Genomic DNA, 118,332 nt, shown 5'->3' with positions numbered 1-118,332 from the left:
GCTAAATCCGATTTTAAGTACAGACCCTCGGAGGTATACTGGTCAAATAAGAGCTGGTCGGACCGAGGTATGACCAGACGAAGCATGGGCAAGAGTTGGCGTTTGCTCGGCGCGTTGAGAATGACTTTGAGGGTTTGAACCAGATCGTAGACATTCCGCTTGGAGTGGTAGACATTGAGGCAGTGGATGAACTGCTCGCGCTCGAAGTCGTCGAGCAGCAGGTTGAGCGCGTTGTGCAGCTTCTTTACGTTGGCGGACAGTGTGCGGGCGCTCGAGGCCAGCGAGTTGGCCGAGGAGGAGTTGAGCGACATACGCTCTAGATCCGTGCTCATCCTAGATGTGCGACCGGGACTCGGAGCCACACTGAAGCGGTGAAAGATCGGACATTAGGGGCGGAGAGCGCTGGGATATGCTCCTTTAAAATGGAGTGTGGCATTGCGATTCCTGGAGGACGTGCAGTCGGGCATTAGCCATATTGGCCGGGTCTGACTGCTGGCTGTATCCAACCGTCTGTATCACCACTCTTTCAGGACGCGGCTTCCAGCAGCGAAGGAAACAACATAAGCTTCAGTTCAGACCCTTTTATAAAAGAGATCCTGTAAAACCGTCATCATACTAATACCGTTCAACAACAAAAAACATTTGAACTTCAGGGAGTCATGCGTAACAAGTGTATGCGTCAAAATAATAAAAAGGAGCATGTAAATTTAGCGTGCATTAAAAAAAAACTCACAACCCTGTTAATACTGCCAGATCAGCGATGGCGACAAAAGCGATGTCTGTGTCATTAGCTGCTGTCTTGTTTTCCTGTATAGAGAGGTCAGGTAGTCCCCGAGCTGTCTCCGGTGTCCGCCGCTATCACATCACAAACAGACGCGAGAAAAGAGCGCATGATGAAATAGTCCCACAAAATTCGTGAACTTCCATCACACAGAGCAGCGCACGGTAGAAGACAACGCACACTTCCCGATGTCCTTGAAATAAGTTCGTTTGGCTAGTGCTTCTATTTGTGACCGAAGTTCATATAGCCTTCTGGAGTTGGCTTAAATGCACCAAGTTCGAGGTTAAAGTGTACAAATAACTTGTAGACATCCAGGTCTGTCTCAAAATCTCGAGTTTAAAATTAGCCTACATATAAAATATCTGTGACCTGGCGTCAAAGTTGCTTGTTGTCTCCTGCGTTGACCTAGACCCTTTCAGGTCTCTCTCTCTTCGAGGGCTTACCGTGCAGATAAAAGCGGCTGTGCCTCGCTCCAGACCGTCACCTACCAGGAAATGACGCAGCCATGTGGAGCGAATACGTTGCCTGGTAACCAATAACACACAGCTCATGGAGGTCGACCGAGTCTCGAGGGACTTATACAGTGCCCTCCAAAAGTATTGGAACAGTGAGGCGAATTCCTTTATTTTTGCTGTAGACTGAAAACATTTGGGCTTGACATCAAATAATGAACGTGAGACCAGAGATCAACGTTTCAGCTTTTATTTCCAGGTATTTACATCAGGATCTGATGCACAACTAAGAAAATATCACATTTTGTTTGAATCCACCCATTTGTCATGTGAGCAAAAGTATTGGAACAGATATACTTAAAACATATTTAAGTGAATAAGACTTAATATTTAGTTGCAAATCCTTTGCTTTCAATAACTGCAGCAAGTCTGTGACCCATTGACGTCACCAAACTTTTGCATTCTTCCTTTTTGATGCTTTCCCAGGCTTTCACTGCAGCCTCTTTCAGTTGTTGTTTGTTTTGTGGGGTTCCTCCCTTCAGTCTCCTCTTAAGCAGGTAAAATGCATGCTCTATAGGGTTTAAGTCTGGAGATTGACTTGGCCAGTCTAATACCTTCCATTTCTTGCCCCTGATAAACTCCTTTGTTGTTTTGGCAGTGTGTTTTGGGTCGTTATCTTGCTGCATGATGAAGGCTCCGCCAATCAGTTTGGTTGCATCTTTCCTTAAATTGGCAGACAAAATGTTTCTGTAGACTTCCGAGTTCATTTTGCTGCTGCCATCATGTGTTACATCCTCAATGAAGATTAATGAGCCCGTCCTAGAAGAAGCCATGCAAGCCCAAGCCATGACATTACCTCCACCGTGTTTCACAGATGAGCTTGTGTGTTTGGGATCATGAGCAGTTCCTTTCTTTCTCCAAACTTTAGCCTTTCCATCACTTTGGTAAAAGTTAATCTTTGTCTCATCAGTCCATAAAACTTTGTCCCAGAATTTTTGAGGTTCATCTCTGTACTTTTTGGCAAATTCCAGCCTGGCCTTCCTATTCTTCTTGCTAATGAGTGGTTTGCATCTTCTGGTGTAGCCCTTGTACTTTTGTTCATGAAGTCTTCTGCGAACAGTAGATAGTGATACCTTCACTCCTGCCATCTGGAGGTTGTTGCTGATCTCACTAACAGTTGTTTTAGGGTCTTTCTTTACAGCTCTCACAATGTTTCTGTCATCAACTGCTGATGTTTTCCTTGGTCTACCTGTTCGACGTCTGTTACTTAGTACACCAGTAGTTTTCTTCTTCTTCAGGACATTCCAAATGGTTGTACTGGCTATGGCCAATGTTTCTGCAATGGCTCTGATTGATTTTCCATCTTCTCTAAGACTCACAATTGCTTGTTTTTCACCCAAAGACAGCGCTCCGGTTTTCATGTTGTTTTTACCTCTGAATACAGTCTGCATAGACAAAACCTATCTTACCCAATCTGAACCTGAGTGTAGACATTCAGTGGTATTTATTGATTGAATAATGTATGTAATAGGACACACCTGGGCAACAAAACACACCTGTCAGTCATATGTTCCAATACTTTTGCTCACGTGACAAATGGGTGGGTTCGAACAAAAAGGTGATATTTTCTAATTTGTGCATCAGATCCTGATGTAAATACCTGGAAATAAAAGCTGAAACGTTGATCTCTGGTTTCACATTCATCGTTTGATGTCAAGCCCAAATGTTTTCAGTCTACAGCAAAAATAAAGGAATTGGCCTCACTGTTCCAATACTTTTGGAGGGCACTGTAGATGGCCTATAGCTGTATGATCGTGTTTTGTGTAATTAGGAGTCTATTATGTAAAGTTTGTAAACTATCCGTGCACACGCGGACGAATATGTCATTGTTTTATTAGTAGTGAGAAGTGAAATTAATCTGCATGTTAAATAAAATCATCAAAGCTTAAATCCATCATTGATTATTGAATAACCATAAATCCGTCCCTGAAATATCTATCATTATAACACTTTTAAATTGAGATTAATATTTCCAACAAAGTAGCCTATCATCAGAACACGATCATTCAAATACTGAGGGGGGAAATATCTAGCCAGACTTGCTCACAGTGGGATTAGAGTTAATAGTGTGTGAGTAAAATATAGTTAATCTGACTGTTTGTGTGTGCGTGTGTGTTTGATACAACAAGAATAACACGGGATTAACCAACTCCATGTTTAGCCTGACCAGTTTAACTGGAGGATGCAGCCTGAGCGTGAGCACTGACTGGGTGAGAACAAACATGGAACCCAGCTTATTCTGTGAACACTACATTTGATCTACAAAACTGTAGATTAAAACAAGAACCACCATTTCAGACAGCATAGAGTCATATATAGTGCTCTCTGGACGGTTATTCTAGATGTTTCGATTATTTTTTCAAAGCTTCTGTGCAGGATAAAGGACATCAAGTCCCTGTCTCCGGAGGGCTGGTAAAAGAGATTGATAGATGTAGTGATTGATGGGTGTAATTAAAGAAGCGATATGGGTGATAACCTCGGTAAAGCGTAGTAAACACTACTACAACACGAACCATCCAGAAGCTGACTGAAACTGAGCGAATACTCTACATTCCACCACAATAAGCACAGCGTAAATAAAAGCGAAGCAATAAATTCGGGCCCCTTTCCTCACAGCACCAGCAGAGCTAATGGCTCTGGCTATCAGCTGGATTTTCAATTTATACAGGAGACTGCGGCTCTTCGTTGTGATGTGCGGGACAGACGAATCCATATCCTTATAGTTCATCCTGACAATTACAGCTGTAATTTATGGTTGTGTGAGCTCACACAACTGTGAGGTGCAAAATACGATCCCACTGATACGTATGGTGTGCGCGTGTGTGAGAGAGTTGAGCGACAGAAAGATAGAGAAATATATATCCAGTTGTCTGTCAATGAGAGAAAGAGAGAGAGAGAGAGAGAGAGAGAGAGAGACTGAAGGGAAATGAAGGGGAAGCGGCCGAGAGAAAGCGGAGCTGCCAGAAAGAGATCTCGCATCGACATTATGACACCTTCAAACTGTCACTTGTAGCCTACCGGAGTAGACTGAGAGTAGACTGAGAACGAGGCGAGGCACCAAGGGCATAAGTGATTTATCCAATAGGTTTAGCAGCACATGACTCAGGAGTGAATCATTGCGGGTGTGCATGTAATGGACGTGGTCTTACAAGTTCCGTTAGAGATATACGGCCTACTGTCCGCTCCGAACGGGAGTCGAACTCACCACCTCTGACTTCCCAAGCGCCACCACTACCAACTACGCCAACGAAAAGTTAGCAATCTGTTGACGCGGGTGGCATATTAAATACTTGAGGAGTGAGTTTCACCACACACCTGCTACATGCACATGACCTGTTTGTCTCTACTCTTGCTGTATGATTGTGTCAAACCTCTGGTCTGCAACTCTGTGTGTCAACTCTCTGGAAGAGGGGAGCCTTCACTGAACGGCTCATCCCAAGGTTTTTTTTGGTTCAAACCATTCTCTCTTGATTTTCGTGGGAATTTTCCTTGAGGGTTTAGGTTGGTTTATTTGCAGTTCTATAGGCGTAGGCCTATGTCAAACCCTCTGTGACATTGAATCCGAAAATGCTTGGTCAAATAAAATTTGATTTGAAACAGTGTGCCTGTCCTGCCATTAAGGTTTCATTTCGGTAATGGGTACGAGATCAAGCCATAAATAACTAATTTTATCGTATAAAATGCCACAGGGTGGCTAGCTGCACAATTTTAACGAGTAATTAAACTACAATAATGAATCGACAAAAACTTAAAGACCAAAATGAGTTCAAATAGCTGAACAGGCAGTTAAAATGGGAGATAGTTTTAAATCACTGTAGAACTCTAAGTCTATCCTCCATTTTAGGTTACTTTCCCAGGAGAGGTAATATCATTTGCATTCCATAGGATGCTAAATTAAAAGATAGGCATCTGCTGAGTTCTATAGCGAAAGTTCTACCCCCCCCCCCCCCCTCCCCCCTCCCTCCAATCAACACTATGGGGATTTGCATCCCTGTTAAGCTTTAGATAACAGGTGGTTTAATTTACTCCAGTTTGTGGATACCATTCCAGTGTGGTGTGGAGATAAAATACCGGGCTGTCACCTTCATCTTCAGATTGAAATGTATTGGAGTTCCCTGTCTGTCGGACGTTTAGATCCAGATAACTGTCTGTCAGACAGGCACAGCAGCCCACAGCGGATCTCCTACATGGTCAAACTGTAGCTGGCTTGATTCCACTCCAATCAAGCCAGACATCTTTTTAACACTAACAGCTGCTTTGCGTTTTGTAATGCTGTTTAATCAAAGATGTGAAGGTAGGTTTCACCATCTTATCTTACAAGTAAATGTTTACAAGCAGAATGGAAGAAAAACCCAACAGGAACTGGGATTAGCTCTGTGGTTATAGCATTTGACTGCAGATCAAGGTTCAAATCATCCACCCCCGCTGCTTGGTTAAGTGTCTGCTAAATTAACACATTATTATTTATCACGATGGAGCTTTGTGGAATGAATAGAATAACTCCAAGACCTGACGAAAACCAGGTGAGTTACTCTGCAGAATTCCTCTCCTTGTATACTGTCGCTGCTGTCTGCAAACATGTCTTTGTAATGAAAAGGGTTCTTCTGCCTCATTCTCCAGACTAAGTATCTAATTTTCCAGGTGAGCAGCTCCCAAGTGGCGTAGTCTTCTCAGTTCACATCCAAAAGGAGACCAGAAAGACAAACCGTTGGTAAATATCTACAACAAAGGTATAACTCCACTGGGTTCTGTGGGTAGAGACCGATAAATCATTGATTTACGCCCAGACCAATTGCATGTCAGTGGACAGTACGAAGCAGGTAGACTGTTTTCACTCCAAGGCAGACACACACACACCCAACCTAACGAGAAGCGAGATCCTGTGCCATTTTCTCATTATGACTCGGCTGTTACTCTACTCTGATAGGCTTCCTATTAATCCTGCAGCTCAGGGAGGGAGTAGTAAACTCCCCTCCTGGAGCTCATCCCTCCACAGAGGAAGTCTGACAGGCTCCCAGACCGTCTCCACAGGCCGTGTGTCTGGACCGAAACACGGCCGCAGCGATGCTGCTTTGGCCCTGTCGCCTCCAGGCTGCCCAAGCTGCTTTCGTCTCTGGTTTCCTGTCCCGTTTCCTGTCCTTTCTTCCACTCTGCTTGCCTTCTTTAATCTCTCATCTGAGGGACACCATCGGGCCCCTCAGCGGGCCCCCCGTGGGCCTGCACCTGTCAGTCCTCTGATGGATCACCCTGCTGGTCGCCCCGGTGGGAACCAAGGTCTCTGCTCAGAAGGGTTTAAGGCCTCCGAAGAGCCCTCGCCCTGCTCTAGACGTGCATCATCCCACACCAGGGATGGGGTGAAGGGGAAGAGGAGGAGGAGGGGAAGAGGGAGGAGGGTCTACAGTTAGAGGAGGAGTAAGAAGAGAAGAAAGAGGAGGAGGCGGAGGGAAAGAGGGTCTACAGTTTGAGGAGGAGTAAGAAGAGAAGAAAGAGGAGGAGGAGGAGGGGAAGAGGAGGAGGGTCTACAGTTAGAGGAGGAGTAAGAAGAGAAGAAAGAGGAGGAGGAGAAGGGGAAGAGGAGGAGGAGGGTCTACAGTTAGAGGAGGAGTAAGAAGGGAAGAAAGAGGAGGAGGAGAAGGGGAAGAGGAGGAGGGTCTACAGTTAGAGGAGGAGTAAGAAGAGAAGAAAGAGGAGGAGGAGGAGGAGGGGAAGAGGAGGAGGGTCTACAGTTAGAGGAGGAGTAAGAAGAGAAGAAAGAGGAGGAGGAGAAGGGGAAGAGGAGGAGGGTCTACAGTTAGAGGAGGAGTAAGAAGAGAAGAAAGAGGAGGAGGAGGAGGAGGGGAAGAGGAGGAGGGTCTACAGTTAGAGGAGGAGTAAGAAGAGAAGAAAGAGGAGGAGGAGGAGGGGAAGAGGAGGAGGGAGGACAAGGTGAAAAGAGAAGAATGGAGGCAATCAAAGGTCGGCACGTGAACTTTGATGGTGAAAGTTATATACAATTTTCAAATATATTTACACCGTAATATGCTGAGATAACTCAGAAAATCTTTCTGAACTATATTTCTCAGGCAAGGGGCTGATGATAGCTGGAGGGCTGTGTTTCAAAACCTCCAGACTACTCCAAGTGAACCACAGAGCGAGAGAGATTGAGGAGAAAGAGGAGAACAAGACAAAAGAGAGCATGAAAGAGAGATAGACTAATACAGAAGTCAGAGGGTAGCTTGTCCCATGAGCCCACCCCCAGTCCACCACTCAAAGATACAATCTCTCAAGTTATTACTCTTTGCTCTTTGACGAGGCCCAATAACCTGAATCTCCAAGACCTCAGTTTAGCCATGAGGGTGGGGTTTTCCCTATGCTGGGACGCCGAAAGCCAGTCCAATACCTGTAAAGTGTTCCAATTGAATCCAGGGAGGTTCCCATGGCTGCTTGTCCCAGGTGGTTATCCCAGGATGGTTCAGCCCCCTTCTTGGTCTCTGTGGTTGGTTGGTAGGTAATACAGACAGACAGACAGACATATGGATGGATGGATGGGGAAATAGAGGGATAGAGATATAGATGGATAGACAGACAGATCTACCCACCTAAACCTCTTTCAAACAGAACAAAGGATAAAATGAGCTGATTTCACAGCATCCACATGCCACAAACAAAGGGTTAACTTGTCCAACTGCACCAGGAAATTGCACCAGACTGGAAATCACTTGAGTGGTTTTACATTGGCAGAGGAGCTGTGGTGCTGGGGCCTCGTAACCATCCTAGCGAGGCAGCAGAGTGCTCCTGTGAGCGTGCTACTCTAAACAGACTCCCATGCTGCAAGCCGGGAGATAAAGGCAGACAGACAGATGTTCAGGACGGCATTGTCTCCACAGACAGGTCTAACCACCCTGCTGTACGCCAGCAGAACAGCTCCCCTGGAACAGCTCTGCTCTGAAACAAAAGAGCTGAATACTTGGAAATGATGGGACACCAGCCCTTTACTTTGTCGTCCCCAGACCCAACACCACCCCAGTCCTCCCCTGACCCGGACACATCCCCCCCTGTCCTCCTCTGACCCGGACACATCCCCCCTGTCCTCCCCTGACCCAGACGCATCCCCCTGTCCTCCCCTGACCCAGACACATCCCCCTGTCCTCCCCTGACCCAGACACATCCCCCCTGTCCTCCCCTGACCCAGACACATCCCCCCTGTCCTCCCCTGACCCGGACACATCCCCCCTGTCCTCCCCTGACCCAGACACATCCCCCTGTCCTCCCCTGACACAGACACATCCCCCCTGTCCTCCCCTGACACATCCTCCTGTCCTCCCCTGACCCAGACACATCCCCCCTGTCCTCCCCTGACCCAGACACATCCCCCCCTGTCCTCCCCTGACCCAGACACATCCCCCTGTCCTCCCCTGACACATCCCCCTGTCCTCCCCTGACCCAGACACATCCCCCTGTCCTCCCCTGACCCAGACACATCCCCCCTGTCCTCCCCTGACCCAGACACATCCCCCCTGTCCTCCCCTGACCCAGACACATCCCCCCTGTCCTCCCCTGACCCAGACACATCCCCCCTGTCCTCCCCTGACCCAGACACATCCCCCCTGTCCTCCCCTGACACATCCCCCTGTCCTCCCCTGACCCAGACACATCCCCCCTGTCCTCCCCTGACCCTGACACATCCCCCCTGTCCTCCCCTGACCCGGACACATCCCCCCTGTCCTCCCCTGACCCAGACACATCCCCCTGTCTTCCCCTGACTCAGACACATCCCCCCTGTCCTCCCCTGACCCAGACACATCCCCCCTGTCCTCCCCTGACCCAGACACATCCCCCTGTCCTCCCCTGACTCAGACACATCCCCCCTGTCCTCCCCTGACCTAGACACATCCCCCCTGTCCTCCCCTGACCCAGACACATCCCCCCTGTCCTCCCCTGACCCAGACACATCCCCCCTGTCCTCCCCTGACCCAGACACATCCCCCCTGTCCTCCCCTGACCTAGACACATCCCCCCTGTCCTCCCCTGACCCAGACACATCCCCCCTGTCCTCCCCTGACCCAGACACATCCCCCCTGTCCTCCCCTGACCCAGACACATCCCCCCCTGTCCTCCCCTGACCCAGACACATCCCCCCTGTCCTCCCCTGACCCAGACACATCCCCCCTGTCCTCCCCTGACCCAGACACATCCCCCTGTCCTCCCCTGACCCAGACACATCCCCCTGTCCTCCCCTGACCCAGACACATCCCCCCCTGTCCTCCCCTGACCCAGACACATCCCCCCTGTCCTCCCCTGACCCAGACACATCCCCCCTGTCCTCCCCTGACCCAGACACATCCCCCCTGTCCTCCCCTGACCCAGACACATCCCCCCTGTCCTCCCCTGACCCAGACACATCCCCCCTGTCCTCCCCTGACCCAGACACATCCCCCCTGTCCTCCCCTGACCCAGACACATCCCCCCTGTCCTCCCCTGACCCAGACACATCCCCCCTGTCCTCCCCTGACCCAGACACATCCCCCCTGTCCTCCCCTGACCCAGACACATCCCCCCTGTCCTCCCCTGACCCAGACACATCCCCCCTGTCCTCCCCTGACCCAGACACATCCCCCCTGTCCTCCCCTGACCCAGACACATGACCCCCCCCTGTCCTCCCCTGACCCAGACACATCCCCCCTGTCCTCCCCTGACCCAGACACATCCCCCCCTGTCCTCCCCTGACCCAGACACATCCCCCCTGTCCTCCCCTGACCCAGACACATCCCCCCCTGTCCTCCCCTGACCCAGACACATCCCCCCTGTCCTCCCCTGACACATCCCCCTGTCCTCCCCTGACCCAGACACATCCCCCTGTCCTCCCCTGACCCAGACACATCCCCCCTGTCCTCTCCTGACCCAGACACATCCCTGCTGACCTTTCCTGAAGATCTGATCAAAATGAACCTGTGTGGCTAAATCTGGCACATTCACATAATGGACTCTTAAGTCCCTTCTTAAACAAACATTAACATAGTTCAAGGAACGTTCTGTCTCTACTTCACAGAGGACTGTGAAGAGCATACGTTACTGCCCACAGCACTTGTGTGCAGTCGTATCACCTTGTCTGTCTGCGTGCGCTCTTCTGGTAGTTTGTCCCTCCCACGTCAGACTGGACGTCAGGCAGAACCCAGACGTACATCACAGTGTTGTGGAGGCAGACAGGTCGCAGAGGTTCCTGTCTGCAAGCCACAAGTTGTCCAATGTCGTTAGGCGTAAGAGTTGAACGAGTCCCTTGCCGAATCCACGACAGACCAATCCCTGACGGTAGCTGACAGGGAACGCACCAATGACAGATGATGTTTTAAAGGTTCTTCGTTCCACAAGGCTCAGTCTCCTAATCCCAGGGGAACAGAGTCTGAACAGATCAGAAAATGTGTCGGTCATATCGAAACCCATACGTCCATCAGACGAGAGAAACATATCTGACATAAATATAGGCCTACCAGTAGGCTACATTTAAATAAAAAACAGCTACCGCCATTTTGTTTCTGCTGCCCCCTGGTGAGCAAAGAAAGTATACAATTAATCATACGCAAAATCTAAGCGATTATTTACAGATCAAGGCTCACTAATGATTACTAACATTCAAATTGCTGGAAGGATACACCACATTAATAGTAATTCAAATTGCATTGGCAGTGATTCCATTAAGATAATGGGTTGGATAACTGTTGAGTGAATTAACACATTTCTACAAGAATGTTTGACCTGACATACTGAGAAGTGATAGTAATGTTAGTCTGGACTAGAACCTACAGTAATTAGTCCATTTCCTGGAGCGCTAACCACACGAGTCAGTAAAAATAATTCCCCGACCAGTGATTGGGACTGATTAACATGCAGCCTGACTTCCGATGGGCTAATCGATTTCCATTAACATGACAGAAAACACAGAATAATCTACATGGGGAAAAGCCAACAAGGTAGATCAATGACTACGTTTAAAATCTTTATTGTTGATTTACATGGCAGGATGATTGACATTACTCGCACGGAGTTTCACAGAAGCGGCATCTTACTTACAAAAAGCAGCATGAACATTATACAGGCCATGGTATTCCAAAGTCTTACAAAAGTCTTTGAAAGCTGCAAGGAATCAACAAAGTCCTTCCCTTTCACCACAAGCCAAATCCGATAAACTAATCAATGCCTTCAGGTAATCTTAGTGCTTAATTGTCTGGGGAAAATGGATACGCGTTCTCTAAATTGTTCAACTCAGCGCAAGAAAACAAACGGTAGACTATTGATCGTTTCTGTGGCACTTTGTTGACAGGGTCACATAAGAACTTTCTAAGAACCGAAGGCTTCACTGAAAGAAAAAAATAACATTGAAATGCATATTGTGGAGTGGTTAATACCTTTTAAACGTGGCTAATTTAGTGTGAGCGTTATCACCTCCAATATTAATCCATTTCTGTCCAGCATGCGTCTTCATTAGTGCAAGGCCTATACTTCATTTCATTCTTACAAAGAAACCAAAGGATCGTATGCTAGTGGTGGTTAAGCTTCGATAAAGGCAAGAAGCTGAATCCGACAAGTTACAGTAGCCTATCCTGCTCTGTTAAACCGGAATACCCCTCAAGTGTATTTTGAACGACGCGCATAATAACGACTCGTTTTCTACACGTCTAGCTTCTCATTCTTCTTCCGCCTGAAGAACTTGCAGAAAAACGCTGTCTTGAATAATGGATGGCGTTAAAAGGCTGAGCTGGGTGGAGCTGATTGAGACAAGAGAGGCAATTGCAGAGAGGCCGTTTGCTTATCTGTGCGAGGGCCCTTCGAAGATCCTCTCATCACGGCTCGGAAGGCACCGGAAAGACATCTAACGGGCCAGAAAGGTACGCTAACACAGCCGTGGACGTGAATACATGTTCAGAGCCATGGTCTGGGGACGTTTAATATTGAAATCCTGATTTTTTTTTTTTTTAAGTTTTTTGACGGTTTCTGTACAATTGATCCCAGACTATTTGGGGGAACGACTCCCTCCGAGGCTTACGGCATCAAAGTAAAGCTTTGTTGATGTATACTAGCCGAACTAGGTTTTACATCCTAATGGCATCTTTGAAACTAACAGCAGCTGATCGACTACTGTAAGCCTACAGTAGAAATATTATCGTTAAAACAGCTTTCATAAGTAAGTGAGTAGGTATAAGCAGTTATTGTTGCCGTGTCTTATGGCTTTCAAATCAGGGGCGATTCTAGTCCTTTAGGGGTGCTCAGCCCCCAATGAGAATGGGACATGAATACAGTGCCTTGCAAAAGTGCTTAACCCCTCTGCTAATAAATCCATAATTTCACTGGATAACAATTAATTCATTTGTGTATTATTATTTAAAATATAGAACGAATGAAAAAACTAAGGATGTCCCTTTCTTCATGACCCGGCATCAAATGATAATAAACAATCATTTTTATTTTTTATTATTATTATTTTTAGGGGTGCTAAAATGAAATTTAGGGGTTAGGGGTTAGCACCCCTAAAAAGGGTCTAAAATCGCCACTGTATCAAATGTAGCTTGCACATCTCAAAGCATTGCCTAACCTCAGGTAAAACACAAGTCAGTGAATTTCATCAATTTAAATAAGAATGGCCATTAAATATCTACACTTAATCGACAAAACCCCTCACAGCCCCAAACCCACTTCAAAAATAGCAAGACACTGCCGAAAGTGATTTTCAAAAAAGATTCACCAATAATCTACGCATCTAGTCATCAAGTGCCTTCTTGGTTCTGGCTGTCAGAAGATGAGTAAGTAGACCTGTTTTCCAGTCGAATCGTTTCATTCAAGCACATTAAACATTTTCCCCGAAACCACAACCAGTTCATCAAGGCTTCTAACAAACAGAAAACCCCATAAACCACGCATCCCTCACGCTGAGGCAGTTGTGTCGAACGTTCGGACAGAATTATACATGGCGCGAAGCTCGTTCGCTTGGCTGAATTATGCACGTGGACGCTGTCGGCAGAGTTCGCACTCCAACCACACCATTAAATATTAACTTGTTGTTTTTTAGTCTTTCAGTTTGTCTCTTCATTACTGAGGATACATGGAAGCTTCAATTAATTTCCCATTCACAGAAAATGCATTACAGAACAACTTAAAGGGTCCACCCTCCCCCGGAGATCCTGAAACAGGAGAACTCAATATTCATAGAAAAAGGACACACCCGCCTTAAAAAATAAATAGCTGTCATTGTTAGCAGTGTGGTCCTGATTTCCAAACAGACAAAGGACATTAGGTTTGCAGCTCCATAATCGGAAGCCTTTACTGTAAGTCTACAGCAGGTATAATCAACTCTTATGATCAGTGACTTCCCTTTCCCTAGTCACACAAACTAGACAATAAATCCTCCCTTTCCCAAGGCGTTCCGTCCTTAATGCTTGTTTCTCCCATTGTTACACTGCTGTTGGACCTTCTCATGGATGGTAGAGCTTATTAGTGGCACGATGCCAGAGCAGGAGTCCGACCTTCAGGCCTCCTTCATGTTATGGCGCGTAGCGTGGGAACAGCAAAGGTCCAGAGAACTCCTTTTCCAAATGTACAAAAGGACTGTGCGACAGAGACCAGCTCTGCGTGGTTTTCCTGCTGCGTTTGGCTCCTTCCAGTAGACAAAGTCAAAGACAGTTAAAAATATACAGAGGGCTAAAGAAGGCTAGTGAACGGCTGACCTGACCTACAACTCCTCAAGACATGGAGCGAGTGACTTGTAGACCTTGTGGAGCTGTCTATCTGTCACAAACCGGCAGATCATATTTTTTCTATTGCAGAAGTCTCCAGATGGAATCAGGCCCCAGACCGAATCAAATGTTGTTTTTAAAGCTGTTGATTGCTCGACAGGAAGAGCCCCCAGAATGCCGAGCGGCTCGATGGGGGGGCTGACTCCCGTGTCTCAGGGAGCGGAGGGCCAGATGGGGAGGGGGTGGGCCTCGGTGTTGAACACGTACTTGTCCAGGCTAAGGAGGTCCGGTTCGTCTGAGAAGAGCAGATAAAAGTACTTGAGGGTCTCTCCCAGGAAGAAGCTCTCCATCTTGTCCCTGGGCCCCGGGTTCACGGGGTCACGCACGTTGTTGATGGAGGTGTAGCCCCCGCTGGGAACCTGGGGGGGGGGTAGGTGTGTTACGGTTTGGGGGGTAGGGTTAGGGTTTGGGGGGTAGGGTTAGGTCGGTAAGACAGACAACACACATTTGGAATCTTGGTTAGTCAAGAGTGGATGGGTACAAACACACTGCTACACAAGATGACACCCATTCCTACTCTTGGAATCTCAGCTACAATAAGAACAGTGTGAGACGAGTCGATGGGTTTAAGCGCGGTACGAAAAGTGCATTTAAAAGCCTTCTTCCCGTTCGCCTGGGGAATGGGGGAAGGGGGGTTCTGTGTGGGACTGACCCGGGTGTACTTGTTGAAGCTCTGGAGGATGTCCCAGCCCCAGTCGCGGTACTTGCTGTCCTGAGTGAAGCGGTGCAGGTAAAACAGGCTCTCCACAGTCTCCGGACGCAGGAGGTTGTGTCTGTCAGCAGGCTGGGAGGGACAGAGCCAGATTAGCACTGAAACGCTGACCCCAACACACCCCAACACACCCCAACACACCCCAACACACAGACTTCACTTCCCCTTTGTGTTTAATTCATTTGATACGAATATGATACAGAAATGATAGTCTCTGATATCGAAAACCGAGCTGAAAATCTGACAAGAAGTATTCAGCGAGATAGTTTAACATTGGGAATTACATCCTTGGGGATGGGGGGGGGGCTTAGAGAGAGATACAACATCTGATGTTCTCAGCAAGAGTTTGCTTTGAAACTCGCACCACACAAACACAGATAAGAGCCAAATCTAGTTTAATTAGGGCGAGCAACGAAGCCAGCCAAGCAGAATCATCGACACCACGAGAAGCTGTCTTCCAGAATCCGTCAGCCACGTGCACGCACACATCCGCCACGTGAACACACACATCCGCCACGTGAACACACACACATCCTCCACGTGCACACACACATCCTCCACGTGCACACACACATCCGCCACGTGCACACACACATCCGCCACGTGCACACACACATCCTCCACGTGCACACACACATCCGCCACGTGCACACACACATCCGCCACGTGCACGCACACATCCGCCCACGTGCACACACACATCCTCCACGTGCACGCACACATCCTCCACGTGCACACACACATCCTCCACGTGCACACACACATCCGCCACGTGCACGGCCGAGTCGGTAGGCCTCACCTTGACGTCCAGCTCGCGGCCGTCGTGGGGCTGCATGTTGAAGTGGGCGATCTCAGGGCTCAGGCCCGTCTCCATCTGAACGTACATCTGGTGGCAGGTCTCCATCAGCTGCAGGGCCAGCTCCATGTGCTCTGCGGGCAGCCCGTTGTGAGCGCCCAGAGCCAGCGTTCCTGGGAGGAAGCACACCAGGTGGTCCTGGGGGGGGGAGTTTGAAACTAATGTTTTTGTCTTTATTTTATTATTTTCAAATAGCTTCAAAAAAACTTTTGGGTGATGTTAAGTTAAATTCTTTTTTTGAAAATAAGTAAAAAATAAATGTAAAAAGTTGCATCATTGATAAGATGAGGACTATTGTACTCTGCTTTGCTTTAATCTACTCAATTTTAAGCTTCTCTGTTCTGTCCTTAAGATGCAGTGTGTGTGTATAGACCGTGTGTGTATAGACCGTGTGTGTGTGTGCGTATGTTTGCTTCTCACCATCTTGGGGTTGAATCGGTTTTGGGACATCTCCCCTACGAAGGTCATTCTGCTGGGTCCAGTCTGTTTAAGAAGGTGTTTCTTCACCCCTTCCACCGCCTGCAGGTAGTCCTCCAACAGGCTGCACACACACACACATTTTTCCACCCCCAACTGCTCCTCAACTCTGGACACTAGTCAGGTGAAGTGCATGCTGTTTCTGCTTACTCATTCTCTGTCTTGCCTCCCTGGATCCACTGCTTGAGCAGGTACTCGTAGTAGCTGTCTGCCCGCGCGCCCAGCGTGAACGCCCCTTTATGGGTGAACTGGCCACTGTTGGTGTTGATGAACATGGGCACCAGACCATCGCGTTTCCCTGGCAGCTTGTGGACAAGCCTCATCACCTCGTTCACCACCTCCTGGTGGAGGGAGAAGGGGAAGCGGTTACTACCCTTCAGCCGGCTCACCGCACCGGTACAGTTGACATTTAATTGCCTTGAAACTCTTTGACATGAATTTGAAAGGGTCATTTCAAACGACATGCTGTATACAGTTCTTAGCAAGAACTGCAACTGATGGTCTACCCTAATCCTCCAAAATTATTATTTTCTTTGCCAGGGGCATAGGTTTGTTTTCAAAAGTGGGTGGGACAGCTTTTATAATTTTTTTACTGAGGATGTGAAGGTTAAATATAATTTTCAGAATATATAAAGAATGTGGGGACTTCAATGAGATCAAACGTTGATGTCAACAAGAGCTGCGCTCCACAGCGCCCCCTCCCTCCCGCTGGCCAGACCTGGTACTGCGGGTCCTGGGTGAGGCGGCTGAGCTCTCGGAACTCCAGCTGGACGCTGGTCACCTCGGCAACCGTGCTGTCGGACGTCCAGCGGGGCGGATGGGCCGAGCCCTTCCCCAGGTTCACGTCAGAGAAGGGGATCTTGGAGGGGGTCTTGAAGGCAGGCATCAGTCTGGTGCCGATGTCTGTCTGGAGGAGGTGGAGACAAAAGGGATGGATTGAGTTTGTTTAATGGATATGTGACTATGTTCTTTTGGGTTCTTCCTATCCTTGATTGTATTTTTTAAACATTGCTTCTTTTTTTTTATCAATTACATTTACTTTATAGTTACGCATTTAGCAGATGCTTTTATCCAAAGCGACTTCCAAGAGAGAGTTTTACAAAAGTGCATAGGTTACTTATCATAACAACGAGAGAGCCCCAAACATTGCGGGTAGCCCAAACATGAAGCATACTTTGTGAAACCAAATAAGTACCAAAGGGAAGAACAATAACAGCATGTAGTTAGACAAGTTATAATTAAACAGCAAGAACTCCAAAAGTGCAAGAGTGTACCTGTGGAAAAAGCACACACACAATTCATGTTTTCATCACCTCACTGAGAAGTTCTCATCCCCCCCTTACTTCCTGTTTCTATGTCGTGTCCATGGAAGCAGCAGCCTAGACTACAGCATGCCATAGAGGCCGTGTGTGTGTGTGTGTGTGTGTGGGTGTGTGGCAGTCGGCATGCCTCTGACTCACCGCCTTGTCGAGGAACAGCTGGTCTCCGGTCAGGTGGTACGTGCTGAGCAGGCCTCCCAAGATGCGGATGGTGCTCTCAAACAGGTTCACGTCCACATCCTTGGAGAAGGACAGCTCTGTCTCCACCCACTTCCTGGCCTCCGCAAACTCTGTGTGACGACGCGAGAGGGGGAGGAAAGCAGGAAGAGAGGAAAGAATGGAAATGTTATCTGTAGAGATGCCGAGGGCGAAGAAATGTGCTGCGATACTTGCTCTTTGTCTCTGTATAAATGCTAATCTGCTGAGAGGGGTGGAGGTCGTTATCGGGCAAGGAATGAACTGATGGTTAAGAACAGCTGAACAAAGTTTGTTTGTAATGTCAACTGCATGCGTCCTCTATTGTCTAACACAATCCCTCCCCTGTAAGACAGGAGGTCACTGTGAGGTGGAAGCGTCGCTGGGGGGGAGAGGGTTAGGGAGGTGGAAGTCTCGCTAGGGGGGAGAGGGTTAGGGAGGTGGAAGTCTCGCTAGGGGGGAGAGGGTTAGGGAGGTGGAAGTCTCGCTAGGGGGGGAGAGGGTTAGGGAGGTGGAAGTCTCGCTAGGGGGGGAGAGGGTTAGGGAGGTGGAAGTCTCGCTAGGGGGGGAGAGGGTTAGGGAGGTGGAAGTCTCGCTAGGGGGGAGAGGGAAGTCTCGCTGGGGGGGGGAGGGTTAGGGAGGTGGAAGTCTCGCTAGGGGGGAGAGGGTTAGGGAAGTGGAAGTGTAGCTAGGGGGGGGAGGGTTAGGGAGGTGGAAGTCTCGCTGGGGGGGAGAGGGTTAGGGAGGTGGAAGTCTCGCTGGGGGGGGAGAGGGTTAGGGAGGTGGAAGTCTCGCTGGGGGGGGAGAGGGTTAGGGAGGTGGAGGCGTAGCAGAGCAGCCTGGGCCGTACCCTCCTTCAGCCCCAGGATCCACATGGTGTCCAGGGCGTCGATCAGCGTCAGACCCAGACCGAACCACTCCGACTTGGACAGGGGCTTCAGCTCGTCGTGGCCCCAGGCAAACTCCTTGTAGCCCTTCCAAGCGTGCGTGAAGGCCTCTCGCACAACCTCCAGCCTGTCTACGGAACTCATGGAAACTACACACACACACACAGGCGTGTGTGAGGGTGTGTGAGGCGTGTGTGAGGGTCTGTGTGAGGGTGTGTGTGAGGGTGTGTGAGGGTGTGTGAGGCGTGTGTGAGGGTGTGGGAGGGTGTGTGAGGCGTGTGTGTGAGGCGTGTGTGTGAGGCGTGTGTGAGGGTGTGTGAGGCGTGTGTGAGGGTGTGGGAGGGTGTGTGAGGCGTGTGTGAGGGTGTGGGTGAGGGTGTGGGTGAGGGTGTGTGAGGGTGTGTGAGGCGTGTGTGAGGGTGTGTGAGGCGTGTGTGAGGGTGTGTGTGAGGCGTGTGTGAGGGTGTGTGAGGCGTGTGGGAGGGTGTGTGAGGCGTGTGTGAGGGTGTGTGAGGCGTGTGAGGGTGTGTGAGGCGTGTGTGAGGCGTGTGTGAGGCGTGTGTGAGGGTGTGTGAGGCGTGTGTGAGGGTGTGTGAGGAGTGCGTGAGGGTGTGTGTGAGGGTGTGTGAGGCGTGTGGGAGGGAGTGGGAGGGTGTGTGAGGCGTGTGTGAGGGTGTGTGAGGCGTGTGTGAGGGTGTGTGAGGCGTGTGTGAGGCGTGTGTGAGGCGTGTGTGAGGGTGTGTGAGGCGTGTGTGAGGGTGTGTGAGGCGTGTGTGAGGGCGTGTGTGAGGGTGTGTGAGGCGTGTGTGAGGGTGTGGGAGGGTGTGTGAGGCGTGTGTGAGGGTGTGTGAGGCGTGTGTGAGGCGTGTGTGAGGGTGTGTGAGGCGTGTGTGAGGGTGTGTGAGGGTGTGTGAGGCGTGTGTGAGGCGTGTGTGAGGCGTGTGTGAGGGTGTGTGAGGCGTGTGTGAGGGTGTGTGAGGGTGTGTGAGGGTGTGTGAGGGTGTGTGTGAGGGTGTGTGAGGGTGTGTGAGGCGTGTGTGAGGGTGTGTGAGGCGTGTGTGAGGGTGTGGGAGGGTGTGTGAGGGTGTGAGAGCGGACCTGGCTCCAGGGGACTGGCGTCCCTGGCGTCCCCGGGGGAGGCAGGGACGTCTCTCTCATTAGGGGAGGGAGGGGCCTCCGTACCCTGGTCCGCCTCGATCATGGCCCCTCTCCAGCTACGCACACCAGACACACACAAGCGCTTAACAAAGACCATCCACCTTGTCTTATTATAGGCTATACTGTAGCTACAATTAAACCACATCATCATATTTTCCACACATACCTGCATTGCTATTAACAGTTGCCCCCTCCCCTCCTTGTACACTGCTTTGGAAACAAACGTCCACTAAATTAATCCGGTATTTTTAAATGCCCACCTGACAAGTTGTTTATCTCCCTTGTCCTCTTCCACCTCCTCAGTGTTCCCAGGAGGCTGTGGCTGCTCCCTGGGCAGCAGCTCTGAGGCGTTCCCCGCCCTATGCTGCCTCTGCTGGCTGGGAGGGCCTCTCTTGTTCGGGAACGGCCTCTTCTGGAAAACGACATGGTGGGTCACGATCGGCGATTGATTTGAGTATTAAAACCGTCGTAATGAAGCACATTATAGTTTAAATCTGAGGTTTTTGGCCTCAATACCTCATTTTCATGATTACTGAATCCAAGTACCCTGTATACCTGTATTTACAGTGTATAAATATGTATTTATACCCCCCAAAAAAATATTTTCCACTTCCTCTCATGTGCCCCCTGTAGTACCTCCACATACCCATAGGGGAACACGTACCCCCATTTGACAAACCCTGGTCTGAGTGATTCTCACCTTGACAAGGGGTTTGGGTAGAAGGAGGACCTTGGGTTTCTGTGGCTCGGGGATCTCTGGGATGATCTCAGGGACAGGGATGAGGCCTGGGCCCACCTCTGGCCCTGCAGCCAGCCCCATAGCAGCTGGCCCAGCCCCCACAGCAGCTGGCCCCGCCCCCACAGCAGCTGGCCCAGCCCCCACAGCAGCTGGCCCAGCCCCCACAGCAGCTGGCCCCGCCCCCACAGCAGCTGCCCCCGCCCCCACAGCAGCTGCCCCCGCCCCCACAGCAGCTGCCCCCGCCCCCACAGCAGCCAGCCCCGCCCCCACAGCAGCTGGCCCCGCCGCCACAGCAGCTGGCCCCGCCCCCACATCAGCTGCCCCCGCCCCCACAGCAGCCAGCCCCGCCCCCACAGCAGCTGGCCCCGCCCCCACAGCAGGGCCAGCCACGGGGTTGGCCCCTGGAGGAACTGGTCTCAGCTCTCTGTCATCCAGCTCAATCCAGTCCTCCCTGTCAGGCACGTCTGCACAAACACACACACGTCACAAACAAAAACAAAGCTAGGCGGAACAAAAACCACATCTCCTGCATTCTCCAGTGTGTGTGTGTGTGTGTGTGTGTATATGTGTGTGTGTGTGTGTGCTCACCTCCCCACGGCCTAGAGAGACCAGGGTAGGACAGCAGTCCAAAGACCAGCAGCAGGCCCAGGAGGAAGAGGACCAGACTGCGCTGCAGGCGAGACAGCTGCTTCCATTTCTGTGGTGGGACAAACAGGAAGTCAAACGTGTGTTTCTTCTGCCCTGCTTTAGCACTGGGAGGGAAACTGTGTGTGTGTTTCTTCTGCCCTGCTTTAGCACTGGGAGGGAAACTGTGTGTTTCTGCTGCCTGCTTTAGCACTGGGAGGGAAACTGTGTGTGTGTTTCTTCTGCCCTGCTTTAGCACTGGGAGGGAAACTGTGTGTGTGTTTCTTCTGCCCTGCTTTAGCACTGGGAGGGAAACTGTGTGTGTGTTTCTTCTGCCCTGCTTTAGCACTGGGAGGGAAACTGTGTGTGTGTTTGGGGGGGGGGGGGGGGGGGGTCTCGGTTATACAAGGGCCATCATCTCAAACTGCTCAGCATGTCAGTTCATTAATCATGCATTACTTGATGATACCTACGGTGTTGCCTGGGAAAGCAAGATACAGAGAGATACAGAGAAACACAGGGAGAGAGAGAGAGATACAGAGAGAGAGAGCTTGAGAAAGGGAGATACTGAGAGAGAGAGAGAGAGAGTGAGAGAGAGAGAGAGAGAGAGAGAGAGAGAGAGAGAGAGAGAGAGGACCCAATGGGAAGCAACAGCATAGGTCAAACTAGAGGCCTCTATTTAGAGCACCTAATTAACACTTGTGCTGGGACACAAAGGCCTGGATGAGCAATTATCAGTCAGCCATGTCAGGAAACAAACAACCCTATCCCAAGAGACACCTCTCCTCTTTGAGAAACCGTTTGACGCTGAAGCTTCTATCCAACGTTCAGACATTTTAAATGGGGAGAAATTCCACCCATCTACTGTGCCCATACAACTTTATCTAAAGATATATATACATACAAAAATAAAAGTTTGTTTTGAAAAAGACTGTCAGTACGACATGGTAACTCAATGCTGCAACGGATGAAGGAGAAACTCATTGTGACAGTCTTCCTTTAGATACCAACCGCTTCAGGGAGGAAACGGATACGAAAAATCTGGTGCCGCTTGCCACGTCTAACAAACAAGAGAAAGACGTTGTGGGGGCTGAGAGACCGGTTGAACGGGAGTTCAGCTTGCGTGACCACCGGCTGTTTAGAGGTGGGACACGCATCTTTTCATTCAATCGCGAGCTCATTCAGTATTAATTAATTAATTCACTCACTCACCCTCAAGCAGGATTGACGACGGTGCTTGCCATTGTTGTAGCTGCGGCTGTGCTGGTCACTGAGGGTGAGGGAGATGAAGTCCTTTCTGGGCGGGGGGTACATAACTCCAGATGACAGCAACCGTCATAGAAGGGGCATAAAAGCTGTGCTGTACTGATAACAGGAGAGAACAGGTTAATAGCGATCCTGCAATCATGTTATGAACGTCTAATACTACACTCGAGTCATTATTATAATCAAAGACAGTGTACTAGCAACATATCTGGTAATACAATGCTTAGTTAGATATGTAAATGTGTTCAATTCCTTAACCAGCGGCGATAGATTCATTGGATCATGAAAAGTGAGCTTGGTGCATCTGCGCGTCTGTCAAACATGGCAATGGAAATAGTTCCTTGTTCAGCTAAAGCACCTGTTTACGACTTGGTAAATCAACAAATCTGATAATCACGCACCGTACCTTGCACACAAAATATTGGTGTCCTCTTGATGTATTGTCACCGAGCACTAGACAGCTTGCTAGATATCATCACATCCGTAAAATGGAACAGTGCTTATTCTGAACTTACCTTGCAGATATCCTGGTTGTAGTGTCTTTGCGGCGTGTTGTTTTTGTTAGCAAGTGTTTTCTGGCTCTGAGGGAGAAGCTAGCTAGCTACTTACGTTGATTCTCCCAGTCGAATCATCTCCACACCCCAACCCAGCTCCGTAATCCTCCTTTTATGTGGGTAGCTAGCCAGCGCTAGCCAGATGTAGAGCTAGCTAGCTGCCTACCATGACAGTAAGAAACACAGCTAGCTATCTTGCTGGCTACCTTCGACTTGTTTCCGAGCGGTGGCCAGGCAAAGTGCTGTTAAATCTGGGTTACTTCCATCCATCCCCACTACCATCCATATCTTATGGATGATAATTGACGATATTAGTTGGCTAGCGGGCTAGCTGTGATTGGTTTTGTCTGCAAGTGACAACTCTCGGGAGACATGTCTCGTTGTGTTTTTGTCACATGATCAGCACGTCACTAAGATTATAGTTGTTACCAGAGCCCTAGAAAAAGATTTCTTTTTCTAGGGCTCTGGTTGTTACTTGCTGAAGTATCAATGTCATGTACTTGGAACAAATAAATAAAATGCAGTAACGAAGGATAACCCAATTTTTCCAACAAAACACAAGTTTTCCTTGTGAATTTAAAGAATATATATTTAAATTGTAGTCATGGAAAAGTACCTTGCTGTTATGATGTACCAACATCATAAAACAAATACTAAATAATTAGCAACTGATGTGATATCTTTTATTGTTATTCGACCAATACATTTTTTTTACTGAGCAGGTGGGTCGCATAGATACAAGACAAATGTCCAGCATATAATTTCGAGTTAATATCAAAATGTAACAGTTATGGAGATTTGTACAAAACAGTTCGACAACAATAAAGCACCGATGATCAGTCTCAGCCAGCTAAGGCAATCACGTTAAATGTTTGTATAAATGTAGGCATAATAGCAGAAAATTAAATGATTTAAGGTATCTAAAGAATACATTAAACACATTTTCTCAGTCTGTGCGGGTGAAATAAACAGATGTTTATTAGACTAAAACACAGTCTGCATAATTTCCATGAGGGTTTTGAGGGATGGGTCTTTACTACTGAAACGTTGTGAAAAGTGACAGGTTGCAGTGAACAGGTGGAGTATAATATCCAACGTCGAGGTTTTTACTGGACACAAACAAACAAAATGACGTTTCCTCGTGAATGTTCCCTGAGATCTCTCTCACATCCCAGTCGGTTGCCGTCTGCAGAGAGTGAACACCACGCATCACCGGTCTCGAATTGCTTTGAGAAACAGAGATGGAATTGTGGTTTCGCTGAGTGTAGACCATGGTAGAACAAGGTAGTGGTCAGCACTTAGTGGATTGAAAAGAGTGAACACTTAACTGGACAGAAATTGCTCCGCGCTTAACTGCTGTGCCAGGAAAAGGAGAGGGACTGACAGATCACCTCCAAGCTGCGACACATCACAAGCATGCTAACGAGTCTCAAAACACACAAATCAACCCATGTTACACTGCAGCTTCAGTGTGCGCATCTCGATTCAATATTTAAACCGTACCTGAGGCATGTAGAACACAAGTATTGTATATACACGAATGAGGAAAATTGAAATCTACTGTATATACTGCGTTATAACGCATGAGCAAATTATAAAGTCTAGTTATGGAATAGTTTAAAGCGATGGAATATAATAATAATAAAAAAAAAATGTTTCCCGCCAAAGTGCCATTGATGCGTTTCAAGTATGGATTGAGGTCCTGTGTCTTCATCGTCAAATGAGGACTTCTTTGGACAACCGAGTGTCAGAAGGAGTTGTTCCATCTATGAAAAGTAGGTGACCTCACCTAACCCTTCAAGTAGGGAACTTGTGGTTTGATAATGAGCACCGAGAACAGGCAGGACAACATTAGCTGTGCTTCTGAACACGTTGTTGAGGGGCCCAATCCACCACACAACTCTAGTTCAGCATGTTTAGTTTCCAGCTGTTCAGTTTTACACACCAAAGTGGCAGTTAGTGAACCCCCTTTACAGCATAACGAAGGGACGCACTGTAAAAACGGAACGAGAACCGTTTATATAGAGATTAAAAACAAATATAAATTATTCGTCAACAAGGAAAACGTCCCCGTAAACAAAGAACCGACTTGTCCGAAAGATCATGGGCTTGTTAAGATGGATGCCCTCCCAAAGTATCATAACAGTCCAACGACCGACAGATGTCTCCCCCAAACCTGGCAACCGACCGATGATAAGGCTAGATTCCCTCTGCTCAGAGCGTCTCGGGGTGTGAATACAAGCTTTGATCCTGGCTCTAAGAATGAGTCCTTAAGGATGGGCCAGAGGCCTGTTGGCTCCCTACTCCCTCTCTCTAGCTGAAGCAGACGGGCCCGATGGTGAAGCCAAACCGGTGTGTGAAGTCCCCGCTATCCAGCACCGCCACATCCCTCAAAGGAAGCAGGTTCAGGTCCTCAAACTCAAACACAGACTCCCTCGGACCAGAGTCCATCTCTTCTGCAGGCTAAAGCAAAACAAAAGATTGAAAAACTTGCGTAAGTCGTGGGCATCTCACAACATAAACACACTCTCTGATGACTCGTGGCTGACTGCAGCGAGAGCGGCGCTGACCGAGGCCCGTTGCGAGGCCGCATGACGTACCACGCAGTTTTGAAGCGCTCCCAGGTAGCTCTGCCGGCGCGTGTCTGCGAGGAACTTGACCTCTCGTTCCGTGTGTCCCAGTCTGTCCCCGGGGTGGCACGAGTAGGTGATCTTCTGGACCGCCCTCACGCTCTGCAGCCTCAGGAAACGAGTCTGGACCACGCTGGCGCCCGGATAGTAGAACTGTAGTAGTGAGAAGACAGAGTTAATGTATTAATTTGTTTAAGATTTTTTTTTTTTCTTATGCTTTATAAGACAGTTTTAAGTGAAGTGTGACAGGAGAGAGAAAGAGAGAGAGAGCACTAGAAACAGACAGAGAGACAAAGACAAAAAGAGAGAAATAGAGAGAGAGGGGGAGAGAGAGGGGAGAGAGGGAGAGATAGAGAGAGACAGAAAGAGACTGAATGAGGGATATAGAAATATGTAAAACAGAAGGCAGAAGCGAGTATGAGATAAGGGGAGATGAGAGAGGGGAAGAGAGCAGGGGAGAGATAGTGAGTGACAGAGAGAGAACGAGAGAGGGGGGGAGGAGAGAGGGAAAGAGAGCAGGGGAGAGATAGTGAGTGACAGAGAGAGAACGAGAGAGGGGGAGAACAATCAGCTATAAACTGCCTGAAACCACATTTACAAATATTTGTTGACCAAACCCAGCAGCGGAGACTAAACTACAAGAGTCTTGCAAAGAACAAAGTAAGAGAGAGAAATGGGTTAAACACGTAGCAAAAGGCCTCAGACTACATGGTACATGCACATATCCAATGAGCTCTGGACATTTATATAAATCCAATTAGGTTTGATGTGATTAGTGAGCCACTAAGGTGACCCAGAGGAGGGACCCTGGCCCACCTGGAAGCCGTCCTCCAGTCTGCTGAGCCACTGGAAAGAGCCTTCGTTTACAGAGTCCTTCAGCCAGGCTTTAGTAGGAACCTGTGAGTGCAAAAACAATAACACTGGATTAAAAATAAATAAATAAAAACGACTTAAATATGGAAATTATACTCCCAAATACCCTGCTTGTCCGGGCTTGCGATTAAAATTCAGGTCAAAGCTGAAGTACAAATAAATTGGATACTTTTGAAAAAAAAAGAAAAGAAGAGCTAAAAAAAAAAAAGCTCAGGTAGAGGGAAAAAAACGTTATTATTATTTTAGGGATCTGCGCTGGGTTTAGTATGTCTGTAGCATATACAATGTATGTGTGTATGTGTGAGTGTGCAAGTGTGTTTGTGCATGTAAGTGTGTGACTGTTTGTGTGTGTATGTGAGAGAGACAGACAGAGGGAGAGTTGAGCTGAGTGCTAATGAAGACAGAGAGAGGGAAAATGAAGACAGAGAGAGGGAGAGAGAGGAGAGAGAGAGATAGAGGAGTGAGCAGGGTGCTGATGTCCTACCTGTGGGTCCTTGGGGTGAAGGCAGGTCTGGGTGTCTGGACCAGAGAAGTTGCAGAAGGCCAGGAGAGCGTCCGCGGGGCTGCCCTGGTTGGGGTCGATGTAGTACGTCCCTGAACACACGATGACCACAACCTCAAGCACTGCAGCATCCTGACCAGCAGCAACACTATTATGATGACCACAACCTCAAGCACTGCAGCATCCTGACCAGCAGCAACACTACACATTCACAATCTACCCATTTTTTATTCAGCTGTCATTTGTCAAGTTTTATAAGTAAAATTCATAGAAATTTTTGCCTTTCCTGTTACTAAACCACAAACCAATCTAATAGAGCATAAAAAATGCCCTGAATTATATCTTTAAATCTTTTTTTTTTACAAAAAAATATTTTTTTCGGTGAGGACATGGGTCAGGGGTGGTGTCGGGGCTGGTGTAAGGGGGTGGTGGCGGGGGTTCAGACCGCTGGCGTAGTGGGGGTGGTGTAAGAGGGTGGTGTAAGGGGGTGGTGGCGGGGGTTCAGACCGCTGGCGTAGTGGGGGTGGTGTAAGGGGGTGGTGTAAGGGGGTGGTGTAAGGGGGTGGTGGCGGGGGTTCAGACCGCTGGCGTAGTGGGGGTGGTGTAAGGGGGTGGTGTAAGGGGTGGTGGCGGGGGTTCAGACCGCTGGCGTAGTGGGGGGTGGCAGAGCCAGAGCTCCAGGCAGGTGGTGGCAGGGTGGTCCTGGCTGCCGTCTGGAGGGTCCAGCAGCACCCTGAGGTCCTGCTGAAGGGAGTCCAGCAGGCTCTGCAGCAGGGGGTAGTTTGGCTTGTCAGACACGTACATCAACTCCTGGGAAAAGGGGGGGGGGACTCGTTTTAGGGACAGAAAATAACAATCCAACGATGGTAACTTCCCATTTCGGAATCGATGGTTTCAAATGATTTTTCTATTTTGGAAACCTTCCCGTTTGGAAGCTCCATAGGTTCTCCAAGGCCAGCGTGGATGACTTGCCTTGAGTTCACTTAGTGTCACATTCAGAGAGGGGCCTGGAAGACCAGGGAGACCAGGCGGGCCCTTTGATACACAGAAAGATGTCATTGATGAAACGTTTCTGAACTAAACACACACACATACCATGTGATTAAACACAATGCTTGTGTGCAGAGCAGCTACAATGTTGTGTGTTTGCTGCCGATCCCACAGCACAACTTGACATTTACAACAGGACGGCTGGAAAAAAATCCATTTCCAGAGTCACTTACCGGGAGTCCTCTTCTCCCCGGTTGCCCAGGAAACCCTGGATAGCCTTTCAAACCCTACGAATACACAGAGAATGTCATGAGAGCTAATACCGGCCTGCACCAGCCAAAGGCATATTCAGAAGAAGTGTGAAAAGAATAAAATGGAAATGCTTGCTGAAGCATAAATCATATCAGTCAGCCTCCAGTATGAAATGATTTGACGTGCGGTTGATATGAGGGTCGATATGTCCGTCAGCAGACGATACGAGCCAGTGCCAGCACAAAAAAATCTTCTTTAGTCACTTTGGATAAGCAGTAATGAATATCTGAATGGGATTCATGAGATAAGACATAGTTCTGTAACTTACCCTTTCGCCAAACAAACCCTGTAGGAAACGAGAGAATGAGAAAAATAATGAGGTGATTGTAATGGCCGGTTTTGAATCTCACGCCGCAACACTAACAGCACATTTCTACCCACTCACTGCCCTCAGGTTCCTCCATTAAGATCACATTTTCTACAGCGTCAAAGCTCTTCACAGCATACTCTATTACTTTCTTTCTACAGAAGCCGTCCAAGGCAGCTGAGTCGAAAAAAGCATTAATCGACCGCTGAAGCTTTCAAGGCGGAACAGAACGACTGTCGGAGACACGGACAGGTGAACAGGTGGCCACGGACAGAAGAACATGCTATTCAAATGAATCTAACTCATTATCCCAGTAATGTCTTCACAGAGTCTATGTTTAGATGATTTAGACCAGAAGAAGACAAAGCTGAGTGGATGAGATTAGGGGCCTTTTGAGAAGACGGTATTTTTCTTCCTCTTGCAAAAACCTGTAATTTCTGCTTGGCTTTGATTTTCTTTGGACTAGATAACCGAGCGGCGGTCTTGGAAGTATCTGCAGGAGGATGGGATGCTGCTGAAGGAGTGATGAGGTGTGTGTCAGGGAGATTACAGAGGAGAAGTACACTCACAGGAAGTCCAGGCATTCCCAATACGCCTCGAGATCCAAGCAGACCAATGTTCCCCTGGAGAGACACAGTGGTTAACCCAAAACAATAATAGCCAGACAAAACAATTACAAATAAACTACAATTATACTTTTATAATGTATAGTGTTTTCGGAAAAAAAAGTTACACTAAAAGTTTGGAAAGGTTTAAAAAATATTCTAGGTTCTCCTCTCCTTTTACTTTTTTCAGGAAATATTTTTTCAACATAAAAAAAAAAATGAAGAAAAAAAAAGCAAAAGAAAGCTTGAAAAAATATTTCTGAAAAAAAGTTCCCTAAAAAAGTGTTATATGTTATTGCGTGGAAAGTGACTGGTAAACAACCAAAACAACAGTTAAGGTTTAGATGAATCTGAGTTTGAGGAAATACTAGAAGATACCCTACCTGCATCCCCTTTGGGCCATCAAGCCCTTTAACTCCCGGCTGCCCCAGACTACCCTGCAACACGTACAGCATTCATTTTGCATTCGTAGACTGTGTGGGGAAACCCTGTCATTTTTGTTTATTGTTAATGTTTTGTTTATTGTTTATGTTTACCTTGGGCCCGTCCATCCCAGGGGGTCCGGCAGGTCCCATGTCACCTTTCTCTCCCTGGAGGAACAAACACAACTGAGTCTGAGGCGCATCTTCCAAGCCAGGCTTCCTCTACCCTGGTCCCAGGGACCCCCTGTCCAGCATGCTTGAGGTGTTTCCCTCTTCCTACACACCTGGGACCTGTCCAATAAAGCGCATTTATCGAATAAGCCAGGCTTATGTCAGCTACTTTCCTTGACGTAAGCCTGGTTTACTCGGCAATCTCGCTTTATGGAACAGGCCCCTGGTTCAAATGAATGAGTAATTCTGAAGTTCAGCAAAAGCCTTGTAACCACCCATTCCTTCAGATCAGGTGGGTTGGAAGAGGGAATCATCTTGAAAATAAATGACAGGGGGACCCTGAGTACCAGGATTGAGAAAGAGCATCCATCACCTGGACTCATGTTTGTTTACCTCTGGGCCTGTCTCTCCGGAGTCCCCCACCTTTCCTCTCAAGCCAAGCAGGCCCTGGAAGATAAGAGGTGCGTTAATTAGCTAGCATCAGGCGATGGATCTATATCATCACTGCAGCGTTTCTACCCCTGTCCTGGTTTATCAACCCATCGTTTATTTAAGAAGACGAAGGAGGTGCAGTTGAGAATGCTACTTCTTTTAAGATTTATTAGGGGTCTTTTCATGCTGTATTGGACAGAGATAGATCGAGGAAGACAGGAAGGCGCCGCGGTGGCAAGGATCAGCTGGACTCACGATGGACCCCGCCCATCCCGGAGGACCCGCCCATCCCAGGTCCCCTTTCTCTCCCTGTGAGGAAGATGAGATCCAGGGTTGGACAAAAGTTGAGTTTGTCCAAACCTCAGAGTTGCACGCGTGTCAGTGTTTGTGAATGTGAGTTTGTGACCTCTGACCTTCGGGCCTCTCTCCCCTCTGAACCCTCGGAGACCAGCCTTCCCTCGCTTCCCCTGTGGATGTTTACACTCTTAACACAACAAGCAATAATACATAAAGATTCTCTCTCTCACACACACACACATGCAGGCACAAACACACACACGCACACACACCTTTCCCAACCTAATCTTACACTCTTAGACACTAAGACACTCAAGCACTTTGAGCTGCAATTCTTGTATGAAAAGTGCTATATAAATAAAGTCTTACTTACTAACTTAGCACACCAGGCAATAATAAATGAAAATTCTCACTGACTCACCCTCACATACACACACACACATACACACACCTTTCCCAAGTAATTCTTTATTTATGAAGGGATTCACATCTAGTATGTGCATGCCTGCAGTTTGCCCCCTGTGAAATTAACAAGATTGAATCCAACTGCTCCTCACCTTCCTCCCGGTGTGACCTGCCCTCCCAGGCGATCCGTCTCTGCCGCCATCTCCCTGCAGGAACAACACAAATCAACAACAACAAAGACAACCTCTCACCTGTCCGTGCACTAAACTGGCTCTGGGAAGGCCAAAATCTATTTAGGCCAGCGAGTGAGCTGTGATTGGATTGCAGTCTAAAGAAAAGTCTAAAAAGAAAAATACAATAAAAATGAGAAGTGATTGTGTGAAGAGACAGGGAAAAGTGAGATCTGACCTTCTCTCCTTTGAAGCCCTGCTTTCCCTCAGACCCTGGGCTTCCTCTCCTCCCCTGGGACGGCCACACCGACGGAACACATGTTCAAGAAGGGGAGATTGGAAGAGATTGAGATATTGGTGCTGTTAAACCTTCTGTAACGACCACTATGGATTTTCTTCTGAGTTTTCCTGGGAGTTTTTCCTTGTTTTCCTTGAGGGTTTAAGTTGGTTGAGGGGCAGTTCTTTGTGCATATGCAAAGCCCTCAGTGACATTGCTTGTAAAAAAGGGCTATAGTAATAAAATTTGATTTGATTATCATTCAATACTGGATCCACCCATACAACCCCCGCAGTACAACTAAAACAGAAACCTTCCTGGAAAGTATTCAATCTATCCTATCCACAAACGGGGACACTATCCTTTGGCTTCAGAGAATGCTTAAAGCATATCACAGTAAATCACAATGCATACATTTTACATTTTTACATTTTTAGTCATTTAGCAGACGCTCTTATCCAGAGCGACTTACAATAAGTACAGGGACATTCCCCCCGAGGCAAGTAGGGTGAAGTGCCTTGCCAAAGGACACAACGTCATTTGACCGAGCGGGGAATCGATCCGGCAACCTTCTGATTACCATCCCGACTACCTCACCGCTCAGCCATCTGACTCCCTCAGAGTCAGATGGCATACAATACTACATCATGCACAGTACAGACTACAGACATCAACAACAGACATGGTGCACCACCAGTGCCGTCCTACCCCCAGTCCCCGCCCGTCTCACCTGTGCCCCGGGGGAACCCCCTGGTCCCTGGGGTCCCACCTCACCCGGAGGCCCCTGAGGAGGGGAGGAGGGGGGAAACACAGAGAACAGGAGCAATGATACCTGGTTAGGTAGAGTCTCATTACAGTGAGATGCTGAGAAGATCCAGTAGGTAATAAATATTCAAGCAGTTTAATTTTCTCTAGACCAGAGTGAGATGCTGAGAAGGTGCATTAGGTCATACATATTTAAGCAGTTGAATTTTCTCTAGACCAGAGAGTGAGAGGTTGACAAAGTACAGTAGATAATAATATGTATGTAAAGCTGAATCACCTCTAGACCAGGTAGTTCTGCAGGACCTCTGATGCCTGTTAGACCATCTGGACCCTGGTGGAAAACAAGCAGAAAGATCAGGCTGGTGCCCACATCAATATCACGTCTCTGTGATTAGATAAAGGACTGACATAGGCCAGATGTATCAAGAAAATCTAGATGGAGTCAGATGGCTGAGCGGTGAGGAAGTCGGGACAGTAATCAGAAGGTTACCGGATCGATTCCCCACCGTGCCAAAATGACTTTGTGTCCTTGGGCAAGGCACTTCACCCTACTTGCCTCAGGGAGAATGTCCCTGTACTTACTGTAAGTCGCTCTGGATAAGAGTGTCTGCTAAATGACTAAATGTAAATATATCAGGAATGTCAAGAGGTGATGATATTGTGCGCAGGGTTTTGAGATCCTGTCTGTGGCTGACAGCACCTGTTCTCCTGGTTCTCCTGGTTCCCCTGGTTCTCCTTTGAGGCCCTCGGCCCCCGGCACCCCCTGGAGGCCCAGGTAGCCCTCAGGGCCAGCCTTCCCCACGGCCCCCTGAAACAGAGACCGTGCTCAGCCAATCAGAGCTGCTGCACCAGGCACTGGAAACCCCCCCCCCACTTAACCTCTGACCGCTCTGAAGTAAATAATACTAAAAACATCTCATAACTGAACCAATTATAAGATTGCATTAATTATATACTGAAAAGAAATTGCTTGGATAACTTTAGTTTGACGTTTGATTAAGCGGTTTCCTGGCAGGTCATCAGTGTTCTGGATGCTACTGGGTTTCCAGTGTGGATGGATGTGTAGGATGTCATCCATGTGGAGCACGGACGATCATACTCACTGGAGGTCCTGGCTTCCCTGAGTCACCTCTGACCCCTGCGGGTCCAGCCACACCCTGTAAACAACAACAACAACCACATCAACAGAGCAAACATCAGCGACGAGGAATTGTGGCAGACAACCCCTTTAAGCTCTTTATATCAGGGGGCAGTGATTGCCTGTCAGAGACTAAATCATGTCTGGATCATTACCAGAAGGCCAGACTGCCCCACGGGACCAACTGGTCCACTCTCCCCAGCCTTCCCCTGGAGGGAGAGAGAGAGAGAGAGGGAGACGGAGAAGGAGAGAAAGGGGGAAAGGGGGGGGCAGAGAGAGAGAGAGAGAGAGAGAGAGAGAGAGAGAGAGAGAGAGAGAGAGAGAGAGAGAGAGAGAAGACAGAGAGAGAGGCAGTTGAAACAGAGAGAGAGAGGGTAAGTCAGAGACACAGATTGGAGTAGCTCATGAGGACTTTGTCTGGTTTGAAATGAGACCGAGTTCTGTCTAGACATCCATCATGTCCCGTGCCTGAGGAGGAGTGTGGAGGCAGCCTTACCTGCTCTCCCTGGGGTCCCTCTGGCCCCGGCGGGCCCCTGGGCCCCAGGACGCCCTGAGGGGGAGAAAGACACACAGGTCTTATTTCTTCAGACAGTGTCTGGACACTGGCAATGGCTGAACCAGAGGCCCCAGAGCTGCCTTACTGAGAGCCAATAGTAACATGGATGGATGAGTCGTTACAGTAGGTGGATGGATGAATGGATAGATGGATGGATGGGTGGGTGGGTAGATACAGTAGGTAGGTACTTGGTTGAATGGATGAATGGATAGATCGATATTTACATGTATTAGTATGTGTAAGTACTTCCAATTGTGTGACCACAGTTGAAGTGTTAGTATGTGTCAACAGTAGACGCAGTAGGTGATCCAGGAGATCCTAGCTCCCTAGCTCCTGTGAGATGTAAACAGATCCATACTGTCCTGTTTGTTTGGAAACAGATCGATACTGTCCTGTTTGTTTGGAAACACACGCCACTTCCTGGGATTGTTTACCTGTAGTCCTGTCAGTCCTACAGGCCCCTCCCTCCCCATCAGTCCTGGCTGACCCTGGAGGACACACACACACACACAGGGTTACCATCGAACACACTCCAGTCTGTACAACCAGGTCCAGGTTCTCAAATATTCTGTAGTGAGCCTCTGATCTTGTGGTGAAGTATCATTATGTGGGGAATAGAAACTGGTATGTGAGTGAGAGGATGACATGCAGCAAAGGGCTCAGGCCCAATCTGAATCCAGACCAGTGAAGAACATTCTTATCAACAATAACAACCTGTCAAACAGGCTCCTGTGTGATTCACATCACAGTCCAGTTCTGATGGGAGTTTCACACCTACCATCAGACCCATGTGACCCTTCTCTCCTTTGGTCCCTCTCTCTCCTTTGTCCCCGACGGCCCCCCAGGGCCCCTCCAGGCCTGTGAACCCCAGCGGTCCCACCTCCCCCTGCACACACACACACACATCACAGGCCTATCTTTGTTATCTCAATGCGTGAATACATGGAGGAAGCTTCTACAGTGATAGTGAAGTATGATACTGCAGTAGAGGCAGTAGAGGCAGTGCAGTATGGTATGGTACTGCAGTAGAGGCAGGGCAGAGGGATAGTTTACCTTCGCCCCTTTGGGTCCTGAGTTTCCAGCGTCTCCAGGGTGACCAACGTTACCCTGGCAACGAGTGTGGACATGAGAATGTTTCACGTCTACAGAGTTATGGAAATGTGAATCGTTCGCTACCAGGCCACAACATAATGTTTGTATGTTCACTTGTTTGCTGTGATCGTATTATAATTATATTAAACATGACATGTCTTTTATTTATATATTCATGGTCGTTACTTCTTTTCATTCCTTATTTTACTATCTCTGTTCCTGCTCCTGTGACACCCACAGTTTCCTCCCTGGGGGATCAACAGTGTTGTCTTGTCTCCTACCTCCTTGCCTAGGGGTCCGGGGGGCCCCAGAGGCCCCGGGGGGCCCTGCAGCCCCCTCTCTCCTGCCACTCCTGGGGGGCCCAGGTTCCCACACGACCCCAGGTCCCCCTGTCACAAGGCAGAAGAACAGGGAGTTCTGAGACTCCAGAAGCAGCCACCGTACAAGCACCATTACATCATTATAAATCATTTATTCATTAAGCAGGTGCTTTAAATCCAAAGTGACAGAACAAATGGTGCGTTTAGAAAGTAGAGCAGGAGATAAGAGGATCAGAAGTGACGTAGTTACATCCGCATTTCCAGTCAAGGAACGGCAGTCTGATCCTCATGGAGCACGGCATCACCGACCAAGGTCATCTTTGTTTACGTTTCATCAAAACTCCCGACGACAGCAGGATTCCCTGCTCTTGCTTCTTCTCAGATCGTTTTCATAAGTAAGGACTTGTCCCTGAACATGCCCAGTGACATAAAGGTTAAACCTACCTGAACTCCCTTTCCTCCTGGCGGGCCCTCCACACCTGTCGGTCCCGGGACTCCCTGGGGCCACAAGAGAACCGTCAAACCCACCCTGACACGACCTTTCAAAGATGACAGGTTCCTGTGAGGAACCAGACTGTGTGGATGGAGGATGTCCTACTGGACCCACCTGCTGTCCATCCAGCCCAGGGAGGCCCATGTCCCCTGCAGAGCCCAGCATCCCCTAGGAGACGAACCAAGACAGCGACCGGGAATCAGGGATTAGTTGGTACTTATTAGGGGTTAGTGTGGTCTTACATTATAATGTAGATCATCTATCACCATGTCTCCTACACTATTGTATGGATCATCTGTACTAACCAGGTCTCCTCTCCCCCCCGCTGGTCCATGTAATCCATCAGCTCCTTGCATGCCCTGGAAAACAGCATCTCACAGCTCAAGGCACAGATCAAATAAAGGTAGACTAGTCGGCATTGCAAAAATTCCGACAGAATCGTTTCCTAAACGTTGGTGGTATCCAGGAGCCGCACGATGTTGAAAAACAGCTTCCACTCACCAGAGTTCCAGAGGGGCCGTTTGCGCCTGGTGCCCCCAGGGGGCCTCTCCCTCCCCTGGGCCCCGGCTTCCCCAAGCTCCCCTCTGGTCCCGCAAGGCCTGGAGGGCCCTGGAAAAACACACACACATATTATACATCTGCATACAGGTCATCTATCACCTCATGGCATTGCTGAGAGGACAGTGTTCAGACTGACAAGTGTCATCACTCACAGGAGGGCCGTCGATCCCTTTGGATCCCAGATCTCCCTGCCGACCCTGGGAGGAAAACAAGCCAGGGTCAGCAACAGATGCACATGCTGTGCACGCTACCACAGAAGATGGAATCTGTGCCTGTGTTTGTTCCCTGTGGAGGGAGTGTTTCTGGGAAATGTAGTTCTATTGAGTTGATTTCTTACCTGAGGTCCCGAGGGCCCTCTCTCTCCAGGTGAACCTGGCACACCCTGAAAAACACAGACAGGTCACCCACAGTCGAGCCACTAGCACACACACACACACACACACACACACGAGGCCAGCTGGGGTAGTGAGGAAGCGCTCCATTACAGCATGAGCATACCCAGTCCAACAATAACATCTCAGGTAATGATTAACAAATTCAAATACAGTGCAATGATATCGAGATGGTAAGGAAATGTGCTATATAAATAAAGTCTTCTTCTTCTTATAATGATCTCAAGGTCAACATCCTACACGGTCCGGTGATGCTCCATGAGCACTGTGGGTACGTACTGGAGGCCCGGGCTTCCCTGCTGGTCCCGGGAAGCCTCTTAGCCCGGTCTCACCCTGCAACACACATCAGACGTGATGTCATGTGACGTCATCTGACGTGATGTCATGTGATGTCATCTGACGTGATGTCAGCAAACATGTGGTGATGTGATGTCATCAAGCATGTGATGTCAGCAAACAACCGCAAAACACACAAGACTCAAACACCACCACGTTTAGACCGTTTGAACGTCTTACGACACAGTTGCCTCTCTGTGTATTTGGGTCATTACAGTGCACACGTGTAGAATAGGTCCGAAAGAAGGAGGGGCCTCACCTTTTCACCCATGTGACCTGATGTTCCGCGCATTCCCACGTTTCCTGGGAGACCCTGAAGGAGAGAGCAGCAGCACGTGAGACAGGGGCAACACGCCACGCTTTCACATGCGTGTGACGTGTCTGTTAACGGTCCTTGAGTGTCCTCACATTGCAGCGATTACAAGACAAACAGGAACACACACTTTGCTGCGTGAGCAGTGGTGGAGGAACATGTACGGGCGTCTCAAGCTTCACTTACATACATGCCTACTGGCCCCTGGGAGCCCTCCAAGCCTGGCTTTCCTGTGAAGCCCTGGAGGAAGAAGACGCAGCAAAGCACACACACACCCATATATGCACATACAAACACACAGACGGGCACATACACACATAAGCATAGACACAAACACACACACACATGTTTAAATATATAATGATGCACTATTATCAACATGTACGGCACAACAAGCGCAGTGTGGGACTCACCCTGTCCCCAGGAGGCCCAGGGGGGCCCTGTGGCCCCAGTCGCCCAGGTAGACCCTGCCAGAGAGACAGCAGTCACTTTCACTGTGATAAGAGGCCCTAGGCCTGCTTACACTGTGATAAGAGGCCCTAGGCCTGCTTACACTGTGATAAGAGGCCCTAGGCCTGTTTACACTGTGATGAGAGGCCCTAGGCATGCTTACACTATGATAAGAGGCCCTAGGCCTGTTTACAGTGTGATGAGAGGCCCTAGGCCTGCTTACACTGTGATTAGGGGCCCTAGGCCTGCTTACACTGTGATTAACTGCTTTAAATACCCTTCAGCGACAGATGGATGACATGTCTTACCGGCTGTCCTGGGGGTCCGTCCCGACCTGGTGCTCCAGCAATGCCCTGGAACCCCTGGAGGAGCAGAGGAGAGGAGGAGAGGAGGAGAGGAGGAGAGGAGGAGCGGAGGAGAGGAGGAGAGGAGGGAGAGGAGGAGAGGAGGGAGAGGAGGAGATGAGGGGCGGAGGAAAAGAGGAGGAGAAAAAAAGAGGAGGAGCGGAGGGAGAGGAGGAGCAGATCACCAGAGGTAAACATGGCTGCAGTGAAGGAGGACAAGAACTGACAAACCAGAGAGAGTTGTAGCTAGGCCTACTGCCTGTGATAAACCTGAGAGAGTTGTAGCTAGGCTTACTGCCTGTGACAAACCTGAGAGAGTTGTAGCTAGGCCTACTGCCTGTAATAAACCTGAGAGAGTTGTAGCTAGGCCTACTGCCTGTAATAAACCTGAGAGAGTTGTAGCTAGGCTTACTGCCTGTGACAAACCTGAGAGAGTTGTAGCTAGGCCTACTGCCTGTGGTAAACCTGAGAGAGTTGTAGCTAGGCCTACTGCCTGTGGTAAACCTGAGAGAGTTGTAGCTAGGCTTACTGCCTGTGACAAACCTGAGAGAGTTGTAGCTAGGCCTACTGCCTGTAATAAACCTGAGAGAGTTGTAGCTAGGCCTACTGCCTGTGGTAAACCTGAGAGAGTTGTAGCTAGGCCTACTGCCTGTGGTAAACCTGAGAGAGTTGTAGCTAGGCCTACTGCCTGTGATAAACCTGAGAGAGTTGTAGCTAGGCTTACTGCCTGTGAGCGCAGAGTCGCTGGGAACTTTAAAATGCAAATATATCACTAATGGGAATTGATGATGCAACACAATAATGCATCACTGGTGGTTGATTCCATAAACAACTGAGTGGATTAATTTAGGGTAAATTGTTGCTCAATCGTCTGATTAATTTGTTAGCAATTATGAGTAAATTGGATCAAATGTACCGTGCACAGTAATGGGACTACTGGATTATGACGTTTAAAGAGTTCTTTAGCTTGAGTAATACGTTCATTTTTGTTAATGAAACCTCTTAGTGCTGTAACCATGGTAACACAGTTGGATCATGAACCATGGATTGACTTTAATACACAACATCTCATCTGTGTCTGTGTAAAAGACCTGCAGATGTGAAGGTAACCCTGAGGTAAACACTGGCCACAATTCCTCAAAACATGATTATAATCAACCTATCCTCATGTCCTTTATCTCGCGGTGGTGTTATTAGATCATAACACAGAACACTGTCCAGGTCACCAGGTCGGTCATACTTTTTCATCATCATTAATTTGTAATCGTAAAATCTATAATTCACATCTCTCATATTCAGCGGTTGACCAGCTCGTGAAGGTCTGCATGTGTGTGTGCTGATGCAATAGCTTCACTGACCAACCACATACACTTCTAACTCTCCCACACACTCATAAACACCCACAAACGCACACTCCTAACCCACACGCACACACACACACACACACACTTCTAACCCACACACACACACGCTCCTAACCCCCCCCCCCCCCCACACAAACACACACACACACACACGTGTTCACAGCACACCCGTTAACGAGCCTAGGGACACACCTGATCCCGTTAACTAGGCGGTAGCAGGTACTTTCCTGTCCTGTTAAAATTTGGCCTTCGGCTGAGTTTGTTGTGATTGGCTGCTCGTGAAAACCGTAAAACGGCATCCTATAATCCAAGGGGGTTACTAGTAAAAATGTGATAAGGTGTTTTCATTAGCTGGGGGGGCTGTCGTCCTGGCCTCAGGGCTAGCATTGAGCTGTCCCCTGCCCGTGATGTCATAGAGGGAGCACTACAGGTCACTGGAAGACTGAATGGCGTGCTAGTCTGGTCTAACACACGGCCGTCTCCTGGATCTATGTAGGCCCCCTGTCCCTGTCCCTGTCCCTGTCCCTGTCCCTACTGCGGCTATTTTGTGCCTAAAATTCAGCATTTTACATGAAAAAGTTGTCAATAATATTAGGCAAAATTCTACGACCGTGCTGCTCTATGTATGTTGCTTAGAAGTGTCTCACCACTGGCCCTTCACTGCCGGCGCTGCCCACCACTCCAGAGAAGCCCTAGAAGCACAAGAACAAACGATCAGTGCAGCCTCACACGGTGACGACACGTCTGGGGGTCACCTGCAGGCTGAGGAGCCGCACGTTCAACCACCGCCTTGAACATCGTGCAGGAAGCTTGAAATATATCAACGCTACCCTCATGTAACAAAACTTTATTGTCCGGCAATGTGGACGAGAGTTGAATGGAGGTTGATGAGTGTGGAGGTGAAACAGGAAATCTGCAGTGTGTGATGGAGATCGTGCTTGAATGCAGCGCGCCATCCCAGCGACAGCGCTCGCAACACTGCCCTCTGCTGTCCAGATTTGGAACTGCAACAACACAGGTCCGAACAACGAGCAGGTCGAATACGTTTAGAACCAAACTCAGATCAAGTTCGACCCAGTCGAACTGCAACTGTTTGAAACATGTTTCACTAGCTGTGAGGTCAGTCTACTCAGGAGGGCCCGGGCGACAGCAGGGGAGGAGGTGTTACGAGGTGTCGACGACAGCGCGCTGACACACAAGACTGGAGAGGTGTGTTCATGGCTTGGAAATATGACATAGAATGGGAACCTGTGTACCAGGCTTTCCTTCTGCTCCCTCTGTCCCAGCAGGCCCTGGTAAACCCTGTCAGAGACAAGAGCACACACACACACACACACAAACATTGCTACAGCTCTTTTCACAATGTTATATATACAGTGCCCTCCAAAAGTATTGGAACAGTGAGGCCAATTCCTTTATTTTTGCTGTAGACTGAAAACATTTGGGCTTGACATCAAACGATGAATGTGAAACCAGAGATCAACGTTTCAGCTTTTATTTCCAGGTATTTACATCAGGATCTGATGCACAAATTAGAAAATATCACCTTTTTGTTCGAACCCACCCATTTGTCACGTGAGCAAAAGTATTGGAACATATGACTGACAGGTGTGTTTTGTTGCCCAGGTGTGTCCTATTACATACATTATTCAATCAATAAATACCACTGAATGTCTACACTCAGGTTCAGATTGGGTAAGATAGGTTTTGTCTATGCAGACTGTATTCAGAGGTGAAAACAACATGAAAACCGGAGCGCTGTCTTTGGGTGAAAAACAAGCAATTGTGAGTCTTAGAGAAGATGGAAAATCAATCAGAGCCATTGCAGAAACATTGGCCATAGCCAGTACAACCATTTGGAATGTCCTGAAGAAGAAAACTACTGGTGTACTAAGTAACAGACGTCGAACAGGTAGACCAAGGAAAACATCAGCAGTTGATGACAGAAACATTGTGAGAGCTGTAAAGAAAGACCCTAAAACAACTGTTAGTGAGATCAGCAACAACCTCCAGATGGCAGGAGTGAAGGTATCACTATCTACTGTTCGCAGAAGACTTCATGAACAAAAGTACAAGGGCTACACCAGAAGATGCAAACCACTCATTAGCAAGAAGAATAGGAAGGCCAGGCTGGAATTTGCCAAAAAGTACAGAGATGAACCTCAAAAATTCTGGGACAAAGTTTTATGGACTGATGAGACAAAGATTAACTTTTACCAAAGTGATGGAAAGGCTAAAGTTTGGAGAAAGAAAGGAACTGCTCATGATCCCAAACACACAAGCTCATCTGTGAAACACGGTGGAGGTAATGTCATGGCTTGGGCTTGCATGGCTTCTTCTAGGACGGGCTCATTAATCTTCATTGAGGATGTAACACATGATGGCAGCAGCAAAATGAACTCGGAAGTCTACAGAAACATTTTGTCTGCCAATTTAAGGAAAGATGCAACCAAACTGATTGGCAGAGCCTTCATCATGCAGCAAGATAACGACCCAAAACACACTGCCAAAACAACAAAGGAGTTCATCAGGGGCAAGAAATGGAAGGTATTAGATTGGCCAAGTCAATCTCCAGACTTAAACCCTATAGAGCATGCATTTTACCTGCTTAAGAGGAGACTGAAGGGAGGAACCCCACAAAACAAACAACAACTGAAAGAGGCTGCAGTGAAAGCCTGGGAAAGCATCAAAAAGGAAGAATGCAAAAGTTTGGTGACGTCAATGGGTCACAGACTTGCTGCAGTTATTGAAAGCAAAGGATTTGCAACTAAATATTAAGTCTTATTCACTTAAATATGTTTTAAGTATATCTGTTCCAATACTTTTGCTCACATGACAAATGGGTGGATTCAAACAAAATGTGATATTTTCTTAGTTGTGCATCAGATCCTGATGTAAATACCTGGAAATAAAAGCTGAAACGTTGATCTCTGGTCTCACGTTCATTATTTGATGTCAAGCCCAAATGTTTTCAGTCTACAGCAAAAATAAAGGAATTCGCCTCACTGTTCCAATACTTTTGGAGGGCACTGTATATACGGTGGCATTGTCTTGATAAAAAAAGCTTAGTTCAGGTAAATCTGTGTAAAATGGCGACGGAACAATGCGCTCCCTGATCACCACGACGACAGAGTACTCACTGGAGGACCAGGTTGCCCAGCGAGACCTCTCTGTCCAGAGCGGCCCTGAGGAGAGGACAAGCTGCCATTACTACAGGACCACACCCACTGGAACACAGCCACACCCACAGGAACACAGCCACACCCACTGGAACACAGCCACACCCACTGGAACACAGCCACACCCACAGGAACACAGCCACACCCACTGGAACACAGCCACACCCACTGGAACACAGCCACACCCACAGGAACACAGCCACACCCACTGGAACACAGCCACACCCACTGGAACACAGCCACACCCACATGAACACAGCCACACCCACAGGAACACAGCCACACCCACTGGAACACAGTCATACCCACAGGAACACAGCCACACCCACAGGAACACAGCCACACCCACTGGAACACAGCCACACCCACTGGAACACAGCCACACCCACTGGAACACAGGCACACCCACAGGAACACAGCCACACCCAATGGAAGAAGAACACTTCAATGTCACTGTGCACAGTAGAGTCCAGTACATTTACATTTACTTTTAGTAATTAAGCAGACGCTCTTATCCAAAGCGACTTACAGTAAGTACAGGAACATTCTCCCCGAGGCAAGTAGGGTGAAGTGCCTTGCCCAAGGACACAACGTCATTTGGCGCAGCCTGGAATCTAACCGGCAACCTTCTGATTACAAGCCCGACTCCCTAACCGCTGAGCCACCTGAGTCCAGCAGAGTCCAGTAGAGTTCAGTAGAGTTCAGTAGAGTCCAGTAGAGTCTTACCTTGGTTCCTCTGGGTCCTAGTTTTCCACTCCGTCCGTCCAGTCCTCTGTGTCCCTTCAAAATTAGATATTTATTAGAATGACTTATTCTTATTATATTTGTATATGTTATTAGTTATTCATGAGAATATTTAACAGGGTTTGGAATCTACAGCTCTCTCTCCAGCTCTCTGAGCTGGGTGAGATTGATTTGAGATCACAATACGGAAGCATGCATGATGATAGCTCGAGTGAGCTTCATCGAACTTGAAAATACGGTTGACGTTTTAAAAACAGAATGGCAGCTGACCTTTAACCCCGCTCTGCCCAGTTTCCCGTGAGGGCCGGTGTCTCCAATCACCCCCTGTGCCAGGAAAAGGAATCACACACAGGAGACGATGAGCAGGGTTGGCTGACTGTCCAGTGACTGAGGGAGCTTGTGAGCAGCTGTGTCGCCGAAGGTAGAGTCAGCACACCTCCAAGCCTTTGATGCCGGGTTGACCTTTGAACCCAGGGAACCCAGGGAAGCCGGCAGGACCACTCTCTCCTTGACGACCCCGAACACCAGACGCCCCTTCAAACCCCTGGAAGGGGTGGGGGGTGGTAAACAGGCAGGAAGACAGTTTGTTAGGTAACATTCATGTCTTCTAAATCAAGGGGCAAAAATGGACTTCAGAACTACGGCGCATGCATGGGACTCTTACCCTGTCTCCCTTTGGTCCAGGGTCACCTTGGTCTCCGTGACGACCTCTGTCGCCCTAGGGAAAGGTCAGGGGTCAATAGGTCAAGGTTTGAGAGGTCAGGGTCAAGTCAGAGAGAGAGAGAGAGAGAGAGAGAGAGAGAGAGAGAGAGAGAGAGAGAGAGAGAGAGAGAGAGAGAGAGAGAGAGAGAGAGAGAGAGAGAAAGAGAGACAGAGAGACAGAGAGACAGAGAGACAGAGAGAGAGATGTGTGTTTCAGGCCAGGGATGACATTGGTCAAACTTGGGAAGGCTGTTACTTACAGGGATGCCGAGAAATCCCATTGGTCCTCGTGTTCCCGGAACGCCCTGGAACCAATCAGGAACAGAGAAGGGATTGGGTGAGGTTATTGTACTTAGTGTCTGGTTGGTCTGAAGACTGTACAGTACAACGTAAAGTACTATATGTTTAATTTTAGAGCTTGTATTCTTCGACTTTGTCTGCGCGCTGTTGGAGAAGCCTGAAAATCATCATTTAATTTCCAAAACTATGAATATATGACCAAAAAAAGTTAAGTAAACGTTTTACTAACTAAAACAACCTACATACAGCTTTCGTTAAAGTGACCATCGCCTGGGACCAATCAGGGACAGAGGAAAGATTCCTGAGTGTCCTGTTGTCCTGAAGGCTGAACAGCGCTGCACTAAACATCATACATGTAGTATATCTGTAGTTACGCTGGTCAGGGACTGGAGCCGTAACTAAAAGCCATGCTGAAGCACACATGCACACCAGCTGCTGGTTTACAGTTCCTCCAACAGGTAGATTTAGTAGATACTGTCGTCATTCCTACTTCAAAGTGACCCAGGGCCACTTTCCCCCTCTTGACCCTGTTCCCAGGGTCTCTGATCAGCTGTGAGGAGGAGATGTATCAGGTGACACCCAGGGCTGGGGGCTAGAACTCAGGTAGAGGGCCATAACCACAGTCTAATGAACACCACTACAGTCTAATGAACACCACTACAGTCTAATGAACATCACCACAGTCTAATGAACATCACCACAGTCTAATGAACACCACTACAGTCTAATGAACACCACTACAGTCTAATGAACACCACTACAGTGTAATGAACACCACTACAGTCTAATGTACACCACTACAGTCTAATGAACACCACTACAGTCTAATGAACACCACTACAGTCTAATGAACACCACTACAGTCTAATGAACACCACTAAAGTCTAATGAACACCACTACAGTGTAATGGACTTATCCATCGGCACTCCTACACTTTATACTCTATTCCTGATCTCTACTGGCTCCAGAACTGCTCGTGTTGTACAATTAACATTTTATTTTTTATTTTTTACAATTCTTGTCTGCTAACTGTGACCCTTTTGAACAGTTTGGTTACTCACCATTGGGCCCTCAAACCCCGGCTCCCCCCGGACACCTATCGGCCCCGAAGCCCCCTGGGGTGCACGGTCAGAAGAGGGGGACGGGGTGAGAGAGGGGTGAGAGAAGGGTGAGAGAGGGATGAGAGAGGGATAAGAGAGGGGTGAGAGAGGGATGAGAGAGGGGTGAGAAAAGGGTGACAGAGGGGTGAGAGAGGGATGAGAGAGGGGTGAGAGAGGGGTGAGAGAGGGATGAGAGAGGGGTGAGAGAGGGGTGAGAGAGGGGTGAGAGAGGGATGAGAGAGGGGTGAGAGAGGGATGAGAGAGGGGTGAGAGAGGGGTGAGAGAGGGGTGAGAGGGGGATGAGAGAGGGGAAACATCTTTGAATGTCTTCAGCTTCAAGCATACCAACACTGGTTTAACTGACCCCGAAAAATACATTGGGAGTAACTTATCTGCATGCACTTGATGAAAGAATTAGGAGAGAGATATACTAGATATACAGCGCCTACATGTCTCCAGTAACCAGAGACCCCATATGTTCCATAAAAGCCAGGGTTTATAGGAGACGAGATAATGAACTTCATGAGACAGTGAGGAAGGGAGGAGGGGGGACACTTACAGGGTCACCTTTAGGACCAGGAAGTCCGCCCAGCCCAGTCAGTCCCTGTCAACACACAAACCCACTACACGTCACCTTTGACCTCAGCCACTTCCTGGTTCAAAATGACTTCTGAAAGTTGCAATGGCGACGCTTTCCCAGAGATTAAAGTAGAGCGTAAGTCTGACTGACCTGGGTCCCTCTGAGTCCTGGAGGTCCTGTGCATCCGTCCAGCCCAAGGGGCCCCTGGGGAATCAAACACAACACGTCACTCTGGTCTGGGGAATCAAACACAACACGTCACTCTGCTCTGGTCTGGGGAATCAAACACAACACGTCACTCTGCTCTGGTCTGGGGAATCAAACACAACACGTCACTCTGCTCTGGTCTGGGGAATCAAACACAACACGTCACTCTGCTCTGGTCTGGGGAATCAAACACAACACGTCACTCTGCTCTGGTCTGGGGAATCAAACACAACACGTCACTCTGCTCTGGTCTGGGGAATCAAACACAACACGTCACTCTGCTCTGGTCTGGGGAATCAAACACAACACGTCACTCTGCTCTGGTCTGGGGAATCAAACACAACACGTCACTCTGCTCTGGTTGCACTCTGCTCCAAATAACTGCTGCATCTCATCAAAGGCTTTCCCCTTCAGACATCAACAGACTTATTGAGGAAATAAGAGGAGAGAGGTGTACCTGGGGCCCTCTGGGGCCAACGCTTCCAGCCCCTCCCAGCTCCCCCTGGTGGACAGGAGCAGGTTAGACATGCAGACTTAGGAAGAGGACAGTGATGGGTAACACTACTTTACAGGAATACATGGACACTAAAGTGGAAGTAATGGGTGATGAAGTGGGACTATAGACATGTTCATATTATCAACAACACAAATCAGGCTTCACCCAGTTCTATACTGCTCTATATGAGATGTATGATATGTGCATCCCATGCATATACTATGTATATAGTATGGAAGTCGCTTTGGATAAAAGCGTCTGCTAAATGAATAAATGTAATGTAAATGTAATATATCTACATGAAATACATACAGTACCAGTCAAAAGTTTGGACACATTTTCCATTTTGACTGGTACTGTACATTGCATATAATGACACATGAATGATCAGCATCTCACCTGAGAGCCGTTCACTCCCTGAGCGCCGACAGGTCCCGTGAAACCAGAAGCTCCCTGAAGACAAACCAAACACAAACTCAAACACACTGACACCAGGCAGGGCTTGTCCCTCCTTCACATGGAGCTGGACGGTGGAGCGGCTGCTGTAACTCACCACTGCCCCCGGTGGCCCGGGAGGACCGTCCAACCCACTCTCCCCCTGCGGAGACAAACCAAACCTGGTTTCTTTAGCTCTCACAAGCAACGTCACAGAGGGCTTCACACACGCAAACACATAGGGAGGTCAACATCTACATGGGCGAAGGTTTCCCAGAGTGAGGCAGTGTTCCTCACCTCTGGCCCCTGGGGACCCTCCGGGCCCAGTATCCCTCTGACACCCTGAGGCCCCTGGACACAAACAGCACAGCAGAGAAGTGAGTCCATCAGAACTGCCAAGGCTAAGCTCAGCTTGAGACGACACGTGTCGAGAAAACACACTTAACGGTCTAAACAGACACTTACCGGAGGGCCAACAAGGCCAGGGTGTCCATGTAAACCCTTGGAGCCCTACGGATGGAAACATAATTCAAGTTTTTAAGCGTGAGCCTTGAGTTGTTGTAGTACCGTTTTCAGCCATCAAGCGGCAGTGCACTCACATGACTTTGCAGAAAATGCAAGAGCAACTGGAAATGAATAAATAATTATAAATAAATACAAATCAAAGTTTCTTTTTTCCAGTACTTTCTCGCCGGGCTCTCCTGCATGTCCTCGTGGGCCCTTGGCTCCAGTGTGACCCTGAGACGAAGCAGAGAAAAAGACGCAGAGAAACAGAGGCAGAGAAACAGAAGCAGAGAAACAGAGGCAGAGAAACAGAGGCAGAGAAACAGAAGCAGAGAAACATTTCATTTACTTTTTGTCATTTAGCAGACGCTCTTATCCAGAGCGACTTACAGTAAGTACAGGGACATTCCCCCCGAGGCAAGTAAGGTGAACTTGCCCAAGGACACAACGTCATTTGGCACGGCCGGGAATCGAACTGGCAACCTTCAGATTACTAGCCCGATTCCCTAACCGCTCAGCCATCTGACTCCCTAGAAACAGAAGCAGAGAAACAGTCCTCATCAGTAAGGATACGGCTGGGCATGGTCCTGACTATACTCTACACACTGCAGCCAGTCCTCCAGACGGCAGGGTTACGTCCTGTCTACACTTTACTAGGGATGCACCAAATCCAGATTTTTGGGGTTCGGCCGAATACTGAATCCACTGGTTAAGATCCGGCCGAATCCAAAACCGAAAACTGAATCCTATTCCCATCCTTAATCCATTAACAGTAAACACATTAATGAAGTAAACAACGTCCACACTAGTGTATTTTTCTTGGTTATATATATTTTTTTACTGTAAACAAAAAGAATAGGCAACATTATGCCAGGAAGACAAAACAAAAAATTATAAGATTCGGCCTAAACTGAACCCCGTCAAACATCTCTTGCTGAATGGCTGGCGTGACCATGTTTGAATGAGTGTCAGGGGTGCTTGGGTCCACAGCTCACCTCGTCCCCCTTCTGTCCCTGGGATCCAGGATCTCCTCGGTATCCCAGCGGGCCCTGGGCCAAACAAGACAACAACAACAGCGTCATCCACTCAGCCAGACATGAACCAAGCTCAGTGGTTAGAGCAAGAGGATCAAGAGGATCAAGAGGATGCGGGTTCAAATCTCCCCCTTGAAATTGCTTCGGATACGTCAAATCATTGGTTAAATGAATCCGTTCCGGGCCGGCGTTACAATTCGCAACAGCTGATATGAGACATGGCAATGACGAGGTCATGGTGTACTGACTATAACCTTATCAGTCTCCGGTGACCTATGGCCTCTGACCCCTACCTGCGGTCCAGGAATGCCAGATGAGCCAGAATGGCCGTCCTCTCCGTTCTGTCCATCTCTCCCAGGGGATCCTGCCCTGCCAGCTATACCCCTGTCACCACGGTCACCCTGTAACACAACAACACCATCATCACCATCACCACGGTCACCCTGCAACACAACAACACCATCATTACCATCACCACGGTCACCCTGCAACACATGGTGCGAGAGGCTTGGAGGAGAACACAAACAAATCAGATGTCTAACCCTCCTGCTGGCTGCCTCTCGGCTGAGCGGAGTGTTAAACTGTAGGCTCTGGGCGTGATGGACTGTATACTTTCTAAAGGTGGCCAGGAGGATGAACGAGGTGTGTGCTCCCATGCTGCGTGCTGTGAGGGGAGAGGGGACCAGGGTTTGGAGGACGGGGGCTTGGTTCCTGGGTCAGGTGTTTACCCAGGGTCAAATGACCCGAAGGCTTTCGGTGTAGATGCTAGCGTGTGGTTGGCTGGAAGAGACATGAGATCTCCCTCTATGAAGACTGGGCATGGTATGAAAACGTAGCCAGATTGATGCGTACTGAATGTTTCACACACACAAACACACACACACACTCAAGCACACATGCAAAGCACTTGCGTACACAGAAACACACACACACAAACATGCACAGACACATTTCACCGGCCACATGCATGCCCCAGTCCAGACACTGGAGGGTAGAGAGTTGGGAGAGAGAGGGGACGTGTTTACAACTGTCCCAGACCTCACGCCTCTCTGATGTGGGTCTGTGTGGGTCGTGCCTCAGAGTCACAGCACTTTACCAGTCAGTTCAGCTGAGGACGCTGATACTCCAGGGCAAACCCAGCAGAGGGGCTCACCCCAGAGGCTCTGTCCCCAGCCACACTCCCACCGGGGGCAGGGAAAGCTCCAGACTTTGAGTTGCTGTTTTGTTTGTGTGGTTGAGTGGGATGGGGAGAAAATGAAAGGCTTAATACCTTTCGTTTTATGATCTGTTAAAACCAAAAGATTCAATCCAAAGTTGAATAAATTACATGTTTCATATTTCACTGGGGTACCCACAGAGAAGAAAATACAAAGTTTTCTTGGGATAAACACTTTCTAAATGGGGACAAAAAAGTAATCTTTGAAAAAAGGGCATTCAAATTCTCTCACAATTATGGAACCTCTAAATAAAAGCAATAAAACTTTTCATTAGCTTTTTTCCGGTAAAACTATAGTGACATCATTGGGAGTTGTGCAGTTATGCAGTTATGCACACACACAAACACACCAACACAGTCACACAGACACACACACAGTCCTGTGTCATTGGAACACATGACATTCAGACAGACAGACAGGCAGCCAAACAGGCGGACAGGCAGGCAGCCAGACAGGCACCCAGACAGGAAGACAGACAGACAGACAGACAGGCAGACAGGCACCCAGACAGGCAGACAGACAGACAGACAGGCAGACAGGCACCCAGACAGGCAGACAAACAGACAGACAGACAGGCAGACAGGCACCCAGACAGGCAGACAGACAGACAGACAGGCAGACAGGCAGACAAGCAGACAGACAGGCAGACAGACAGACAGACAAGCAGCCAGACAGGCAGACAGGCAGACAGACAGACAGACAGACAGACAGACAGACAGGCAGACAGGCAGACAGACAGACAAGCAGACAGACAGACAGACAGACAGACAGACAGACAGACAGACAGACAGGCAGGCAGACAGACAGACAGACAGGCAGACAGGCAGACAAGCAGACAGACAGCCAGACAAGCAGCCAGACAGGCAGCCAGGCAGACAGACAGGCAGACAGGCAGACAAGCAGACAGACAGGCAGACAGACAGACAAGCAGCCAGACAGGCAGACAGACAGGCAGACAGGCAGACAGGCAGACAGGCAGACAGGCAGACAGACAGACAAGCAGCCAGACAGACAGACAAGCAGCCAGACAGCCAGACAGGCAGACAGACAGGCAGACAGGCAGACAGACAGGCAGATGTGGTACTGACCATGTCTCCAGCTCGTCCTGTTGTCCCTGGATCCCCAGGTTCCCCCTGAGGCCCCTGGGTAAACAAGCCAGCTGTCACTCACCTCACAGTCTCCCATAGCAACACACAGCACCTCCCCCTATCTGGCCCAGAACTCCCCAAACACAGACCATGGATGACATCATGTGGTTATTGTAGCAGAGCTGGTCAGGTGCAGCACGGGTCTCACCTGCGGTCCGGTCCTCCCCTCCTCTCCAGCTGGACCTGGTGGGCCCTGACTCGTCTGTAGGCCCACAGAGAAGACACCAGGGTCAGACTGAGGGAGCCATCACACACACCATACACACACACACCATACACACACAATATACACCCACACACACCATACACACACACACCATACACACACAATATACACACACACACACCATACACACACACACCATACACACACAATATACACACACACACACACACCATACACACACACACCATACACACACAATATACACACACACACACCATACACACACACACCATACACACACAATATACACACACACACACCATACACACACACACCATACACACACAATATACACACACACACACCATACACACACACACCATACACACACAATATACACACACACACACCATACACACACATGCCACTGCACACTACCCAGGCTGAGGGAAGAAACCATCACACACACACACTAAACACACACACACAGCCCAGACTGAGCAGGTTACCTCAGCTGGTCACTGCATACTTACAGGCCAGCCAGCCTGGAGCAGCTGGAAGAAGGACGTTTGCTGAAAGAAGAGCGAGGAGGGAGTGTTTGAAATCACACGAAACCTAAGAGACATGAGTCACATGACTAACAAACGGTTTACTAATATTCCAGAACAGCTGTTCACAGATAACGTCTTACATAACAGCTATGAAAGGGCTCAGTGAGTCGGATGTGTTGATCAGTTCATCATATCCAGACGTCTCTTTTTCGCTATGGAAACCAGCTGAGGAGACTGCAAACCACCTTCTGCTTTCATTTTGGACGCGATACACTGTGACACAGACAGGACCCTCCGACCGGACGCCACATGCAGCTCAGTAACCAATCACACAGCCTCTTGTCCCTTTACACGCCCTCAGCATCTTTATTCAACAAGGTGGGTGCAGTTTTCCATCCTGCTGATGTGGTGTTTTATACGGCCTGCAGCTGTGGCTTGGCTGGGGGGTGGGGGGGGGTGGAGTTGTGGGGGTAGACACACGAAAGGACCAGAGCAGAGATCACACAAACCACACCTGCAAGGTGTCCAGACGCCACTGCCTCAGAGCTGAAGAACACCTCACTTGGACCCTGGGCTGTGTACTATAGGAGCTGTGTACTAGGAGCTGTGTACTATAGGAGCTGTGTACTAGGAGCTGTGTACTATAGGAGCTGTGTACTAGGAGGTGTGTACTAGGAGCTGTGTACTATAGGAACTGTGTACTAGGAGCTGTGTACTAGGAGCTGTGTACTGTAGGAGCTGTGTACTATAGGAGCTGTGTACTATAGGAGCTGTGTACTAGGAGCTGTGTACTATAGGAGCTGTGTACTAGGAGCTGTGTACTATAGGAGCTGTGTACTAGGAGCTGTGTACTATAGGAGCTGTGTACTATAGGAGCTGTGTACTAGGAGCTGTGTACCAAAGGAGCTGTGTACTAAAGGAGCTGTGTACTATAGGAGCTGTGTACTATAGGAGCTGTGTACTAGGAGCTGTGTACTATAGGAGCTGTGTACTAAAGGTGCTGTGTACTATAGGAGCTGTGTACCACAGGAGCTGTGTACTAGGAGCTGTGTACTATAGGAGCTGTGTACTAAAGGTGCTGTGTACTATAGGAGCTGTGTACTAGGAGCTGTGTACTATAGGAGCTGTGTACTAAAGGTGCTGTGTACTATAGGAGCTGTGTACTATAGGAGCTGTGTACTAAAGGTGTTGTGTACTGTAGGAGATGCGTACTATAGGAGCTGTGTACTAGGAGCTGTGTACTATAGGAGCTGTGTACTAAAGGTGCTGTGTACTATAGGAGCTGTGTACTAGGAGCTGTGTACTATAGGAGCTGTGTACTAAAGGTGCTGTGTACTACAGGAGCTGTGTACTATAGGAGCTGTGTACTAAAGGTGTTGTGTACTGTAGGAGCTGCTTACTATAGGAGCTGTGTACTATAGGAGCTGTGTACTAAAGGAGCTGCGTACTATAGGAGCTGTGTACTATAGGAGCTGTGTACTATAGGAGCTGTGTACTAAAGGTGTTGTGTACTGTAGGAGCTGCGTACTGTAGGAGCTGTGTACTATAGGAGCTGTGTACTAAAGGAGCTGCGTACTATAGGAGCTGTGTACTAAAGGACCTGCGTACTATAGGAGCTGTGTACTATAGGAGCTGTGTACTAAAGGTGTTGTGTACTGTAGGAGCTGCGTACTATAGGAGCTGTGTACTATAGGAGCTGTGTACTATAGGAGCTGTGTACTAAAGGTGTTGTGTACTGTAGGAGCTGCGTACTATAGGAGCTGTGTACTATAGGAGCTGTGTACTAAAGGAGCTGCGTACTATAGGAGCTGTGTACTAGGAGCTGTGTACTATAGGAGCTGTGTACTAAAGGTGCTGTGTACTACAGGAGCTGTGTACTATAGGAGCTGTGTACTAAAGGTGTTGTGTACTGTAGGAGCTGCGTACTATAGGAGCTGTATACTATAGGAGCTGTGTACTATAGGAGCTGTGTACTAAAGGTGTTGTGTACTGTAGGAGCTGCGTACTATAGGAGCTGTGTACTATAGGAGCTGTGTACTATAGGAGCTGTGTACTAAAGGTGTTGTGTACTGTAGGAGCTGTGTACTATAGGAGCTGTGTACTATAGGAGCTGTGTACTAAAGGTGTTGTGTACTGTAGGAGCCCCAGGGTGCTCATGTGACTCACCCTGAAAGCAGCCCAGTCCTCAGGGGTGTTTCTCCACAGGTAGAAGGAGGGTGCTCCAGGAGGGCCTGGAGGGCCTGGCTCCCCCCTCCGCCCAGGACGCCCCCCCACCCCCAGCTGACCCTGGGACGGACAGACAGACAGAGAGAGACAGAGAGAGAGACAGTCAGACAGACAGAGAGAGACAGAGACAGTCAGACAGACAGACAGACAGAGATAGAGACAGAGACAGAGACAGAGACAGAGACAGAGACAGAGACAGAGACAGAGACAGAGACAGAGACAGAGACAGAGACAGAGACAGAGAGACAGTCAGACAGACAGACAGAGACACAGACAAAGACAGAGAGAGACAGACAAAGACAGAGAGAGAAAGACAAAGACAGAGAGAGAAAGACAGACAGACAGAGACACAGACACAGACACAGACACAGACACAGACACAGACACAGACAGATACAGATACAGACACAGACACAGACACAGACAGAGACAGAGACAGAGACAGAGACAGAGACAGAGACAGAGACAGAGACAGACAGAGACAGAGACAGAGACAGAGACAGAGACAGAGACAGAGACAGAGACAGACAGAGACACAGACAGATAGACACAGACAGACAGACACAGACAGACAGAAACACAGACAGACAGAGAGACAGACAGAGACAGACAGACCGAGACAGACAGACAGACGACACCCTCATTTCAGAACAACAGCTCATGCATATGACTTGTTAACTTTAAGCTGAAACACATTTTACGATCAGGAGGAAAATGTGTCCGAACCACATGGTTGTACCAGCGCTTCAGTCAGATCCCACAGAAAACAGAGTAAGATATTCAGGATAGGTTACCTGATCAAATCTGAATTATTTTCTTTAGCGGTATACTTCTCTATGCCCCCATCCCCCTGCCATCACTTGGCACTAGGCAGCTAGTGAACCCCTGAGTAAAAGACATCTGACTTCTATATAAGCCCACAGTGTTAATATTAATGACCGGGCTGGAAGAGAAGGGAAGAGGAGGGGTTTAGGGTTATAAACACAATGTGGTTTGAAGCAAACTTGAGTCATTGAAATCTGTCTGCACCACAGTATAAGTGCTCTGAGAATGCCGCGGGGTCGACAAGCCAACAGGACATTGAATCACGGATCGTTAGGTTGTAAACACACTCCATCTGAAGCTATAGTGAAGCTGGTCTCCTCTTACCTTGTCACCTTTGAACCCTGGAAAGCCATTGGGACCAGGGTGACCCTGCAGAAGGGGTGAAGTTCAGATATTCAGAGTTGCTTGAGGAAAAGGCACCTCATTGAAAACAGATCTAAAATAGATCGACCGAAGCCAAATCAAACCGCAAACATAATGAACAAGAAAACAAAACGGAATCAAATGATGATTCAAATCTACAAAAACTTCAGTGTGAATCATCTGTATCTTGTGGGAGTGAAACCAACTCCAACTGAATCGGTTAGAGCTTCCGCCGGGGCGGAGCGACAGGGTAAATCAGCGGGCGGATCGGCCGACCCCTGTTAACCTCCGGGTCAGACAGGTCTCTCCGGCTGCTGCCTGCTGTCTGGGAGATCCAAGAGCCATGAAGCCACTCCGTTTTAGGGGTCTTCCTCCCGTGTAGTTTAAGCTGGTGGAAGAGAGGGGCGAGGGGCGAGGGGCGAGGGGCGAGGGGCGAGGGGCGAGGGGCGAGGGGCGAGGGGCGAGGGGCGAGGGGCGCGCGTCCTGGTAGCTCGCTGGGTAAAAGCAGGCACCGTTAAGGCCAAGACCGAACACAGGGACCTGGGTTCAAATCCAGCTCAGGCCCCTTCCTGCATGTCCCCCCCTCCCCCCCCTACCCTCCCCCCTTCCCCCCTCCCTCCCCCCCTCCTCCCCAAAAAGCTAGTTAAGGAGCCAGAGTCCTTGGTCGTTAGGGCTGGCGGGATACAGCAGTGCGATGCCAGGGAAACCAGCTGTGTGTCCAGCACATCCATCAGGAGACCATCTTCACCCCAGGTAAGGTCTAGGAACGGCCGCAGGATTGAAACGTTGTGCGGTGTAGGATTTGGACAGCTGGTTTTCGTTAGCGCCGCCCCCCCCCCCCTCCCCCCTCCCCCTCCCCCTCCCCCCCAGCCTATAAAACCTAGTGATAGAAAGTAAAGAGGGATCGTATTACGCAGAAACTGTGCGACATCACGCGAGCCTAATCAACACTCTGAGGTCTCCTGACACTCTGTCACCTCTGAAGATCGTTACGTGTGACGCGCAGCAGCGGGGAACTAAAACCCACATCAGAGCATCACCTGCCTTGGGTACGCTCCACCCCCCCTTCTGATGAAGTTTAAGGTTCTGGAAGAGGTCCAGAAGACCGTCTCTTCCTCTAGCCTCAGGTTCTGGAAGAGGTCCAGAAGACCATCTCTTCCTCTAGCCTCAGGTTCTGGAGGAGATCCAGAAGACCATCTCTTCCTCTAGCCTCAGGTTCTGGAAGAGGTCCAGAAGACTATCTCTTCCTCTAGCCTCAGGTTCTGAAAGAGGTCCAGAAGACCATCTCTTCCTCTAGCCTCAGGTTCTGGAGGAGATCCAGAACACCGTCTCTTCCTCTAGCCTCAGGTTCTGGAGGAGGTCCAGAAGACCATCTCCAGGCTGACGTCCAGCCAGGCCAGAGCCTGCTCTACGAGGCAGAGGGAAGGCCAGTGCCTGGGGGAACCCTATCCTCCTTCCCCTCCTCCCCCTCCTCCCCCTCCCCCTCCTTCCCCTCCTCCCCTCCTCTTACCCCTCCTCCCCCTCCTCCCCTCCCCTCCTCTTACCCCTCCTCCCCCTCCTCTCACCCCTCCTCCCCTCCCCTCCTCTTACCCCTCCCCCTCCTTCCCCTCCTCCCCTCCTCCCCTCCTCCCCCTCCTCCCCTCCCCTCCTCCCCTCCCCTCCTCCCCCTCCTCCCCTCCCCTCCTCTTACCCCTCCTCCCCCTCCTCCACTCCAGTCTGTGTTACCGGCCAGCAGGACGTCGTCCTTCATGTTCCCTCCAGCAGGGATGTTTCTCAGCCTTGGTGCAGAGCGATCCCAGGGTCTTTACGGAGGCCCTGGCTCCAGGCTTCTCTCCAGACACGGCCAGATGTGCCATCTGGGCCTGCTTCTTGTAAAAACCGTCTCGAACCCAGACCTCTGATTGGGCCACGCCGAGGGGCTCAGTCTCAGTCTCCACCAATCCGACGGGACGCGGATGAACGTTTGCGGTGTCGCCACTTGTGATTGATGCGTGGTCGGCGCTCGCGGTGAGAGGGAGAGCTTTGAGGTCGCCAACGTGAGGACAGCGACATCAAAGACGTGGGAAACGACTAACGATTGAACTTGATCGCTTGACTTTGATTACTCGCGGGTCCTGATTGATGGAGCGCAACTCTTGTGATCTCACAAGCCCAAACAGAATCCAGGTTTTCCTCTTTCATAATTCCTCGCCCACAGTACTAAATGTATTTCTATTGCAAACAGCAAAGCAAGACAAACATCTCCACACTAACTTCAAGCAGGGCACTGCTAAAGCAAATATCATGCTCTTCTCTATAAACCATACTGGACAGGAAGGAGGAGTAACACAAACCTCTAGGCCTGGAGGCCCCATCCTCCCTGGAGGTCCTCTCCTGAGGAGGTACTTCCTGCCGTCTGAGCCCAGGACCAGATCTCCCTCCCTGGATACGATGGTCACCGTGCGTGGGTGCTCCTGGCCTGGTGGAACCAGCCCACCCTTCACGGTGGAGTCAGGCTGGCGAGGGCTATGCCCAGAAGGTGTTCCCACCTCGCTCTTCACGGGGGGCTCGGAACTGGGGGGGAGGGGGGCTCTGAGACGGCTTGTGTTTCACCCCCACCTCCACCTCCGCCTCCTCTCTCAATCTGTTGGAATCTGGATCATCTGGATCGACAGTGGTCTTCTCCAAGGGAAAGCCAGGCGAAGGCTTCTTGGCGCCCCGAACCGGCATCCAGATCGATGATGACGTCTTCCGACGGTTTCCCGGGGAACCGTGCAGCCCCTCCCCTCCCCCCGGGTTCAGAGTCCTTCTTGTCGGTGGTGATGTTCTCCTCAGAGTGTTTGGACGAGGACTCTGGCTTGCATGCCTGCCCGCCCACGGCACCTGGGGAGGGGGGCTTCCACGGGAGGGTGAGGGGCCCCCCCTGGAAGAAGGGGTCGGCCAAGTCTGTGTCCTCGTCCACCACGAAGACGTCCCCCCGTCCCAGGGAACCTTTCTCGCGGCGCCCAGAGGGAACCGTCCCGTCTCCACGGTGACCTCCACTGCGTGGAAACACATCCTGTGGAGAGACAGGGATCTCGGGGGTTGGCACTGTGCAGAGATGTAGACTGCCATGATGCAACACAGGAGGAATGCCAATCTCTAACAGCCAACATGTTGTATCTGTTCCCTCGCTGCGTACTCATACGAGTGGTAATCTGGGGGAATGTCTGTCTTTGCGAAGTCCAATAAACATCCGGCATGGTTGTTTTGTTTTGTTGCTAAGACAGAAACATTGTAAGGTGAACCAGGCAGTCGGACACCAGCAAAACACACAGACCGTATCCAGACTGTCTCCTTTATCTTTCTATTCACACAGCTCTCTCTCTCTCTCTCTTTAATTGAGAGGTAAAATGAGGGAGGTGGATGAGAGCTGGAGGACAAGGATGAGGTCTGGGGGACAAGGATGAGGTCTGGGGGACAGGGAGGAGGTCAGGGGGACAGGGATGAGGGCTGGGGGACAGGGATGAGGTCAGGGGGACAGGGATGAGGTCTGGGGGGACAGGGATGAGGTCAGGGGGACAGGGATGAGGGCTGGGGGACAGGGATGAGGTCAGGGGGACAGGGATGAGGGCTGGGGGACAGGGATGAGGTCAGGGGGACAGGGATGAGGTCAGGGGGACAGGGAGGAGGTCTGGGGGACAGGGAGGAGGTCTGGGGGACAGGGATGAGGGCTGGGGGACAGGGATGAGGTCTGGGGGACAGGGATGAGGTCAGGGGGGACAGGGATGAGGTCAGGGGGACAGGGATGAGGTCTGGGGGGGACAGGGATGAGGTCTGGGGGACAGGGATGAGGTCAGGGGGACATGGATGAGGTCTGGGGGACAGGGATGGGGTCTGGGGGACAGGGATGAGGTCTGGGGGACAGGGATGAGGTCAGGGGGACAGGGATGAGGTCAGGGGGATAGGGATGAGGTCAGGGGGACAGGGAGGAGGTCAGGGATGAGGTCACACACCTTCACAGACAGATTTGACATGAAGGTAGAAGCCTGTTCCTCCTGCCAGGGCTCTGTGTGCCCTCTGTCTAATCACAGGGCTCAGCAAAAGCAAGATTCAGCCTGCTCTGTGTGTGTGTGTGTGTGAGAGTGTGTCATCTACAGTAGTGGTTTGAAAAAGCATGGTGGAGTCAGCAGAAACAGACGTCTCTGGGAGGTTCTGATGGTGGTGGTGTTGAGAGGGGGGGCCGGGGGGGGGGGGGGGGGGGGGCAGGGGGGGGTAGGTGGGGGGCGGGGCGGGGGGGGGGGGGGGGGCAGGGGGGGGGCGGGGCGGGGGCCAGCTGTTCGTACAGCTGACTGGCAGGTCTTTGTCGAATAAACTATCCGGCTGTGTGCTAAAAAGAGGTCTTAATGTGGTGGTTGGTGCTCAGTGGTGGATTGTTTGGCTGCAGATCAAGAGGTCCCAGGTTCAAATTCCCCCACCCCTCCTCTCTACACTGCTTTGGGTAGAAGAGTCTGCTAAATTAAAGGGATAAGGACTGCTGTTCTACAAATCTGTGTGCTTTTAATTGACATGTATTGGAACACCTGGGAGAGGTTGCTGGTTATTATTATTCATCTGGGTGTTTCCTGTGTCTGCATGGAACATGTTGTCCCCATGCCATTACTACACACTGAGCACTGTCCCCATGACTACACACTGAGAGCTGTCCCCATGACTACACACTGAGAGCTGTCCCCATGACTACACACTGAGAGCTGTCCCCATGACTACACACTGAGCGCTATCCCCATGACTACACACTGAGAGCTGTCCCCATGACTACACACTGAGAGCTGTCCCCATGACTACATACTGAGAGCTGTCCCCATGACTACACACTGAGAGCTGTCCCCCATGACTACACACTGAGCGCTGTCCCCATGACTACACACTGAGCGCTGTCCCCATGACTACAGACTGAGAGCTGTCCCCATGACTACACACTGAAAGCTGTCCCCATGGATACACACTGAGAGCTGTCCCCATGACTACACACTGAGAGCTGTCCCCATGGATACACACTGAAAGCTGTCCCCATGACTACACACTGAGAGCTGTCCAGATACACTGACTGAACTGCTTCGGGCACACAGGAACACATTCACACACACACGCGCACACATTCACACACACACACTCACACTCACACGCACACATTCACACACACAAAAGTGAATGGACACATACACATCAACACGAAGGTCCAATTAGATGGCAAGGTCCGTAAATCTAGCTGAGACACAGGTATGCATGTATGCAATCTTAAACTGGCTGGGTCTTGCAAGCAGAGAAAGTCAAATCACACCAACAAAAAAAAGAAAAACACACAGGGCTCGTGTGATGGTTTTTCAGACGTTAAAAACATGTTTGTTCTAAAATGCTGACAGTGGAAGAGTCAGGGAAGCACGCAGAAGGAAGGAGAGACGGCGAGGGGAGAGTTGACCTTTGAACTGGAGCGTAGACCAGCCACGAGTCTCACATCCATCCATCTGAAATCCACCTCGTACCCACCTCGTACCAACCTCATTTCATACCTCCTTTCATACCTCCTTTCATACCTCCTTTCATACCTCCTTTCATACCTCCTCTGCTAACTAACTATGTGAGAGACTAAGTTGAGAGCACAAAAAATTGTTGTGTCTGTTTAGGAAGTTTTCTCCGCTGATTGTAGGTACATTAATAGAGAATCATAATCTCTCTCCGCTGGGGATTATATGTATTATAGACGCATGATATCTCTACTGGTGTCTGTAATACAAATGCATAACATTTCCTGATAACACGATAACAAGCACCAAGCACGCAAGTCCAAGCACATCGTTTAATAAATCCTGAGCTGCCAAGGCTCCCACATCACTATTCTCCACAGAGACGTCACTCTGAACTGGAACTGAACCACAGTTAATAGCTGACGACTGTTAATGCTGATGTGAATCAAAAATACAAATAAATAATAAACACAGCGCACTCCTGTGATCTTAAAAACCTCAGAAAACCACAAGCCGCAATTCAAAGAAAATGACTAACTGGTGCTAATCCCACACAAACACAAAACACATCATGAAACATGAAACCGAACCCGATGAAAGCGTACGGCTGCGCTCTGCGTAATGGCCTTGATTCAAACAGCGTGCGGAAGATTTGGAACAATAATGACTCATGTGATCACACTCCTAACGAACCAAACGTGGACGGAGAGAGGAACCAAACTCAACTCAACACAGACTCATCAAACAAGCATTGCACCAACCTCGCCAGGACCCAACATTCGTCTCGCTATCTTCTGGGCCTCCAGGAACGACCCAAATCCATCCAGCATCAAACAGGCCAGAAGCACACGGCCTCCTGCACTGAGCCACATCCCTGCAGGTCACCTGGGACTGCAGAGCGGCAGCTGGATCCTCAACGCCTACGACTGGAGCTCCCAGGTAGCAGCAGGTCCAGATACACCACAGACCCGCCCCCTCACACACACACACACACACACACACACACCGCTGGGTCACACCCACAGCACTGAGGCTTGTCGCTCGCCCTCGTACGTGTCGATCTGAAGAACAGCCTTACGTAGGCCACACACACACGCTCAGTGCTGTACACATCAGACTACCCCACTTCCCCTTAAGGCAGTCCATGCAAACAGGTGTCTCTCTCCTGCGTGTGTGCTTGTCTTCAAATGTAGGAGAGAGAAAGAGAAAGAGAGAGAGAGAGAGAGAGAGAGAGAGAGAGAGAGAGAGAGAGAGAGAGAGAGAGAGAGAGAGCGAGCGAGAGAGGGAGGGAGAGAGGGAGAGAGAGAGGGAGGGAGGCAATGAGAGCAGGGGAATTTGGAAGAGAGAGGGGAGGGATTGGGGTGTGTGTGAAATAGGACAGAGCATGTCTGAGGGGTGCTTGGGAGGAGAGACAGGCATCGGTGCAGAAAGAGAGAGACCTGAAGAACACAAGAAGTTCAACCAGAGGAATAGGAACATGTGATGTCGCGGTGACACTAAAGAAACAACTCGAACTGCCTTCACATAAATCCCGAAAGTTCAAGTTCATTCAGGCAACCATCATCTCATCCATAGCAACCTGATTACCTCCACTATCAATTAATCCATGGCAACTTGAGGCAGGGGAGGAGGAGGAGGAGGAAGGGGAGTAGGAAGAAGGGGAGGAGGAGGAGGAAGGGGAGGAGTCAAGGGAATCCCCGAGGTCTCCAGACGGAGCAGCACCAGTTCCTGCTGAGAGGCCGCAACCCCAGGAACGACCCCAGGAACGAGGATGAAAACCAGAGGGGAATGGTGGAACCACAGATCCGCATAACCCACAGGGATTCCACCCTCTGGAAGTGACAGTGGAAGCAGCCGTAAAACCACAGCTGAAAGCAGTGGAGGGAAACAGCAAGCCCCCCGATGAGGCTGGAGTGATTTATACGTCCTGGAAGAGAGGGTGGAGAGGGAGGGGAGACCCACAGCGCTGTATCAAAGACCAGGACAGGAACCATTACCTTATGTCTGTGGTCGCAAAGGAACAACCACATTGACTGACATCAACTGTTGTTTACAGTTCAAGAATGTGGCTGTGAGAGAGAGAGAGAGAGAGAGAGAGAGAGAGAGAGAGAGAGAGAGAGAGAGAGAGACGGACAGAGAGAAAGAGAGAGAGAGAGAGAGAGAGAGAGAGAGAGAGAGAAAGACAGGGAGGGAGAGAGAGAGAGAGAAGGAATGGAGAAGAAAGAGGGAAAAGATGTGAGCGTGAGAATCCCTCCTCTCTGTAGACAGCAGGACACAGCGGAGCAGGGAGAGCAGGGGGTCGTGGCCTTTGGAGGCCTCTTTTCCGTTTCTGACCAAACTTCCATCACGCCCCAGCCTCCCCACAGGGGGTTCAAGAGGCTGGGCCAGGGAGCCATGATGATCCTCACTTAGGCCTGGGGAGTTAAACCCTGAGCCAGGGAGCCATGATGACCCTCACTGAGGCCTGGGGAGTTAAACCCTGAGCCAGGGAGCTATGATGACCCTTACTGAGGCCTGGGGAGTTAAACCCTGAGCCAGGGAGCCATGATGACCCTTACTGAGGCCTGGGGAGTTAAACCCTGAGCCAGGGAGCCATGATGACCCTCACTTAGGCCTGGGGAGTTAAACCCTGAGCCAGGGAGCCATGATGACCCTTACTGAGGCCTGGGGAGTTAAACCCTGGGCCAGGGAGCTATGATGACCCTTACTGAGGCCTGGGGAGTTAAACCCTGAGCCAGGGAGCCATGATGACCCGTCACATGTGGCTCACCCCCTCTGGATCTTGGCGGCGAGGATAAATCACCTAAATCAAGCCGATGGGGATTTGTTATGGAGTATACCACATGTAACCTCTTTTTATCCGGGAAGCGCTGGCCAAGGGCGAGAGGGGGAGAGATTGTGGATGAAGATAGGATACATGTGGTATACTCCATAACAAATCCCCAACGGCTTGATTTAAGTGATTTATCGTTGAGGCCGAGATCCAGAAAGGACAGTCTGGGACATGATAATTACACGTTTGAAAAGCTCTGAGGCTTAGGGCGCTCGTGGCAGGAGTACAGGGAGGCAGACAGACTAGCAGACAGACAGACAGGCAGGCAGACAGACTAGTAGACAAAAAGACAGACAGATAAACAGACAGGCAGACAGACAGACAGACTAGTAGACAGACAGACAGACAGACTAGTAGACAGACAGACTAGTAGACAGACAGGCAGGCAGGCAGACAGACCAGCAGTGAGACAGACAGAGGGATAGAAACACGGTCTCCTCTTCCTGTCTTTCTTCATCTCACATCCCTCTTCTCCGTCCTCCCTTCTCCCTCATCCATCTACCCTCCTCTGGGACAACATCATTGCAGAATGGAGTCAGACCGTGTGGGCCACCCAGCGGTTTGACACGGTGGTAAAGAGCTCTCAGCCCCGCGCTCTCAGTCGCAGCGTTAAGTAAAAGGTTGACGGGAAACAGAGCCTTTCTGTTCCTGAGAACAACCAGTCCACACGACTCAGACGCAGAGCACAGGATGGGATTTTACAGCTGCCATAAAAGCATGTTTCTCGTCTCTGAGCGTTTTAATTTGTTTACCTGTTTACACCCACAGCCCAGCCTGCAGGACACCCAGGCTGCAGGACACCCACAGCCCAGCCTGCAGGACACCCAGAGCCCAGGCTGCAGGACACCCACAGCCCAGCCTGCAGGACACCCAGAGCCCAGGCTGCAGGACACCCACAGCCCAGCCTGCAAGACACCCAGAGCCCAGGCTGCAGGACACCCAGAGCCCAGGCTGCAGGACATCCAGAGCCCAGCCTGCAGGACACCCAGAGCCCAGGCTGCAGGACATCCAGAGCCCAGCCTGCAGGACACCCAGAGCCCAGGCTGTAGGACACCCAGAGCCCAGGCTGCAGGACACCCAGAGCCCAGGCTGCAGGACACCCAAAGCCCAGGCTGCAGGACACCCAGAGCCCAGGCTGCAGGACACCCAGAGCCCAGGCTGCAGGACACCCAGAGCCCAGGCTGCAGGACACCCAGAGCCCAGGCTGCAGGACACCCAGAGCCCAGCCTGCAGGACACCCAGAGCCCAGCCTGCAGGACACCCAGAGCCCAGGCTGCAGGACACCCAGAGCCCTGCCTGCAGGACACCCAGGCTGCAGGACACCCACAGCCCAGCCTGCAGGACACCCAGAGCCCAGCCTGCAGGACACCCAGGCTGCAGGACACCCAGAGCCCAGGCTGCAGGACACCCACAGCCCAGCCTGCAGGACACCCAGAGCCCAGGCTGCAGGACACCCACAGCCCAGCCTGCAGGACACCCAGAGCCCAGGCTGCAGGACACCCAAAGCCCAGCCTGCAGGACACCCAAAGCCCAGCCTGCAGGACACCCAGAGCCCAGGCTGCAGGACACCCAGAGCCCAGGCTGCAGGACACCCAGAGCCCAGGCTGCAGGACACCCAGAGCCCTGCCTGCAGGACATCCACAGCCCAGCCTGCAGGACACCCAGAGCCCAGGCTGCAGGACACCTAGAGCCCAGCCTGCAGGACATCCACAGCCCAGCCTGCAGGACACCCAGAGCCCAGGCTGCAGGACACCCAGAGCCCAGGCTGCAGGACACCCAGAGCCCAGGCTGCAGGACACCCAAAGCCCAGCCTGCAGGACACCCAGAGCCCAGGCTGCAGGACACCCAGAGCCCGGGCTGCAGGACACCCAAAGCCCAGGCTGCAGGACACCCAGAGCCCAGGCTGCAGGACACCCAGAGCCCAGGCTGCAGGACACCCAGAACCCAGGCTGCAGGACACCCAAAGCTCAGGCTGCAGGACACCCACAGCCCAGCCTGCAAGACACCCAGAGCCCAGGCTGCAGAACACCCAGAGCTCAGGCTGCAGGACATCCAGAGCCCAGCCTGCAGGACACCCAGAGCCCAGGCTGCAGGACATCCAGAACCCAGCCTGCAGGACACCCAGGCTGCAGGACACCCACAGCCCAGGCTACAGGACACCCACGGCCCAGCCTGCAAGACACCCAGAGCCCAGGCTGCAGGACACCCAGAGCCCAGGCTGCAGGACATCCAGAGCCCAGCCTGCAGGACACCCAGAGCCCAGGCTGCAGGACATCCAGAACCCAGCCTGCAGGACACCCAGGCTGCAGGACACCCACAGCCCAGGCTACAGGACACCCACGGCCCAGCCTGCAAGACACCCAGAGCCCAGGCTGCAGGACACCCAGAGCCCAGGCTGCAGGACATCCAGAGCCCAGCCTGCAGGACACCCAGAGCCCAGGCTGCAGGACATCCAGAGCCCAGCCTGCAGGACACCCAGAGCCCAGGCTGTAGGACACCCAGAGCCCAGGCTGCAGGACACCCAGAGCCCAGGCTGCAGGACACCCAGAGCCCAGGCTGCAGGACACCCAAAGCCCAGGCTGCAGGACACCCAGAGCCCAGGCTGCAGGACACCCAGAGCCCAGGCTGCAGGACACCCAGAGCCCAGGCTGCAGGACACCCAGAGCCCAGGCTGCAGGACACCCAGAGCCCAGCCTGCAGGACACCCAGAGCCCAGCCTGCAGGACACCCAGAGCCCTGCCTGCAGGACACCCAGGCTGCAGGACACCCACAGCCCAGCCTGCAGGACACCCAGAGCCCAGCCTGCAGGACACCCAGGCTGCAGGACACCCAGAGCCCAGGCTGCAGGACACCCAAAGCCCAGCCTGCAGGACACCCAGAGCCCAGGCTGCAGGACACCCAGAGCCCAGGCTGCAGGACACCCAGAGCCCAGGCTGCAGGACACCCAGAGCCCAGCCTGCAGGACATCCAGAGCCCAGGCTGCAGGACACCCAAAGCCCAGCCTGCAGGACACCCAGAGCCCAGGCTGCAGGACACCCAGAGCCCAGGCTGCAGGACACCCAGAGCCCAGGCTGGCTGGCAGGGTGCGCCGTCTGCGCTCCTACTTGCTATGATCTGTCCCGTCGCTAGGCAACACCTCAAATCCTTTACACTTGTTTGAAACCGCTGGAAACACACTGCGATCTGTGTTCACACACAGACACACAGACACACAGACACAACACACACACAGACACACAGACACACAGACACAACACACACACAGACACACAGACACACAGACACAACACACACACAGACACACAACACACACACAGAGCTCACACTTTTATATAAATTAAACTGTGAATATGACAAGCAGCTGGCTTGGTTGGACTGGGTCGATTTGATGTGAGGTGACTGGCTCAATGCATGGCCGTTGATAATGTCGGTGACAAGCTGACAATATGTGCAGTTTGAGGGTGTCATATTTCGATCCAAACTGGATGAATGACACATTTGGAGCAAACGTATCATCACAAGAGAGAGGGGTAAAACAGAACAAGCACGAATTTGTTTCAGAAATCCTGCCAGTCTCCACTACCATTGAAACTCAAAAGGTTTTCAACTTCACAAGCCGTCATTAGCAACAGGTTACACCGGCTGGGAAGAAAAAGTACAAAAATAAAAGGAGAAAGACAGTCTGCTCACAAGTCTGTGTTATCTTGACACAGGATGGTTTGTGAACCCCACAGCTTAACGGAGTCATGGAATCTGTCAGAATGATGGATGTCTTTTCCACTGTTTTCTTAGTGGACTGAACTTGACAGTTGAACAGAAATCATTTAGGATGCTCAATTACTAAATGAAAAAACAGGATAATGGATCACGTCGAGCGCAGGTGCGTCTCTCTCTCTGACAGAAGGCCCTCAGGGGCAGACCGCTGGTGGGGTGGTAGATGTTTAGTCACCCGCATCTCTCTCAACACGCTGAACTGGAGCACGTCTCCTAAAAAGGAGGGGGAGACTGAAGCTAAATATTATATACACTTTATTTTTATTGTTACAACTTTTTATTGTTACAATAAAAAAATAGGGTTTGGACTATAGTTCTTCTGCTGGCTGAAGCTGTGAAGCTGGTGAAGGATAACAGCCAATGTTCCGATGGTAGAGACAGCACAGACGAGAGGCTTCAAACCCAAATAGCGGGCATTAAAAGGAGCCTTCAAACGACCTCAGGCTACAGGTTTGGATGGGTGGAAAGGCCTCAGCGAACGTTGAAGCTCATTGCTTTGGGCTTTGTTATTCTGCATTTACCTCTGCTCCCTGTGGCCCCCAGGGAGCAACTAATATCTTGAGGGTGCATTCTGGGAGTTCATGATTAACTACTGGAGTGCCACGGCCCAACAGGGGGCACTGTCAAGGGAGGCACAGGTCCCAGAGGGAACATGCATCAAAGTCAGGAACCGTAACAACAGGCCCCAACAATCAGGGAGTTCTGCTTCAAAGGGCAGAGAAGTAGACCTCGGCGAAAGACAAACAGATTTCAGTCATGTGGGGTTTATTTCTAACACTGCAGCTCTGCCGGTCTGGTCTAACGAGAAACAGAGAGAGAGATTGAGGCAGACATGGGGGGGGAGATAGAGGAAAAGAGAGAGAGAGACATGGGGGGGATAGAGGAAGAGAGAGAGAGAGAGAGAGAGAGAGGGAGAGAGAGAGAGAGAGGGGGAGAGGGAGAGGGAGAGAGAAAGAGGGGAGTTAAAGAGGAAGAGAAAGAAAGACAAGGTGTGGACAGAGAGAGATGTGGTTCTGAATATAAAAGAGAGAGAGAGAGAGACAGAAAGAGAGACAGAAAGAGAGAGAGAGATATAAAGAGACAGAGAAAGACAGAGGATAGAGGAAGAGGCATGGCATGGGTCTGGAAGATCCCAATCTCTCATTTAGACATAAAGAGCACCAGATGAGGGCTTACTGAAGAATGCTAATGTTTACATAAAGAGGAACATGTACAGTGGTCAAATGTATAAGTAAAACAATGCATGTTGTTGCTTAAATGAAAGGGATTCTTTAGATTCGCTTACAGACCAAGCTCAAGCTGAAAGAACAACATGTATCAAAGAGGTGCCAAATCAAACGATGACCTAGTAATAGGAAATAGGAACTGTGGTTTTGTCAAACTAATCAGACACCACAGATGATTGGATGCTTCTATTAACACTTGATGCAGAGGTGCTATGAACACACACACACACACTCACACACACACGGCGGTCAGTCGAGGACAGACAGGGTTATATCGGGCCTCAGAGGTGAATTCCCACACTACTAATTAATCCCAGGCCCAGACCTCCAGGTGATGGAACACTGTGGTGGTGAGTTTGGTCCAGAGGGGTGATGAGACAGGGAGGCTGGTGGGCTGGCTGGCTGCAGCTGGGGCCTGGAGAAGGGGGGGGGAGGGAGCATACTACTGCTCCAACGAGACCCGAACGAGGTCACACACACCGATGCCCTCCCCCACACACACACACACACTCACGCACACATACACACGGCATGTGAGATATGGCAGTCCCAGAGGACCAGGTGGGAGTCTGGCTCACATCTCCAGCCCAGATGCAAGTATGGTGGACCTGGGGGTGGAAGGAGGGTGAGGGGGGTGGGTAGGGGTGAGGGGGGTCTAGAAGGGAGGGTGGAGGGAGGGTGGATGGGCTGTGTGAATGGGAGGTGGTGTGGGCTAGGTGGATGAGGGTGGATGGAGGGTGAGGTACTCACAGCCCTGTCAGCGCCCAGCAGGGGGGGCTGTTTCTGCAGCAGGTCCTCCAGGTCGTTAGAGGAGAGGAGCAGGTCCTGGTGGAAACATAAAGAAGAGAACATTACGGACACCAACTAACGAGCACACAGTCAGTCAGTCGCTGTTATTAAATTCACCAGACTGCATCAAACCACAGGGCACATGTTGATCCTGTGTGTGTGTGTGTGTGTACAAGAGAGAGTACTGTGTGTGTGTGTGTATTTGTGTGTCTATGTCAAGCTGGGTGGTGGTGTGTGTGAGGTGCTGGGCTGTACCTCCAGGGCGGCGTGGGTCCGGGGGGAGCGGTGGGGTTTGGGGGCCCCCCCACACTGGGGCTGATGCAGAGTGCAGTGATGTCGGGCCGCCCCGGGGTCGCCCATCAGGAACAGCAGCTGTCTGAGGTGGCCCTGAGAAGACAGCGCAGGAGGGGCTGAACATGCACGTGTCCAGACTGCGTGTCGTCGTTGTCGCATGTTTACGACACGCACGGTAGGGTACATGTCTGAGTAAACTCAGCCGTCCAGCAGGGTGAGGTGTATAGCCCTGCTCTCAGCTGAGGGTGAGAGGCCTGCCGTCTATCATGAAGGATACACCTTGTTCTCTCCAGATATCTAGCCCTCTGCTGGTGAGAAATATGATTGCTAATGAACGGTGCCAACTCAAACAAAGACCGTTATTTTGTTTAATATATTCTAAACAAACGGGAAAAGAGAGTGAGCGAGAGGGACAAAAAGAGAGAGGAGAGAGAGTGGGAGAGGAAAAGGCAAGAGACAGAGTGAGACGGAGAGAAACTCATAACATCTATACCATCTGAGCCTCTTTCTTTACACTTCTAAACGTTCCATGACTAACGTAATATGTGTCCAAATGTACTGAATCTAAGTGAATAAATGTCAAAAGAACCCTCATCTGTGTGTGTGTGTGTGTGTGTAGGAGGGCATGCAGTGAGGAGTCTGCTTCACGAAGAGCCCATGCTGCCTTTGCTCTCCTCTCAACCCAGAGTCAGGTGGCTGAGCGGTGAGGGAGTGGGGCTAGTAATCAGAAGGTTGCCGGATCGATTCCCCGCAATGCCAAATGACGTTGTGTCCTTGGGCAAGGCACTTCACCCTACTTGCCTCGGGGGAATGTCCCTGTACTTACTGTAAGTCGCTCTGGATAAGAGCGTCTGCTAAACAACTAAAATGTAAATGTAACCCCAGCAGCCAGCCTTCACAGTGTTGATCTGTATTTCTACGATCTGCACAAAGGGAACGCAGTCATTCATGAGGATCGCGAAAGTCTGTAAATCTCCAGAAGATGTGTTAAGACATGACAGTGATGTTGAGCATTCCAGCCGGTCTACGTGGTCAGTGACCTCTGAGGCAGGGAAGCCCAGAGGACAGGAGGTCAGAGGTCATCTTTATCTTTCGAAGAAACGTTCCGTGCAGAGCCCCTCTGTGCAGCATCACCAGTTTCATGTGATTGACTGTACCAGGGGGGAGAGTAGAGAACACTGAGGGGGGGGGGGGGGCATGTTGCCGTGGCCGCAACGCATACGGCAGGAATCTTTTTTCAAGCTTTCATAACTTTTTTTCAAACATTTAAAACGTTTTTTCTGAAAATATTTGTATAAATTTCAATACTTTTTCTTAAATATTTCACACACACCATGAGAGGAGAGAAGAGAGCGAGCCTGGCTTGAAAATGAAATAAGTCGAAAGTACAGATGTTTGTGTAAAATAAATTAAGTCAAAAATTGTCCCAAAAATAAATAATGAAGTAAAGTACTGACCCCAGAAACATCTACTACTTCTCATCTCTGGACCGCAAACACTCAGACAGAATGAGGTGTTTTCCTACCCTGCTGCCATGGAGCGGACAGAGAGCAAAAACTAGATGCTACAGTCGAGCATAGTCGAGCTGGCGGGATGATGAGGGTGTGTGAGTGTGGGGGGGGGGGGGTCGACAGCTGTCACCACCTCACAACACAGGAAGTTCAAAGTCCCGGGGTTGTCATAGACACACATCGCCGAGGGAGACGAGGGTGAAGGAGAATCCATCTTGGCGCGCGCTGAGCGCTAACCCAGATGCTGCGCCCAGCTGCTCCTCTCCCAGTGTCGTCCGCTCCAACACTCAGCCTTCAGGAACAAGGGCCCTGCCCCGGCCGAGGATGATGCGGCGCGGGGGAGAGGGAGGGGGTGCTAAGATGATCTACAAGACAACCATCCTCCCTTTCCTCCCAGACCCCCTACAGGAGGGCAGGAGGGCCCGGGTTTTGGGTCGGTTCCGTTTTCAAACCCACGCTGCGTGTGGATACATGTCAGTGCTTTGGGTTAACAAGGACGTTTCCTGCCAGCTTCCTGGACTGACCTCCCCTGATAGCTTGGCTGAGAGATCTAGAAACATTCCTTAAAGCGAGGGAGCGGAGAAGCAGGCAGAGAAGAGAGGCCTAGAGAGACGACATGCTCTCTGCTGGGGGCTCGTACTCCGGTGCTCGTACAAAGGCATGAGACTTGAACTTGAACTCTTGTGAGTGGGTAGAGGCAGAGGCAGTCAGGAGAGCTGAGGCAGAGAGAAAGAGAGAGGCTGGGAGACAGAAGCAAAGAGACAGAGGCAAAGTTAGAGAGTCAGAGAGATAGAGAGGGAGAGAGAGACAGAGACTGGGAGACACAGAGAGTCAGAGAGACAGAGAGACAGAGAGATAAAGAGTCAGAGAGACAGAGAGACAGAGAGATAGAGAGTCAGAGAGATAGAGACATAGAGTCAGAGTCAGAGAGACAGAGAGACAGAGAGACAGAGAGACAGAGAGACAGAGAGATAGAGACATAGAGAGTCAGAGTCAGAGAGTTAGTGTCAGAGAGACAGAGAGACAGAGGCTCAGGGAGACAGAGACTCAGAGAGACAGAGACTGGGAGAGACAGAGAGTCAGAGAGACAGAGACTCAGAGAGACAAAGACTGGGAGAGACAGAGAGTCAGAGAGACAGAGACTCAGAGAGACAGAGACTCAGAGACTCAGAGACTCAGAGACTCAGAGACTCAGAGACTCAGAGACTCAGAGACTCAGAGACTCAGAGAGACAGAGACTGGGAGAGACAGAGAGTCAGAGAGTCAGAGAGACAGAGTTTAGTGAGGGTGAGTGAGGAGCTCCTTACCTGGAAAGGTGTCTCGAAGCCCTCCAGGATGCCCCCCAGCAGCAGCAGCCCGTCGGGGGTAAAGTCCATGCCCCCGTACCCCCAGCCCACCTCCTCCACCAGGGCGCAGTCCACGTACAGAGCCAGGCCGCGGGCCGCCACGCTCAGCGCCACGCTGTGCCACGCCCCGTCCGACAGCCCGCCCACTGGGAACCTGGGAGATGCCGATACGTCGTCACAAAGTCATCTCGTCACGACGACGACATGACGACAACATCGTCGCAAAGTCATCGACAAATCATGACATCGTCACAACGTCATCACATACCCTCACAAACACCCTCCCACACACACACCCTTCCACACACACACGCACACCCTCCCACACACACACACAGGCAGGCAGGCAGACTGACTCGTAGTGGCGCTGCTGGGTGCTTATGAAGGTGAGGGTGTAGGGACTGATGCGGATCTGCAGCAGGATGTGGCTCTCTGGGCTGACTAGTGTCATCACGCTGCGCTCGTCTGTCTGGGAGCTCCGCAGCTGCAGCAGCAGGCTGAACTCATCTGCAAACCTGCACACACACACACAAATACACACACGTATACACACATACATACACAGAGTGGGGCACAGTTTGATAAACATGATATGTTTAGTTATTCTCGTGGAAACCACCAAACGTGGACTGTACATTGTGATGTATGACAATTCAGTGTAAAATAATGTGTGCACACTGATAATTGCGTGCACATTGAGTACAGGAAAACGAAACATAAATATACAGTAAAGAAGTTGAAAAACTTGTGTTAAGCTAACGTGGGTTAGATCTGTCAAACATCACATGCCATGTGAGTCGAAGCAGATTGAGCTAAGGTCTAACTCTGTGTGTATCAGAGAGAGTGTGTGTGTGTGCTCATGTTACCCTTCGGTGAAGAGCTGGCGTAGGGGCAGTGCCAGGGTGGAGTACTGCCCCACCTGCAGAACCACACACCTGCGTCCCTCCACAGTCATGGACGCGTTGCTGCTGTTGCTCACCTGCAGCGACAGCTGCTGCAGAATGTTCACCTCCTCTGTGGAGAGAAAGGTGGACGTTTACCGGCCATGGCTGCACCCCGACTGCCAAACAAACATTCCTCCAACAGCGATGCGTGCTGTTCTGGCGTACAGACGTGAGGGATGTCCTGGTAAATCAAGTGGAATGCAGAAACATCTGGAGAAATGCAGCGCTGGCACTAATTACTGCGCTCTTCTGTATTCGAATGTTACCAATGATGGCTGGTGCACGGCGATGATCAGAAAATGCGGACCGTTTCATTTTTTGGCGCTAGAGGACTTAAAACAAACACAAGCCATTGAAAACTGTGCGCTCGCGTCCAATAGTGCCCTCCATTGTTTTTGCTTTCGTTCCTGAGCTCATTTCCTGTCTGCAGATTTCGGGGGTACAGGAGGTCCTCTTTATTTACGTAGCGCCGAGGGGTAAGTGAAATTCGTCATGCCCTGCTGTGAACGAGGGCCCTGTTGATAACAAACCACTCCTAAGGATCATGAATACAACGATTGATCAATGAGCGGGGAAAAGCCAGCACTGAGAGAAAGTCATTGGTGCATATTGATCGTGCTCTGGCACGTTTATGACCTGAGGGTCATTTTAAGGCCTTGTGGGAATTTCACTGTTCAAGAGGTGGGGTCAAAACCTGTCAGCTAAAAGGCCTGTCTTCTGAAATGTCAGACAATCAGACAATAAAAGCTTCCAGAAACCTCAGCACGACAGGATACTCACTGCTAAACACAGCCAGACGAAGGCTAGGATTGTAATGGCAGCACTTAAACATGGACTTCAATGATTTAACCCAAGTGAACATGTTTCAGACTGCCTTGGGGATATTTCCATGGAAGCTGTAATGCTCCTAAAGATTAAATGCCCTCCTTCCAACCCTCCTACCCAGAGTAGGACCTGAGGCTAATCTGTTCTTACGTTCTGAGGCACATTCTAGAAGCGTGGTGTGCACTCTACTAAAAATATATAGTTCGAACGGAACAGACCAACTCATTGTTCCATATCTTATATGACAGGATGTTTCAACGTTATAGTTACTGTATAGGGGTTTGGCACTATACTCTAGGTTGATATCATGCACCATCTCCACCATCCACCTTTCACTTCTCCCTTCAGTGTGCCCATGTCTGTCAGCCCCTTCAGAGACCCACACAGCACGCTCTCTACTCTCCCTTACAGCCCGGGTAGGATCCATCATGATCGGCTACTGTAGTGCACTATGGTCACACGCTGCTGCCCTCTAAAACAGCACCCAGAGACCATATCCCGTGTCCCATTCGGCATTCCAACATTCCCTGCTTTCCAGGGTTCCACAAAGAGAGAGAGAGATTTACGCCGCTGGTCGCCAAATCAAATAATAAAAGAATCAGCGAAGTCGTTGGTTTGAGTGGTGACTTAGTTTGCAACCCTATCTTTTCAGGCAAGTCAAGTGTCAGATCGGTCTGAAATAAATGATACGCCTTCTCTGCTTGAATCTGTTCCTTTGAAACGTGGTTAGTGTAGGCAAGGGATGGAGAACACTTGTGTGACAGTAAGTCAGTCCGCATGTGGTGATGCCATCGTCTTAGATTACAGAAAGGTTACAAGTTCACGTGTGATGGAAAACGACTTCAACCCGACCAATCTTTCCGATGCTAATCTCACAATTGCTATCCGTTCCGGATTTACGATTAGCCATCTCTCGCTTGAGGGTGTAACAAGATCATGATGGAAAATAGGCACTTAGTTGGCCTAACCTCAGGCATGTTTTAATAAGTGTGAACAATCAAATATATTTTATGTCAAACACCCCTGTTGTTTTGCCCGTATTGCATCTGCATCACAGCCAGTTCAACTCCCACAGGAGGGAGCGAAGAGGCAAACGTTAGCATAACCTTCTGCCTTAGTTGCACAACGAGGTCAATATGTGCCATGTTCATAAACAAACACTCTTTCAGTCTCTACCACTGATTCTCAGATACCACACTTCGCTCAACTGCGGTGAATTGGCTATTTGTACAGTGATGTCTAGAACCGGTGAAGTGACTTGTAATAACCAGAACACATTGTTAACCCTTAGCTATTGCTCTCTTAACCCTACACTCAGATTGTGCGAGCAAGCTGACAATCAGATCATTTTGTACATTATACGTAATGTAGCTAAGGTTATGCAATATGGGGAAGTAATGCGTACATAAAATCTCAGTTTACATGCTTGCAACAAAATTGCTTAGAAATACACGTTACATTACATTACCCATAGGTAACAAATATGACATACCAATTATTTATTATTATTATTTATCTGTTAACAATCAGCAAGCAAGCTGACAATCATATAATTGAGGAGTACATTATAATGTAGCAAAAAACTAGCTAGCTCAACCTACTTTTACAGTTTCAGTTAGATAACTCTAAACCTTACCGTGGTAATTGTCGATGTAGGTCGAAAACAAATAGATAAAACCCCTTTTCCCTGTTGCTTTGAAAGGCAGCACCATAGAATCCTATGTACATCGTTATTTGTATTTTTGGTAAGATCACGGACAAGCTCTTCGTAAAACGGCATTTTGTGTTTGAGATTTAACAGTTACCGGATGTTGTCGTACTAGCTTACGCAACATGCGGAAGTGATGCGTGTATCAGTTCACATGCTAGGGTCAACAGACAATCGCTCCACGGCTCAAACGAAATGTTATTTCAATGGTACTTTTTTCAAGCACTGTCTGTTTACAAGCAAAGAGTTCACAGACACCCACAGCTCAACAATTATAAACCACCTAAAACCCTCCGAAAATACAAGAAAAAATTTGACGAAATTCTAGGGGGGGCAATTCAATGAGATCGACAGCCGCTAAATTAATCCTGGCCGCCGGCAGTGACATCATGCCCAGCGCCAGACATATCCTCTATGTGGATGAGAAAACCCGTCCCAGACGAGAGAATTCCTCAAAGACAACTCATGTCTGAGTCCATCTGCTCTCCACTCACACCACCACTCACACTGCCTGGTGTGTTTTTGACGTTTTCTGTCTTCAGAAAAACAGAAATAAAGTCATTGTGTAATTTAGGAGATGTGTCATCAGTTCGGGGACATTAACCATATCAGGTTACAGAGAGATGCAACTCCCATCTCATCAGTAACTAACGGTTGATAGAAACATAATTAAAACCAGACTTTCATTACAAATTATTCGAATTCTCAACCGACAGTTAGTGTATCGTTTCCGCAGCGAAAGTAGCAGGAGAACATTCTCACACACTTAAACTTCCTAAAGACCAACAGCATTTATGATTTAAAATAAAAAACATTCCGTGCCCTGAAGGTGAAAACACAGTGTTTCATGTGTTCCTGCCACACCAGTCTCAAACGACTGGACCCTCGCTGGGACGCTGAGGGGCCGGCTAGCCACACGTGCGCCGCTCGATGCTAATGAAGGTGAACCACATAGACACAGCTGTTACTGGCTTCTTGCTAATGAAGGTGATCCTGACAGCGCTGTTACGGACAGGCGAGTCAGCAAAAATAAAAAGGTGTTGGATGGAAGAAGGCGGGGGTGTGAGATTGGAAGAGTGAAAGAGAAAGAGAGATGCATGTGTACTACACATACATTGTACACACATGCTGTACATACACTATGCATTCATACAGTACATGAATACATACCTACTGTACATACTGTACTGTACATACATTCATAACTTATATAAAACATACATACTGTAGCAGATATATATACTGTTCATACTGACAGTGCATCCATACATATATACATGTACATCCATTCATATAGAAAGTGACAAGAGCAGAGATGGATGGATGGTGGAGGGATGAATGGATGGATGAACAGACAGAGGAAGATAGAGGCAGGTGTGTTTGTGAGGCAGCACAGGGCAGAGTGATGGAGAGGCGAGGCAACAGCTGAAGAACATCATCGGAGCTTCAATCGCCCCCGAACATCCCCCTCAAGCACTTTCTGCTGGGATGCAGTCCGCTAGTCTCCCTCCCTAAATCTGTCGGATGCCCCCTTCTGACGGGGGAATGATTCACCGTAACTCACCTTGACGATGACCTTTGCTCCGCTGGTCCACGCAAGGGAACATGCAGTTCTGTATCTCAGCAGAAGCACTTGTTGTTGTCAGTACCCCTTCACGTCTCTCTTTATCATGTGAAATGTATGTTTTCATTTAAGGGATGCTTTTATCTAATGCGATGTACTGGGGGGATTTGAACCTGCGATTTCTTGATCTGAAGTCGGATGTTCTGACCTGTTGAGCTCAAGCTACCCGTCGCTTTGTGGTTCAGTTTTTCTTAATTACATTCTTCCACTCGACCGTACGTAAATGACGGAAGATTCTAGTTGACAGAACTGCCTAACGCCTCCAGGCTCAGAATAATGTGTGGACATACTGTATTTTCCTTTCTTGCGTCGTGTCAAGGGTTATATATATATAAATTCCAGGCGTTGATGGCTGTGAGTCTTATCACTAAATTGAAGTGACAAGGCTTGCTAATGTTCAAAGAACATTTGAACATTGGGGGGGGGGGGGGGGGCGCTTTTTCTACTGATTCTCAGAAACATGAAGGACCATGCAGAATCATCGCCTCCACCCCACGAACGGCCAACAACAACTCCTCAATAACGCTCCCGCTCCTGGGGTCGTCGAAGGGCCGTTCGTCCAGGCTTACACTTCCTCTGTGGAGGACCTGGAGTCTGGGTTGCGTGCCTGGGAAGGCCCGGTCAGGCCTGGCCTGGATTGATGTGCTGTGATAGCAGCAAGGCAGGCTGTCTGAACAGCTCAGTATGGGATCAGAGGAGAGGATTCAGAGAGGCTGGGGTCAGAAGAGCTGCAGACAGCTCACCGTCGTCAGGGAGACTTCGAGAGATGGACTGTGTCTCTGGGAGGGGGGTGGGGGGGGGGGGTGGGGAGGGGGATTAGGGGTGCGTCCATCTTGAGACCATGTGCTGACTGTTCATCACCGCAGGCCGACTCGGAAAGCTGAATGTAACCAAACACAGTCCCCCACTGTAAATTTCTGGAGAAAATCTGTTTTCATCCGCCTGGGTTATGCGTGTTATTCTTTTGGATTAGAGCCATTGTGCCAGACACGAGTCAGCGCTTTGAGCACGTACTGTACCACAATAGAGAGAGTGTAGAGAGTCGTATAGAGAGTCGTGTAGAGTTGTGTAGAGTTGTGTATAGTTATGTAGTGCTGTGTAGAGAGTTGTGTAGAGAGTTGTGTAGAGAGTTGTGTAGAGAGTTGTGTAGAGTTGTGTAGAGCTTTGTAGAGTTGTGTAGAGAGTTGTGTAGAGAGTTGTGTAGAGCTGTGTAGAGTTGTGTAGATCTGTGTAGAGAGTTGTGTAGAGAGTTGTGTAGAGTTGTGTAGAGCTGTGTAGAGTTGTGTAGAGAGTTGTGTAGAGAGTTGTGTAGAGAGTTGTGTAGAGAGTTGTGTAGAGCTGTGTAGAGTTGTGTAGATCTGTGTAGAGAGTTGTGTAGAGAGTTGTGTAGAGCTGTGTAGAGTTGTGTAGAGAGTTGTGTAGAGAGTTGTGTAGAGCTGTGTAGAGTTGTGTAGAGAGTTGTGTAGAGAGTTGTGTAGAGTTGTGTAGAGAGTTGTGTAGAGAGTAGTGTAGAGAGTTGTGTAGAGTTGTGTAGAGTTGTGTAGAGAGTTGTGTAGAGAGTTGTGTAGAGAGTCGTGTAGAGCTGTGTAGAGTTGTGTAGAGCTGTGTAGAGAGTTGTGTAGAGAGTTGTGTAGAGCTGTGTAGAGTTGTGTAGAGAGTTGTGTAGAGAGTTGTGTAGAGTTGTGTAGAGAGTTGTGTAGAGTTGTGTAGTGCGGTGTAGAGAGTTGTGTCGAGAGTTGTGTAGAGAGTTGTGTAGACAGTTGTGTAAGCAGTTGAATTCATGCCGCTGCGTCATGTCATCACCAGTGTGAAACCTCCAACACGTAGACTCATTCCAGAAGCGTGATGCTGAGCAGCATGAACATGGACGTGGGCTCTCTGGAACGTCTTAGTTTCAGACGTGCGGTTCTGGCCCAGAGACCGGACGACACTGGAGGAGACCCAGGGAAAAGCCACACAAACCACTGTGGTCCTGAGCCATAAATCCCAGCTCATCAGCCTGACTTCAACCTCTCCTCCCCCTCAGCCTGGCCCACACATCACAGGAGCGTTTGCTGTAAGAAGCTTAGCGATGCTAAGTAGGCTAGACTGTTCCTCAAGGTACCGGCCCCATCTGGACCATGAGCCTTCACTCAGAGACTGGAATGTGCCAGAATGTAGAGGCAGCGTACCTCCACTCTTACCCCAGTCTTACCCCAGTCTTACCCCAGTCTTACCCCAGTCTCACCCCACTCTTACCCTACTCTTACCCCAGTCTCACCCCACTCTACCCTACTCTTACCCCAGTCTTAGCCCAGTTTTACCCTCAGTCTGTGACCTGGGCAAAGGCCATGGGGAGTGGTTTCCCGAACACTCAGGTTTTACCTGCTGACTACAGCCCCGTCCTTGTCCTTCTAATGAGAAAACATCATTTTCCAACACAACCTCTCTGACTGGCCTCGATGACACCGGCTTCAGACGATCTGTAACTGCCGACACACGAGCAAAACTTTGTCTCTTCTAGGGCGATTCAGAACACAGGTGCTCATCACCCAAAGCACGAAGCAGTTTCGCCTAGACGGAGGTATTCCACAGTGAGCCAGTGGTTTGCGGTGATGGTTACCACAGAGGAAGCTATTAGCCATTAGCCCCAGGTCTTAAGCTAACTCTGCAGCCCCCGTCCCTCCCCTGTCCAGCCCCCTGGCCTGGCGCTGTGGTCTGGGCCACCTCCAAGCTTCTTCATCAGGGACTCTGATCAGTCCGCCGTGCTGGACGACTTGGGGGATCACATTACCGTAATGGGCCTGGATGGGCCAGCGGATACCACAATTACTCTGGTCCAATTACTGGACAGCCAGGGCAGCGGAGGGAGCACTAATAGGGAGATGATTAAAGACTTCCCCCTGCCTCAGTGGAATAGAGAATGTCTGGAGAGATAAATGGAGAGTTGGAGGAAGATAGAGAGGAGGAATAGACGAGGGAGAGGGGAGTGAGAGAGGGGGAAGAGAGAGGAGGGAGGAGGAAAAGAGAGGAAGAGGGAGGAAGAGTTGTCATGTTTCTACAGCTCATTCTCCTGATCATGACCCACAGAGACTGGAATTTTTTAAAGAGGTATGACTGCAGTTGAGGTACGACTCTGAGGCAAACATCCAAATGTACAGTACGATACAGGCTACCCACTAGCGTGGGTCCTGCAGGCTGTGTGGGGCTTGCCAGGGACAAGTATAAATAGAGCAGAACTGAAAACATTTCAGGAGACGGCTCTTTTTCAGACAGATCCAACCTCCTATGGTGACATCTGTCTCGTTAAGCGTCACCGTGTCGACGGAGGGCCCAGGCTGAGCCTGATGGATATCCCAGCACGTCTGCAGAACCTCCCACCTCGGACGCAGCAGGCCCGTATAGAACCAAGCATACAGGCTCGTGGCTTGGCTGAACAAGAGAGATCCGGCCTCTGCCTTGTAACCCGCAACCCCCTCCCCCACCTCCCCATCCTGCCTCCCCTGTTCCTACCCCTTTCTCCCACCCTCTCCCCCCCCTCCTACCCCCCCACCCCCTCTCAACCCCCTTCCCGCCACCCCTGTTTCCCTCATCTGGAAAAGCAGGAAGCGTGTGTGTTCTGGAGGGGTGAACTAACGGTGCCACAGGGGGCATGTTCGGAGGGCTGACGCTGAGCAGGACGCTGCCAGAGCCTGGGAGCGTTCAGCCTGATGAAGACAAGAGCTGTGGACGTTCAGGAAAGGCGCAGTAACGCAGTGAAAGTTAACGTGCTGTTACAGCAACACAGGGTTGTCTAATAAGGTGCCCTCGACTAGATCATCGGGCCACGATTCCCCTCGGTCTCCGTTGTCCTGTCTGAGCAAGTCTTACAAGCGAGGCACCGGACTCTGTATTCGTTCCTTATTTAATGGCCAATTAGTCTTGCCAGGCTACTTCCCCTGTGTATTCAGAGAGGGCCTGGTCTTATCCACAGGGCTTACACACACACACACACACACACACACACACACACAGCTAGGGAAGGAGTTGGGGGAAACCCACAGGACATCCTGTGCATGTTAAACCCTTGTTTAACTCTCTCTTAATTGTGGGTATAATCCCCTCAGAGATGGCTGAGGAACACTGAAACCACTCACTAGGAAAGCACCTTCAAAAATGTGTCTGCTGGAGGGGGGTTAGAATCAGATTCGATACATTTGCCCGCTCCGAACACAGTGCATGGCCCTGTTTGAGGCTTCCCGCCCTGCTAACCCCGGCACAGAAGGTCCCCCAGTCGCAGGTTTGTGTATTAACTCTGAAGGAAACATAAATACGTCCACAGAAATACGGCTCTTTTTTGAAAGGGAAGAACCCAGATCTAATGTTACCACTATTGGAATGATTCGTGAGGAGGGTTTCCACAGAACGCGTAACATTCACATCATCGTTTTGCATTAGCAAATTAAGACTGTTTGTAAAATAAGGTCTTTCCATTCATATTACCAGTAGTTCGTCCCGATGAAGCCTCACCAGCCCACCAGGAAATCGGTGACTCATCGAAAAGTGTGACCAGGGCTTTGCTGTTCTAATGGCTTGTCGTACTGTACAGCAAAGGTTAGAGCCCTAACCCCAACCCTAACATTAGCTGTGGTAAAATAAACCGCCTTCTTTCAGCTTGTCTTTTAACGGCCTGACTTTCCCTGAAGATGGAAAATGACTGTTCTTGTGGCTTAGCCAAAACTCTCAGCACTGGGGCACTAAAGGACAATGAAGGAATTTCTTCAGACAATCTTCCTGGAGGGAGAGAGGAAGTCTGGAGCTCAGCCAGTCTCCACTCGCCCGAGTCTGCCTCGGAAAGCCAGCTTCATCTGAAGACAACAAGGGAAGTGGCTTCAGAAGGGAAAGTGGCTGGAGGCCAGATAGCCTCCTGTTTACAGCTGTGCAGATTAGGATCGATTACAAGGCTGTGAGTATGTTTCACCTGGGGGTTGGAGCAGGTCATCTCCACATTGCAGAGGTGTGTCACTCCTGTCAAACATTTCTCATAAGTAAGCTGTTGAGAGTGAAGATCAGAGCGTAGGAGAAAGTAAGTAATTGAAACGGGTCAGCTGTAGGTCAAATTTGATGCCTGGGTCAGGCTTTGAGCTTTTAAAATATTTGTTTGTTAAATAAGTAGTTGCCAGTCTTTTTCTTAGACAAATGTGATAGCTCTCTTTCTTGCTGCTCAATTCAAACTGACAAAATTTAAAAAAGGCTGGCAGAGGTAAGCCGGAATCAGGAATCGTTTTCTTTCAAAGTAATTTATCACACACAGTAAAAAATAAAAAAAAGAAGACTGGAACCTAAAGGCATCGACATTCCTAAAATGAAAAACCACCCCTTCCCGATATTCAAAGTTCAAAGTTGAACAGAGCCAAAAGGTGAAGAACTTGAGACTCTGAAGAAGAACATTGACATGAGCTTCAGCAGTGGTGTAGACAGCGTCGAGGCAGAATCAGCAGAGGTGAGGGCAGCAGAAGTCAAGCCGTCAGAAGGACATTCCAGACCATCCATCTAAAGTTTGTTCCATCCTGCAGAATCTTCCCATCCGCAACATGACCCCTAGGTCACTGCTTTATGGATGGAAAAGGCTTCTGAAGGAAAGGTATGTGGTGGTATCTACCACTGCTTTACCAATTAGGGTGAGGAAGATCACATGAAGTTGCCAAAGGGTGATCCATTTCCCATTCAGGCCTACATTTACTCGGTTAGTGGAAGCTGCTTGTCCAAAGCGATGTACTGTAATCAAAATGCATGGAGTACGATTAGACTCCAGGGGGGTTGTGCCATGCCTGTTACAGGACACAGAGAGCAACAACATCTCCAAAACAAAGATCCCTGTTTTGTAAAGCGAAAACAGATCTAGCAGCCCCCATGCCCCTAGAGGACAAAGGTGAAAACACACACATGGTGTTTTCACAGATGTGGACGTGTTCCTCGGGAGGCCGTCAAAGCTGGTTCGCCGGGTTGAGACCGTACCGTACGGACTGGGGCTCCAACACAGCCGCCCGGGTTCGAATCCGGTCTCTCTCCCCCCCATATGTTCCCTGTCTCTCTGTGACTTTCTCTGTCCAAAAAGGACATATATCCCCCCCAAAATAATGTGCTTCAGTTTCCACAGAGAAGCCACACTTCAGCAGTGCCGTCTTAATTCCTGTCCCTCTCCCCTCCTTTGTCCCAGCCCAACAGACAAGTTTGGACGAACCATTCCCCCCCCCCCTCCCCCCTAAGTGAAAACACTGCCCCTGTTATGCCATGGATTATTAGTGGGGACAGTTCAATGGTCCCATGATGACAACCACCCCTGACCTCACGTCTGTGGCCACAGACTGGGACCTGGGACGACCCTCGGGTCTGTGGCCACAGACTGGGACGGCCCTCTCTCTCTGGAGTGGTGAGGTCTCCAGACCTGCCCAGAGTCGGGCTCTGGGTCAGGCACAGGAACGATACCTGGCCTCAACTAGCAGACTTAAACCCAAACAGAAATGTCGTCCATTCATTCTAATCAAAGTATTTGGAAAGTATATATACTGTACATGTGTATTTATTTTCCTTTTTCTTGCTGTGGTCCTTTTGTTAGTCCTTGCGGTAGTCCTTTTGTTAGGACTACAGCCATGCAGGGAGGTATGAAGGGGTTATTTGCGACGACAGGCTTATTAACATCAGGTAATGGATTGCTTTACTCTCAGCCATCGCCTGACAATCTACTTCTCCAAAGAACACAGGAACAGAGACGTAGAAAAAAAACTGAAAAAAAGATTTAACGCGCCAACAGATGGTGCCGACTTGCTGCTGCATGTGTTAAACACACCACTTGGACAGAGAAAGAGGCAGAAAAGGAAGAGGGGAGGGTTGTAACCGGGTGTTTGACATGAGATGAGAAAAGCAGAGAGACTGGAACGGTCCAGGAAGTTGATCTGCCAGGTAATGAGGCTGTTGTGGAACACTGGAGGAGAAAGCCAAGTACACCCACACCCATGAACACAAAGTGTAATCAGTGTCATGAAACGAAACCTTCAAGGAAAAGAGGTCATTGTGTTACCTCAGCAAACAATCAGAGAAGCTAGTCAAATCAAACAAAGAAAATTAAAGTCAGTAACTTTCCCAGTTTTACCAGCAAACTGTTCAGGTATTTCTTCATTTTTTTTGACGAGCTTAATACAGAGAAAGGTTGTGGAATTCCAACAGTACATAAAATAACGTCAATATTATTGAAAGGTCTTGTGTTTCACTCTCCTAATCTCCTATGATAAGACTGCTGTCTCTCGAGTTCTGAGTTTGAACACGCGTGTATCCTGCACAGGTCAGATCACCTCTCAGGGAACAAGGCCTCAACATGTCTGTAGCAACCTTGCGACCTGCGAGGGTCTCCAAACCGCTCTCCGTCCTGCTCAGGTCAGATAACCTCTCAGGAAACAAGGCCTCAACATGTCTGTAGCAACCTTGCGACCTGCGAGGGTCTCCAAACCGCTCTCTGTCCTGCTCGGGCCAGCGCTGCTGCGCAGGGCACAGGGCGACGGACTAAGACAACAAAGCAAGTCAATGGACGAGGTCGTTTAAGTGCTTGTAAAAGCTCTTGTGAAAGACTTTTACAAGGCCGGCCCTGCTCTGGATGCTGTTGGAAGGCTGACCTGGGAGGGACGCTGCTTTGAATACCCTTTAGGGTCAGAGTAAACTCACAGCCACTGACAGACAGGGTGTACCTGCCCAGGGGAACACAACCGCCTAGCTGTTTGACAACATGCCTATCCATCACCCTAGTACCCACTATTACCTCCCGCTCCCCCCTTTCCTGACCCCCCCCCCCCCCCTCACACACACACACTCCCTGTCAGCTCCACAGACATAATTTTCCATCAGCGTCCAAACCTTAAGCTGCCGTCGTCGTACAGGCTTATTTTCAAACAGAAAGAGAAAGAGGGAGATATAATAGAGGGGATGGGAGAGAGAGAAAGATGGGGAGAGAGAGAGAGAGATAGGGAGAGAGATGGGGAGAGAGATGGAGAGAGAGATGGGGAGAGAGATGGGGAGAGAAATGGGGAGAGAAATGGGGAGAGAGAGAGAGATGGGGAGAGAGAGAGAGATGGAGAGAGAGATGGAGAGAGAGAGATGGAGAGAGAGATGGGGAGAGAGAGAGAGAGAGAGAGAGAGAGAGAGAGAGAGAGAGAGAGAGAGAAAGAGAGAGAGAGAGAGAGATGGAGAAAGAGATGGAGAAAGAGATGGAGAAAGAGATGGAGAGAGAGAGATAGGGAGAGAGTTGGGGTAACAGCACTATGTCATTAAAACACTCCCTGACCTGTTTAGTGAAGGAGCCTGTGTCGGTGGCATTAATAAGCAAGGCAGTTAACAGAGGTTGGCTCTTTACATGAGGTCATAGCTTATAAAGAGGATGCACAAGACAGTTATCATAGGCGGAGGTAAATGATCACAGACTGTAATGGTCTGGCCCAGGAGGTGACGATGAGCTCACAGCTGGTTGCCAGGTTAGACATGTTACACAGTGTACTGATGGTTAACTCACCAGAAGGAGAGTCTATGCTAATGAACAGGTCAGTGCCAATGGACATGTTTGGACCATGGCCAGTAGACCAGTGATAACAGAAATGTTTGGACCAGAGCCAGTAGACCAGAGATAACAGAGATGTTTGGAGCTTTAAAAAATCTTACGTTATGACTTTAACAGAGCTCCAGCAAAACAAGCAAAGAATCTCACTGATGCAGTTGATCACTTTCTCACAGAACTGCTTAAGCCTAATGTAACAAACACACAGACCCACCAACAACCACCACATGCACAGCACGGGAGGAAAAAAACTTGTAAAAATTCCTGTTTGAAGCACTGTTTAGATTTAAATGACACAGTTCTGGTCTCAGCTCATGAAAAAAAACGGACCGAACCCCAAATCCCCCCACCTACCCCAAAAGCAAAACACCCCCAAGGCGTTTAACAAGCCTTTAGCTGGCCGTTCTGCTAAACAATGCATTTTACCGCTTCTTTGCCACCAGTTTACGTAACGCGCGGAGCCGAGAAAGGACACATCAAGAACAGATCAATCAACGAAAAGTAAACAAAAGCTTAACGGGGTTAACGTGTCCTGGCGGAGGCTTCGTCGTTGGAATTTCGGAGCAAGGACACGGTTCACGTGAGGAAACAAAAAAAGAAACCAGAGTAAAAAAATAATAAAATAAAACAACTCAAATCCGAGCTCATGTCGTTCTCTCTGGCGGTGCCCAACACCAGAGCTGTATGGGTTCACTCGTCAAAACATGGTGCTCACCTCAAGGTCTTTCATCAATCACGCTCAGTCTAACTCAATAAAGATAGGTATCAGCACATGTAGGCCTATATCAACGTTCAAGACATTTACGAACATGTCAAGAGCCATTCTTTCTAACTTGGCGGCAAGCTTGCGGGTCAAATGTTTATTTTGGCAACCAACTACTAAAAAGCTGGCAAGGCACAGCTTCAAATAAGAAATGACGTCAGCAGAGGAATAACTCAAATGTCACTGAAACCTCCCATTAATTCAGGATCAGCACTTCTGAACTATCTATGTATCCCACAAAGAATTCTTCCAGATCCAGTAGATTCATAGATCGATGGAATGCAGATAACCAGTTTTTTTATTAGTGGTTTGAAATAGTATGAGATCTAGTCATCTGATGCCACCTGCAGACTCACATGATCTCATGGTCCAAGTAGAGAGAAAATAAAAACAATGTTCGACCTTAATGGGGCTGAGGAGAGAGATCTGTTTATTTTCCTATTTGGCTCTTAGTGATGATGTCACACAGGGTCATTGAGGAGGCAGGTGGTCAGCATGCCAGGGCTAAACAAGCTTCAGTCTGTGTTTGGGGTCACAACATGTATGAAAGAGAGAGAGACTTAGGTCATGTGCACACGTGTATGAGAGAGAGTGTGTGAGCGAGAAATACTTAGGATGTGTGTGTGTGTCTGTGTGTGTGTGTCAAACTAGCGTGAAACAACATCGCATCATCTGGCATCTATTTTGCGGAACACAAGCAGCCAGTTAGACGCGTCACAGCTGCTCAGTTCAAATCAGACACCTGGCTCCCACCTTCACTTTTTTTATGGCAAATTACAAATATCATGGTAGGTTTATGGCTTCCCAGAGGGTAGAACGTAGCCAAGTGAAGTCAGCGTCTGCTATTAGACACCAATCTGTAGCAGGCTTGGGTTGGCCTTACTGGAACACCTCACTCCAAACTCAAACCAAGTGTTTTTCTTGGACACCTGGTCTCCGCCTTGTTGCCTGCCCGGGCAAAGACAGGACAGCTTTTAACAGGAGTCATGTTTATATATTCTATTTAACTTTTATTTGTATTCATTTATTCCCAAATTAGTGCACTTCTGCAAGAGGTAAGTTTATCGGGTACAAAAACAAGCTGGAAGCGCAGAAAAAAAGTTATATGATTTATGTATTTTTTCTTTATAAGTGAGCAAGACAAGAATGTCCATACATCCTATGTGAGAGACTGTCCAACAAAGGGACAAAGACAAAGATCTGCCCCGGAGGACATCACCTGGGTTGCCAGGTGCGCTCCCCTTATCCCTCCTTTTTTCACGGTATTGTCACTGAGTTATGGGCTTGGTTGCCATCACACTGTTTGGATCAACGAGATGTCGTGGTGTTACATTTCACATTAATTCTATTGCACATTTAAAAACAACCCAAGTTAACCAAAATGCTGTACAATAACTTGATAACAAAATAAAGTATTAAAAGATTTAACATACCACTAAAGGACTCACACACTGAACCACAGGGCATTGCTGCACTTAAGTGTGTTGCGTTAAGGTAGGCCCAGAATCGACAGGTGTTTACCATTTATAAGCTGCGAAGGAACTTACAACTACAATACAGGGGATGAATGGCCATAATTACAATGTGTCAACACTTCCATCACAGCATAGCAAAGACAACAAAAGTAATGCCAGATCACCCCTCACCACATAGCTCCAGTCTTTTAGGTCACGGCCTGGCATGTGTTTTGTGGGCTGCGCATAGCTGTTAGAGAATGTAGCCAAAAAACAATCATTCAATTAAATGTGTGCTCTTGCGCCAACAGAGAGAAACCCTACTGTTTCAAATCGCTCGCTGACGGAGGCGATCCAAACAGCGGAACAGATGGAATAAAGACACGACCAACACGCGGTGAGGTAACCCCGATACACTCCGGTCCGTCTATAACACCGAACACCTGATGGAATGGCATGTCTGCCGACGGAGACCATTACACCCGCGCAATCTAGCTACGCACCTGGTTTCAGTTTTCACACAGGGGAATAAGAGCCCAGGCTAAGAGCAACATGTGGTTTGGACCTTTCAGCACACGGATGGTTCTGTTCATTCAGGGTTGACCTCAGTCTGAGAACACACGCCCTGAACCGGCACCGTTGCCCCAGTGTTTCGAGGTGCGTGCTACACCCCGCGAGCCTCCGCACAGCTCAGCTGGCTGATTCGCTCCAGATACACGCGAGGCTGATGTCGAGATTCAGATCCTGTTTCATTGGCAGCAGATGCTTTGTTATGGATCTGGCGATGTATCTGTGATGACATCATGAACTGGATCCGCAGGCAGTGTCTTTGAGATTCTTTCAAACCGGGACCTCTCCTTTGATCTGATTGGCCGAGACGACAAGAGTTGATGACAAGTTAGATAAGCCGACATGCAAAACTAGTTCAAATGGAAGATATCTTTAAAACGGACTGTATGTCTCAACATGGTGCTCTTCATCCCAAACGTGTGTGCTTTACAGTTACAGTATACCACCACGGTTAAAAGAGACTGGGAGGCTGAGGTTAAGCAACTGCTGACATTGATGAGCAGTCAAACATTCAGATATAAAAACGTTGTAATGACATGTCAGCCCTTCCAGACTGATTGCTTGGTTCGCAGGCTCGGGGCTGATGTCATTCACCCCCTCATGAAAGTCAGTCTGGCCTGCTGGCAGTCACGTCCAGCCAAACCTCTGCCATAATCCAAACAGATGAACCAACCACTTAGGAACTTCTATGCCATTGATGAGACAGAAACTGGTTTTTTGCCTTAAGTGTCTGCAATAATCTGATCAATTTTAGGGGGCAGTTACATTGACATTTTCTCAAGAGTAGTTCCTGGGGGGGGACCCCAAAAGTTGTGCTGTAACACATAGCCTACGTTCAACTTAAAAACACTTATGTGTCCATAATCAACACAAGGTGAAATCAACTCCCCACCTCCATCAGAGACCCTGTCTCTATTCTTCCCTTTGGGACTTATTTGGTTTTCACAATGTATGCTTCATGTTTTGGCTACCCGCAATGTTTGGGGCTATCTCGTTGTTATGATCAGTGACCTATGCACTTTTATAAAGCTCTATTTAGGAAGTTGCTTTGGATAAAAGCGTCTGCTAAATGCATAAATGTAAATGAAATGTAAATATTGGGGGGGGGGGGGGATCTTATTTTCCCCAGGATTGGGGGGGGTAGTGTGTCCCCTATCGCTTTAGGATTTTCATGGCGTTGTGTGATTCATCTGGGTGGGAGACTGTTTGAACGTGCAGCTGTCCAGTCATCCCCTCATAGCAGATTGTACACGTCTGCTATATCACGAGCGCAGGTCTCTCTGCACACGGCGATCCAGACGGCCAACCTCCGAAGCGCAAGGCCGTCGCAGGTCAGACACAGTGACACACAGTGATGTCATCGTCGCATGCCGTGAACGACCGTTGGTCTCGGTCGCTTCTACCCCGAAGGAAGGCTTTGAAATAAACTTGTTCAGGTCCTATTTCACCTAACCCCCCCCACACACACACACACACCCATCAGCCCCCCCCCCCCCCTCATTTGTGAGGTTAAACCCGCATTAGGTCATGCAGTTCAACTACAGCTTAGATCGTTTTAAGATTTGTATTTTTTTTATCGGGTGGGTTGTTCCTTTGAGTCAATCTATTTCTATTACAGGGCATAATAGCAATAAAATGTAAATAAGTGGGTACAGTCACCTCACCCAGAGCTTGATTACATGGCTGCCAAGGAAACTATTATCTTAACATTACATAATCACCGGTCTATTTAATGAAAATCTGCACTGTTTAAAGAAGGCTTTTACGCTCCGCCGGCCGCAACGACTCCAGGGTCCCTTCTCATACAGTGAAAACATTCAGCAGCGAAAATGTGGCTGGATTCACTCAACACACGCTAAAATGTGTCTGTCACTGTAGCGGTCTAATCCAGACTCTTAACCGGTTCTTTCTTCACCTACAGACTCATCTGCGCCCCTCCCCCTCATGTCCGGGGCTACAGTCCACAGAACTGACATATGTGACCGTCTACTGTACACAGCTGATAGCTGTGAGGAAATTGGATAAGATTGGGCTTTGAAAATAAATCCTGTTACACAATGGAGGCCGTGCTATTCTAACCACACCCCAAGTCACTGAGTAGACTAAATAAAATTGTCATTTTTCTTGTGCTCCTTCGTTTGTTGGTTAACGGTTTGATCAGAAACCATTCCGAAATGTTCCTCATAAAAATACTTAAAATTCCTCTAAAGTCACAAAGACCGAATGCAGTTTGTAACGTAAAACATCACAATATTTGAGTAGTCATGTAGCCTATTCCTTTTTAGATGTACTTGTATAATATATTCCTTCATTCAATTACTTATTTTCATTCTTAATGTTATGGTAAAGTAGCATACAACTGCGACCTTTATAATTATATAATTGTTCTATTCAAATAAGTGAGGGCAAACTAATTTCTCACATGATGCATGATTATGGCACACCGAATCATCAGGTAAGGAGTTCAATGACGTTACACGTTACACTGTGAATGTTTGACAAAATGTCTATCAGAGAATCAGGTGGAGTTAATTAACCAAATTCTTGCCAGGGATTTTGGCACACGGTTGGGCTGGAATACATGTGTGTGGGGCAACATATTTTTTCAAAAGTAGCCTAATTAGCCTATTATAAATGTTAATATCAACAATACTTTAAAGTTTAACTTCAGAGCGTGAGGAATAACTGCATCAGGCTGGTTGCCTGCTATTGAACCCGTTTCGACTTCAAAACCTTTTACGATGCAACAGCGGCTCCACGAGGCAAATTGGCATGATTAAACCTCGCGCTTTACAATGGAGAAATAATGGTCTCTCAATTGAGTCCTCACCAATTCGTTCCAAGCAGTGCTAAACGGATGCTAATTCACGGTTGAGAGTAAAGTTTATTTTCCTCACAGGAGAAATAATTCTCATACAGCAAGAGATAGGTTAGGTTCACATTAGGTTAATGTTGTCTTACCTGATGGCAGCGCCCCTGACCCCGACTCACCGCCGGAGTCCAGCGATCCAACGTCAAAAGAGGCAGCGCAGACGAACAGAAGCACCAGGAGACAAACTGTCAATTTTTTTGACCAGAAAAACATTTTCTCCACTTGGAAGTCCTTAAAATATACAATAGCTTTGAAGAATTTATCACTGGCGTATCCAATGACTGAAAGACGAGGCAGGAGCAACATCAAAATTCACAATGCATCTATAAGTTCAATAAAAGTTCAATTGAAGCCTCTTCCTCTCACGAAAAGTCCATCAAATGTTGAAGATATCATGCCATCTCCTTTCCCTGTAAATTGACAAATGCAGGATAACAAGATGATCACTGGCCACAGTTGACCATCACAAGACTTGTCAACCTCCGCACCTTCTCTCATCCAGCACGCGGAACGTCAACTGCTCGCGCGCAAAATGTGTATATGGCACGCGATTCCCCGCCCACTCGTGTCACTGTCCAATGAAACCTGTCGATGATTTTCATGCTTCTGATTGATAAGTTAATAAATGTTAGCGTTAACAACGGCTTAATGAAATACGGTGAGTTTGGGTGTTTTTTAAGCTCTAGAATACCTACACTGTAAAATATTTCGTTGTAACTTTACAGTAAATTCGTGCCTACTAGTAACATTACTTTCACAATAAGTTTACAGTAAGCCTAATTTATTATAAATATTTCACAGTAATCCTACTGCACATGTTTCAAAATAATGAACTGTTAACATTTCACAGTACAATGCAATGCAACTACAGCGGTATATTGTAACTTCACAGTTGTCATGCCATTGGATTACTGTGATATAGCAGTATGTAGCTGTGGAATAACATTGTCTTGCTGTATATATATATATATATTACAGTGATTCAGTATTTTTATGTTTTTTACTGTCAAAGTAAAAAATACATTGTACATTTACAATGTACATTTACAATTACATTGTAAATGTACATTTACAATTTAAATAACACTTCAAAATACTGCAAATTTGCCTTGTTAACTGTGATTTTACCACACAAACCTGCTTTGGATTTGCTAAATTAAAAGTCAAAGCAAGAACAAAGACAACACTCATTTTAAATTTTTTAGAATGATGACAAGTATTTAATTCACTATTAAATTAAAAATATATATTTTCAGACTTCCCATGTACTGTTTTATATATTTTTACCATCAACATGGAATTGGCTTCCATTGTAAGGAAAATACCTTAAAAAACAGTTTATAAATACATGAATATACTTTAAGGATCACTGCTATATTGTTGAGGTAAAAGTTATATCAACTCCAGCAATTTTGGAGTGATTCATGACTATAAAGTTAACAATGTGCCATGGGAAGATCAAGATTTTTGAACAATGTAGTACCGTCTATATAGATATATCTAGATATATCTATGTACAGTATATCTGGTGAAGGGGTGTAGCATGCGCCATCATAATTCGTCATTAGGCTCATTAACGATCACTGCAAAAGATCTGCAGTTCCTGTGCAGAGACAGGAGAACCTAGCAGAACAACCATCTCTCCAGCTCTCCATCGCAGCCATAGCCCACCTGAGAGGTCACGACAGTTAGCCAGACTCGTTAGATCAGAGAGGTATATTAACATCGCATCGTTTGAGTATCGTAAGAGTCGAGACTTCAGGACCCCGGGTTCTGGACTGGATGGAGTGGTACAGAGAAGGCGTTCTGCTAGGTTCTCCTGTCTGCACCGGAACTGCAACTCTTTTGCAGTGATTGTCTCCTATGTATGCACAGGAACACTGAAGCTATGTAAGAGTGTCTCTTTTGAGTACAGGTTTAGTTACTGTGCAACACAACTTCACTCCAATGTTAATACTTAGCTATAAAAATAGCATTCGCGCTGACCCATAGCAGAGTTAGCTAATAGTTCATCCTAAATTTGGAGCAAGCAAAAACCTACAAATTTGTATGTATGATTTGAATAGTACTTGCTACCAATCTTTAGCTGAGGCAACATACTCTATATGTTCCTATTTTACCGACGCCAGCCGCAAATTAGCCACCCTAGCTAAAGCATCGACCAATTGAGACTTAGCTATCAAACTAGACAAAAATGTTAGCAATAATGACGGATTTCCTGGATTTGATTATTCAAATCAGTGAAGTACGGCATTAACGGCACAAGTAAAACATAAGTACGCACAGAGATGACTAGCAGCTAAATTGGCTGACTGCAGATAGTATACCGTTACAGGGCAAAAGTCACGATCCTGGCAGGCAGAGCTGAGGTAAAATGCTGGAAATGAGAAACGGTCGGTAAAGCGCGAAATCTGACGTCATTTCCACCTCAAAACTATTTAACTTCCTGAAAATTGCATGTAAACCAATCTCATACGAGTTTTGAATCTTGCTTGTTTCACAGCTAGCCATATTTAAAACATTAATGTATATTTTAATTGATTATGTTTGATATATTTAAGAATTAATACTTATGCTCATTTTAAGGAATTGTAATGAATACATTTTGAGAAAATGACTATTTAAATAAAATCAAAGAGATGTAATAAACCATGCCATTTCTGTGAGTGTACCTTGGAGCTCTTCTATCGCGTGCTGTATCCACCTGTCTCTCCCACAATGCAGCGCAGTTCAAGTGCAATTCAAGTTTTACAGTAATGTACTGGGTTATCTCAAAGGATGATTTGAAAAGAGTATTTTACTGTGAAATAACCCAACAAAAAGCTGTGAAATCCCGGTATCGTTTCTTTCACAGTAACTTACTGTGTCTACATTGATTTCACAGTAAATTCTACATTACAACATGATATTGGTAATCCTGGTAACATTTTACAATATAACACAAAGACAAATCGACAGCAAATTTGTATAAAATAAAAACGTGAACACTAAGACTGTCACCAGACTGAGATTGTGAAAGATGTAGTCTTGTTATAATTTTCATATATCTTTATTCAAGGACTTCTAGAATACAAAATGTAATGGTATAGTAGAAATGACTGTAGGGTTGCCAGTCAGATAACACACCAGGCAGCAAAGGATTCAGTCAGTCCTGAACTTCAGAAAATAACCGTTTTTTTCCGTTTCTGACACAAGCATGGATTGGTGTAGATTTTACACATTTGTTTGAAATATTGTTATTCAAGCTCTTTTTTGTCTTCTTCTTTCCAGTTCCAGAAACAAAAACAGATGCATCATCATTGTCCAATGATGAACCATATGAGAATAAACTTTTTTTTTCTTTTTTTTTCCGCACATGCACATAGTTTTCGTACAGAAACATGCAAACATATCCGAGGAACAAAGCCATGTCAAACTAGATGAGGTATGTACTGTGGTGACAAACATGCGAAGCCTCTAATGTGGCACACTGATAGAGCAAGGGTTCAGATGAGGGGTGACCATGGTTCAGACAAAGGGACTGCCAAATCCTCCACACACACACGCACACACACGCACACAAAGTATGGCCAAACAAACAAGGACATTTATAGGCCAGGGAACATCCCTTCAATCTACAACATTACCTCTCCCTAAGAAGCATAAACATGTCCTTATTTCATTTCTAATAATTCACCTGTTAACTATCCATCAAAAAGATTTGCACATTATAGCCTACAGGATTTGACAGTAGGAAACAAAAATAAATATGTGACTTCTGTTTCAATACAATAAAAACACCTTTTTCATGGTTCTATCAGGGAACATGCAGTCAACGTGATTAACTCAGAATGCCCCGTTTCACATATTGTGAAAGATTCAATACCGTTGTGCCTAAATGTAATTTTCAATAACTTTACACATTATACTATATTCACTGTACAATTTACAACTCCTAAATAAATCGAATGTAAAATGTTGGTGACAATCATGCTAAAGCGTGAATCTGGATTTCCCAGAGGGTAAAGCTACAGGCTTGCTGGAGTGTCTTCTTGTTGCATAGCCCTACTGTAAGGCAACAGTCAACACAACCCTTTTTGCCTATGATAGGATAATATTTAGAATAACCCCTTTGACCTTTAGGGTCAATCCCTCCGCAAGACCCCTCTTACAGTCCTGCCCTCAGGAGAGACAGACCTGGAAGAAAACAAACCCATGATTTTCGGGCAAAGGTGGCACACTTCTTTGTGGTAGTTTTCTTAAGCACAGAACCTCCTCTGGGATTCAGAGAGACGAGGTAAGGATTCCCAACATGATCTATTTATATAATTTAGAACAAAAGTACAATAATAGAAAAACATAAAACGGTAAAGTGAAACTTTCCTTGTTTGGAGGGAATCACAATGGCACTTTTTTCCCATTACACGTCTGTTCCTACCATCTCTTTCTGGCAGTTTTGTTTATTTTGGAAGAAAAAGGCAGAAAGCTCGACAGGCGTTTCTAGTCAGGTACAGACGAACGTTGATACTGTCCAGACCCCCGGCATGCAGTATATCGCTTGCTTTGGATCTCTAACTCTTACTTACAACTATATCAATTAAAAATTGTATATTTATTAATAAAAAAATCTTTTTTTTTTGTGCATTATTTTTCCCTCATCGGAGATGAAAACAAATGCTTCATTCTATTAAAACCAGCAAATGGTTTAATTTCTTCCAGTTCCACCAACCTTCTCACTTTATGTTACAACCTTAAATAACTGTCTTCCTATGCATAACCAGTTTATATCATCTTCATAACACATCCCATGTTCTACATGAGTCCCATCTACAAGTCAGGCTGCATCACAACTGTACAATAATACATCTTTAAATGACAGGCACTTGGTAATTCAGCAACCAGAGCATCGTGTTAGCAAGAGCTGACCTACCCGACCACTGTACACTCTCAATCATTTACAAAAACAAGAAAGCTGTGAAAAGATATTCAATCCACCGTAGTTTCGTAGAAAACAACTACGTATTCTGTTCATCGTGTCGTGAGCAGGCTGCATGAGACCACAGAAGACCTACAACTACACAAACATATAGTCCTGTGACCGTCACAGGAAGTCACCTATCACTGTCACAGGAAGTGACCTATCATTACTGATTAAAGAAGAGGGGTCCATCTGCTAGAGCCTCGAATTCAGAGCTAGCGAGAAAACGAGGTCATACTAAAGGATCTTCTGCTGCAAGGAAAAGGGTCGAGTGATAGTGCATTTTCATCATTGTGAGGTCTGGTCTCATGAGTCCTGCTTCCAATACATGGCCAACAGATCGGACAGCGACAGATCATTTCACAGGAACAGACGGGCTAGGATGATTGGCATTCTGAGGGGTTTGTAATTTCAGCTCATCGAAACACAGTTCACAGTCTTTGCCCCCAACCCTCTCCCCAACCACACTCAAAGTAGGAAGACATTTTGGCTTCTTTTTCTTCAATCTTCTTCTAAAACAAAAATATTTTACCGACCAAGGTAAAACACTCGCAGGGATTCAACGTGTGCTCTGCACTTCGCTCACACAATCGAGACGAGTTTCAATTTCAGTGCAAGAAGGGAGTAGAAAAAAGTTGTCTTTTGTTTAAAAAAAGAGAGGACAACACTACAAACAGGAAGGGTCTTCCTTTTTAAGTACCGTCCAGTACTTTTCAAACGTACACGACACCCTTCCTTCTCCTTCGGCCTCCTCCGAGAGCTCCAAAGCTGACGTCATCCCGCAGTCCGAGCAACCGTCCAAAACACGACGGGAGTCCATCGACTCTCAAGCTAAAACGCTTTCGGATCCCGCAGATGAAGAGAGGGAGGGGGGGAGTGGGGGGGAGATCCGCCAAACTAGCTAGCACCAGTCCTCCTCCTCCCTCTCCCGAAGGCCTCCAGCGCCCCTGGCGCCAGCGTTGACCCCCAGGGTGAAGTGGAACCCGTTCGGTACTCCCGCCCTGCCCTGCGTGGGAGCCGTGGAGGTCCCGGCGCCCCCCGCCTGTGAGGCCAAGGCCGGGGTCGAGGCCGGGGCAGCGGTCCTGGGAGAGGCTCTGGGCCCTCCGTGGGTGCTCACGGCGTCCTGGAAGTCCTCCGTCTCCTCCAGGAGGCCGCGCGGAGACCGGTCCCACGCCCGGGGGCTTAGGTTGGGGTCGGAGCCGATGCGGGTGACCGGCACGGGGGATCGGTCGTGGCCGCTGAGCAGGGCGTCGTGCTCGGACATCCCCCTGCTGAGGCGGCAGGGGGGCGTGGAGGCGGGTTGGACGGGCGAGGAGTGGGTGGTCTTGTAGGCCACGGCCGGCCGAGGAGTGAGGGGGGTCTGGGGCAGCTGCCGACGGCCTCGGGGTGTCGTGGTGCCTGAGGTCTGGACTGGGGGGGTTCCTTTAAGCTGGGAGGGGGGCAGGAGCAAGAATGGGAGCAGAGAAGAGAGATGAATCCAAGACAATGATGTGTACTGCACTGCACTACACTCTTGGGACACTGAAATGATTTGTGTGCATGTGCGTGGTCAAATACTGCTCCCCACCTCCTGTCTCCTGTCCTCCTCTCACCCGCCCCCCTCCCCCTTCCTCACCAGTTTGAGCAGGCCGGCGTCGGGGCCCTCCCCCGGGGAGGTGGAGCGGCTGGGCCCGGCAGAGCGGGCGTGGCCGGGGTCCCTGGCTCCGTAGCGCTCGCAGGAGTAGTACCGCTGCTTCTCCCCCGCCACCGAGTGGTACCTCCTCTCCTGAGGCCGCCCACGCTCCCTCGCCCTCTCCCTGGACGTCCCCTCCACCGGGGGGTCGGAGGGGGAACCTGGAGGGCGCAGAGACACGTTCCTGGTGAGGTACTTGTTTTGTGTGTTTTATTGGTGGTGTGTTTTGTATTGCGTTTGTGTTTTCAAGCCTTTGTTTGGACTTATTCTGTAACTCAACACTTGAATTTCCATTAGGATTAATACACTGAGCTGACCTGAAATGATTTGAGTGAATTTCCTGTGATGTTTTTTTTTCCTCCCTCCCTCCCTCCCTCCCTCCCTCCCTCCCTCCCTCCCTCCCCTCCCCTCCCTCCCCTCCCCTCCCCTCCCCTCCCCTCCCCTCCCCTCCCCTCCCCTCCCCTCCCCTCCCCTCCCCTCCCCTGCCTCCCTCCCTCCCCTCCCCTCCCCTCCCCTCCCCTCCCCTCCCCTCCCCTCCCCTCCCCTCCCCTCCCCTGCCTCCCTCCCTCCCTCACCCTCTCCCTCCTTCCCTCCCCTCCCTCCCTCCCTCCCTCACCCTCTCCCTCCCTTCCTACCTCCCCTCCCCTCCCTGCCCCCCCAGTGCTGGACATGCTGCCCAGGCCGTAGCTTCCAGAGCTCCCTGGACCAGGCTGCTCTGACTGGGGCATCGTGAAGGGCACACGAGAGAGACACAACCTCATCCAGAGCAAACAATCTTGTGTGTGTGTGTTTGTGGGGGGGGGGGGGGGGGGGGGGGGGGGGCAGACAGATTCTGTCTCTCGCAGTGCCTAAGGGTGTGTATGTGTATGAATGTGTATGTGTGTGTAAGCATTTCTGTGTGTGTTTGTGTAAATGCGTGAGTGTGTCTGAGCGTGTGTGTGTGTGTGAACTTAGATCTATCTATGTGGCAAAACCTCCATTACGACAATAGAACACTAGATTGCTGAAACGCCCTGTTCCTGTCTGATGCAGCCTGGGAGCCTCTCTGTAGAGAGGAGGGTTTAGCCTCATTCAGTCACGGCCTGTTAATAAACATGAACCGTGCCTCACACATCGCAGCACAGCATGTGGAGCAGAAACAAATCTCTAAAAGAGTTGTTTTGAGGGCAGATTAAATCGTATTTCATAACCGTCACTCTCCACTACAGAGTACAAAGAGTCGACCAATACAAATCAAAAAATCTAATCCCCACAGAAAGGAGATTTTCCTCGAGGAACTCTCGAAGTCTCTGCTAGTCAGAGGGGAAGCTTGACACGTACAATCCTGGCTGAAACCCTTTGGGATGGGAATCAGAGACCTTTTTTCCTACATAACGCGATCACAGACCCTTAATCTTTTAAGGAATTTGCACCACTAAGCATCCAGGCAATTTGGAACAAGAGCCACCCCCCCCCCCCCGCAACTCCCCTTCCCTCTCTCTTCCTCTCTCTCTCTCCTTCTCACACCCCCCCTCTCTCTCCTTTTCTTTTCTCTCTCTCTCCCCCCCCATCTCCCTCTCTCCCTCTACCATCCCTCTTCTTCCTCTCTCAGTCTCTCTCTCTCTCTCTCCCACTCTCCCACCCCCCCCCCTCTCTCTCCCTCTCTTTTGTCTCTCTCTCGCCCTCTCTCTTTCTGCAATGTGTGTGTTTGCAGGAACTCGTGTCTGACCCGTGCTGCTGGCAGGCTGAACACTGGTCCCTCCATCCAGAGACTTCTGCTTCCTGTCCTTGTCCCGGCGGCGCTGGCAGCTGTGGTGGTGATGGCGGTGGTGTGCCCTGTCCTGACCCTGTCCTGGCCCTGTCGCCAACCCCTGGCCCTGGGCGGGCCGCTGCAGGGCGTAGTCCCCCAGACCCACCTCCAGGGGGCGCTGGGGGGTCAGCGTGGACGCCGAGCGGCGGATGGGGCTGATGTCAGCGATGGGCTGGCAGGACGGGAGAAGAAGAGAGGGTAAGGAGGAGGGAGAGACGGTGTTGACGCGCCAGAGGAGGGCAGCAACACGGAGGAACAGACCCAGAAGCATCGCCACACACACACACACACACACCACGTTCCACCCACTCCCTGTCAGTAAGACTGACAGGAAAAACACAGCAGCATTTCCACCACAAACACTCGGCGATTCGGACACATAAAAGGTCTGGATGTCGAGCTCTATTTAACATCACCCATGTTCCTCAGAACACAAGCTGGCAGAAGTAACTGCTGGGGATCTAAGAACAGGCGGGGTGTTGACATGAGCCCTGGAAACATTCTACACCGTCACAGGAAGTGACCGTCACAGGAAGTGACCGTCACAGGAAGTGACTTCTTCTGCAGGGAAGTGTGAAACGTGCATCCCATACTAACTTTGAGACGGCTCAACTGACATGTGGTGAAAACCAACAGGTTGTCAGTCGCTTCATTAGATCTCCCCCCCCCTCACCTTGACACACACACCTACACACACACACACCTACACACACACACACACACCTACACACACACACACCTACACACACACACACCTACACACACACACATCAGTGTTGTTTCAAGGCCACGGTGTCCACACCCCACCTTATTCTTAAGTGACTGACTGTCACTGCCTGGACAGTCAACATGTCTGGAACGTCAGCTAAGTTCTCACCCCATCTGGTGGCCACAGAAGAGATGACATCTAGCTGACAACCCCTGGAACAGACAGCCAGGACCTCTGGACTGAGTTTCCTTACTGATCTGGAGTCAGTCTGTTATACTGACTATGCTGTTTTCTTGGTGATGGTAAGTTACTTTTGCGTGGGATCCTAATTACATCGTAGAGGAACGTATGCAGTATCTGTTCCAGGGGGTCCATACACACATTGCTGATTGGTAGCCACAGTCAGTGGTTTGAGCAACACGAAGCACAAGGACATAGAGAGAAAAATAAGTGAAGAAAAAGTAAGTCAAAGGTAAGAAACTGGCACCGCTGTACCTACCCACACACAACACCCAGCGCCCGCTGAAACACTAAACACCCACCACTGTACAACACACAAACTGACGTCAGGAGACACTTTGATGGCAAGGAAGCAAAAAAGTGTGTTTGGCGTTACCATGGCTGCATGTATGGAATATCTAGTGGGAGTTGTGCTCCTGCTACTGTGTGACCGTGTGTGACAGAATGGATCCGTTGCAGGGGAGACACAGCCTGTCTCTGGGGACAGAGGGGGACAGTGTGTGGACACTGGGATGGAAGGGGCACATGGAGGCCAACACAGAGATGGAAACAAGGAGGAGAGAGAGAGAGAAGGAGAGTAAGAGAGGGAAGAGATAGAGAGAAGGAGAGTAAGAGAGGGAAGAGAGAGAGAAGGAGAGTAAGAGAGGGAAGAGATAGAGAAGGAGAGCAGGAGAGCAGGAGAGGGAAGAGAGAGAGAAATAGTCAGAGAGAGCGAAGGAGCATGAGATAGACAAAAGAGAGACAATAGAACAGAAAGAGACAGATAGATAGAAAGATAGAGAGAGACAGAGAGAGAGGGAGAGAGAGGCGAAACAGGTGGTACATACTGCCAGGTGGGTCCCAGGGGCGTGGCGAGGGTGGCTCCGCTATCAGACAGCACACACAGGAGGGAGGGGGGGGGCACAGATTAGCCATGGGCATCAAGAATAGGGAGGGAGGGAGGGAGGAGAGTGAGGAGAGAGGAGGGGGTGGGTTAGAGAAGGAAGCAGTGAGGGAGAAGGGAGAGAAGAGAGGGGGGTGAGGGAGGAGGACAGAGGAAGGAGAGAGGGGGGGCGAGAGAGGAGGACAGAGGAAGGAGAGAGGGGGGCGAGAGAGGAGGACAGAGGAAGGAGAGAGGGAAAATAGGGTCGGAGATATGGAGATGTTTTAGTAGAGAGGATATAGGAGATAGGAGAGGAGACAGGAGAGGAGAGGAGGGGGGCAAAGGAAGACTGACATCAAAGCTAGACAAACAGCATTCACTGGTTTACACAGGTGGACCAATCACACGGACAGAGAGAAGCCGTGAGGAGAGATGGAGGATGATGGAGAGATGGAGGAAGATGGAGAGATGGAGGAAGATGGAGAGATGGAGGAAGATGGAGATATTGGAAAACAAACAACAGAATAGATGGAATGACAGTAAAAGGAGTAAGACCTTGTGGGAATGCAATACAGACAAAGAAAATCATGTCTGGTGAGCTAAAAACAGGAAGTGACATAAGCAGAACAACCGGAACATGTGTGATCTGGTGTTTTGACATCAATAAACAGTAGTAGAACGTGTTGAATGAGATGAGATGGGCATACTGAAAGGCATTTATTCAGCATCAGCTTGTAACTGTAAAAGAGAAAATGTGAGGTAACTGTAATTGATGGTCTTATACCTGTTCAAACACAGTTTCTCTATTGGAAAACTGGAATAGCGCACATGGACAAGCCAGCTTGGACTTCCTCCAGTGTTGTGCAGTGCTGTAGACCCCCCCAGTGTTATTGCACTGCCGGCGTCCCACAGCTGCCAGGTCAGCAGGATGAGGGGATGTGAGCTTACAGGGATCCTCTGCTCAAGTTAGCCTCTGGCTGCTTCACTTATTCATCCCATTTCTACCCTCTGTCTATCCAGTCTGTCTCTACCTGTCTATCCAGCTCTCTCTCTGCCCTCTGTCTATCCAGTCTGTCTCTACCTGTCTATCCAGTCTCTCTTCTACCTGTCTATCCAGTCTGTCTCTACCTGTCTATCCAGTCTGTCTCTACCTGTCTATCCAGTCTGTCTCTACCTGTCGATCCAGTCTGTCTCTACCTGTCTATCCTGTCCTGTCTCTACCTGTCTATCCAGTCTGTCTCTACCTGTCTATCCAGTCTGTCTCTACCTGTCTATCCAGTCTGTCTCTACCTGTCTATCCTGTCTGTCTCTACCTGTCTATCCAGTCTCTCTCTACCTGTCTATCCAGTCTGTCTCTACCTGTCTATCCTGTCTGTCTCTACCTGTCTATCCAGTCTCTCTCTACCTGTCTATCCAGTCTGTCTCTACCTGTCTATCCAGTCTGTCTCTACCTGTCTATCCTGTCTGTCTCTACCTGTCATATCCAGTCTGTCCTCTACCTGTCTATCCAGTCTGTCTCTACCTTTTTATCCAGTCTGTCTCTACCTGTCTATCCTAGTCTCTCTCTACCTGTCTATCCAGTCTGTCTCTACCTGTCTATCCAGTCTCTCTCTGCCCTGCTCATACCTCCCTTCTCTCTTTTCCACTCTCTCTTTCTTTCCCCATCTCTCTTTCTCCCCCACCCCTCTCTCTCTCTCTCTCTCTCTCTCTCTCTCTCTCTCTCTCTCTCCTCTCTCTCTCTCCTCTCTCTCTCTCTCTCTCTTTCCCCCATCTCTCTCTCTCCCCCCCACCCCTCTCTCTCCCTCCTCTCTCTCTCTCTCTCTCTCTCTCCCTCTCTCCCTCTCTCCCTCTCTCCCTCTCTCTCCCTCTCTCCCTCCTCCCCTCCCTCCCTCCCTCCCCTCCCCTCCCTCCCTCCCTCCTCTTCTCCCTCTCCCTCTCCCTCTCCCTCTCCCTCTCCCTCTCCCTCTCCCTCTCTCTCTCTCTCTCTCTCTCCCCTCTCTCCCTCTCTCCCTCTCTCCCTCTCTCCCCTCTCTCCCTCTCTCCCTCCCTCCCTCCCTCTCTCCCTCTCTCCCTCTCTCCCTCCCTCCCTCCCTCCCTCCCTCCCTCCCTCCTCCCTCCCTCCTCTTCTCCTGCACCCGTCCAGCAGCTTCCTCTCAGCGATGGCTGTTAGACTGTCCACTGTCATCTCTGAAGGTAATAGGAGAGTTGTATCATCATGCAGACTATGGTCCACAACGACACAGTCCTGATGCTGATTGGTCTGGGCCTGACAGGTGCAAGCTATCTGATCTGAGCACAGATAACTGGGCACGGTAGGGAGGAAAAGAGAGAGAAAGATACATAATAAGACAGACAGACAGAGGTTAAGAGATGGAGAGAAAGGGTGGGGGGCGAGAGGGGATGTGGAGGAAAGGAAGAGAGAGACAGTCAGATAGAGGAAGAAAATGCCAGTCAGATGCCAGAATCTGAGAATGCCAGACAGAGAGACAGTGAGATGGAGAGAAAAGGACATGATAAAGGAACAAAGAAAACGAGATATAGAGACAGAAATATCGAGACAAAGAGAAACAGTGAAGGAGGGAGAGAGAAAGAATGACAGACAGAGAGAGAGACAGGAATGTAGAAAAAGAGACAGAAAGAGAGAAAGATGGAGAGAGAGAGAGACAGAGAGACAGAAAGATGGACAGAGAAAGAGGGGGAGAGGTAGAAAGAGATCTACCGAGAGACAGACAGGCAGAGCTTACGTAGTATTCAGCGTTGAGCCTGGGCATTGATGCAGCTCTGCCATGGCCCTCCAAGGGGAAGCCCTCCGCGTCGGAATCGTTCTCCAGCTGACTCGTCTCCGCAGATTCCTGCGACAGCAAGCACACGCCACAGGGCACGCTGCGGGCTGAGGCAGCTGGTACTCGCGTCTGATACTGAACACGCCAAGCGCCCGGCAAAAGCGAATCTCTAGTCGTTCGGGCTGTTCTAAATGATCCTCACCAGCAGGTGTCCCTAGCGGCTGCTGTTGAATGAGGCTTTGAGGCTGGAATCTATCTGCCATACGATTGTTTGACAGTGACAGTGCTTTAGAAAGACTTGCGTCGCCGTTACTACATAATCACAGCGATCGCTAAGGTTACATACGGAAGGAAATGGTTTGGCCGAACGTGTTAATCAGGAGAGTAGAGGTGTTTCCTGCGTGTCATTCTAAGGTAACAGGAAATACATCAGGTGTTGAGATACAAGAAACAACGCTTCTTTGAGAGTCGAGCCGTTCGTCTCCTACCTGAGGTTTTGTAAAGTTGCTGGCATCCTCTGATTCCTTTATGGCACCTGTCTGGCTTGTTCTGCACACAAACACATACAGGATGAACACACACACACAGGATGAACACACACACAGACACAGGATGAACACAGGACATAAGACACACAGGATGAACACAGGACATAAAACACACAGGATGAACACACACACACACACACACAGGATGAACACACACACACACACACACAGGATGAACACACACACAGACACAGGATGAACACAGGACATAAGACACACAGGATGAACACAGGACATAACAGTTATCGGTACAACGGGCCACAACAAGTATGGGTTGTGTACTTGTGTTCCTAGGACTAATTTATTCCCTCAAATATTAGAAGGTGAAAACATTGCACATTCACGTCGGCCACTCACACTGCATTGCCATTGGTTAGCGAGGTGGTGGTGGGCGGGGCCTCAGGCTGCGAGGGGGGCGTCGGCCTGGAGGCTGAGAGGGGCGTGTCCTGCTCCTGTATGTGGGTGAGGGGCAGCATGGGTCTAAAGAGGGATCCCCCTGGTCTCTGCAGGGAAACAAAGGTCAAAGGTCACAGTGGCAGTGAGCTGAGGAGGGATGGTGATGGGTTGGGGCAGGGGTGAACCTACCCCCCAGGGTTAGGGCCCCCCTGTGAGACTGTGCCCAGCCAGAGGGCCTGTTGGTGGGCAAGCCGTACCTGCATGCTCCCTGGAGCCTGCTGCTGCTGGAGCCTCTTGGCTCGGTTCTGCTTGTAGAAGTCGAAGATCATGAGGGCGGCGTACACCTTCCCCACTGTCAGCTCCTTGTCTGCAGACAGAGGAGGCAGGTGAGGCAGGTGAGAGGGAGGCAGGTGAGGGGGAGGCAGGAGAGGCAGGTGAGGGGGAGGCAGGTGAGGCAGGTGAGGGGGAGGCAGGTGAGGCAGGTGAGGGGGAGGCAGGTGAGGCAGGTGAGGGGGATGCAGGTAAGGCAGGTGAGGCAGGTGAGCGGGAGGCAGATGAGGGGGAGCCAGGTGAGGCAGGTGAGGGGGAGGCAGGTGAGCGAGAGGCAGATGAGGGGAAGCCAGGTGAGGCAGGTGAGGGGGAGCCAGGTGAGGCAGGTGAGGGGGAGGCAGGTGAGGGGGAGGCAAGTGAGGGGGAGACAGGTGAGGGGGAGGCAGGTGAGGGGGAGGCAAGTGAGGGGGAGACAGGTGAGGGGGAGGCAGGTGAGGGGGAGACAGGTGAGGGGGAGGCAGGTGAGGGGGAGGCAGGTGAGGGGGAGGCAGGTGAGGCAGGTGAGGGGGAGGCAGGTGAGGGGAGGCAGGTGAGGGGGAGGCAGGTGAGGGGGAGGCAGGTGAGGCAGGTGAGGGGGAGGTAGGTGAGGAGGAGGCAAGTGAGGCAGATGAGGGGGAGGCAGGTGAGGCAGGTGAGGGGGATGCAGGTAAGGCAGGTGAGGCAGGTGAGCGGGAGGCAGATGAGGGGGAGCCAGGTGAGGCAGGTGAGGGGGAGGCAGGTGAGCGGGAGGCAGATGAGGGGGAGCCAGGTGAGGCAGGTGAGGGGGAGCCAGGTGAGGCAGGTGAGGGGGAGGCAGGTGAGGAGGAGGCAAGTGAGGGGGAGACAGGTGAGGGGGAGGCAGGTGAGGGGGAGACAGGTGAGGGGGAGGCAGGTGAGGGGGAGGCAGGTGAGGCAGGTGAGGGGGAGGCAGGTGAGGGGAGGCAGGTGAGGGGGAGGCAGGTGAGGCAGGTGAGGGGGAGACATGGTACACATCGCCCCGCTGTGTACAGCTGTGACATCATTTGTAGATGTGTTGATCACATCGCAATGCTACTCTCTGATGTCTCAAACTCATCAGGGTTGAACTGACACAAAATGTAGGAGAAAATGTTATACCTTTCCAATAATTACATTTACATTTAGTCATTTAGCAGATGCTCTTATCCAAAGCGACTTACAGTAAGTACAGGGACATTCCCCCGAGGCAAGTAGGGTGAAGTGCCTTGCCCAAGGACACAACGTCATGTGCCCCGCCGGGAATCTAACTGGCAACCTTCAGATTACTAGCCCGATGCCCTAACCGCTCAGCCAACTAACTCCCAATAATGTATTTATATTTGAATGTACAGTGCCCTCCAAAAGTATTGGAACAGTGAGGCGAATTCCTTTATTTTTGCTGTAGACTGAAAACATTTGGGCTTGACATCAAATAATGAACGTGAGACCAGAGATCAACGTTTCAGCTTTTATTTCCAGGTATTTACATCAGGATCTGATGCACAACTAAGAAAATATCACATTTTGTTTGAATCCACCCATTTGTCATGTGATCAAAAGTATTGGAACAGATATACTTAAAACATATTTAAGTGAATAAGACTTAATATTTAGTTGCAAATCCTTTGCTTTCAATAACTGCAGCAAGTCTGTGACCCATTGACGTCACCAAACTTTTGCATTCTTCCTTTTTGATGCTTTCCCAGGCTTTCACTGCAGCCTCTTTCAGTTGTTGTTTGTTTTGTGGGGTTCCTCCCTTCAGTCTCCTCTTAAGCAGGTAAAATGCATGCTCTATAGGGTTTAAGTCTGGAGATTGACTTGGCCAGTCTAATACCTTCCATTTCTTGCCCCTGATGAACTCCTTTGTTGTTTTGGCAGTGTGTTTTGGGTCGTTATCTTGCTGCATGATGAAGGCTCTGCCAATCAGTTTGGTTGCATCTTTCCTTAAATTGGCAGACAAAATGTTTCTGTAGACTTCCGAGTTCATTTTGCTGCTGCCATCATGTGTTACATCCTCAATGAAGATTAATGAGCCCGTCCCAGAAGAAGCCATGCAAGCCCAAGCCATGACATTACCTCCACCGTGTTTCACAGATGAGCTTGTGTGTTTGGGATCATGAGCAGTTCCTTTCTTTCTCCAAATTTTAGCCTTTCCATCACTTTGGTAAAAGTTAATCTTTGTCTCATCAGTCCATAAAACTTTGTCCCAGAATTTTTGAGGTTCATCTCTGTACTTTTTGGCAAATTCCAGCCTGGCCTTCCTATTCTTCTTGCTAATGAGTGGTTTGCATCTTCTGGTGTAGCCCTTGTACCTTTGTTCATGAAGTCTTCTGCGAACAGTAGATAGTGATACCTTCACTCCTGCCATCTGGAGGTTGTTGCTGATCTCACTAACAGTTGTTTTAGGGTCTTTCTTTACAGCTCTCACAATGTTTCTGTCATCAACTGCTGATGTTTTCCTTGGTCTACCTGTTTGACGTCTGTTACTTAGTACACCAGTAGTTTTCTTCTTCTTCAGGACATTCCAAATGGTTGTACTGGCTATGGCCAATGTTTCTGCAATGGCTCTGATTGATTTTCCATCTTCTCTAAGACTCACAATTGCTTGTTTTTCACCCAAAGACAGCGCTCTGGTTTTCATGTTGTTTTCACCTCTGAATACAGTCTGCATAGACAAAACCTATCTTACCCAATCTGAACCTGAGTGTAGACATTCAGTGGTATTTATTGATTGAATAATGTATGTAATAGGACACACCTGGGCAACAAAACACACCTGTCAGTCACATGTTCCAATACTTTTGCTCACGTGACAAATGGGTGGGTTCGAACAAAAAGGTGATATTTTCTAATTTGTGCATCAGATCCTGATGTAAATACCTGGAAATAAAAGCTGAAACGTTGATCTCTGGTTTCACATTCATCGTTTGATGTCAAGCCCAAATGTTTTCAGTCTACAGCAAAAATAAAGGAATTGGCCTCACTGTTCCAATACTTTTGGAGGGCACTGTATATGCTGTACATACTGTACAGATGACCACATTATTATTAGATGATCATTTGCTCCGTGTGACCACTAGATGGCACCAGAGGAGCACCACAGTCTGGGGAGAAGACGTTCCTCCCTGGAAGGCCCGTCTTTAAGAGTCTGTTATCGTGTGAGTGTGTGCGTCTGTGAGTGAGTGTGTGCATGCATGTGTGTGTGCGCGCGTGTGATTGAGAGTTAAACAGAAATAGAGTTGACCTCACAGGAGAGGTGGAATCTGAGGGTCAACCTCCAATTGGAGCAGATTCCCGCTGGACATTAACCCTCAGGACCAGAGGGCTTTACACAAGATGATAGAATCTCCTGGAAATAGTCTAGCACTACAGTCAGTCACCATCTTTGTCTCTTTCTCTCACACACACACACACAGCTATACACACACACCCACACACATGTACGTACGTTTATGGGGTGTAACCAGTAGGTCGACAGTCTTCTGTGGAAGGTTTGGCCAGACTCTGGAGATCTCTCTCTTCAGCTCAGCGTCACACAGTCTCTGGGCCAATACCCCTGCAGACAGCCCCAGAAACATCACACCTCCACCAATCACCCGTCAGCATTCCCACTAACGTCCCGCCCTATCCCCCCCCCCCCCCCCCCCCCCCCATTACCACCACACACACATGACAGGCCAGGTGCATTGTGGGGCCTGTAGTTCAAGCTCTCACCTGACGCCAGCTTGATCTCCAGAGCGGTGCGGATCAGAGCCATCAGGGTGGAGGTGAAATGCACCGTGTTGTCGTCGGCGATGGGCATATTCATCCTGACCAATCGCTGAAGAGAGAACGAGGAGATCGAAGTGGCCAATCAAAACACACCTAGGTCAAAGAACTGATTGGTCGTCTGTGAAGAGTTTGTTTCCTGTTCCCTGGAGTATGTGCCTTGAGTGTTGTGGGGCTGGTGGAAGCTACTGTACAGCAGACAGGGCTGGTGGAAGGTGCTGTACAGCAGACAGGGCTGGTGGAAGGTGCTGTACAGCAGACAGGGCTGGTGGAAGGTGCTGTACAGCAGACAGGGCTGGTGGAAGGTGCTGTACAGCAGACAGGGCTGGTGGAAGGTGCTGTACAGCACACAGGGCTGGTGGAAGGTACTGTACAGTACACAGGGCTGGTGGAAGGTGCTGTACAGCACACAGGGCTGGTGGAAGCTACTGTACAGCAGACAGGGCTGGTGGAAGGTACTGTACAGCAGACAGGGCTGGTGGAAGGTACTGTACAGCAGACAGGGCTGGTGGAAGCTACTGTACAGCACACAGGGCTTTCTACAACCCCAAGCACCAAGCACTCCCAGAGCCCCCACATCCACATGCAGGAACGTGAGAACCCACAGGTCTGGAACACCATGCTACGCTACTGACTCTTCATGCACGCTACACTGCGACTGTACATATAGAAATATACATATATATGTGTGTGTGTATATGTATATGTATGTATGTATGTATACTATAGATAGTATCCATATAGTATAGCATATATATGATATTGTACCCACACAGTATATATACATGTTTCATTCCTTATATTCCAGTAGAACAGCATGTCTTCATGCTTCCATGCTGTTCTTATGGGCTGTACTGAGGGATGAAAGTCCATGGAGAGAGGATGGGGGAGGGAGGAGGGAGAGAAGAGGGAAAGAGGAGGGGGGAGGGGGGAGAGATGAGGGGGGAGGGAGGAGGGAGAGAAGAGGGAAAGAGGAGGGAGAGAGGAGGGTGAGGGAGGGGGGGGGGGAGGGGGGAGAGAGGAGGGGGGAGGGAGGAGGGAGAGAGGAGGGAGAGAGGAGAGAGAGGGAGGGGGGAGAGAGGGGGGAGAGAGGAGGGAGAGAGGGGGGTGAGGGAGGGGGAGATGGAGAGAGTAGGATGGAGGCGTAGGGGAGGAGGTGTCCCTATCCATGCTAGGTCTGACACGATTCATCCACTAGAGCAGGGGTGTCAAACATACGGCCCGCGGGCCGGAACCGGCCCCCAAGGAGGTTCGATCAGGCCCGCAGGATAATTTGAAAGTGGAAAAAATGCATAAAAGACATGGAATTAATATTTTTAATTCGCTGTAATTCATGGATTATCCGCTAAGGGGCGCACTCTTTCCATCAGAGTAGAAGACAAGCCGCATCACTGAGACAGACTGAAAACAGCAGACGGTATCAATTAATACCTTGGTCTCTACTAGGGATGGGCGAACGATGCCTTGTGAAGCTTTGGTGGTTTCTTCCGGATTGTGCCGGCCCAAAGAGCCGAACTATCGGCGCTTTGAAAATGAACAGCGTCATCTAGCAGCCGTTTAAACTGGCTGAATGAGGCGTAGTGGTTGTCTCCGACGGTAGACTACCCTACGTTATTCAATATTTAATTAAGGCTACATGTGTTCATTTTGATCTGATATTAGTGCTCACACATTAAAATGTTGTGATACATCCGTAGGCCTTTAGAATTATGTCATTTTCTCACAGTAAAAGTTAAAGAATATCGTACGAGATTCACTGGACTGGGGCGCGAACTTGGGATCCCAGATTCGCATTAACAATATGTAGCCGTACAACGCTTTAACCAACTACACCACCGAAGAGATCATTACTTGTTAAAGCGGTTGGACGGAGTTTATACGATATGGTCTTTATATCAATTAAACTAGATAACACAGAAGAAAGACATGATATTTTGGTTATTTATAGCAGAGTATGGTATAATTTTAATGGTCCGGCCCACTTGACATCTCCCTAGGCCGTATGTGGCCCACGATGCGAAATGAGTTTGACACCCCTGCACTAGAGAGTAGGACAAGGCATGCCATCACACACACAAGCACACACACAGACATATGCACCGACATAGACACACACACACACAGGCATGCATACACACAAACACAGAGACACACGCACACACCAACACAAGTGGGAGGCATGAAAGATCACAGCAGGGGAACAAGAATGACCATTTAACAGGGATTGTAGAACTAAGCTGGCGGCCAGAGTGGAAAATGGAGGCTTTGAGGACATGATGACACACAGGAAGAACAATGCTCATCAGGGGGGAAGCTGAGATGGACACTCTACCACGGCAACCAAGAAGGAAGAAAGAAAGGATGAAAGGAAGGTAGAAGAAAGAAAAAGAGACTGAAAAAAACACAGAGAGAGAAAGGATGAGTAAAAAAAAAAGAAAAGAAAAAGGCTAGCACTCGCTCCAGTGCACTGCTGTTCTCACAGCCCCCCCCCCCCCCCCCCCCCCTCTCTTTCTCTCGTCGCAGCCTGTCAATTCATCGCTCAAAAGCAGGAGTTATATTTGGAGACACCACACACGTCAGACCCAACTAGTCGCTTGGCAGACGCTTTCATCCCAAGCATGGGCAGGGGGCTGTCTTCACCCTGATTCGTCCAGACAGCTGTGCACGCTCCAGAGACGACCCTATTAACCCACACGCTCGCAAGTAAACGTCCCGGGTCCTACCTGAGGACTCGACCCCTTCTCAGGCATCTAAACCACTGACCTGGACCCGTGAGGCTGTCGTCTACAAATGTTATTTGGGGAAAATGGGGTTAGTTTGATTTGGACCACGGCGCAGCCCGTGGCGGTGTGATCAGATGTTACAGATGTGTGTCCTTTGGACAGTTTTAACGGAGATTCTTCTCCTTGTAGACGTATGCGAGTGTTTGGTTTTAGTGCAGCTAGAGAGAGCGCTGGGCGGAGGGAGAGGGGAGACGAGGAACTCGACAAACAGACAGAAAGAGCAACGAGACAGCGATGTAGGCCGGCAGGTTTCCACGGTGACATGTTGACAGGAGCCCCGAGGTACCAAGGCAGGTGGGAGGGGAGGACGGGGGTGGAGGCAGGAGAGGCAGGGGTGGAGGCAGGAGAGGCAGGGGTGGAGGCAGGAGAGGCAGGGGTGGAGGCAGGAGAGGCAGGGGTGGAGGCAAGAGAGGCAGGGGGTAGAAGTGTGAATGGAGAGGGGAAGGAAGAGGAGAGGGGAGGAAGGAGAGGAGCTGTACCTTGTAAGCGACCCTGGAGGGACATTTCTTCCCCAGACCTAGTGGAGGGGACATGTGCAAGAGCATCTTGTACATGTGTAGGTAGGTCATGCGGCCGCTGAGCGAGGGCGGAGAGAAGAGGGCGAGGGCGGAGAGAAGAGGGCCAGGTGGGGTCCAGGTCAGATAACGGGGGAGGGGGCGGAGGTCGGCCGTACGAAGAGAGAACGGGTATAAAACAAGAAACGAACACAAAAAAAAAGAGAGAAAATGACAAAACAGAAATCTGCTTTAATTGAGATTTCCAGGGTTGTTGGCGGGAGCGTGGAGAGGAGGGTGGGGGGGTCAGATGTCATCCATGTCCGCGCTCCGGAAACGGATGCATCCCAGGGTGCAGCGGGAGGGGGAGGGGCTTCCTGAGGAGAAATGGGGATGGAGGATCATGAGAAAATGGAGTTTATGTTGGGGGGGGGGGTTTCTCCTTGCTCAGATCAGGCATCTGCCGTTTCCACATGCTAAGAAACACCTTCTGTCTGCGGAGGGTCACGGCTAACCAAGACGGCCGTCAGAAAAACAAAGCACACGCCTCCCTCGCCTGTGTCACTGGTTCGGACGGAACAACCGAACCGTTATTCCCAGCGACCGTTTGACGTCTATAAATAACCGTCATAACAGCTTGATGATTAAATCCCGGCTAATGTGAAGGCGTTGTTTCCCCCACCGTTGCCTTGGTTACCCGTCGGGCGGTTAGCTGCGAGAGGTGTGCGTGTTGTTCGGAGCAGTCGTCCCCCTGTGTGTGTGTGTGTGTGTGTGTGTGTGTGTGTGTGGGATAGCAAACCTTGTAGGCCACAGCACTTGGGCACTTCTTGCCTAAGCCCAGAGGAGGGGAGATAAAACGCAACACTTTGTACATATCCTGATAGCAAATCCTGCCGCTGCAAAACAGGAAATGGTTGAAAAGGGTTAGAACTGGAAACGGCATTTCCACTCAATTATCATCAACAAAACATGTTTCAGCAGCAGCTTTTGGAGGACCCCAGTGGACAGATATAACCCACCTGTCGGTGCTGCGAGGAACAGGGAAGCTATACTGGATAACGTGATAGAGATGCTGTCATGTGAAGGTATAGACTTATAGAGGAGACCTCAGTCTGTGAGAGCAGACCCCAGACTGTGAGAGGAGACCTCAGTCTGAGAGAGGAGACCTCAGGCTGAAAGAGGAGACATCAGTCTGTCAGAGGAGACCTCAGACTGTGAGAGGAGACCTCAGTCTGTGAGAGACCTCAGTCTGTGAGAGGAGACCTCAGGCTGTGAGAGGAGACATCAGTCTGTGAGAGGAGACCTCAGTCTGTGAGAGGAGACCTCAGTCTGTGAGAGGAGACCTCAGTCTGTGAGAGGAGACCTCAGTCTGTCAGAGCAGACCTCAGGCTGTGAGAGGAGACCTCAGTCTGTTAGAGGAGACCTCAGTCTGTGAGAGGAGACCTCAGTCTGTGAGAGGAGACCTCAGTCTGTGAGAGGAGACCTCAGTCTGTCAGAGCAGACCTCAGGCTGTGAGAGGAGACCTCAGCCTGTCAGAGGAGACCTCAGGCTGTGAGAGGAGACCTCAGTCTGTCAGAGCAGACCTCAGGCTGTGAGAGGAGACCTCAGTCTGTCAGAGGAGATCTCAGTCTGTGAGAGGAGACCTCAGTCTGTCAGAGCAGACCTCAGGCTGTGAGAGGAGACCTCAGTCTGTCAGAGCAGACCTCAGGCTGTGAGAGGAGACCTCAGTCTGTCAGAGGAGACCTCAGGCTGTGAGAGGAGACCTCAGTCTGTCAGAGCAGACCTCAGGAAGAGCAGCTGTTCTGAGAGGAGTAAACACCTACCCTACATCTCCACCTCCCCTCCACCTGCACCTCCACCAGCCCTCCACCTCCATATTTACCTACCCTCCATCTCCACCTCCACCTGCACCTCCACCAGCCCTCCACCTCCATCTTTACCTACCCTCCATCTCCACCTCCCTTCCACCTGCACCTCCACCAGCCCTCCACCTCCATCTTTACCTACCCTCCCATCTCCACCTCCCCTCCACCTGCACCTCCACCAGCCCTCCACCATCTTTACCTACCCTCCATCTCCCCCTCCCTCCACATTCCATCCCCCCTCCACTCTACCCCCCCCCCTCCTCCTGTGCTCTGCGGCATCCCACTTCCTGTCACTTTGATAAAACCCCTCATTAGGCCTCGCACAACTCATTCCAAACCTCCCCCTCTCCCCCTAGCCACAGCTCAGCCTCTTCCTCAGAAAACTTCTCATTTGGGTTTTTATTTAATAATAAAATATTCATCAATTCTCCCTCTCCCTGACTAAGTACCTCAGACAGAGAGGGATAAAGTTCTCCCCAGCACTACGGACAGCTCCCTCTCTCTAGCACCGAGGACAGCTCCCTCTCCCCTCCTCAGTGACAGACAGCAGCTTTAGTCCCGTCAGCTTAGAGGCTGCAGACCAGGCGAGCGGTACGCTGGATTTACATGCATCAGCGGGCCTACGGGGCCCCGCTCCTCGCTCCACGCTCTGGCTTAACGTCACTCACTCCCGCTAAGACGGAATCCGCGGACTTCACAGGGTTCCGGGTCACCCTGCTGGAACCTTCCGTGGGTGGAAACCACATGGGTGACTCTGCTTCTCTCTGTTTGTGTCTGAAAGGTGGGCGGGGGGAGGACGGGGGGAGGGCGTGGGGAGGGCGGGGGGAGGGCGGGGGGAGGGCGGGGGGAGGGCGTGGGGAGGGCGTGGGGAGGGCGTGGGGAGGGCGGGGGGAGGGCGGGGGGAGGGCGGGGGGAGATCTCTGAAGGGTGGAGTGCGGAGGGGGGTGGGGGGAGGTGGAGGACCTACCAGGCAGCGGGGTCGTACTCTGCCCAGACGCGGATGAACTCGTCGAGGTGGTGAGGGCCCAGGATGGACGCGTCTCTGGTCAGGTACTCAAAGTTGTCCATGATGACCGCCACAAACAGGTTCAGCATCTGCATGGCCACAGTGAGGAAGTCATGAAACGGGAAACAGGAAATGTAGTCCACTTCGAGCAAGCAACAGGAAATGTAGTCCACTTCGAGCAAGCAACAGGAAATGTATGGATATGCATGAGTAGTTTAGAAAGTACACTTTGTCGTTTTTAGTCTTTTTTTTGTGTCGTTTTAAACTAGATGTTTTAGTTTCATCTGAAGTTTTTAGTTTTGTCATAGTTGTAATTTTCCAGTGAGCTTGTCCTGAGCCACACTGACCAGGAAGGAGCAGAGGAAGATGAAGGACACGAAGTAGAAGTAGGCAAAGTCACTGCCACACTCCTTCCCCCCAGAGCCAGAGAGCTTGTCGCACGCTCGATTACTGAGACAAGACAGCATGATCTCATGCCAAGCCTCTCCTGTCGCACTCCTGAGGCACACACACACACGCCCGTGAACAAATGCAGGTAAACATACTTGTAAAGAAACACACACAAACAACTGACAAAGCTGCCAGATTTCCACTCACCTGAACAAGAGCATCAAAGCTTGAAAGAAGGTCTGAAAGTTGTTGTGGTGGTTGATGGCCGTTTCCTCGTTCAGATCAATGTTGCCGAACACCTGAAAGAGAACATGAACATTAATTGATTGTTGGCAATGGCAACTGGATGTACGTCCAGATATTGACTCTGGAGACATCTGGCAACACCTGTGCTGCACAGTCTCTCTTGGGTGTCTAAGGTTAAGTATTTCGATAGGAAAACCTGATTAAAATAAAATGATGATCTCTTTTATAGTGACTCTTATCCAAAGCTATGTACAGGGGGATTTGAACATGGGACCGCGTTATCTTGTCAAGTGCTCTACCACTGAACGAAACCCATCCCAAACAATGTCGATTAAATATAATTTTCAAATCTTGTTTTATGAGGTAGATTAAGTTTCCATTTTGCTATGATTGCGGCGTGCCGGAGTGAGTGCGAGTTTAGTCACCCAAGGTGGGCGGAGCCCAATCTCATTCAGAGGGGCTCCTTCACACAGCTGAAACAGAACCCCGTTTAGCAGAAGATTAAATGAATATTGATTTACAATAATAAACAGATCTACTGTATGGGGTGCAATCTCATTATGCGATTAGTTTAGGAGATGTGATAGCCTCTGTTAAATGAGCTATCAGTTTGGGTCCATTTATTTGGGGGAGAGGGGGGGGGGGGGGGAGCATTGCCGAAACGCTACATCTAACTGAGTGTAATAATCTTGTTTTGATTTGAATCTTATTTGCCTTACTTCAAGTATAAATGGCTTATCTAGTGACTTAATTTAAGATAACTTCACATCATTTTAAGACATCTTATCAAGTGAAATATTCTCACTGCACTGGCAGCCAAATGTACGTGTTTCAGGCGTACGCAAACTCATCTACTACTCTCTCTCTACTCACCTGCATGCCGATGATGGCGTAGATGAAGAACAGCATGGCTATGAGCAGGCATACATAGGGCAACGCCTAGAAACACACACACACATGTACACACATACACACAACAAACACTCGCATGAACACAAGGACACACACAGCAGGAGATTAAAGCGTCCATGGAAAATTTAATGAAGTAATTTACGGACCAGAACAGTTAACTTCACCAGTGGGGTATATGTCTTTAATCAGGTATTTATAGAAAAGGCTAAACATTCATCGTTATTAAAGAGACGCCCTTTTTACACTGCCACAACTATCCATTTTCATTAGGCTTTAACAGCCCGATCTGCTGTTGACTCTAAAGCCCAGCCCCTTCACTTGCTCTTTACTGAGGAAAACTTCTGCAGTTCCATAATCACCCAAAGTCATTTGCAACATGAACCCAACTGAACTATCCCCAGGAACTGGCAGGAGGGGGGGGGGTGTGTGTGTGTACCTTAAAGGACTGGTGTGTGTGTGTGTGTGTGTGTGCACCTTAAAGGACTGGTGTTTGTGTGTGTGTGCACCTTAAAGGACTGGTGTGTGTGTGTGTGTGCACCTTAAAGGACTGGTGTGTGTGTGTGTGTGCACCTTAAAGGACTGGTGTGTGTGTGTGTGTGTGTGTGCACCTTAAAGGACTGGTGTGTGTGTGTGTGCACCTTAAAGGACTGGTGTGTGTGTGTGTGTGTGTGTGCACCTTAAAGGACTGGTGTGTGTGTGTGTGTGCACCTTAAAGGACTGGTGTGTGTGTGTGTGCACCTTAAAGGACTGGTGTTTGTGTGTGTGTGCACCTTAAAGGACTGGTGTGTGTGTGTGTGTGTGCACCTTAAAGGACTGGTGTGTGTGTGTGTGTGCACCTTAAAGGACTGGTGTGTGTGTGTGCACCTTAAAGGACTGGTGTGTGTGTGT

At 49.4% G+C, this 118,332-nt stretch overlaps 4 protein-coding genes across 5 annotated transcripts; all 4 read right to left on the bottom strand.

Moving 5' to 3' along the window:
* Nucleotides 1–14,130: 14,130 nt before the first annotated feature.
* LOC124463553 (endoplasmic reticulum mannosyl-oligosaccharide 1,2-alpha-mannosidase-like) lies at nucleotides 14,131–23,240 on the bottom strand. Its single transcript, XM_047015299.1, has 15 exons — nucleotides 22,806–23,240; nucleotides 22,237–22,389; nucleotides 20,989–21,097; nucleotides 20,731–20,864; nucleotides 20,362–20,523; nucleotides 19,922–20,073; nucleotides 19,602–19,717; nucleotides 18,467–18,652; nucleotides 17,563–17,711; nucleotides 16,821–17,009; nucleotides 16,253–16,443; nucleotides 16,046–16,166; nucleotides 15,569–15,763; nucleotides 14,710–14,841; nucleotides 14,131–14,416 (listed from the first exon to the last, which is right to left on the bottom strand). The coding sequence occupies exons 2-15, from the start codon at nucleotides 22,336–22,338 to the stop codon at nucleotides 14,210–14,212; spliced, it is 2,145 nt and encodes a 714-aa protein (XP_046871255.1). The 5' UTR covers nucleotides 22,339–22,389; nucleotides 22,806–23,240; the 3' UTR covers nucleotides 14,131–14,209.
* A 2,369-nt stretch (nucleotides 23,241–25,609) lies between these two features.
* Nucleotides 25,610–57,554, bottom strand: si:ch211-196i2.1 (collagen alpha-1(I) chain). 2 transcript variants are annotated; one of them, XM_047015296.1, is made up of 61 exons: nucleotides 57,473–57,554; nucleotides 55,101–55,145; nucleotides 53,892–54,011; nucleotides 51,708–51,746; nucleotides 51,157–51,210; nucleotides 50,949–51,002; nucleotides 48,937–49,044; nucleotides 48,605–48,658; nucleotides 47,790–47,843; nucleotides 47,571–47,615; nucleotides 47,403–47,456; nucleotides 47,224–47,268; nucleotides 47,070–47,123; nucleotides 46,632–46,676; nucleotides 46,118–46,171; nucleotides 45,947–45,991; nucleotides 45,349–45,402; nucleotides 44,247–44,291; nucleotides 43,949–44,002; nucleotides 43,721–43,828; nucleotides 43,555–43,608; nucleotides 43,267–43,320; nucleotides 42,502–42,546; nucleotides 40,610–40,663; nucleotides 40,009–40,053; nucleotides 37,962–38,015; nucleotides 37,617–37,670; nucleotides 37,390–37,443; nucleotides 37,150–37,203; nucleotides 36,795–36,887; nucleotides 36,500–36,544; nucleotides 36,315–36,359; nucleotides 36,103–36,210; nucleotides 35,907–35,960; nucleotides 35,716–35,769; nucleotides 35,553–35,606; nucleotides 35,070–35,177; nucleotides 34,750–34,803; nucleotides 34,475–34,582; nucleotides 34,131–34,184; nucleotides 33,637–33,690; nucleotides 33,296–33,349; nucleotides 33,106–33,159; nucleotides 32,703–32,810; nucleotides 32,280–32,333; nucleotides 31,968–32,021; nucleotides 31,199–31,252; nucleotides 30,943–30,996; nucleotides 30,502–30,555; nucleotides 30,344–30,397; nucleotides 30,050–30,103; nucleotides 29,600–29,653; nucleotides 29,447–29,500; nucleotides 29,028–29,081; nucleotides 28,420–28,437; nucleotides 28,073–28,126; nucleotides 27,822–27,884; nucleotides 27,493–27,659; nucleotides 26,832–26,941; nucleotides 26,291–26,371; nucleotides 25,610–25,627 (listed from the first exon to the last, which is right to left on the bottom strand). In XM_047015296.1, the coding sequence occupies exons 1-60, from the start codon at nucleotides 57,491–57,493 to the stop codon at nucleotides 26,361–26,363; spliced, it is 3,630 nt and encodes a 1,209-aa protein (XP_046871252.1). In that variant the 5' UTR covers nucleotides 57,494–57,554; the 3' UTR covers nucleotides 25,610–25,627; nucleotides 26,291–26,360. The 2 variants fall into 2 exon arrangements, with proteins under 2 accessions (XP_046871252.1, XP_046871253.1); XM_047015297.1 differs by having other exon boundaries at nucleotides 34,475–34,609; nucleotides 36,834–36,887.
* A 223-nt stretch (nucleotides 57,555–57,777) lies between these two features.
* Nucleotides 57,778–92,219, bottom strand: LOC124463552 (collagen alpha-1(XI) chain-like). Its single transcript, XM_047015298.1, has 7 exons — nucleotides 91,808–92,219; nucleotides 73,265–73,412; nucleotides 72,755–72,913; nucleotides 72,360–72,552; nucleotides 69,503–69,634; nucleotides 69,209–69,283; nucleotides 57,778–58,176 (listed from the first exon to the last, which is right to left on the bottom strand). Exons 1-7 carry the CDS (start codon nucleotides 92,022–92,024, stop codon nucleotides 57,778–57,780), a joined length of 1,323 nt encoding a protein of 440 aa, XP_046871254.1. The 5' UTR covers nucleotides 92,025–92,219.
* A 3,541-nt stretch (nucleotides 92,220–95,760) lies between these two features.
* On the bottom strand, nucleotides 95,761–118,314 carry LOC124463550 (voltage-dependent N-type calcium channel subunit alpha-1B-like). The gene is made up of 16 exons (XM_047015295.1): nucleotides 118,309–118,314; nucleotides 117,406–117,471; nucleotides 116,494–116,585; nucleotides 116,244–116,394; nucleotides 115,858–115,985; nucleotides 113,011–113,107; nucleotides 109,695–109,800; nucleotides 109,429–109,536; nucleotides 105,932–106,041; nucleotides 105,636–105,781; nucleotides 105,219–105,279; nucleotides 104,692–104,799; nucleotides 101,913–101,951; nucleotides 100,056–100,308; nucleotides 98,291–98,508; nucleotides 95,761–98,104 (listed from the first exon to the last, which is right to left on the bottom strand). The coding sequence occupies exons 2-16, from the start codon at nucleotides 117,439–117,441 to the stop codon at nucleotides 97,577–97,579; spliced, it is 2,181 nt and encodes a 726-aa protein (XP_046871251.1). The 5' UTR covers nucleotides 117,442–117,471; nucleotides 118,309–118,314; the 3' UTR covers nucleotides 95,761–97,576.
* Nucleotides 118,315–118,332: the final 18 nt, after the last annotated feature.

Source organism: Hypomesus transpacificus, unplaced genomic scaffold (assembly GCF_021917145.1).
Source record: "Hypomesus transpacificus isolate Combined female unplaced genomic scaffold, fHypTra1 scaffold_298, whole genome shotgun sequence".
NCBI classification, from domain to species: domain Eukaryota; kingdom Metazoa; phylum Chordata; class Actinopteri; order Osmeriformes; family Osmeridae; genus Hypomesus; species Hypomesus transpacificus.
Note: the sequence above shows the minus strand (reverse complement) of the source record. Positions and strands in the feature narration are given on the sequence as shown.

Coding starts and splice junctions, on each gene's coding strand:
- LOC124463553 (XM_047015299.1), bottom strand. CDS start 22,338: ATGTACCCCCCGCCCAGAAAGGACTTCATCTCCCTCACCCTCAGTGAC. Junction 20,524..20,730: donor GGGCGGGGCTGGCTGCTGTG/GGGGCGGGGGCA, acceptor GGGCCAGCTGCT/GTGGGGGCGGGGCCAGCTGC. Junction 17,712..18,466: donor GATCCTGGGGCTGAAGGAGG/GTACGGCCCAGG, acceptor GTCGTCACACAG/AGTTTGCGGAGGCCAGGAAG.
- si:ch211-196i2.1 (XM_047015296.1), bottom strand. CDS start 57,493: ATGGGGCCTCCAGGCCTAGAG. Junction 36,888..37,149: donor CAGGTCACATGGGTGAAAAG/GTGAGGCCCCTC, acceptor TGTGTGTTGCAG/GGTGAGACCGGGCTAAGAGG. Junction 26,942..27,492: donor CACCCCCCACTACGCCAGCG/GTCTGAACCCCC, acceptor TCGTGTGTTCAG/GGACGTACTACATCGACCCC.
- LOC124463552 (XM_047015298.1), bottom strand. CDS start 92,024: ATGTTGCTCCTGCCTCGTCTTTCAGTCATTGGATACGCCAGTGATAAA. Junction 72,553..72,754: donor ACCCAGCAGCGCCACTACGA/GTCAGTCTGCCT, acceptor GGCATCTCCCAG/GTTCCCAGTGGGCGGGCTGT. Junction 58,177..69,208: donor TGCTGGGCGCTGACAGGGCT/GTGAGTACCTCA, acceptor GTCTCTCCACAG/GATGTGTTTCCACGCAGTGG.
- LOC124463550 (XM_047015295.1), bottom strand. CDS start 117,441: ATGCTGTTCTTCATCTACGCCATCATCGGCATGCAG. Junction 116,395..116,493: donor GCTTTGATGCTCTTGTTCAG/GTGAGTGGAAAT, acceptor TGTGTGCCTCAG/GAGTGCGACAGGAGAGGCTT. Junction 98,509..100,055: donor TCAGCCTGCCAGCAGCACGG/GTCAGACACGAG, acceptor TGCGCCCTCCAG/GTTCCCCCTCCGACCCCCCG.